At 44.2% G+C, this 141,951-nt stretch overlaps 5 protein-coding genes across 15 annotated transcripts in view; 1 reads left to right on the top strand and 4 right to left on the bottom strand.

The window, feature by feature from the left end:
* The first annotated feature begins 509 nt into the window (after window positions 1-509).
* PKNOX1 (PBX/knotted 1 homeobox 1) lies at window positions 510-36,884 on the top strand. 2 transcript variants are annotated; one of them, XM_064705938.1, is made up of 12 exons: window positions 510-612; window positions 11,126-11,205; window positions 15,370-15,471; window positions 17,538-17,665; window positions 18,811-18,982; window positions 26,734-26,904; window positions 28,287-28,386; window positions 29,222-29,319; window positions 31,389-31,517; window positions 32,519-32,595; window positions 34,112-34,284; window positions 35,870-36,884. In XM_064705938.1, exons 3-12 carry the CDS (start codon window positions 15,421-15,423, stop codon window positions 36,079-36,081), a joined length of 1,311 nt encoding a protein of 436 aa, XP_064562008.1. In that variant the 5' UTR covers window positions 510-612; window positions 11,126-11,205; window positions 15,370-15,420; the 3' UTR covers window positions 36,082-36,884. The 2 variants fall into 2 exon arrangements, with proteins under 2 accessions (XP_064562008.1, XP_064562016.1); XM_064705946.1 differs by lacking the exons at window positions 510-612; window positions 11,126-11,205 and adding an exon at window positions 12,498-12,631 and having other exon boundaries at window positions 35,870-36,205.
* An 11,243-nt stretch (window positions 36,885-48,127) lies between these two features.
* LOC135442790 (fibulin-2-like) lies at window positions 48,128-51,990 on the bottom strand. The gene is made up of 2 exons (XM_064703055.1): window positions 51,854-51,990; window positions 48,128-49,269 (listed from the first exon to the last, which is right to left on the bottom strand). The coding sequence occupies exon 2, from the start codon at window positions 49,259-49,261 to the stop codon at window positions 48,761-48,763; it is 501 nt and encodes a 166-aa protein (XP_064559125.1). The 5' UTR covers window positions 49,262-49,269; window positions 51,854-51,990; the 3' UTR covers window positions 48,128-48,760.
* A 4,568-nt stretch (window positions 51,991-56,558) lies between these two features.
* On the bottom strand, window positions 56,559-79,086 carry LOC135444395 (cystathionine beta-synthase-like). Its single transcript, XM_064705991.1, has 15 exons — window positions 78,958-79,086; window positions 76,053-76,159; window positions 73,956-74,090; window positions 72,883-72,962; window positions 70,947-71,078; window positions 69,999-70,068; window positions 68,470-68,561; window positions 66,273-66,398; window positions 64,321-64,405; window positions 62,675-62,780; window positions 62,112-62,183; window positions 60,819-60,953; window positions 59,792-59,900; window positions 59,403-59,487; window positions 56,559-57,630 (listed from the first exon to the last, which is right to left on the bottom strand). The coding sequence occupies exons 2-15, from the start codon at window positions 76,102-76,104 to the stop codon at window positions 57,533-57,535; spliced, it is 1,377 nt and encodes a 458-aa protein (XP_064562061.1). The 5' UTR covers window positions 76,105-76,159; window positions 78,958-79,086; the 3' UTR covers window positions 56,559-57,532.
* Window positions 79,087-91,928: 12,842 nt separating this feature from the next.
* LOC135444381 (cystathionine beta-synthase-like protein) lies at window positions 91,929-120,615 on the bottom strand. Of its 4 annotated transcripts, XM_064705961.1 has the most exons (18): window positions 120,446-120,590; window positions 112,884-113,014; window positions 111,784-111,995; window positions 110,854-110,960; window positions 109,649-109,783; window positions 107,186-107,265; window positions 106,580-106,714; window positions 106,009-106,078; window positions 103,832-103,923; window positions 102,899-103,024; window positions 101,684-101,768; window positions 101,411-101,516; window positions 100,577-100,651; window positions 99,742-99,876; window positions 98,501-98,609; window positions 98,172-98,201; window positions 95,964-96,048; window positions 91,929-94,688 (listed from the first exon to the last, which is right to left on the bottom strand). In XM_064705961.1, the coding sequence occupies exons 2-18, from the start codon at window positions 112,923-112,925 to the stop codon at window positions 94,579-94,581; spliced, it is 1,734 nt and encodes a 577-aa protein (XP_064562031.1). In that variant the 5' UTR covers window positions 112,926-113,014; window positions 120,446-120,590; the 3' UTR covers window positions 91,929-94,578. The 4 variants fall into 4 exon arrangements, 2 of the variants coding, with proteins under 2 accessions (XP_064562031.1, XP_064562039.1); XM_064705969.1 differs by lacking the exon at window positions 98,172-98,201 and having other exon boundaries at window positions 120,446-120,615; XR_010439211.1 differs by lacking the exon at window positions 91,929-94,688 and having other exon boundaries at window positions 99,765-99,876; window positions 120,446-120,589.
* Window positions 120,616-132,030: 11,415 nt separating this feature from the next.
* Window positions 132,031-141,951, bottom strand: part of U2AF1 (U2 small nuclear RNA auxiliary factor 1) — a 14,569-nt gene continuing 4,648 nt past the window's right edge. For 3 of the 7 annotated variants that reach the window (XM_064706033.1, XM_064706015.1, XM_064706053.1), the window contains 6 exons: window positions 141,184-141,250; window positions 136,985-137,034; window positions 136,295-136,393; window positions 135,040-135,173; window positions 133,933-134,025; window positions 132,031-132,284 (listed from right to left, as the gene is read on the bottom strand). In XM_064706033.1, coding sequence (XP_064562103.1) covers window positions 132,149-132,284; window positions 133,933-134,025; window positions 135,040-135,173; window positions 136,295-136,393; window positions 136,985-137,034; window positions 141,184-141,250 — 579 coding nt within the window. In that variant the 3' untranslated portion in view covers window positions 132,031-132,148. Of the gene's footprint in view, window positions 132,285-133,932; window positions 134,026-135,039; window positions 135,174-136,294; window positions 136,394-136,984; window positions 137,035-140,314; window positions 140,382-141,183; window positions 141,251-141,951 lie in introns of those variants that run through there. The other 4 variants (XM_064706023.1, XM_064706004.1, XM_064706042.1 and 1 more) reach the window with 3 other exon arrangements.

Here is a 141,951-nt window from a genome sequence, read left to right on the forward strand (position 1 = left end):
TCGCAGGGCTCAGCCGGGCAGCTTCACCCCACACAGGCCGCAGGAGAAGTTCCTGGGACAGCCTGTGAGGAGCCTGCAGCGCGGCTCCCGCACTCGGGGCTCCCCGGGGGGCGGCTCCCGGGGGCACCCCACAAGGCAAGGGGGCTCGCAGCTCCAACAGCCGAGGCAAGGGACTCCCCCAAGCCCGGGGAGCAGCGCCCTGAGGCGACCCCAGAGCGAGCACCAAGCACTGCCCGAGGGAACGCGGCACAAACCCGACCGCCGCCGCGCCCCTCATGGCGGAGCCACTTGGTATCTCCCTCCTCCCCCCACCCCTAGCAGTGGTTTCACCCCCCCGCCTCACACACGGCGAGGGGCGTGGCCACACCCCCCACGGTTTTCCCCGCCCTCTCATCCATATTCATGAGGGAGAGACGGGCGGCCCCAATGCGGAGGGGCGGTGCGCCCAAGCCCCGCCCCCGAGCGATGAATATTGATGAGGCGCGCCGTGGCGTCGGGGGCGGCGCGGGCGGTGATTGGCCGGGCGCGGCGGCGCGCGGTGACGCGCGCGGCGGCGGTGCGGGTCCCGATTGCTGCAGCCGCTTGTCAGTGTGACGAAGATTGGCACCCGAGGTAAGCGCTGTCACTCAAACCCCGCTCCAGCCCCGCCGTCCATCACGGCGCGCCCGCCGCCCGGGCACGGCCGCACCGGGGAAGCGGCAGAGCGGCTGGGGAAGGGGCGAGCGGGGCGGCGGCGGCGGCGAGGGGAGAAAGGGGCACCCGCGCTCCGCCGCCGCTCGCACGGACCGGGGGGTTTAAGGGGCGGTGGCGGGCGCGGGGAGGGGAAGGAGGGGAAAAGCAGGGAGGGGTGGGGGGGGGGGAGCGAAGCGAGGAAGGTTCTGGAACGGCCGCCGTGCGCCCGTTGTGTCCCGGCGGGGGCGCGCGCGGGGAGGGGACGCGGGAGCGCGCGCGGGTCCGCGCGGAGGAGGAGGAGGAGGAAGAGGAGGAGGAAGGAGATGGGGGCGATGGGATGGGGGGGGAAGGAGGCAGAGAGGGAGGGAAGGAGGGAGAGGAGGCGACGCGGTGCTTAAAGGGGCAGCGCCGTACCGGCCGCTCCTCGGAGGCGGGGGGGAAACGGGGGGCGCTCCGGGGCCGCAGCTGCTGCTCCCCGCTCTCCTCCTCTCCTCTCCCTGCTGCCATCCCGCTGCCCCGGCACACCTGCCCTGCCCGGGGGGCGCCGGAGATGTGCCCCGCTTTGAGGGATGTCCCCCCGCTCTGGGGGATGCTCCCCTCGCCTCCCGGTCACAGCGAGCGGGGCCCGGCCGGGTTTGTCCCTCGTTCCCGGCTCCGTTTCGCCGTGACCCCGCGCTCTCCCGGCCGGGCTGCGAGCTGACACCTTCCCCGCAGCCAGGCCCGGGGCTGCCGGGTGTTTACGCGGCCGCAATTAGGAGCTGAGACTTGACACTGGCCAGAGGCCCTGCTGGGGATGTGTGTAAACAATAATAAATCAAGCGCTGGTTTTATCCCCGAGTGCTGCCTCGCTGAGCCGCGTGTCCCCTCGCTGGCTTTCCTTCGCTCCCACCACGCCGGAGTTGGTCAATTAACAATATAACAATATGAGTAGTTAGCACATTCCTGTGATAATTATCTGTATAGCTTATTGCTATTTTAAAATATATAATTTATTAAATATTTTCTTAAATGGTGATATGTAGTGGAATTTTATAGACAGGTCACAGTATTGGCTTATTTTTTTAATCTGCTGCTGCTGAAGTTTTTAGTCCCTTTTTGCAGTTTTGTCTGAGTAAATGGTGTGGTTTAGGGAGGGAGAATCCCAGAATTATTTGAATTGGAAGAGACCTAAAAGCTCATCTTATTCCAGCCCCCTGCCACGGGCAGGAACACCTTCCAAAATCCCAGGTTGCTCCAAGCCCTAATGTCCAAGCTGGCGTTGGACACTATCAGGGATGGGCCAAATAATTTATTAGGGCAGTAAATAATTGGGCAGTAAATAATTTATTCCTAATACAAGACACTATATCTGGTATGAAACCCTTAAAAGTGAATAAATTGCTGGTTTGTTGACTTTTTTTTTCCCCACTTGCACTTGCATGCTGCCCAGGCAAGATTCATTTTTTTGTCCTTGCCCCTCTTTGGAATAGGTTGTGAGCATTCCATTAAACAGATCCCAGGAACAGGGAACATGGCATTGTGTTCTGGATGTTGGAAAACACTTGGGCCAAAATCCTGTGGAGGAAAGCAAGAGGCTGTAGGTCACTCTCAAAGTGTGCTAAATATCTCATTTATGTTTGGTTTTTTTTAATTAAAAAAATCCTTTCTTAGTTTTTACAAAAAATTGCACATTTTGTTAGCTCCTAATTTTATTCTTTTATTGTGCATAATTTTATTATGCACAAAATTTCATGAGTGTAGATTGTTTGATGAGGAGAATTGTAAGAAGTGTGGCTTAGGAAATGCACCCATCCTGCTGTTCTGCATATTGTGCCCACACTCACAGGCTGTTCCCTGTCCTCTGTGGGGTATAATTGTTCATGGGCTGTGGGGTTACATCCTTTGGCTGGGTCTGTGTGGTGTGAGATGGCTTCTGCAGCTGGATGGAGCCCTGGTCAGCCCCTGTTAGCTCCATGTGTGAATTTTATGGATTACACTCAACCAGGAAACAAGATGTGATTGTATCAGAAATCCATCCTTACATGGATTTCCAGGCTCTGTCATTGCTACAGTATCAAATCCATTTTGAGTGCATTTTCTGTCAAGTAAAATTGCAGATTTATCCTTTTCTGAGTGTGTGTAATCACATACAGAATAATTACATTCGAATTTTCGAAAATTTCTGATATAAAAAAATCCCCCAAACACTTCACATAATCTATTCAAAATAATTATTTTCCTCACAAATGTTCTATCTTCAGTTTATTTTATGAACTATAGAGTATATTTTTTTCACTGTCACCACTTGATATATTTTCTTATCATCTCATAATTAAAGTATCCACAGGAAAACTTCAGTGTAGCTTTTACTGTGTTTTCTTTACATGATCTCCAGTTCAGTGGTGATGGGCAGAGCTCAGTGTGCTGCAGGCACAGGGTAAATAGGGAAAATAACAGAGTAAAAAGGGAAAGTCACAGGGTAAAAAGGGAAAGTCTGAGATTTTCCAGGCTCAGATCATTTCTCATTGATCTCCCCAGTGGATTTTGGCCATGCATTTTTTTTAAATGTGTTTTTCAGAAATTTTTTCTTGTTACCATTTCCCATGTGCTCATAGAAAACCCAAGAATTCATCACATTTTAAGTACATTGTTGCTGTTCTTAGGGTTGGTGGGGATTTTGTTTTGTATTTGGAAATTTCATTTTGGCATGTAAAAAGTCAAGCTGGTATTAAGTACTTACAGCTTTGATTTGTACTCTTAATACAATTTATAATATTTGGGTTAAATAAAAATAACATTTTAAAGCTAAATCCTTGCAATTTTCCATGATAGGACTGAAAGGAGTTTAGAATAAATTAAATATAAATTTAATTTATTTTAAGTGCTTTAGTCTTATAAAATGGTAAGTCTTCTGGAAGCTGTAATTTCTTCTTCAGAATTTTTCAACTGTATTTTTTCCAAGCTTTCCCACTGTATTTTTCTATGCTGTAAATGCAGTGCTCTAATAAATCCCTGATAATTCTGATTGCTACCACAGCAAGTTTGGGAGTGTTCAGGAGCAGTTCAATTTCCTGGAAAAGAGGAATTCTTTGGTGGAATGAAACCCTGTGTTAGTGACCGAGGGTGGCTGATCACAGAGCCACCACTGTGCCACTGGAACTGCCTGTTCTAATGGCCATGGCAATGTCCTGAGAGGAGCAGCCCAAATTGTATTTCAGAATATTATGTTGTGGTCTGGCAGCCAAATGTTCCCTCTGCAAAACTGGCACATATGTGAAAGCTTACAGTAAAGCAGATTAATATTTTTATTTTGGTCTAAGTAAGACCAAATGCAATTTTTTGTGTGTGAAATTAAAAATGTTGCAAATGTTACTTGTCTTGCAGCAGCAGCAGCAGCTGGTTACTTCACTTCTCACTTGTTCAAAGAGTCTGTAGGTTTAAAAATTAGAAGTCTCAGTGGGGTTTATTTTGCTACAGCTCAGTGCTGTACAAAATGTAAAACAACTTACTGCTCTAAGCAAGAGGATTCCAAGAGCAAGGAGAAAAAGCTGCTGATGGAGTTCTTTCATTTGCTTACTTGAGGACAGATGTTGCCAGAATCTTTTACCCAGGCCATTTTAGATGTCCCCAAGGGAGTTGAACAGTGAAATATTCACACTTGTGGCAGGTTGTTCACTTTGCTCACTGTGAGGTGGTTTCATGCCAGAACTGTGGGACATGGGATTCACCAGGTAGATCAGGGGTGGGGTGGAAAATATAATAATGGCACAGTGGACCTGGAAATGCCAGTTTTGTTGTTATGGCACATTTTTATCAAACTGCTGAGGGGCAGTAACTTGGTTCCCCTGCCAGCACTGAGGGGATCCCACATCATGTATGGCACTGGAAGGCAAATGTGGGTGCTAAAAATGGAAATAAAATTCAGATCTTGTGCTGGCATGGTTGGTTCTCGTCCTCCACAGGAACACAGTGTTTGGGGTTTGATGTGGCAGCTGCTCCAGGCCGTGCTGTTCTCATTTTTTAGTACCTTGGTGTACCAAAGAGGTATTTGCTGTTAAACCTGAGGGCTGTTTAAGTACACAGAGAGTCAAAAGGTGATTTTTGAAAATGGGAGCGGAGTGTGATGATCACAGACTGTCCCTCACCCTGCTGTGCCCAGGGATCTGCAGCTCTCCTTGCAGCTAATGGGAAATTCAAGCAAAAAGTAGAATATGGCCGTTTACTTCTGGTATACTGTAAGAGGGATCCATTTCTTTTAAACCTCCAAATTCCAATTTTTATTTTATTGGTGAGGTTTTGGAATTGCCTGTGTTTTTTCTTGATGGCAGAAGAAGCTAGGAAGTGTGGCTGTACTTCACATCCTGCTTGGCTTTTTATGAGTTACACAGCAAACAAAGCAAAGGGAAAAGGATATTATCATACTTGCTGAAAAATAAACCCCCAAGCCTTTTATATTCCAAGGAAACAGAGGCAATTAAAGAACAGAAATTGGATCTTTACATGTTTTTGACACGCCTAGAGAACAGGGGCATGAAAATGTGTGTGCTGTGTTGTATGATTTTATAACTAAAGAACTTTTGGGTCAGTCTGTGATCACTTAATTTATGTTTTATGTGGTCTAGACCATGATAGTAGCAATACTAGAAGGAAGTTTACCTGGTTATCTTTATTATTATTATTATTGTTATTTTGAGGTGTTGATTTCAGTAGCTTTATTCTTATTCCTACTGAAATTTGCCACAATGAATATGTTTGAGCAGGGTTATTCTGCCAACTTAAAAATGACTCAGCATCTTGAGAGTGACTCTAAGTAAATATGTTCATTTATAAGAAAGGCAGGATTCTTCTTATTTAAGAGCATATCAGCAGCTGGGTTGTGGATTTTAGTGTTGCAGAAGGGAAAGGATTATATGCATTCACACGGAGCATTTGGCTGCTCATTGAGAACCTCCAACAGACCAAAACTTCTTGGAAAACCTGCTTTAGATGGTACTGGGCAAATATTTATAATCTAAATTACCTGAATATTCTGTGAGTGTCCTCCTGTCTGTTGGTCCTTGCATGTCACCTGCCTGTGCAGGCATCACCTGGGCCAAGCAGTTCAGCATGATGCAGCTCACAGCAGCAGGTGATGGGTAAGTTTAACCCTAAATTGTGTTTTTTTACCCCAGAACACTTGGGCAGCAGTCATAACTCCTGGGAGGATGGAGATTTTTGTTTGGGAGAGGTGGGAAGCAAGAGTGGAGCAGGAAAGGAAGAGTTTTTATTTCATCCTCACTTTAAAAAGAAAATAACAGTTCATTTTAACACCTAAACTCAGTAGCAAGACAAAGCTAATTGTTCAGGTTTGGCCAAATGTTGGAGTCAGAACGGGGAAGATTCTGGAAAAGTTTGTGATGGATTGGAATTGGATTTCACAGAGCATTGCAGGGCCAGGATTTTCTGTCACTTTCAGGTCCAAGTTAATGCTTGATTCATTAATGGGGTTGTTATTCCAGAAATCATTAAAGATATAAAAATTAAATAATGGTAAGGGAACATCTTGATCTTGATGAATTGTTTAAATGCTAAAAATGTGTAGAGGGCATTTTTTTATCCATTCAACATCCAAAGTCCATTTTAAATGCATTTATTATTTAAATAAAAACTCCTTTTCACGCTTCAATAGCATCAGGAATTCACCCTTCATAGAATAATTGGAAACTTTTATGGTTTTATCATAAAAAGGTTGGAAAACATAACATGTGCTTACACAAAGTGCTCACATTGTAAAGTATTCAATAGCAATAAAGGCAGAGAGACTGGTGGTTATTCTGTGTCTTCCTTATGAAACCACAAAATATAAACACAAAACAAGATTCGTTTCACTCATAGTTTATTGGGTGCTGATGCAAGTCATGATTAAAATAGGATTTCCTGTTGCTTTGGATTAATTTGCCTGGAAGGAGATGGTTGCATGAGTGTCTCCAAAATTAGGAAATTTGAGATGTGCTCGTGTGGATTCTCCAAAGGCTTCAGTGGCAGAGGGATGGATTTGTGTCTGGGGCATAAGCAACCCTGTTTATCCATGTGGGGAATGCCAGAGAAATGATGAGACTGGTGGAGTTCTCACCTTTTTTTTCCTGTTTATTGAGTTGTTTTTGTCTTTTTAAAATGAAATTTGGTTTGAAAAAGTAATTAAATATCAGTAAGCTGTACAGGATCGGTTCCAGCTGTGGAAGTGCTGATACACATCCTCTGGGATGTAAGGAGTGTTTGGAATCTTTCCAATGCCACCCTCCTGTCACAAGAGCAGCAAGGCAGATGTGACACCATCTTCCTGATTTTTGGGTCCAACATGTTCTGAAAGCACATTGGGTAAAAACTGAGGGCAAAAACTCCTTCTCTGTCCTGTAACAATAAATATGTGTGAGGATTCATGATGTGAGTGTGAGGATTCTCATGCTGCACCCATAAAGTCCTTCTGTTTGTAGTCTTAAGAATAGAGAAAAAAAAAAAGGGAATCTTCATTTATTATGTGAATATTGATGGTGGATGAGAGTGATGGGAAATATTTTTGCTCCCTCATACCCTAATCCCTCAAGAGTCTTGGAACAATTAAAGAGGGAGGTTTCCTTTCCCCCAAGTTTTGTTTTTCTCTGGCCAAAATTGCTGTTTAGTCCCCCTAAATTCCTTACTATTTCTTTATGGGGCTAATAAAGCAGGGTTAAATTGCAGTGTGAATTGGGTAGGAGAGTGAGATGCTGCAGGAAGTTCCTTGAATTTGAGGATCTTTCCATAGTCAGAACAATGAGGATTCCATTTTGCAGAAGGTAGGAGAGCAACCTGAGGATTTCCTTCCAGAATTTCAAGAGCTGCCTGAGTGCAGGGTCCCGGGCATACATCATTTTATGACTGGATTGAGTAGAATTCCTCATCTTTCTCATCCTTGTTTAAAATGACTGTGGTAAATTGGTGATGACATGGAATCAGGAATGTGAGCCATGTTTTTGCACCTTTCCCTAGAAGTATGCTGGTGTACCCACCAAGGATGTGTGCAGAATCAGAACCTGGAGTTCTTCACTCCAAGATCCCCTAAGTTTTATTTATATTGTTGTGCCTGGAGAAATCCCTATGATCTGTGCATCCTTAATATTCATTTTATCAGTTAACAGCATATGCAATTTTAGCTTATAAAGTGGCACATTTTTTATATATATATATTTTTTAATTTGGTACTTGCAAATAGGAGAATTTATAGAATTAAATTAAACATAGAGTGAGTTGCTAAAGGAGCACAAATCTTGTAATGAGATGGTTTGTTGTTGGTCATGCTGTGTGACAGTGTGTGCTGGTGCTTGGGAGGTGGCCTGTGGTGTGAATATTTTGTATGGATTGTTAAGATCTGAGATGGAGGGATGTGAAAAGAGGATGCTAGGAAAGATTAATGGGATAACAAAGCAGTGGATGCACTGTTGGAGAGGCCTTGCTGAATAAAGTCACTATTATATAGCATCAATGTTCAAAATCCTACATGTAAAGAAAGGTTGATGGTAGCTTGGGGTGTAGCCTGTATTTCTGCAGAAATTCAACTTTAGTTGTGGATTTTAATTTATTTTTAATTTTCCATTTCTTAAAAGTATAATTTGCATTCATTTTTTTTAATGTAATCTCATATTCATCAAGATTAACATATAAATAACTGTATTGCACCACCAAACAATAAAGGGAACAAAGTGACACAGAATAAATCTCATTTTACTGCAGCCCAAAATTGGTTTTGTGGCTTTTTAGGGCTTGACTCCCAGGGCAATTGCCAGCATAGCTGTTGTAGAGTAACTGAGTGGCTGTGTCTGTGGGATGGAATCCCTGAGGCTGGTGTTATGTTCCTGAACAGGAACATTGTCTTTCTTAAAAGTATAATATTCTAAATAATGACTGTACTTTTTAAGTACATGAGACAGAGGAAATGGAAACCACCTTGGGTGCTGAATGAGAACATTCTAATTGAGCACATTTTTAATAAACTTGTCTGCATCAACTTCATATTGATTTGTTTGTCTTAATTTCTGTGAATGACTGTGCGTGGGCAGGTCAGTGGAGATGGAGATGAACTGCAGCAAAGGTGGAATGAATCCTGGATGTTGGCACGTGTGCTCTACTTACTGCTTCATTATTTGAATCAATTATTGCCATCATTATTTGAATCTATAAAAATACATGGATCTTAATGTCTGCTGATATTTGTTCATGTGAATGTGCTCACAGGTGTTTGCTTCCTGTGATCTGAAATGCAGAATGAGAGGGTGACTCAAACGAGGGCTCTTCAGTGCTTGAATGAACAAGTTCCTATTTGACTTTGTAGTTAAAATCTCAGTGCTGATTCACCTTCTGAGACACAAAGCAAGTTGCCTTTTGTTTTGGTTTCATAGTTAGGTATTTTTATTATGATTGGCGTTACTTTAAAGCTTGTGTGCCATAGGAATTAAAGGAAAACAAAAATTGGCAATAGCAAGTCCAGGTGAAGACTCCACAGTGCCTGGGTGTTGTCTCCACCCTGTAACAGGTGTATCTGCTCCCTCTTCCTTTTCCCACTGAAATGTGCAAGACATCATCATCTGCAAGCTCAGATCTCTTGTCTGATATGTTTTTGGGTTTAGCAATATTAAATGTTGCCCAGTGTCTCTTTGAAATGGGCAATATCACTGCAACATCCTCTGGCTCTTCTCAGCCACATCCTTCCCTCTGCAGCAGCTTTCACCCAGACCTGCATTTCTTTAGCACCTCTCTGTTCCTGCACTGGATATCTCATAAACTGCCTGGAAATTTGCTTTTCCCAGAGTTTCAGCTGAAGGCTTTGCAGGCAAGGGCTACTTCTTCATACACTGAATATTGTGTGACCAGATCTGGCAGCAGTTCTTGGCTGCAGTTATTTCTGAATGCAGGAGCAGGATTTTCAGATTTTCAGTAGTTCTCCTCATGTCTGAGCCGAGACAAGGAATGGATAATTCATCCATTTATCAATCCTGATTTATCTGTCAGTGACCTCTGTTCTGATGATACCATGAATAGTGAGAAGTCTTTTATTTGAAAGTAGCCCAGTAAATTGAAGTGAGAATGAGTACCAAAATGCATGGCATGTGAGGAAGGGAGTAAGAGGGTTACACTGTCCTCAGAACAGAGTTAAGCTGCAAAAATGAGAGAAGCCCATTTTCTGAAGACATAGATCTTTGATAGTTTAAGGAAAAGTGGTAAGAACTTTTAGTGTGCCATCTGCTCCTTGAACCTTCAGGACCAGGTCTGTCACTTTGGGCTGCAACTCCTTCTTGCTCAGTGTTCAGTCTCTAACCAATGGCTGAAACTTGAACTGCTTTAAAACTCCTCACATACCTTCCCTGCCCTGTTTAGAACCAGGTTTCATGAACCAGAGGTGGCATCTGGATTGAGTGGCCCTTCACATTTTGTTTTTCTGTAAACTTGTCTGAAAAACATCACTTCTTGGAAAACAACACGTGCATAAATTTTAATTAAATTAAAGATCAATTGAAAGACCAATTTCATTTTACTTTCAAAAATGTTGGAGTTACTTCTCTCTAGTTCTTATTGTGAACTATGTGAGAAACAGAGATAATCAGATTCAAGATCTCAGCTGTGTTTTAGCCATCATTTAATTTCTGGTGGCCTCTGTGCAACCTTAGTGTCTGGAACTTCTCCTGAGATGGTTTTTTAATGCTTTCCAGCAATTGTGTTTTCTAAATATGTTTTCACAATCTTTGCTACTTTGCTTTCACAATCCTTACTACTTTTTAAAAGTAGCTTCACTGTATCAAATGAGTGCTATTAAATGTAATTAAAGTGATTTTAAGTCATAATTTTTGGAAAACTTTTTAAAATGGCCAAATAATCCTGTAGCAGAACCTGTCCTCACAGAAGACAGGATCCTAACAATGGCACATTTCTAGCATCATGCTTTGATTTTATCATGGATGGGATTCAAATGATGATGATGGAGATTTAAATGGGGAGGAAAAAAATCTCTCACCTTTCTTGATTTCATGCTAATTTTCACAACAGTGGTGGGTTACTCCTATTTGCATTTCATGGTGTTATTTTTGGGATGTGTCTTGTCTAGTCTTGGCAGACAGACACCGAGCCAAGGAGTAAAATATGAAAATTTAACAGTGAGGGAGTTATTATCCAAATGGAGCCTTCTGTTAGAGGTGTCAACAGACAAAGGTGAATGTAGAGAATGAATGGAATAAGATGAGAGAAAGATCAAATAATGGGATAAGAAGTTCAAGCGTGGGATAATGGGTGTGATTAGAGATTATTAAAAATGCAAAGATTTGCAAAATGTGCAAAAAATTCCTGTCTGTTCATTAACACTTGATGAGGGAACCACATAATAAAACAATTTTAAAAAAATCATATTGAGTCTTAGAATGCTTGTTCTAAGGTGTTATTTTCTTCTGACTATTTCTCTGTTGGTTTTTAGGTTTCTGTCTTCCACCTTGTACATAAGTGGGATCTCTGTGCTGGAACAAGAAAATGTCTTCAACTCATTGAAGGAAAGGGGTGAGCAGCTTTCTCATGGCCAATACTTTATCTTCTTTAGAAAACAGCTGCCCTGGAAATAAACATCATCCTGTATTGTGTTGAAAAGGAAGCCAGTTCTTGTTGCTTTTCATGTGTCAGAGAGAATTGATTTTTGTTTCTTTTTAACTTGCTGTGTGAATGTAAGCATCTAATGTTACATAACAAGTGCCAGGACTAAAGTTAAATAAGAATGAACAAAGAGCCATGCTGAATCTGCCAGTCATGCATTTCTCTCTGAAGGACTTCAAAGAAACATGTATGAAGGAAAATGAGAAGGAATGATTACTTGTTAACAAGTCTGTTGGGCAGTTCCCTCACAACCCTAAGAGGGCTGGTGGTTAGGTCGTAGCCCGAAGCGTAACTATTTATATCTCTTCCAAACATCTGTTGTAGCCTGTATATGTTAAAAATGATACCACTGATCTCCAGCAGCTCCCTTGTACCTTCTGTTAACGTTACTGGGTGGTCCCTGTGCCCTTAATTATGAGGGAGTAAGTGGAACGAGCCAGGAGTGGAGTGATGAATGTCAAGTGATCACTTTGTGTGTGTGTTTCAGCTCACATTTAATCTCTTCACTTACATACTCGACTTGCACAAGCTCTCCACATTTCTAATTATGATTACCCTCTTCATTTAGCTTCCTTTCTGCTTTGCATTTTCCTTCATACTTTATTTTATAAAAGACCTCTCTTTTTTTTTTTCCTTTTGCTTTGTAGACCATGCTCTTTTATGAATTCCCTTTCACCACAGGTATCAGTGGAGTTTCTGATTGCAGGTCGTGCATCAGCTTCCAGTTACATGACCTTGGGTTTTCTACACATTTTACTTTCAAAATAAATAGAATGAGAGTTAGTTCTGTTCTGTTTGAAGCTGACCAGCAGACTCACCCTCAGGTTATTTTTGTTATTTGTAAATCTTTGAATATAAAATTAAAACACACATTTTCCCCTGTGCTCTCGATTTATCTCATAAAGAATAATTGGTATTTTGAAAGCTAAGAGATTCAGAAGTAATTTATTCTTGGGTTCACCTCAGATACCCAAACATTCTGTGTGCTGAGGCAGAGTTGGTAGGTTGGAGGTGGTCTGGGAGCTGAGGATGGACACAGAGCAGGTCAGCCAAGAGCAGGGCTCCTTGGAGAGCACCACAACAGCTTCAGACCACGTCAGCTGCTTTCCATCACAGCCACCTTCAGCAGGGAGAGGCTGAACCAGCCTGTGACTGGGTGTAAAAAGCATCAGAAACAGCCACACGTGTTGTGTGAGCTCGGTGGAGGAGCTGTGTTAGTAATTAGCTGTGGCACTGATAAACATCTGGGAGCGATAGCAGCCTGAGCATCTGCTGGGGCTGGTCCTGCTGACGAGCCTGGTGCTGCATCCCAAATGAGGCCCGGAAAGCCAAATCTGTAAATACCTTCTCAGTTACTTTCCTTCCAGTTTAACTCACTTTGTTTCTTGTCTCTACTGAGTAATGAGGAAATGTTTCTTTTTAGTGAGCAGAAGTAATTCCTCAGTTAATTGCCTCGATTTAAGGGTGTGATTAGCTCAATTTGTTCTTCTTGATTTGCAGTGGTTGTCTTCACTAAATCTCATCAGTTCCTATCTTGCCTAATAGCTTAATCTTTTTCTACTGTAATTATAAGTCAGAGGGGAAGCTCTTATGGGAAATAAAGGAAATACCCATGTAGAATGCTTTCCAGTCATTCCCCTGGGAGAAAATATGGCAAAAGTCCTTCTAGATGCAATAATTTATGGATCTAGCTCAAAGCTGTGCACCTCCTTTCTTCTTTTGTGTGGCCTGAGGGCCTTCCAGATGTGGAACGTCTCTTCATTATGGAAATCTGGAAGGAGGGGTTAGTCCAGCTTGTCTTGTTCTCCAAAAATTCTTGCCATGTCCTACTGTCTTTACCAATTTACATGTATTATCTTTGTGGCCTCCCTCTCCAGGTTTTTCTTCATGCCACAAATATGATTTTACATCCCTGTGAACTCTTAAGACTTTCTTGCTCTTCTACAACTTGTACTTTTCTCATTTTTGCCTAAGAATTTCATCTTTCACAGTTAAACAATTTCTTTAGCAGTGTTTTCTGTCCTTTTCTTAGCTTTAAAATAATCATTAAATAGTGTTTGCGCTTTCTTTTTTGATCATTTCAACTGTTCTGCTTTTATTTTGAGGGTAGTCTGGTCCATGCTTTGGATGTCACAGTCATAAATTAAATGTCTGTCTTTTGAGAAGCAAGAAAAGCAGCATTTTCTATGTGTCTGTAAACTCTGTCAATAGAGACAGGCACTTGCATTGGCTGTCAGCTGCCATTTATGAAAGAAAACAAATGTTTAAACATCAGACAAATGCCTACAGGGCTGATGCTTCAGAATGTGATCCCTTAAAGGATTTTGAGAGGTGTCTCACTTATTATGGCAAATGCTGATTTAACTTTTAACACTAAATGATTTGTAACTGTAAAAAAGGTTTAAAATATGAAGTACTTCTATCAATGAGTGCACTTTGGTTGTTCACTTTGTATTTTTAATTTTGGTGGAGAAATCAGTAATGTTTTTGGAGTTTCAAAGAAAGAATACTGATGTTCTGTAAAAATAGATATAACCTAGTTTTTAGAGGAAACCAAGCTTCCGTCATCTTAGTAAACTTCTCTGGTCTTTGAAGCAGTTTAAAAAAGATTTTAAAAATTGCACTCATACTTAGGAATTACATTGAGTGAATTTGATGCAAAGTGAGATTGAGGTTTCTCCTGAGGAGTTTGGTTTGTCTCTGTGCCTGGAACTGTTGACAAAAAAGGGAACCTTGAAATTTGTCCTGTGTTTGCAAAATGAAACACTCACTTGAGACTGTTATAATCTGTAGGGGAAAATATCCAGAAATGTAAAAATTGCTCTTAAAAATGGGCATATGCAGTAGTCGTATGCAATAAGGGAAGGACTTAAAATACTTGAAAAATTTGTAGTGATAGAATATTTTTCTTTCAATGTGTTCAATTTCAGATCTTAAGGTGGTGAAAATTTTAAAACTTAGTTCTTCAATACTGACATAAGTGACAAAGAGCAGAAAGCCTGGAATTATTACCTGGATATAATGTTTTTCAAGACATGAGCTCTGACTTCTTTTTTAATGAGGATTTTTTTAATAGTAGCTAAACATTAGAACTCCTGTGTGTCAAGGAAAATTGACTTCTGTGTTAATAGTTACTGGTAATAGCTTAATGAGTTACGTGATTTCAGTTGTAATGGCTGCACATCTGACAAGAAAATGAAATGTGAAGTAATAATTTGTTGGCTACACTCTATCTGGTGGTGGTGCTTTGCTAATTTATTTTTTTTAAATTATGGTATGTCTTAATTTAAAAATGTTTAACTCATCTGGGCAGCAAACTCCAGCTAATGCTGAGAGAGAATAATTTGATGCATTTGCTTATGTTTAAATCCTATTGTAATTAATATTTCCTAAAGTATCAAATGTCTCTGAAATTGAGACTTCTGAATTCCTAGATTCCTTTTGAAACGTTATAATTACATGGGCCCAATTGTTTAAAATTTGTTTGATATTGTTCCATTCTTTGTTGAACCTTAAATGACTTGGATGGCAAATTCCTGGTGTCAGAAGTGATTTGAGGCTTGGTCTCTCAAAGTAGTTTCTGCTCTACTTTAGGATCTGGGATTCACACCCAAAAGTGAACAGGATATTCCTTAACATTTTGCATTTGGTTCATAATTTTTAACTGTTATTTTTTCAGTTACAGTGATGCTCAGTGGGTCGGGAGCCTTTTAAAAACACAGAAACACAAACCTGCCCATTTCTAGATTTCATGTATGACCTTAGAATGTCAGTTCAGTAGTAGAGAAATTAATGCTAAAATTCACTTCAGCTTGTGAGTATAAAAAATCCTCAGCCTCTTACTAAAAAATTTTACTTGACAATATAAAAAGAGACAATGAACTTTTTGCTTATAAAACCTGTTATATTTCCAAACTGAATTAATTTTTTGTTTGAATTTGCATGTGGCTGTTGTTGCCAATAAACTCTCTGAGAGGTGTGCATAAATCTGAATATACCTTTATTTTTTGTTCATCCTTTAGAAGTGGATTCTAAGTGGCCCCTTTTTAACTGACTGTTTGTTTTTCTTTAAAGACTATTTGTTCACACTTATGATGATTTGACACAATTAATGTCTCACTAACCATGATGGCAACACAGACATTAAGTATAGACAACTATCAAGATGGACAACAGGTAGGTGTGTTTTCATTTCTCTAGGAACTAAATACACGTAGGAAGAGGGGAAAAAATTAGTGATTTTCCTTAGTGCCTGCTTTGGCATTGTTTAAGCTGGAATAATGAAACGTAGTCATGTATGTCTGGTCATGTTTCTTTTTTGTACAACAGGCTGTGTAATTTTACACTTTAAATTGCTAAATTAAAATGCTGTTAACTGGAGGCAGTTTGTGGGGTGGCCCCTGTTCTGAAGATCAATTTTTCTGTTACTCTGTGTCAGCCCTGAGCAATAACTGCAAATACTTCTGTCAGCAGATGGCAACAATGGGGAACAGTCAGAAAAAACCCAGCAACTTTCCACATCTTCTATAAAATGTTCATCTGAATGCAGTCAGATTTTTGATTTTTAGTTTTATCATTTGTTTCTTTTATTGCAATTCTAATTTCTCGCTCTCCTCTCACCTACTTTACATATTTGACTTTATTCTCCTAGTAAATACCATCCTCTGGCAGTGAAAGTAAAATATGTTTTTTTCCTAAAGAACGGATTGGGAGAGAGCTTTTTCTTCCTATTTCTTGTGTATTTCAAGTTCTCAGTGTCCAAGATAGTCAGGGAATTTAGGTACCTGCTGTTTTTCTACTTTGGAAATGGCCCACAAAAAAAACCTTTCAGTTTAAAGTGAGCTGTTCCCTCCTCCTAGGGCAATAGAACCCTCACTGAACACTCTCCCTCCCTTCAAACTCTGCAGATTTATGGCCAACATTTGTAATCACTTGTCTGAGTCATCTCCTTCTAATTTGCTCCTCCTTCCTGTCATTAGCCAAGAAATTAGTCCATTAGTTACTTTTTCTTTTTTTTTTTTTTTAAGTATTCTGGCTTGAAAATCATCTCTGCTTGCTGAGGGAGCTCTCTGCAAGGCAGGCTTCTCTCTTGGGTGGGAGATGCTGAATTTTCTCAGTTTCTGATTTTTCTAGGAGGTGGCTTGGCCCCAGTAGGTAATAAATTGCAAACCTAGTTCACCTAAACTTTAAAAATACTATAATTTTTTCTGCTGCTGTTATGTGGAAATAAATTAATTTCTGTTAAAGTCAGGTTCTCTCACAGTTTCTGGAGCTGTCAGTTCTGGCTGCCTGGAGGTCCTTAGAACAGTGTCTGTCCTCTACCTGAGATAAAAGAGAATTAAGAGAAAAGATTGCAGTGGTTTTATGTCTTTGTGCAGATGCTCAAATGGGAGAAAACCAGAGAGTTTGGGCTGAGGGGTGGAAACTGTGACTTTCACAGTTCAGGTTCCTGGAAGACCTTTTAGTCCAAAAAATATTTAGCTGGAGGTGATGGAAAAAACACTTGGAACACCTTCAAAGCACCCCAAAGGTGTGCCCAGCCTCCTAATGCAATTTAGGAGGTGCTCAGGTGAAGCTGTGGCTCTGTGGTGCTTTTCCATGGTATAAATGTGGGTTAAATGGATGTGTAGGAGGAGTTACTGCTGTTCTCCTGTAGTTTGACAGCCCTAAAATATTTGGTTCTTGCAATATGTAAAATGGAGTGCTAAAGGTCATGGGAGGTTTTGCTCCTGTAATTGAAGGACTGGAGGGACACAGAATATTTCAAATGTTCGTTTTAATGGACAAAAAAACCTAGAAGATTCTTTTCTTCAGTACCCTTATACAATGCACAGTAAAAAATAAAAAAAATAAATCTTAACAGCATAAACTTTTCTTTGCATTGATTTCATCCTAAAGGATTTTTATGCAGACATTCCCGTGAACTTTTTGGAGCAATGTACTCTAGGCTATTCCAAAAACAGCCACTTCAGAGACAAAATGCTTCAACAATTTACTAATATCTATCATTCCCATTTTAAAGCCAAATGCTAAAACTTGGAAATGACCTTTATCCATCAAAAAGTGTCAGGGATTAAAAGAGGGGTTTTGTTGCTGCTACAACTTCTTGTGTCACTGCCAAGTCACACCAACCTTCTGGCAATCTAGGAGCCCTTTGCACTGCTCTTTCCTTAGAACACAGCACCCTTATTTTACGTCAGGGCTACAAATTTACTTCTTTTTTTTTTTTTTTTTTCCTGCAGATGCAAGTGGTAACAGAGTTAAAAACTGAACAAGATCCCAACTGCTCTGAAACTGATGCCGAAGGGGTGAGTCCTGCCCCTGTAGAATCTCAGACTCCAATGGATGCAGACAAGCAGGCCATTTACAGGTAGTGATGGACTCCTGTTCTGTCTTTTGAAGGGTGAAGGATAGGGTAGAGAATTTGGGGGTTTTTAATAAATAAATAATAAGTAGCTTAAAATCAGGTGATTTCTTGGCTGTCTCCATTGTTTGTAGGGAAAGAGTGAGACCAAATAGGCTCCACTGGCATCATCAGCCAAGGAGAAACCTCCTGAGCCTGTGGGATTTTTAATTTCAGCAGTTTTAAAGGGTATTCTAAGAGTGGTTGCCAAATTTAGAAAGCTGTTTTAGCCTTTAAACTGTGGTCACTATTTGTCATATTGTTTTTATCTTTAATACAGGTTTTTACTTTTATTGTAATTAGGTCAATCTTTACTTCTTTTTCTTTAGGGATAACAATCTATTCCCCAGTAATTAGCTGAAAATGGATTAAATATTGATGTACGAGCACACTAATTTGAGATTTTTCAGTGCAAAGTGCTGTGTTAAGCAATATGCTCAGTTTTCATGGGGTTGAGTGTTCTTTCAGCTTAACTACTTTATAAAGACAGAATTATTACTGGTTTTCAAGGTAAAAAAAAAAACAACCACCAAAACAGGAAAAGCCAGACAAAACACCAAAAAAACCTCAACCTGAGGCAGAAATATGTATCCATTCATTTACAGACTTGTGCTAACAAAATCTTCTCCTCAGAGCATGATTTCACAGGAGGCCTCTGAGCACAGCCTGAATATTCTTCTCAATTTTTTAAAGTTATTTCATTATGTGTAAGTATGGCCCACATTGAAGAATAAATTCATTTTATCAGGCTTCATTTAAATCTGCATTCATCCTCTTTGTAAATCCTAAATCTCATTTCTAGTGCACTGTATTAATCTGTCTCAGTGCCACTCAATTACAGTGAATTAAACAGTCAGAGCTTTTTTTGCTTGTGATTGTTCTCTTTAATTAAATATATACATATTTTTTGCTGTATTTGCCTCTGGAGTGGGGTAAATCAAAATGAAAATAAATTTTTATCTTATTTTGCTCTAGCCAATGCTGTTATATGCAGTCTGTTCCAGAACTTGTCACATTCACATGAGTGACTGTGAGCTTTTCTGAGCTAGATGTCTTAATTTTCACATAAGTGAAAATACTTATTCATGTATTTAAACATTTTTTTTTTCTAGGCACCCACTATTTCCCTTGTTAGCACTATTATTTGAAAAATGTGAACAATCTACACAAGGCTCAGAAGGCACAACTTCTGCCAGTTTTGATGTAGATATTGAAAACTTCGTGAGGAAGCAGGAGAAGGAAGGAAAACCCTTTTTCTGTGAAGATCCAGAAACTGATACTTTGGTAAGTATTGGCTGTTTCTTTCATTTCTGAAACAACCATCACATTTGTAGCTTCTTCCTAATTTCTGATCTCAACTGGTCCTTGTAGTTTCTCCTCACATTTTTCTGCCTGTGAGAGATTCTTCTTTATGTTAATGATTAAAAACATTTTTTAAAATTTCTTCTGACCCCTTTTCCCTTTTATCTGTAAATTTACTTTGGGCTCTTCACAGTTGTTTCCTGTTCTCAGCTGACATGAATATATTGGAGAAAAACAGAAATAAATCTTTTCCATAGCCAGACTGACTCTGCAAATTAATTTTAGAGTGTTGGGTGTTTAACATATTTATCAAAAACGTGTAATTGATGTAATTTTTCTCCAATTTTATTTAAATCATGCTTCACCTAGTTAATGTGAGGGAAGAGCTGTTATAAGATGATCTTAGAAAGTCTTTACCATCTATAATTTTTTCTTTCATGTCATTAATTCCTTTAAGCTTTCTGAAAGTCATTCCTGTGATGAAGCTGTGATTTCTCTGTTTTGAATATATACCTTCCTTCAATATTTTACTCAAAAATGAGAGTTAGTTCTGTTCTGCATGAAGCAGGTCTTCTTGTTAAGCCTCAGGTTATTTTCTTCATTTGTAACTCTCAGAATCCAACACAAAATCACTGTTTTCCCATATTTCTCTAATCCATATTTCTCTAATTTCAGAAGCACATCTGAGGTCTAATAGCTGGAATGTGGTAGCTGTGGCTCAGTGGATGAGGAAAGAACAGTTCTGGTGGTTTATCTTGATTTTTGAGGTCTCTTGCAATGTTCTCATAGACAAACTGACAAGACAGGGATGAGATAAATGAGCAGTGAGGTGGACTGAAAAATGAGTGAACCCCTGGGCTCAAGGGGTTCTGGTCAGCAGCAGGAAATCCATTTGAGGGCTCCCATAAGTGCTGTTCTCCAGGGACTGATTGTGGAACCAGAACTGTGTAACATCCCCATTGCTGGCTGGGCTGATGGGGCAGGCTGAGCCCTCAGCTGGGCTGCAGGTGCTGCAAAACTGGGAGAGGGGGCTGATGCACACATGGCTCTGGCACCATTCAGGGATACTTCTTTGCTTTTGGACAAGCAGAAAAATGGGAACCTCATGGAATTCAGCAAAAAGTCCTAATAGGGGAAAAAGACAGACTGACTCATCAGGGCAAGAGGAAATGGGAATGAACTTACCCAGGAATGGGTATGAAGCACAGGAGGCTCCATTAAACATTTTTTACTGTGAGGGTGATTGAATCCTGCCCTATAGATCCCCTGAGCCCTATAGATCCTGAAATCCTGCCTCATAGATTCTTTCTGCCCCAAAACTCCTGCCCTATAGATTCCCTGTGCCCCATAGATCCTGAAATCCTGCCTCATAGATTCCTACTGCCCCATAGATCCTGCCCTACAGATCCTGCCCTATAGATTCCCTATGCCCCATAGATCCTGAAATCCTGCCTCATAGAGTCCTCTCCATCTCTGGGGCAGAAGGAATCCCAGAGGGTTGTGGAGTCTCCATCCTTGGAGACATTCAAACTCAGCTGGACATGACCTGAGGAACATGCCCTTCCTGACCTTGCTTTGAGCAGGGGGGTTGGATTAAACCATCTCCAGAGGTCCCTTCCAACCTCAGCCAATTCCAATTCTGTGGCTTCTGTGAGCCTTCAAAGATTGGTCTTCCAAAGATCCTGCTTGCCTTGGCCTGTTCCCTGTGCTTTTGGTCCTATATAAACACTCTCAGATCCAGCTTGCTTTGGTTGTAGCTGGGTCTGGTGTGTTCAAAAAGTCCTTCCTGTCATTGACCTGTTTATGGTTTCAGTTGTGGCTCTAGTGACAAAGTCTTTTGGATTATGTGGTGTTCTCCTTTGCTGATGGGCTGCACAAACCTGGCTGGTTTTGCTTGAAGTGGGTGAGGAATTGTTTATGTCCAGGATTCCATGGCTGCTGAGGTCAGTAGTGGCTTTAACTGGAACCACATTGCAAAATCCAAAATCCTTGGCATTGAGCTCCTGTCCTGTGGTCGAATTGTGAGCTGTGACTTTCTGTTACTGGATACCAATGAAACCTGAGTGCAGCTTGTCCTCTGCCTGTCCTGGAGGCTGGGAGCTCTGAACAGCTGACATTCTGACAGGCTCTCATTTGGTGTGGGGCTGTGAGCACAAACTTCTCTGAAGTTGTGAACTAGCATGGCTTTCAGTCTCTTTTCAGCTTGAATTATTGGTGCTTGCCACAGGGAAGGTTGTAGACAGGCAGTTTTTCTGCCTCCTCACATATATATATTTTTGTAGAGATTAAAAAGTCTGTTTAGTAGCAAGAAACACTGTTGTGCACATTTGTTCAATCTTCTGCTCATGCTGTCCTTCCCTTTTTAACTCCAATGTTAATTCAACCATTCATGTGAAAGGAGAAGCTGTTAATACTGATAATTAGACTGTGCTAGAAGGGTGGAGCAGAGTCAAACAAATAAGGTGTAAATGTTTGCTCAGGACGATCAACTCGGGGCCAGAGCTAAACTGACATGAACTGAGCATCACAACACTAAAGAGCCAAATTCAAGTCCTATCTGAGAGTCACAGGCCTGTTACACTAAGGAAGTTGGGCAGCTGTTTCATTTCTTTTTCCTTTTACCCCTTTGAGATGTGGCATGTAGAACTCAGCCAGACTGCAGTTTCTGTGACAGAGCTTCAACTGACAGCTCCAAAGCAGCAGAATATAATTCTTCATGAATTCTCCAGAATATAATAATGTTCCATGCTGCCTGTGGGCTAATTAAGTAGATAACAGAAATTAGGAAGGGTCACAGATAGTGATTGTAGGGTCACTTACAGTCCTGGCAATGTTCCACATTGTGCACTCACTTGAAGTGCCTTGAATACTCCACAAGAGGAGTTTGGAGTTCATCCAGAGGAGCACAGAATGTTAATCTGGGTGGCACAGGCATTAGATCAGTTTGACCAGAAAGGAAGTTCATTAAGAGCAGTGGATGCTTGTTCCAATTTGAGCAGCTCTTACTAAGCTATGGTCTAGATTATCTTGTTACTTCGGTATTATGATTCCCATTCTAAATTAATTGGTGGCTTCCTGCTTTAGTATTAAAAAGGATTTCAGCATCCACCTGAAACTTAGTTTTGAGGATACTCATAAATTGCTAAATTGCCTGTAAACCAGCTTTCAAACCTTTGTTACTATCCAGCTGGAGGGATTCTGTTCTGGGGATTCTGTTCTTCCCAGTTAAGCTCTCCAACAACATCAGTTGGTGTTTCTGAATCAGCAGGCAAAGGGTCATAGTCAGACCAGGAGAATTGTTACCAGGCCTTTTTACGAGAATTGTTACCAGGTCTTTTTTACTTCTGTAGGGTCTCCCCCAGGTCTGGCTGCAATCCTGGGCCATGTGCTCTGGGATGACCCTGTGGTTCATCCTGCAGATCTCCTGTTTTCAAATCCTGTGGGAAGGAATTGGAAGCTGAAGGCTGTGCTTGTGTTCTTACTAGTCTGGAAATGTGCTTTCCTAGAGCTTCAACTTCCTCCATATCTTCTTGGAATGTCATTTGCATCCCCTTAGTCCTTTTTCCAAGCATCAGTGTCAGAAGATGTGTGTTTGCTGTTGGTAAGCAGATTTTGGTGCTCTCTGTTGCTGCTTTGTGGAAGTGAGCTCAGCTTACCCACATAACTTGGAGTATCACCTTTTCCCCTTACCCTTTGCTATCCCTGCCTCATTTTTACAGAGAAAACAGATCCTGGAATGAACCAACTGCTCTTTGTTCTCTGTCAGTCTCATTTTGTGCATAGGACATCCACAAATTTAAGAATTTGTTCAGCATGGGTGCTTGCAGAGAGTTTTTTTAGACCTTTCACAGATTATTTTATGTTTGAACTTAACTTTATGTTAAGTTCATTGCTTAACACTTTTGTGTTTCTCACTGCTAACCCAGACACTGCAGAAATGCCACATTGCCTCAGGATGGTTCCTGCCTCTCTGTTCAGAGTGAACTCTACCCACACATGGATGGATTTTTTCATTTCTCCACATTCATAGGACCACAGGATGGTTTGGGCTGCCCTAAAAGCTCAGGAGGTTTCTAGTCCAACCTCCTGCACAGAGTAGGGTCAGCTGTGAAGCCAGAGCAGGTTACTTATGGCTTTGTCAAGTCTAGACACAATCCAAAACAAGGGCTGTTAAATCTACTCTCCCTTTTGTATTTGAACAGGACACTGCCCTTTTTGAAGACCCCCGAGTTTTTTGTTTCGTTTGGGGTAAGGATTTTTGGTTCAGTACCCTCTTCTCAATTCTCTTAATTCTTAGTTGTGCCTGGAACCTGACTTGTAGAGGTGAAGCCAGCTGGTGTCATTTGGATATTGACTGACCAAGCCTTTCTGAAAAGTTTTTTTTGCTGTTTTAATGTGCAGAACTGTCCCCTAAACCTCTAGTTACACCTTTTCTAGCTATGCCTCATAGCTGAGGACTCAAAATAGAGGAGTGAGGTTTTTAAATCACAACAAGTGAAATCAGAATAGCTTTTCTCCCAGAGTTTGTGTTCTTCCACTGAAAATCTGAATTGCTGCAGGAGGATTTGGGTCAGGGAGGTAGGTAAACTGTGAATGTATATATTTTAATTGGTTTTTTTGCAAAGGAAGAGTCATTTGAGTGAGATGATGTGTCAGTAAATGGAGATTCTTTCATGTATGTTGCCTCCATGTGCAGTTGATGTGCTCTGAAATCCACACAGAGCTGTGTCTGTGTTTTACATCAGCACAGGTGGGCTGGGGATCACAGCTGAGGCAGTTTGTTCTGTGTCTGTGCCTTTGCACCACGGGCTTGAGGCACTGCAGGCAGGACACAGGCACAACCTAGAGCATATTTAGGCTAAAGATAGCCTAAATTTCTTAAATTTGGAGACATATTTTTATATGAATAGGCTTCTGATAGCAAGAACTGGAAGTTTTTCAATAACTTTTTTTTCTCTAATAGTTTACCATTATCTTTATTTACAGCAATTTCAACAATAGTGGAATGTGTCCCTGCTCATGGCAGGGGTTGGAACAGGATGATCTTTAAGGTCTCTCCCAACCCAAACCATTCTAGGATTGTGTGAATATACACAAACCTCATGGTTACTTCATCTTCATCCATTTCTCTGAAGTGATACTCCAGTTTTATTGCTACAGCTGAAAAGACTGAATCAGTTATAAAATGTCATTTTTCTGTGGCATATTCTATGCAGTAGCACTGAATGAAATATTACTGCTGCTGTGACCTGTCTGAAAATACTTCTTTGTATTACCTTTGTCCAACTTGAGTCATTTTATCAGGAGTTCTTGATTTTTGTAGTTTTAAGGGAAAAGTGAACTTCTGCTGACATTAAGTTTTGTCCACCTGTGCTGCAAGACAGCAGGAGCCATATGGCTACAATTAATGTAGCTGTAAATGAATTAATAAGTCCTGGTGACAGGCATGGCATATTTACAAAGTTTTGTTTTCCTCCTAACCACAGCAGCACAGCTTCCTGCAGGAGCAGTGTGATGGAGAGGGGCCCTTCAGAAACCTGAGTAGTGTTACTGACTCTGGGTTTGTGGGTAATTCTGACTTTAATTCAATTTTCACCTCAAGTATCAACCATCAATTTTCAACTAAGTCTAAGCTGAAGAAAGGACTTTCATTTTTCCTCCAAGCACATGCTGATAAATAAACAGTACAAATTGGGCTAATGTTTAAAAAAACACAACTCTCTTGACTGAGCAAAAATAAACTAAACTCTATTATGGTCACTTATTATGTGTCCAAAAACATATTTTGTTACCTCAGTTTTAGCTGAATCTTTAAAGCACTAACTAATATGATGAGCAATTTGTTGATCAGTTACACATGAAGAATTTTCTATTTTAAGCTTTTTGTTTCTGAAACAGAGACAGAATTTCTTGAAACACAGATGACCTTTGTTTTGTGTTAAAATTTAGTCACATTTGCATGATTTAACTTTGTTGTGTTTAAAGGTGCTTAAGCACAGTTTAAAAAGCAACCTGGGCTGGGTTAGAAAGTCACTGGTTTGTGTCTCAGTGCTGGGTCACTGCACTCAGTGTTTCAAAGGCTTTCAGTGTCATAGGTCACAAGAGTTACCAGATATTAATTTGGGTCAAATCTACAGCTCAGGTGTTTCTGCAGCTGTTTTTTGAAAGATTTATTTTTTTTTTCTTTTTATCCCTGAGAATAATTTTTTTAAAAATAATTTAATTTCTTAATTTTTTCATCTTGTTTATTTAAACACACTGTTGTCTACACTGAGTGAGTGTCCTAGAACCTTTTGCTGAAATAAACAGGGAAAATATCTGTCTCAATGAAAGCTAAAATGTCATGATGGAGATGGGAGCACACTCAAAAGTTTTCTTGATCTCCTTTGGATGACTTGAGCAAAGGCATCTTCAGCTCCCAGTTGGCTTCTTGAGTTGGAAGTAAAGATAGATTTATAATAGGTTTAATAGTTTGGAGGGTATAATTTCTGTTCACTGGATCAGAGCTCTGCCCAGGTAAATAAGCCCTGTTATTTATTGGTGGACCCCTGTTATTTATTATATGGTGGACAGATTTTTCCAAATAATTGTAAATTCAAGCTCTGCACAATGCTTTAAAATTGCAACTGTTCATTTTCATGAATCTGAAGGATATTTGTCTCAGAGATCCAGCACAGCACAGAAATGTTGGGGGTGGCATGTTGTATAAAAAAGAATTACTTTGCTGGTGTGTTGTGTACATATTTGAATGTCCTGGATTTCCTGCTGCTGTTGGACCATCTGGATTTGGTTTTAGCTTCTGATCTTCTGCCATGACCCTTACAATCACCTAAGCTATTTTTGTGCAGTATGTAATACCATTGGTTATCCAGGCTTACAGTGCTTTTCTCACAGTGAGCATGACAAGTATTCTCCTCACATCCATATCTCCTGTACTTGCATTTTAGCTTAAACATGGATTGTTTTTTTTAATTTGGTTTAGTGCTTTATATTTAATGTTTTGTATTTCAGAATCAGTTTCCTCACCTGAAAGTTCTTACAAGATTTTAACTGAGAGTTGTTCATCTTTGTCATACAATCACAGAGGAACTTAAAAGCTGTAGCACTGAAGAACTGTTTGATTACTTTAAGCTTTGTTGGCTAAATTTGGGACCTCTATTCTAATTTTATTGAAAAATAAAAGCTTTCTTCCTCCAGCAATCTGTGGGACAAATTTATGCTTAATCACAGGAGTGCCTTCTTTCTCACTGTATGTCCAGCCCTTCTGGTTTCCTTGTGTCAGGGTGGAGCTGAACCTGGTGTTTCTGATTTATGGAGCTCCAGAGAGAACTGCTGCTGGCCAAGCCTGTCTAGCCCTGCCTTCCAAACCATTCCTGGGGATGGGATTGCTTTCCATCACTTGCACTCCTGTGTGGTCTGTGCCCCAGAGGTGTAGGAGGGGGTTAAAGACCACATGGACATCCAGGCTTCTCCTGTGCCCTGTGACACCTCAGCTGCTCTGTCTTCCTGATGTGTCACACATGACAAAAATCAATTTGCTGACCTGTTCTGTTTCCCCTGTGTTCTCTTTCCTTGTGTTCTTTCACATTACAGGATTTAGCAATTAGAACTTCTGCTTTAATTGGGTGATCTTCGTTACTGGCAAGCACTGTTTGCTTAAATCTCACATTAAATATTTTTTTAAGGAACAATTGTTTTGTTTCTGATTTTTTTTTTCCAATTCTCTCCCTCAGATGGTAAAAGCAATCCAAGTTCTTCGAATCCATCTGCTGGAGCTGGAAAAGGTCAATGAACTCTGCAAGGATTTCTGCAGTCGTTACATTGCCTGCCTGAAGACAAAAATGAATAGTGAAACTCTATTAAGTGGAGAGCCTGGAAGTCCTTACTCACCTGTGCAATCTCAGGTGTGTTTCCAATGCTGTTCAGTGGATTTTTGCTTAGATTTCCTTAGGAAGTTACACCTATGCTTCTTTTGCTATCAGTTTGCAAACAGAGTTTCTGCAGTTTCCTGTATTCTCTCAAATCAGGTATTAAGAGTAGAAAGAGATTTTTGTTTGATTTTGTGTTTTGGTTTGGTTTTTTGTTGGTTTTTTGTTTGTTATGGTTTGGTTTTGAGGTGGTTTTTTTCATTTGGAGGGAGGATGTGATTTATTTTGTGCTACTGCCCAACGGACAAATTTGTTGAAATGTGCCAGAGCACAGAGTCAATTTTTTCTTGTCTGTCTTCCTTTTATGATTTTCTCTCAGTTCAGCAAGTGGAGCCTGGATTTGTTATTTGGTTGGAAGGAGGTTAGGAAACAGAATAAACAAAGAAGAAAAATTTTGCTTGTTAAGGCCTCCTTAGTCTGCCTCCTTCATTAAAACATTGAGATGACTGATGCACTTTATACACAACCTGTATTCTGGAATAAATAGACAATATCTGATGGATTAAAGTTGCAATGTTGCATTTTCTGTATTAAATAGAGCACAATTAATAGGTCATGGTTGATGTTTTTGCTGTCAGATGCTGCAGAGTGAGCCCTGCCACCACAGTACCCTTCTGTGAATTACTCATGTATGTGATGCTCTGCATTAAAAAAAAGCCTCAATGACTTTTAAACGTCACTTTCTGGACTCCTTTTAAAGGTTTTGATGTCTGGAAGTGTGGAAAGGAGATTCTAAAATCAGGCAAAAAAAAGCTTTTAAAATGTTTTTTTCTGTATATCTCTTACAGTTTTCTGTAGAGATATGAGGGACCCATTTTGCATTTGCTATTGAAAGAGATTATTCATACATACTAAGGAAATGTGTAAGAGTTTGCATGTGCAAGGTTGAGTAAGGGCTATCTTGAGCAGAATAAAACATACTGAATATTTAATACATTATGTTCAAATTGAAGGAATTGAGGTAATAACTAAAATTCTAAAGTTTTGATGCTTGTAATAAGAGCATCAAGGGTCATTTCATTTGTCCTTTTTCCCTCTTGCCTTTGGAAACTGTTTCTTATTCTTTACATACCTAGAACTAAAATTTCTCAAAATTGTTTTGCATATTTTCTAGCAGTTGCTTTCATGAGGGTTTTCAAAGGTAATGGTTGGTGATAATGAGGAAGTTAATGTAGGTAATGATGAACCCCTAATGGAGTATTTTTCTCTTTGAAGGTAATCCTGTGATTAAACTCCAAACATATTTTGGAGCCAAAAATACCTAAAACAAATTACACAAATACACAAGCATGCTTGATCTCTTTACATGAAAATAAAAATTTAAAAAATGTAAGCAACTAATTATTTTCTTTTTCTAGCAAATTCCAAGTGCCATTGCAGGCACACTCAGTCCCCAAGGGATCGTGGTGCCAGCATCAGCATTGCAGCAGGGAAATGTAACTATGGCAACAGTAGCAGGTATGACACACTAAAAACAACTGGCACCTTGCTCTTCATCTTGATTTACCTTGTGATTGTTGCAAAAACTACACAAATACTTGAAAAAGTGTGATTTAATACCTGAAAAGTTGTAGTAGTACAGTCAAGTGCTTTACTGGTTTATGAATGTTTGTTTAATTTATATGTTTTCCAAGTGTGTCTATGGGAGTGGCAGTTACATATATAATATTAAGAGATCTTAATGTGCAACACTACATTTGTTAAATTTTCACAGACTGTGATGTTTGACTTCTTTTTACCTTTAAAAAGAAGAATTCTATTTCACAAAAACATGCATTACCTAAACCATTGCACTTGTTGGTTGCCTCCTGCTCCTTGGAGTTTGGAACCACACACCTACTGTAAAATCCTTCATGTCCTTTTATATGGAAATTACATTTGAGATTAAGTGTTTAGTCTTGCTTCTCAGCAAGGTTTCAAATCAAACCCAGCTGCCCTAAGAACTGGCCACACTGAGGTGTGATTTTGGTGTTGAGACCCTTGTTGGTTGATGACTTAGCTCACTTAAAACAACATGAAGAACTCTTTTATAGCCTGATAATCATGGCATTTTCCTTTGAAAATAGATTTAGAATGCCCAAAATACAGAGAAATAGAATCAGATTTTGCACAGTGTTTTGTGAATGGCTGTAAATTTTAGTGTGCAAAGAGCACATCTTGCCTGATGACTAGAAAAAGATAATTAATATATTATTAAAAGTCTTGTATGGTGTGCAGTGGTGCTGTGTTTAAAGAAAATAATACTTGAAGGGGTTTTTCCTGCCCATAATCTGTGTTTCTGTTTTGCTTCCAGGGGGGACAGTGTATCAGCCAGTCACTGTGGTCACTCCACAAGGACAGGTGGTGACACAGGCACTGTCACCTGGCACTATTCGCATCCAGAACTCTCAGGTTTGTTCCACAAGCTCCACACAATGGTGATCTGCTTGGAAATACATCTCAGGGGGTTTGGGAGTTTTGATTTAAATTTGACACACTGGCAGAAGGAGCTCTGTGTACACACAGACTAATTAATTGTAAATTGGTGCAGCCACTGCTGTGGGAGGTACAGGTTGTAGGAAATGTCATAAGGTCCTCCTTGCCACAACAGCTCATCAGAGTTCCTACCTTTTAATTGTGTTCTTTTACTGATGCCAGAAGAGTTATAGGTACATGAAATAAAAGAAAAAAACCAAAACAACAAACTAAAATTTAAAAAGAAACCCATCTCTAAACCCAATCAACAACAACAAAGAAAACCCAAATAAAAACAAACAAGCAAGCATACCAAAACAAACAGCCAAAATCAATCAAACAAAATCAAAAACAAACAAACAAACCAAACAAAACAAAGACAGACAAACCCCACACCAATGCAAACCCAAAACCCCTCTGAATTAAATGAATACTTTTTCAATGATTATAACTTTTCTAATCATTGAACTTTGTTTATGGCTGGATAGATTTCATGTATTACATTAAGGTGCCTCACTACTATTTTGAGAAATTTGACTTTTTATTACAATGGCAACCAATAGAACTGTGAAGCTGTATTGCAGAGCTTAACCCTCAAAATATTTAATTGAGACTCTGGGAGATCCTAATTTTGTCCCTTTATAACCTAAAATATAAGTGCCAGCACTCTTTTGTTGGAGGCTCTTAAGAGTTGATCTGAAGAGTTCAAAGAAACAGCTAAAGAAAAAGAAACATGAAAACTTGACCATCTTCTGGTATAGAAAACCTTGCTGGCTTTCTCTGGAAGTGGTAAACCAAATCTTCCTGGAATCTGGATTTAATTAGAAATGTGAATGAGGAGCTCCCATCTCCCCAGCATAAAATCTGTTGGTAATCACTGACTCACTGGTTTCTTTTCCCCCTTTTTCTGGCCTTCCAACCAAAAAAGTGTGCACAGAGTGTTCTTTGAATTGGCAGGAGAATATCTGTACTCAGCCATGTCCCCCCCTAGAACACAGACAGCTCTGTCCTCACACACCTCTCAGAAAGAAATGTGTAAAATTACACTCCTGGACTGAAGGGATTTGGAAAAATTGAGGGTTTTTTACCTTTAATGAAAAGAAAAATAAAATACTGAGAGGAAAATAATGCCTCTAGCCTATAAATAAAAAAGGAGTTGACCTCCTGTATGCATCTGTGACTACTCTCGATGTTAGTTGGAGTCTCCAAACCCACCTATGCAAAGGTCACTAATTGAAAATCCTTCTTAAGTGTTTCAGAATGCTGTGGAGGTAGGGAAAAGCACTGTAGAAAAGCTATTGAAAGTTCATTATAAAGCTTCCATATGCAAGCAGGTTATTTAGAATGTAAGACATTACTTTGGAAATTAAAATGTGCTCCAGATATATATTTGTAGTAATTTGATAACCTAAACCTTGTTTAAAACTAATTTCCTGCATATTGATTGGCTTAAGAAATTGCTCCAATTTGTCTGGAAAACCTGATTTAGAATTATTTTGGTCACAATTGTCTGAAATAGAGTCTTATAGGACAGCACATAAATTGTGCTGTTTCTTTCTATTTCTGCATAAGCATTTAAGAATATATTCCCAAACATTCAGATAACCAATGTGCAAATGATTTGATGAATCCATAGGAAGTGAAAAACAAAGATAAAGAAATATGAATATTTAGGAAGTAGTATGAGTGTTGTAAAGTGAATTATAGGTTCTGCTGTATGGATCTTAATGCTCTTTGTGAATTTAATGCATTTATTTAGCAGGACCTTTAGCATCTTTTTTTGCAACTGCAGCATAATAATTAATTTTAATTTATTCTTCATTTAAGTCTTAAATCAGTAATATTTTACAGCTTCCATAGTTGTTTATGTTTGCACACAGTGAGTATATTCAAGATATTCAGGCCTAATTTCTTTTCATTCCTTCTATAAATGAGTTTTCATTTATTTATACAGAACTGCCATGACTATGTTAACTGCTTTATTTCTCCTAAAATTAAATGTGCAGCTCCAGTTGCAATTAAACCAAGATCTAGGCATCTTGCATCAAGATGATGGCTCATCAAAAAACAAGAGAGGAGTTCTTCCCAAGCACGCTACAAATGTGATGAGATCTTGGCTTTTTCAGCACATAGGGGTAAGGACTGAGCATGGGCAGTTTTTTATGTAGCTCTTTCTTGTGGTCTCTTACAATTTTTCTTCATAAACAAGGTGAATTTATTCTGTTGTCAGTTATGGAATCTCAGTTCAGCTTTCCCTGGAGTCATTTGGAGTAGTTCCACAGTCTAATGCTGGTTGGCTTTTAGTATTGTTTTAATAAATATGTTACATTCCTACTGCATGGTCTCAATAAGTGCTTTTACAAGGAGCCTTTCTTCATTTCATTTGTTGAGAACTTAATGCTCTCTACACCCTGTTTTGTGGCACAAGGAAAAGTAATTCCACCTGTATTTTGCAGTGTTTTAGGGGTATTTCACATTTTCTGTCTTTATCTCCTTTCCAGTCCTTCTGATGTGTACCAAGCATGTCTATCTGCTTGTGCTTTCAATTGGCCTCCCTTTGCATGAATACTCTGAAAGGATAAATGGCTCCCAGGCTATTTCAATGCTGACTTGATTGATATTTTGCCTTTTACAACTGGTTTGCAGCAGAGAATGGATCCAGGGAAGCTGCGTGTGCACTTCTTGTGTTACGTGCCCTGTCCTCATCTGCTTAGAGCAGCTTTATTTAACTCCAGTGCTCCTTTATTTAACTGAGTGCTCCTCACTTCTCTCATATGACACTGCCCTGGCCAGCAGAACTAATCAGAGCTGCTCACATGCTGTGCTGCCCAGGGATCACGCTCTTTAATAAAGACTGTCAGCCATGAGAAGCTTTTTCTTCTGAATTACACAGCAGCAGCTTCATGGTGCCACAGACACTCTCAAGGATAAAATCAGTTTTTGTGTAGTGAAGCACTCTTTGTTGAATTATTTTTGTCTATAAAAGTTTGGGAGGTTTTCTAAGGTTTGTGTTTTAATGAGTCAGGTGGCCTTAATCCATCCTTTTTAATCAGATGTAATAAAGGAGTTCTTATTTTTGATGAGGAGATGAAAAACAAGCTTATGCCTTTTTTGTTTGCTTTTCTGGCCTCTGTAGCATCCATATCCAACAGAGGATGAGAAGAAGCAGATTGCAGCACAAACAAATCTGACACTACTCCAGGTTAACAATTGGTAAGAACAAAACCCTTAATATCTGTCCTTGTCTCCATGTGCTTACTGCTCAGAAATAGTGAGGAGGATAACTTGGACATCTGGAGTTGAACTTAAATATTCTACATATGTTACAAAACATGTATAGAAGAGAGATCTGTGCGCTGGCACACAAGCACATTATTTTTATAAGGTATAATAATACTCATGCCATTTAAATTATATAAGGACTCCAGAAAACATTGCAGCATTATTGGGTTCTGTTCCAGTGCTGAGCGAGATGGAAGTACTCTCATGTCTCTTCTGCAAGTAAAGAAGTTGAAGTCTAAAGGCATTTTTAGTGGCCTGGTGGCTGCAGGTGTTTCAGTTACTGTTAGCAGATTCTGTTCTGTATCAAGGGATGCTCTCTCTGAATGGAGAGGCAGTTCCTCAGCTCCACCAGTTCATGGTTCAGCAGGTTTTGTCATGTCTTATCTTTCCTGGAGGTGTAAGATAAGACACCTGCCCTGCAGAAGAGAGGAGGGAAGGTGCTGACACATGTCCTGTTCTCCTTGTGGCATCAGTTCCTAAAATTGCTGCAGCAAAGTCCCACTGGGATCTGCCTCAGATTTCAAAGAGGACACTGGCTGTGAGGCTCTGGAGGGGTCCAGGGGGGAAATAGCCAAGATAGTGACAGAACACTGGTTCCAAAAGTGGAACAGGGTGGCTGTGCCTGTGTGACATGTGGCCATGGAGCTCTGTGCTGGGATCTGACTGCTGTCTTTGCAGAGCATTCTGTTACACCTTAGGAACCTGCCAGCTGCACCTGATTTCCTCCCATTGCAGGTAAACTTGGGACCTGGATGTATCTTTTTATATTTTTTTGAAGATGATATCTTCAGTCACAACTCCCTGCCATAGCTCACTGTGTTGAAGTTGATTCAGTTTCAGTATTTTCTTGTTCACTAGCAGAAAGGGGAAGGAGAGCAATTAGCATGCTAAAGTAAGCAAGTGAAAATCAGAGAACTGAAATGAACCAGGACAGACCTGACAAATGTCTTTGCTGTCATCTCCTGGATCAGGAGCCCTTGGAAAGGCAGGGAGCCTGTGAAATAAGTAATGCAGAAGCTTAAGGGAGTAAATGAAACCAGACCAAACAGAGCAGGTTAGGCAGGGGCTAGACTTTAGGTGAACCCTAATGAGAGGAGTATCAGCTTTCTGAGCTGGGCTGTCAGCAGGTTTTCTGGTGCTTAGTTTTTAATAAGATCCTGAAGGGTACATACATCTGTTGTGCTGTCTGGAGATTTTTTCCTTCTGAGGTGGGGGAAAAATGCTGTTAGTGCAAAAGGATAGAAGTGCTTTCTTAGCTGGTTTGCCAAAATTGAAGGATGCTGATGTTCTAGGAGTGGTTCTACACTTTAAAAAGAATGTGAAGCCCAGCTGATAGAAGATTTCATATTCCTAATTTTATTTTTCCTGCTGCATACTTTGTGAATGTGAGAGACACGGAATTTACAGCCAACTGATCCTAATTCACCTTGCCCTCGATTGTATTTAGGTTTATCAATGCTAGAAGGCGAATTCTTCAGCCAATGCTGGATTCCAGTTGTTCTGAAACTCCAAAAACAAAGAAGAAAACAGCCCAGAACCGACCAGTGCAGAGGTTCTGGCCTGACTCCATTGCCTCAGGAGTTGCTCAGCAGCAATCGAACGAGCTCACGATGTCAGATGGTGAGGAGAGCTGCCTGAACATGGATCACAAAGTTATTCCTCTCTGACAGGGAAAGGGAGGGTTTGATGCCTGTGCTGGGAGGGAAACTTCTGGATATTTCAGTATAAACGTGGTTTTAATCTGGGAAAGCATAACAGAAATGTATGACTTTTTTCCTCTTTTTAACACTTTTCTGTGGTTGAAGCAAGGGTATTGTATTGGATGGAATTCATGTTGAGAAACTTGCTTTTGTTTCAAAAGTTATGAAATGACAGAATAAAAGATGTAAAACTGAGATGTACAGCTGAGTTCTCTCTGTGTGCACATCAGGAGTGTCCTGTTGGATGAGCAGCACTGGGCTGCAGCTTCATGGCTGAGCAGCTGCAATTCCACATCTGCCTCACAATGAGAGGCAGAAAAATATCACAGAACCTCCACAGGCTTTGACTGAAGTAACTTCCTCAGTGTCAGATCAAACAAAAAGATTTCATTTAAGCAAGATAAATAACTGCTTTAATGCCAGGATCATCCTTTCTGTCCTGCTGCTTGGTGCTTTATTCTTTCCAGTTTGTAACAAATTTTCCCTCAGCCTCTGTGGTGGTGTTTACAGGGGTTTCAGGATGAGGGAAGAGATGAGGATCTGACTCCATGTTTCAGAAGGCTGATTTATTATTTTATTATATATATTATATTAAAACTATACTAAAAGAATAGAAGAAAAGATTACATCAGAAAGCTAGCTAAGAATAGAAAAAGAATTATAACAAAATCACTCAGCTTTTATGACTGACTGAGTCTGGACAGTTAGACTGTGATTGGCCATTAATTAGAAACAACCACATGAGACCAATCACAGATCCACCTGTTGCATCCCACAGCAGCAGATAATCATTGTTTACATTTTGTTTCTGAAGCTTCTCAGCTTCTCAAAAGAAAAAATCTTAAAGATTTTTCATTAAACATGTCTGTGACAAACCTCTGCTGGATCTGACAACCGCTTTATCTATTGAAGTTACCTTAAATCTGAACCTTTTGAATTTTGAACATTTTGAACCTTGAATCTGCCCTTTTTCTGCAAGGAATTAAGCTGGAATACTTTGCAGAAATGGCCTTGTGGTGACTTGACTGGAGACTTGCTGTAGTGGGTGTCCATAAGACAGATTTAAGATTCACAACACAAAAGTTTAAGATTCCTGACCAACCTAATTTTGACATTTCCTGACATTTAACTATTTGACAACCAGACCAAACAAAGCAGGTTAGGCAGGGGCTAGACTTTAGGTGAACCCTAATGAGAGAAGTATCAGCTTTCTGAGCTGGGCTGTCAGCAGGTTTTCTGGTGCTTAGTTTTTAATAAGATCCTGAAGGGTACATACATCTGTTGTGCTGTCTGGAGATTTTTTCCTTCTGAGGTGGGGGAAAAATGCTGTTAGTGCAAAAGGATAGAAACAATTTATCTTCTATTTTAGTATAGTTCCTTGAGTTTCTGTGTTGGGTAACTGTTGATTAAAGATAATTAGTTCTGTGGTAGCCATTGATTAGCAAAAAGCCCCATAAACAGAAGGCCAGAGTGGTGCTGAAGTGCTGTGGTTGTGCCTCCTGCAGGTGCTGTCGTGACCATCACAGCCCCAGTGAACATGAACGTGGACAGTCTGCAGTCCCTGTCCTCGGACGGCGCCACGCTGGCGGTGCAGCAGGTGATGATGGGCGGGCAGAGCGAGGACGAGTCCGTGGACAGCGGCGACGACGACGGCGGCGACCTCTCGACAGCCAACATCGGCGGGCTGGTCCTGGACAACAGCGACTCTCTGCAGTAGGAACCAGAGAGCCTGGAGGAAAAAAACACTTAGGAAAAAGAATGGACTGACTGACTGACTTTTTATAGTTTGCACAGCAAACATTTTACACAAGTTTTATTTCTAATATGTTTTATATGTAGATATAGAAGGGTGCACTTTTTTGTATTTCATAGTAAGCTTAAAGAGTGTTTTTGCAGGTGCAGCAACTTCTTTCAAATGTGTTTTGGTTTGGTTTTTTTTTTGGTTTTTTTGTTTATTTTCCTTTCCTTATTTCAGAAAATTATATCTAGTAATATAAAGAACCACGTAAGCACCCCTTCGTTCTCTGAATTGGAAGTGCTGCAGTTTCTGATGAATTATGCAGTTTCAATTAGTGCTGTTATTTAACACAGCTTTTGATGGGCAGGTGATGTAAATTTAAAGCATGTGACACTAGTGTGTGAAACTTGATTATTGAGTTAGATGCATATATTTGAAAGATGCTTCTGCACCTTAAAAACTGCTAGTCTGAGGTGGACAGCAACACACATAAAAAGGAACTGTTGATGTGTGATTCAGTAGAGAATGTATGGCAATTTAAATAAGTTTAGTTTCTCTCATAGTCCGTGAGCCTGTTTATCATTTGCTATAAAAACTCCTATTTTTACCTTGCTGGGGTTATTGGATAAAAAAAAAATATTTTTATAAATTCACTAGAAATTGGGATGACAACTGTATTAAGCAGGAGAAAAAAAAAATAATTTCCAGAGGGGAAAAATAAATGTTTAGTATTCCTATTTGGAAGGTCTGAAAATTGACCCAATTTAATAAACAAGCCTACAGTAGCATTCTATGATTCTCAGCTATCCCACAGTGATATACTATATTTGATAATAGCATAAGAAGGGCCCACTGTTTGATGGGATTTTGATATTGTCAAACATTGATTTATATTATGTGTAAACTAATATTCAAATTGCATAACTCTGTATCTAGACTTGTATCTGAAAATATTTGCTAAATGAATATTCAGGTAAGTAAGTTGAAATACCCACAACTTTTCCAATTATTAGAGAAATTTAACAGTTTATAGTTTGTACAATTGAATCTAAAAAAAATGAAAAGTTGCCTACTATACAGTCATGAACTCTGCTATTTTATTGCATTTGAAATATTTTCCCCTAATACAAAAAGAAAAATATAACCTGGATTTATATAAAATTTCTCCAGATCTGAAGTTTACTACCAGAATATACAGCAGGCTTTGTTAGAGTAGGAAATCCTTGTGTGTCATTTAAAAAATGAAGAGCTGGTGATAAAAAACAGCTGGGTTTTGGTTTGGTTTTGTTTTGTTTTGGGATTTTTATTTTTTTTTTTGTTGTGGTAACAGTTCATTTTTTTCATTTTCCCAAAGTTTGAAGTCTGTGATTGTCTATCCATGAACACTTGCTTTTGGAACTTTGTATTTCCCGTTGTTGAGTACAAATAAGAGACTCAAGAGCCTCATGCTATGATCAACACCCTCTTTTGTCCCTGTCCATTTGTCACAGTGTTGGCTTAGATCAAAGCCAGAATTTCCTTCTGATTTTGACCAAATCTGGGTGTGTTTCTAACATGACAGGGAGAAAGGTGGTCACCTTTAGAATTTTAAGACACTGTATTTGAACAAAGCCCTTTGGCAGATGCAGATATTTATTGAATACCTAATTTCTGCTTCTCAGAACCCTCAGGCACTTGCTGAGGTGCCCTTGGTTCCAGGAGGATGAAGGATTGTGCTGCTGGACATGCTGAGGTGGCTGGAGGCTGCTCATGGCAGATTGTCTTCCAAGGCAAGGCTGAGTTGGTAGGAAGAAAAGCTTCAGGAGGAAATTTCAGTGGCATTGCCACACACACATGGAGGATAACAGGAGTTCCCAGTGACTGGGAGTTTTTGGTTTCTTTTTTATAGTTTTCACTCAACACAAGAGGTGTTTCTGCTCTGGCTCTCACTGACTCCTGGCTGAGGATCTTCCTTAGTTCAAGGGCTGTCATGATCTCTCCACTGAATTGGTGATGTCTAAGAGTTTGTTTTCTTCTCATTTCTCTGCTTTGCCACTCATGTGCCATGTTTGATAAACAGCACAGGAAATGAATAATGGAAGATGAATTAGGAAGGCTTTGACATAGCATGGCTGTCTCAAAGGCTGCTGTCAAATCCAGTTTGACACCAAAACACTTTAAAAGACAAACCATGTACAGATCCTGCTCCTTTGGAAGCATTCAGCCCCTACAAAAGATAGCTCAGATTACTGGAACTCAGATTCTGTATTTTTGTTTTTAGTTGTTTTTAACTCCAAGAGTGCTCCATTACCCCCACCATCTCCATTCAATAGCAGATTATATTTGTTGGTTTGTTTGGGGTTTTTATTGGAAACAACCAGGCCTCAGGGTTTGCAAACTTATGAAAGTTTATTTTTCAGAAAGAAGCCATTTTCTAGTTAGTTTTTTTAAATTTTATTTTAAATCATTACTCCCCTCACCTTATATGCAGCAGAAGTTCTTTTCTTCCAAAATATGACCTTGCCTTCAGCAACTTTATCAACTCCTGGAGACTGAAGTTGACAGAGTTTACTGTGAAAGGGGAATATGGAATAGTTTCACTGTCAGATTAGAAACATTAAAAAAATATAGGGGCTTGAATTCCTAAAACTGAAAAGGCTTCACCAGTGTAAAACTATTGCTTAACATGTGAAACTCAAATATTTTCTTTCAGTTCAGTGAGAATTCTGTAGTGGGTGTGAACTGCAGGGAAGTGCTTGTTCTTTTCATAATTTAAAAGAAGAAAAAACAAGTAGAGTACTTTGGGTTTTTTATCTTTTTTTTTTTTTTTTTCCTGTGTAGGAAGGATTGCTGGTTTCAGCAAAGCATCACCATTCAGGAAAGGTACATGTTTACATTAGTTAAAAAGTCTTTACAGGGGACCTGACTTTGAGTCTTTGTATATTTCCCCCTGCCCACAGTTAAAGTCATTTTCATATGCAATGGAACTAATTTGGTTTTTGAATCAATGTGATTCTTCTGCAAACACAATTATTGAAACTTTTAATTTTTATATTTTTTCACTCTAACCCAAAACAGAGTTCTCAGTCCAATTTTTTTCAATATTCCTGGAACAGGCAAGGCAATTTTCTGTTGTTTTTTATTAACTTTGGATGCATTGCAGTTCAGCAAATCGATTCCAAAACGATCAGAAGTTTCTGAACGACTGTTACAAAGAAATAATCACGTCAGAAAATGCTCAGAATCAGCTCTGGCTCTGCAGAAAGTTTTCTCCATCTGGATTTTGTGTCTCAGTGGAGTCCTGCTGACCTCAGGGAAGCTCCACATGGATCCATGTCAGGCTCATTTGCCTTCTCCTGGTACCTGCTCTGTGTCAGGAGTATTTGGAGAGCTCTCCTTGCCTGCACACCTGGGTCTTTTCCATGGAAACTTGGGTACGGATGAAGGGCTTGGCAGGGCAGGATTTCATGGTGACCTGGGGTGCAACAAATAAATCTTTTTTTTGATGTTCAAGATGCAGCCAGGAGGCAGACTGAGTGAGGAATCACAGTTCCCAGTTCCTGTGCTTCCAAAGTAGCTTTAGGTCCGTGGATATTGGAGTGGAATAGGAGCACACGTGGCTCAAACCCCAACTCCTGGCCTGAGCTTGGCTCAGTTGGTCAGATTGGTGCCAGTGACACCAGGGCACAGCTCTGATCCCCACGTGGGCCATTCCCTGGGGAGCTGGACTCCTTGTGGGTCCCTTCCACCTCAGATGTTCTGTGAAATAATCCATGGATTTGTTTCTGGAAGAATCACAAGTCCACCTTCCTGACTTCAGGAACTTGGCAGCCCATGGGACAAAACAAAGCCTTTCCAAGGGATGATAGTTGCACTTAAACAAAAATCCACAACACCCTGGTGTTTTGCAAAATTGGAACACATGATTTAATTGTAATTAAAGTTGATTTAACATTTTGTTTTCTGAAGCTGAGTTGTCTTGGGAGAAAAAAAATGAATAAGTATTTGTCTATGCAAGACACAAATGTCAAAAATGTGTGAATTACCCATCTTTAGGTACTGTATTGATATTGTCTTTCTGCCTTCTGTTCCTTTGATTAGTCTCTTCAACCTTTCAGCCTTACATTTGGCTTAGAGCTGAACAGGCAAAATGTAGTTTTGAAATCCTGTTGGAAATGTAACTAACCTTCATTCCCTCATGAAAATCTCGCATGTTAAACAATTGAGTGAAATGTTTTGGTTTCCTAATAATAAATTCAAGCTCTCACCACCTCCTGAAGACAGCAGATCCATGAACATGCACGTGTGACTGTGGTGTGCAAACCACCCAACCAGCAGCTGGATGCACTTTGCTCTTCCCTCTGCTGAGGACAAAAGCAGCTTCATTTTGCCAAATTCAGCATGGATTCCTTCCCCCCTTCCCTGCCCTTGGCATGCTCAACTCCTTCAGAGACCTTCTGGGCTGTTTAATTTTCAAGTCCTGCAGGAACCTGATGGTCCAGTGCAAAGTGCAGTGAAATTGGCACTGCTGTGTTTTTTGGTGATTGCCCAAATCAGGTAATTTGTTCATTCCTGTCGCCTGGAAATAGAAAATCCGTTCCTTTTCTGTGACTTAGTTCTTTAGGACCTGCTGAGTGATCACTGTTGGTTTTGCCAGAGAAAAGCAAGGTGTGAGAAGGCAGGGAAATGCCTTTCCAGCCTTGTAGACACATAAAGACTCATAGTTGGTGTTAATAAAATCCAGTGTTTTCAGGTGGTGACAGAAGCTGCCCATGCCCTGCCCAAGGATTGCAGCACTGGGTCTGTACAATTGACAATCTTTAAAATGTGAACCCTCTAACTTTTCTCTCTTTGGTTGTTAAGGGATTTTGAAGCAACTGATCTATCAAGGGATGAAATTAAAAATGAGAATATGCTTCATGGATGATTTATTTTTACACTGCTGCTCTCTGTGAACAGAAAAAGCACATTTTGGAAGCAAAGCATTTACATTGCTTTAACAGTATTGTTTGGCTGAAAGACAAATACGTTTTCAGGAAATCTTGAGCATAGTTTCAAACTATTTAACCAGTTCTTGGCCAGGGAAAGTCCTTGGCCCTTGTATTTGTTTGGGGTTTCTTGTTTATGCAAATGAAGAAAAATGTTTACTAGTTCTTACCAGTGTGGGGATTTTTATTACACTTTTGTAATGCAGGAGCAGCTTGGATGAAAGAAGGAATTAGCAGGTAAATAGTCCATCATGTTTGTGACTTTGGGTGGGGTTTTCTTTTTGTTGTTGTTTCAAAATTATCCATTAAAATGGCATGGACATCAAACTCCAAATAATGGTTCCAAGCATATATGGTAGTGATTTATTTGAAAACACTTTCTCTCTGCAAATCCCATGTGTTAACTTGTTTAGCCAGATTGTGACACATTTCTAAAATTACCATGTTCTACCAAATCAGAAATCTTCAGGAAATGAGCAGCTCCTTTATTACAAGATTCTTCTCAACTAAGAATCTCAAACTCATTTCATATCCAGCAAGTCCTGCTCAGCAGAGATTAAATCAGATTTAGGTAGTCTTGGATTTTACTTCTGCTGAGTACTGGAGCATTATTTATTCCCGCTGGAGCATTATTTATTGCTGCTGTCTCTTCCCCAGCATCTGGCATGGTGACACCCATGAGTGCCTCCAGAAGGGAAGAGAGCAGATTTTGGATCATGTTTTGTGGTTAAAGGGTTAATCTGCGGATAGACAAGTAGTTTGTGCTCTAGACAAAGGCGTATTTATCATTTCCTTGTCTGGCATTAGAGGGGTGTCTGAGAGTAGGGCCAATAACTCCTGGTGATATAACTGGAAATAATTTTAACTCCACTGCTGCCAGGGAGCAATCTTTTCCTTAATCTGAAATGAATAAACAACCTAACAAACAAAAAAAAATCCTACTCCTGTAAAGTACAAAGGGGAATGGCTTCAGACTGAGAGGGAGTAGGGTTAGATTGGATCCTAGAGAAGGTTCTTCCTTGGGAGGATGGGCAGGCCCTGGCACAGGGTGCCCAGAGCAGCTGTGGGTGCCCCTGGATCCCTGGAAGTGTCCAAGGCCAGGTTGGACACTGGGGCTTGGAGCAACCTGAGATGGTGTCCCTGCCATGGCAGGGGAGTTGGAACTGGATTATCTTTAAGGTCCATTCCAACCCAAACCATTCTGTGATTATATCAACTAAATTAGGTTCCATATTGAGTATTTTTAGTTGGATGGTTTCAAATCCTCCTAAGAGATAAATACCCTCTTCAAGAAGCCATTACAGGAATCAGAAGTAAATAGTTGAAAATAACTGGTGAGCTGGTTTGCTTTTGTGGAGCATCAGTTTACAAAGTCCTTTAGTCTGCAGCTTAGGGCTGTTCCTAAATAACTCTTCATAAAAACCAGACTAATATCCTCAAAGCTAAAACAAAGGAAAATAAATGACATACACAGTGTGAAATGAGGATTCTGCTAAAACAACCTAACAACATGGCTGGGACACATTAGATATTTATTTATCCATATATAAAGTCATGCAAGTTCAGAGTGTGTGAGGTATAAGGGATTACATCTGTTGTGTATTTAAAACACAGAATTAAAAATCACCATTTTGGTACCCTCCTAAAATCTGAAAGCAATGTGACCTCTGCAGGTGAAGTTTGGTTTCTCTTCCTGATGCAAATGAGGTATGATCTTGGGCTTGTGAAGTAATGAGGGAACATCTGTGGGTATTTCCCTTCTCTGTTGGACTTTGGGGTCACCACTGGCACAAAGCAGGAGCTGAGGCCCTTGGGCCCACTCCTGAAAATTATTCCTTGCACATTTTCCATTATTTTGATCCTGAATCCTAAATATGAACTGAAGCAAACACTAAATGTGTCTGTGGTAATAAAAATTAATTTTGATGATTTTTTGCTAAGATCCAAGAATTTTTCAAGTTACATTTTTGGAAGTCTTGAAGAAACATGCAGATCATGCTGAGCAGGGATTGTCCCTCTGTGCTGAGGCCACACCTCCAGGGCCGAGTCCAGTTTTGGGTCCCTCAGAGCAGGAGAGCCCTGGAGGGGCTGGAGCGTGTCCAGGGCAGGGAACGGAGCTGGGCAGGGGCTGGAGCCCCAGGAGGGGCTGAGGGAGCTGGAAGGGGCTGAGGCTGGAGCAAAGGAGGCTCAGGGGCCCTTGTGGCTCTGCACAAGGCCCTGCCAGGAGGGCACAGCCGGGGGGGTCGGGCTCTGCTCCCGGGGAACAGGGACAGGAGCAGAGGGAGCGGCCTCAGGCTGGGCCAGGGCAGGCTCAGCTGGGACAGCAGCAGCAATTTATTCAATTAAAGGGTTGTTAAACATTGCCAGGGGCTGCCCAGGGAGGTTTGGAGCCCCCATCCCTGCAGGTGCCTAAGGAAGGCCTGGAGGTGGCACTCAGACCTCTGGGCTGGGGACAAATTGGGGACCAGGAACAGCTTGGATTCAATCTCAGAGGATTTTTCCAACCTTCTGTGATTGAGTAACCAGTGATTGACTTTTCATCTTGAGGGTTGTGTGTGTCCCTTCTCCTGCAACATCTCACTATGAGCTACAAACTATGGGCACTTCCCTTAATTTCTTACCATTCATCAAATTCTGTTTCCTCACGTTTCTGCACAGCTCAGTTCATGGCCCTGTTTGGTGTTTCAGGTTTAGACTCCTTGCTCTCAGCAGAGACTGGCACACAGAAAAGACAAGGGGATTTACTGATATATGCAATTACAATAATTAGAAATTCAATTACTGTGCAGATATTGATTTTTCTAAGATACCTAGAATATATATGGTTCCATGGGCAGGATCCCAATTAAGGCCAGGAAGGAGAGAGAATATTTCTGTTACTTCTTTTTTTTTTTTTTTTTAATACACAAAAGGACTATTTTGCACAGCTGATTCTGATTAAGTTTCTTAACTCAGTACTGTAGCTGGATCCAGACCTGAAATCTCTTGAAAATTTTAAGCATCATCATCAAATGAAATTCAAAATGGCAAAACTCCAAAGGTTTTGAGGAACTGGGTTGGCATGTGTTAGGTAATGCCTGTGCTGCTCTCCCAACTTTCCAGATGCTGGAAACAATGTTCCTGACTCACTTGTACACACAGGGACACTTTGAGCAGCTCCAGAAACAATAATTTTCCTCTAAGATCCTCCATTCTGCTTTCAAACAACTGGTTTTGGACTTTTATAGTTTTGTTGGATTTTTTTGTTTTGTTTTGTTTGGTTTTTGGTTTTCTTTTTCTTTTTTTTTTTTTTTCTTTCCTCTTCCTTTCTTTGGAAACTGGCAACAATTAATCTTTGATCACACACCCTGGACTTTTTTTTGTGTCTCTTGAACTTCTGAACTGTGAATAGCCATGAGTAATGACTCTGCAAATCACTCCAGGATTCAAAGCCAGCTGCTGGAAAAAGCCCAACAGCCTTGGAGAGCTGAGCTGTGGGTGCTGCTATGGATGCAGTATCAGAATGATTTTTAAAACGGGTTTTAGTGGAGATGCACAATGCTGAAGCTAAATCATAGAAGAGAATCAATTAAGTTGAAAAGACCTCCAAGATACAGAGCCCAACCTTTCACCAATCCCCACTTTGTTCCCAGCCCTGAGCACTCCTATTAAATCATAAAAACCCAAATACACCTCTGTGTGTGTGTGTGTGTGTGTGTGTGTAGCTCCCATCCTTGTGCAATTTGCTGTTAATAAATGCACTGCACCTTTGGCGTGTCAGGGCAGCTTAAAATTTCCTAGAATGAAATTCAAAATGACACAAAATGACAATAATGACACATTCAAAGTGTCAAATGTTACCTCTCTCCTTTTCCCCAAATTTCAAAGAAAAATTATTTCTAGAGGGATGTGCTCAGTCCATTACCAATAGTGAGTGACCATGTTCTAATTTAATTAGGGGGTCCTCTAGGAAACTTTTGTTCTCATCCTGATCAGAAATCACCTGCCATGGATGATTTCTCATGGGGAAAAACCAAATGGCAAGCAGCCAGGCCCCCACACTGGGCTCTGCAAATGCAGTCTGGGTGCTAAAGCTGTTTTTGGTGAACCCCACCTGAGGAATTCACTTCTGGCAGCTGCTGGAAAAGGCAGAAGGACTTGGGCAAACACTTCAACTTCTTCACAGAGCTGTGCCCAAAGAAAGCCTCCTGATGGGCTTTCATTCATGAATATTTTAATGTTTTACAGCCTCAGGAGGCAGGCCCTGAGAGGGCTCGTAACAGGACTGAGGGCTAAAGCATGGATCTATTTAAATCAACCATTTTATGATTAACAGGATGAGGAAAGTCCCTGTCGCTTCCACAACTAACTAAACATCAGTAATGATCCTTTACAAAAAAGAGAAAAAAAACAAACCCTGATTGCTCCATGAGCAAAATGAGTTCTTTTTAAGAGCTGCAAATTTCAGCTTTGGTTTCATTCTCAGGGCTCAGTTAGGGATGCACAGGAGTTTCTGTGTTCCTTTGCTCTTGAGAAACATTTACAGTCCTTCCCTGCAAACATGTGCCTGGCTGTGGTGCAAAGTGACAGTGACCACGGGAAGGAGCAGCCACAAAACTGCCCAGACTGGGGAAAATCTGATCTGGAAAAATACAAATAACACCAGCAATACTGTGTCCAAATTGGGGGATTTATACTGGAGAATCCAGGACAACACCCACTCAAACAAAGCATGCCAAACCCCAGGACATTCAATTTAAGTGACTAAATTCTGACAACTGGTCACTGTGAGTTTTTAATTTTTTCCCTGTGCTGTTCATGGTAAAAGTAAAATAATGCAGCTCCTGCTTTCAGTGTGATGAAATGCTGACAGAGATCCTGGAGACAGAAGGTATTTCACATCAGAGCAAAGAAACTCTGCACCACCTCCAAGGAGCAGCTTGCAAAGGAGCCAACAGGGGCCTTTTTGCAGGGATATTTGGCCAATAACTCTCTCATTGTCCCCGTGCTGACACTGGGCACAGCAGACAATCCCAATATTATGCAGGGGCTGCCCATCTGTCCGTCATACCCCCTGCCCCAAGGTTATCAGTCACACAAAGCAGGGAGCCCTGAGACAGATAAGATGTGTGACAAAGGATAATCGAGCCCAGCAGCCCACCAGCCTTCCCAGGCAGTGAGGAGCCTTTCCAAATCCCTCCTGACTCCCTCTGGATAATCCCTGTGCTGCAAAACCCATCACTGCCCTTGTAAACTCGTCCTGATCTCCTTAAATTCTTGGCAGACACAAAAGGGAGCCAACCCCATGGGTTCAGACACCCTCACCTCACAAAGGGCATAGAGGATGTGTAATTTGTAAATACCTAGAGAATTTGTAAATTTGTAAATACCTGCACAGCAGATAATTAGAAACCTGCCATGGGAAGAATTTCTTGTGCTGCTGGTGGATACCCATGGGATGTCTGGTGTCTGTCTGGAAGGTGAACAATGAGTTTAACCTCACTAAAAACTGAGATTTTTACACTGAACGGGGAAGAGAAGAGGGTGAAGCGTTGCCAGGTCAAACCCCCTTCCCTGCAACAGGAACATGGAGCAGCTGTCCTGCGAGGAAAGGCTGGGAGAACTGGGATTGCTCAGCCCGGAGGAGAGAAGGCTTTGGGGGTGACCTCCTTGTGGCCTTCCAGTGCCTGAAGGGACCTAAAAAAACATAAGAGAGAGAATTCCCAAGGGGCTGGCGTGACAGGGGACACAAGGGGGAATGGCTTCAAGCTGAAAGAAGGGAAATTTAGGTTAGATATATGGAAAAAAATTCTTCACTATGAGGGTGGTGAACTGGCACAGGGTGCCCAGAGCAGCTGTGGCTGCTGGCTGCTCCATCCCTGGAAGTGCCCAAGGCCAGGCTGGATGGAGCTCTGAGGAACCTGGGACAGCGAAAGGTGTCCCTGCCATGGCAGGGGAGTTGGAACTGGATGATGCTTAAGGTCCCTTCCGCAAAGGATGGAGACCCCTGCTGCATCCCAAAACCCAAATTCACCTGCTTCCTCCAACCTTTTCTTCACTCTCTACCTGGAACGCACCTGCTCACTGTTTTGTTTTGTTTTTTTTTTTTTGTTTTTTTTTTTTGGTTTTTTTTTTTTTTTTGTTGGCTTTTTTTGATGCTTGTTTGTTTGGTTGGAGACAGCCTTGTGTGGCCCAAGTAGCATTAGGTAATACAAGAGGAAAATATGTGTGTCTTTATTAGTAAAGTCTTCAAAAGTTCACTGGTAACAATTCTTTTATTCAATTCTTAAGCAATTAACAATTATTTTATTTTATTCAATCCTTAAACAACAAAACAATTATTTTATTCAACCCTTGAACAATTAGCATGTGTTAATAACACAGCCTGATGAAGCTGTGGGGTTTATATGTAGATATATTTATTTCTGTGTTTTTATTTATATATATCAAAGCAAAGCCTGGCACCTGGGAGGAAGTTCATCCTGAGAGTTTAATATAAACAGCCTATATAATCACAAACACATACAAAAGCAGAATCACCTTCCAAATAAATAAACAGCTGTGTTTCCTCCTGCTACACACCAGCAGCAGCCAGTTTGCACCTGTGGAACAAACCTCACAAGCAAGCTCAGCCCCTGCAGACACCTTGTCGTGGCCTATGAATGACAGAGAATGTGGCATCTCCCCCTTTAAAGCTGCTCAAAGGGTCCAAAAAGGAGACAGAGGAGTCCTTTTGCTTTATTGGAATAAAGGCAGAGGCCATGGGGCATTCCCCATGAGTCTCTCAAATTTTTGGAGGATGCAGCCTCCTTTTTATCCCAATTTCCCTTCTGTCTTTCCCCATTGGGTGAGGTACTTGAGAGGCACGGACTGCCCAGAATGCCTGATACCAGAGATTGCCCTCTAACATATAACCCTTCCTTTTCATTTTTAATTCTTATGGAACTTAGCCTTTCCCCCCATTATTTCTTTTACCTTTCAACACCCAATTTCATTTATCTGCCAAACCTAAAGTTTATCCGTAAAAGCAAAATCTCTTTTTCCGTTGATCAATCAGTGGAATCCCATTGATCAATCAGTGGAATCCCATTGATCAATCAGTGGAATCCCATTCACCAACCAGCAGAACCCTCCCCATTGTTTATTTTACCTTATTATTTTATCCCATTCACCAATCAGTGGAACCCTCCTCATTGTTTCTTTCGTCTCTCAGTGCCAGTTTTATCTACCAGCAGACCCACAGCTTGTAAAGACAAAATCTGCCATTCCTCTCAAAGCCTTTCAGCAAGGGTACCCCAAAGCCCAGGAAGATTTTGTGTAGCCATGATATTTTCTGAAAAATCTTGTCTTTAGGATTTTTCCTCCTGAGAAGCTGGGAGGCCTCAGGAACAAAATGTGAACAATGATTATCTGCTGCTGTGGAATGCAACAGGTGCATCTGTGATTGGGCCGTGTTGGTTGTTTCTAATTAATGGCCAATCACAGTCAGCTGGCTTGGACTCTGAGACACAAGCTTTTGTTATCATTCTTTTGATGAGCCTTCCGATGAAATCCTTTCTTCTATTCTTTTAGTATAGTTTTAATACAATATATATCATAAAATAATAAATCAGCCTTCTGAAACATGGAGTCAGCTCCTCGTCCCTCCCTCGGCCCCCTGTGAGCACGGTCGCAGAGGTTTCGCTGCCGGAGGGACCCGGGCGAGGCGAATTTCACTCCTGGGGCTCCGCGCACTCCAAGTCCCCGCCCAGGGCAGGGCAGCGGCACTGCCGGGACCCGCTGCGCACGGAGGCCCCGGCGGGCACCGCCATCCCCTCGGGGCCGTAGCACACACACCGGGGACAGCCATCGGCCACCGGGCTGCCCAGGGCGCGGCAGGCGGGCTCGGGCCGCGGGCACAGCGTGCTGCAAGCGATGTCCCCGCTGTCCCCGCAGCGGCACAGCCGCCGCGCGAAGTCGATGTAGAAGGAGCGGCCGGCGGGGACGCGGCCCCCGGGGAAGCCGTGGAGCTCGCAGTCGGGCTGCAGGTGGGGCGGGCAGGGGCAGGACCGCGGGCACGGGGCACAGCAGGGGCTGGTGGCACCGGGTGTCGCCTCCGGGCCGCCCTCGGGGCACGGCGGGCAGGCGGCGCTGGGGTCGCAGGTGGGCTTGGGGGACGCGATGCGGAGCAGGAGCGAGGCGAGGCACAGGAGGAGCGCGGCGGGGAGAGGCATGGCTGGTTCTGAGGGGAAAAAGGGGGAGCAGGTGTCACAGAGGGAGTGGCACATGCAGGGAGTGTCACATGCAGGGAGTGCACACGCAGGGGGTGTCACACACGGTGTGGCACAGGCAGGGAGTGTCACACTGAAGGGTGTGTCACACACAAACACAGAGTAACACACGCTGGGACTGTCACACAGGGAGTGTCACACGGAGGGAGTGGCACACGCAGACAGTGTCACACACACACAGGGTGTGCCACATACAGGGACTGTCACACAGACAGAGTGTCACACTGAACATGTATCACGCAGGGAGTGTCACACTGAAGTTCCCGGGCCCCTCCACAGGTTAAAGCCAAGGGGATCAGCCTCATCCCCTTGAGGAACCCATGGCTGCAGGTTGGGTCACCCACAGCTGCCAGTGCAGATTCTCAGTTCAAAGAAAGAACAGAGAATTTTCCCTAACCTGGAAATCTTAGATGGAAGAATTAAAACAATTATTATCTCTCTTTCTGTAACTATTCTTTATAGTTTTGGTTCTTCACAGTGTGCTCTCCACAGTCACCAATGGTGTGGAGATGTTCCTACTCTGAGACCAACCAAGGATCACTTTAGCAAGTCACACTATAAAAAACCCTTTACATTCATTAAAGTGTGCCCTCTGATCCACCTGAACGCTGCAGTCTTTCCTTCTGTCCCTGATTCAACAGCATCAGGTACGAGGGGCTTTGCTCTAAACCAGGTACCAGGGGGGTTTGCTCTAAACCAGATTCTCTTACCCCCAAAGCCCATCCTGGCCCTGCCCCAGTGCCCTCCATCCCCAGGGGTCACTCAGGTGGGCACTACTGGGCACAGCCCACCCTGCAGCCCTCACTGAGCCCTGGCATGGCTGCCCCATGGCAAACGGGACTTGTTCACCCTCGTGTTGGTGCTAATAATTTACATTTAAATGAGTAATTAATTGTTCTGGAAGGCATGCAGGCCTGGGCAGAAGCAGGGCTCACAGAAGCTCTGTCTGCTTTGGTGCTTTGTCCTGTGGCTGCTGCAGGTCTGGGTGTCAGCTCCCAGCCTGTCCTGCTGTGCCACTCACTGCCTGCCTTTTCCAGCCACCTCACTCCTTCAAAGGAAGCCAAGGGGGTCACTCCATCTCTATTTCAAATATAAAAAAACCTTTTTTCCTTAAGGAAGATGTCTCCAGTGTTGGGCATTCCTGTGGGACTCACCCCTTTGTCTTCTCCATTTCTTTGGCCAGCCTGTTATCATAGAGTCATTCCTGGCATGAAATTCCCTCCCTGTCCCTGCTCCCTCCTCCACTCACACCTTGGACGCACAGCCCCTGGCAGCCCATGCTGAATCCTCTTCCTGTTTAAAGGCTCAGGACTCTTTTTTTTTTTTTTTTTTTTTTTTTTTAAGATCCAGTGTTTCCTTTAAGTGCATTTTTTTGGATCTCTTCCCTCTGTCTGAGTCCCCTTATGTCCTGCTGTATTAAATCCACCTTCTTCCTTCCTGCACTGGGTCCTTCCAGCTCTGGTCTCTTCTCCCATTGCCACCTTTGATTACATTTCTGTCATCACCCTTTGATAACCCCGATTTCCTACTCTTGCAGGCATGCAACTACTCACAGTTATTTCTCAATATCTCCTTAAACAAAAAACATTTGCAAGTTGCATAACCATTAATAAAAAAAAAAACCTTGAAAGCACAGACCCTGTCCATTATCAACTTGAAAAAAAAAAATAATAAAGACTTTGGAACTTTTCTGGTTTTAAAGCAAGGTTTTGCTAGTTTAAGTTACTTAGGCCTGCTTTGTCTTTGCTGGAGTTGTTCTGCCCCTTCCTTTCATTCACACATTTTAATCTAGTGGTTATTTGACTGCCATTACTTGATAACCCAGCTGTCACAGACATCTTTTATGAAAAACCCTTTCCTTAGGATTTTTCCTCCTGAGAAGCTGAGAGGCCTCAGGAACAAAATGCAAACAATTATTATCTGCTGCTGGGGAATGCAACAGGTGCATCTGTGATTGGTCTTGTGTTGGATCTTTGTAATTAATGGCCAATCACTGTCAGCTGGCTCGAACAGAGAGTCTGAGCCACAAACCTTTGTAATCATTCCTTATTATTCTATTCTTAGCCAGCCTTCTGAGGTAATCCTTTCTTCTATTCTTTTAGTATAGCTTTAATGTAATATATATCACAAAATAATAAATCAAGCTTTCTGAAACATGGAGTCAGATCCTCATCTCTTCCCTCAACCTGAAACCCCTGTGAACACCATCACACCCAGCCATGCTCCCCATGGAAAGGGTTCTTCTGGACAGGAATTTCCTTCCTTCCCCACACAGACAGAGCAGGACACCCCCTCCAACCATCACCGTGTGAGATTTCTCACACCCCAAGCTCACCACTCCCATCCATTGCCAAAACACCCCACTCCACCCAGCAGCGGAATTGGGCACCTCCGACGGAGCCAATTCCCGGCAGAACCACTCCATGGGAGCAGCATCACGGGGCTCCTGCTGTTCCCTGGGGAAATGTCCATCCTCCCGTCCCTTCTGGGGGATGCAGGCTGGCCCTGACCCGATCCCCGTGGCTCCCGGGTTACCTGCAGGGTGGAACGGATGCTGGGATGCTCTGGGATTCCTTGGGATGCTCTGGGATCCCTCGGGATGCAGCCCCGCTCCTGCCCGCACCTCTATTTATGTGTCTGCACGGTGGGGCCCTGGCGGGGCGAAAAGGGAGGCGGGGAAGGCTCCGAGGTGTTGGGCAGGGCCAGAGAGATGCTTATCTCGCTCCTGGTGTTGGCTCTGTCCGAGCTCAGGCCAATCCCAGCCCTGTCCTGGCTCCCCACGCCCCTCTGGGTGAACCTCACTGGGGTTTGTGAAGCACCATCAGCACCCTGTGCTTCACAGAGTGCTGGGGACAGGGACACCGGGGGCCACAGGGAGAGAAAAATCAGTTCAAAGCTCTGGGAAGGCAGAAATTCCCTCCCTGTGCCTGAAGTGCAGCCAGCCCTGGGGTGATGCATCCCAAAATGCAGGAGCCAGGGGTGGGCATGGACCTTCTCATGGCACACACCTGCCCAGGGCAGCCCTCCTGAGCCTCGTGCTTGACATGCAGCTTTTAAAGCCCTTGGGGTTTGCTCTCCTCTGGATTGAGCTGCAGGGAGCCAAGGCTGTGGGTCTCAGCAGGGAAGGGGTGCACAAATTTCTGTGCCCTGACTAGCATGGGCAGCCTGGGCTTCTTCCCCCTGAGCTTCTTCCCCCTGCTATGGAAATGTCCTGATGTGCTCATGATCTCCCTGGAAATGTGTCCCCAGCCCTACAGAACAGAGGGGGCAGAGCAGAGGCGTCCTGGGGCAGATGGGGATGGAAGCAGTGAGGGATTTGGGGGCACACACGGCTCACCCTTTGGAGCAGTGTTACTGTAGGACACCAAACAACACAAGAGGCACACACTGCTGTTCTCAGGATTGTTGGGTGTCACAGACATCTTTTATGAAAAATCCTTTCCTTAGGATTTTTCCTCCTAAGAAGCTGAGAGGCCTTAGGAACAAAATGTAAACATTGATTATCTGCTGCTGTGGAATGCAACAGGTGCATCTGTGATTGGTCTCATGTGGTTGTTTCCAATTAATGGCCAATCACAGTCAGCTGGCACAGATTCTCTGTCCGAGCCACAAACCTTTGTTATCATTTCTTTTTCTATTCTTAGCTATCCTTCTGATGAAATCCTTTCTTCTATTCTTTTAGTATAGTTTTAATGTAATCTATATCATAGAATAATAAATCAGCCTTCTGAAACATGGAGTCAGATCCTCATCTCTTCCCTCATCCTAAGACCCCTGTGAACACTGTCACAGTCGGGAAGGATGAAAGTTTGGCAATAAAGTCTCACAGATATGTGTGCTTGGCAGAAAGATTTTTAAATGTAGAGTCTGATGAAGGAATAGAGATGGAAGCAAGTTTTGATATAGAGGAAAAGAATTGCTGGGCCAGTCTTACTGGATAACCAAGGAGGCAAAGGGTGTGTTAGTTAGAAGGGGTTTTTATGGCTTAGAGCAAAGGATAAACCCACCACAAACAAGAAGATGTTTTTACCAAGCAGAAAGATAGCACAGGCAAACAAGTCAGCAAAGTTGCAAGTAGAAAAAAGGTCTCAGAATTTTCCACTGCAAGAAAACTGAAAAACAACTTCTGGCTTAAACTGTTATGTACTAATTTTAAGTGATTGGAGAATAGTAACATGAATATGGTAATTACAGTAGTTATGATATGCTACAGGTAAAAGTTAAGGTATAGATTGGTTCTACTGTATGAAGATGCTCAGCAAAGAAAAGTCTAGAATGCATTGTAACCAAACCAAAGGGTCTCCAGGCCTGCCTGCAGCTGGAGCTGACAGCTGTGGGCACAGCTCTGTCACCCACCACCCTGGGCTGCTGTAACCTCTTGGATGGAATAAACTGCATTTTGGAGAGCTGCCTGGAGTCCCACATCCCTCATTATAGCTCTTACACAAAATGAAAAAGGGGGAGTTTATTTTCTGACTCCAACATTTATAGATTTCCAAAAGTGACAGTGGATTGAAGGGTGACAGTGCCACCTCTCCAATGACACTGGACAAACCAACAGCCCATCACATTTCTCTTCTTCCATAAAAGAATGCAAAACAATAAGTTACTTACAAAAAGTGTGTGGGAAAGTTCGTTACAAGCATGTAAACATCAGAAGGCTTAGAAAATCTTTAAAAATCAAGGCAGTGCTGGGAGAAGAGCAGGGTTGGACCTGCAGGTTGAGGGAGCTCTGGAGCTAGACTCTGCACTCAGGACAGTGGGCTGGGATGCTGCCTGGCCTTCATCCACCTCCTGCTCCCCTCTCTTGGCTCCTGAAGCCTGGAACCCCCATCCCTCTGGTCTAGAACCCCCCAGAGCTCCAGGGCACCGAGCTGTGCCAAGCTGGGCAGCTGCCTCTCACTGGAGATATAAAATACTGACAGGGACTCAGTGGAAAGGGAAGGAAAAGGAGCTCCAAGGGCTGTTTATCCAGAGGGAGGTCATCACTGCCAGAGGACAGGCCCAGGGATGTGTGGAGAAGGGACACTTGGACACACTGCTCTTGCCACTGATGCTGTATGGGCATGTGTTTATAGGTCCTGCAGGGATTTCTGCAGACAGCTCAAATGAAAACTCCTCCTTTGCCTCCTGAGGCCTTCCTGCAGGGATTTCTGCAGACAGCTCAAATGAAAACTCCTCCTTTGCCTCCTGAGGCCTTTTCCATGCCAGAGACACGGTGGGCAAGTGTCAGAACTCAGTGCATCCCTCAGGGTGTCCAGAGTTGCCAAGGACCCCACTGGGGGGCTCGCAGACCCTGGCATGCTGCCCAGAACACCTGGGGATTTGATTATGACTCTTGGAGCAAATTGCTTTGTATGAGGACCTGAAAGTCACACGGGTCTGAATAGTGTAATGACAAAATGATCACAGGGTGAAAATGTAGATTTTAGGATTTTTGGTATGGGGGTTATGGGGATAAGATGGAGGAATCTGGGCATGTCTAGCCTTTCTCCTTCTTCTTCTTGTTCTCCATTTTCTGCAGTGATGTTGGCACTTTGGGATTGGTTCAGAGTAGAAGTGCACTGTCTAACATAGGTGATATGTACTGGGAATTAAGTGTAAATATGTTATATGTAGTTTGTAGTATAAAAGGACAACACAGAGTGCCTGTGGCTGCCCTGCTGAGCAGAACTTGGCTGGGCAGAAAGAAAATTTTATAGATAAGAATTAATAAACAACCTTAAGACCGAAAAGTGAAGGGTCCAGACTCGTTCCTCAGCCGTGCAGGCTGAAGCAGAGACATCCTGCACATCTGGGGCAGCAATTATCAATCAGATACCCAAGAGGCAGGAGGACACAGCCAGTCACCCAGCCCTGTGGGACATCCCCAGGGTCACAGCTGCCCAACATCAGGAGACACAGCACTGACATCCCTGGGCAGGGCAGTGCCACTGTCGGATGTGCCTGCAAAGAGCAGCCCCAGGACAGAGAATGGGCCCCAGGAGGGCCCTGGTGAGCCCAGGTGGAGCAATCCTGGGATATCTGCAGCTCACACCCACCTTTATGAGCTCCCACACTCATAGTTAGCATAGAGAAGGAGTTGTAAATATTCGAGGTGGATACTCAGAGGTTATTTCACCTTTGCTGCCTGTCCTGGAGCCTGTCTGCAGCTCACTGCCCTGCAGCCCTGCCTCTCACTGCCCTGGGCTTTGGGTTAATCCATGACAGCCAGGCTGGTCCAGGTTCAGACTCAGTTCTGGGCTTCATGGAGTAATGGGGCACTTTCAGACTTACTCATGTGAGTTTGGGATACGTGCATGGACTTACAGGCTTCACTTTGCCACAGAATTGTTAAAATAAATATGAAACAATGAGGGTTGAGCTAATCAGTTTGTTTTTCTGGACAAATATGGTTATTGCTCAAGCAAAAACTCTCAGAAAATCTGATAATCGCTCGTGTCACTGAGGAAACAGCAGACAGCAGAGGCATTTTTCCTAAATGTAAATACTTCAGCATTCTATAACTTAATAAAAGTCTCCTACAAACTAGATTAGATTGAGAATATGGGGTGGCCACTTAGCTGAAATTGAAACTGGTTGTTGCCATCTTGGAGCAGCTCCAGAAACTCATGGAGAGATTGTGAACCTCTCTGGCTCTTTTGAGAGCAATTCCCCCAAACTGGGTTTCAGTGTCACTTCAGTTTGCTCCCACAGCTCACTTTTGGCATTTGCTTTCATTTAATATTTTTGGTAGCCATGACAAACAGCTCTGCTGACCCTCATTGTCAGTCCCCAGAACACAATGGCCTGACAGCAGAATTAGGACCAAACCTTGCCCTCCCCTCCAGCCCTTGATAAGGAGCTCTGAGGATGCATATTGAGGGATGAAGCCGTGGCCCCTCTCACTGCTCTGTGACTGAGTGTCTGCTTCTTGTTTGGCTTCCTCCACTGTCCCCTCACCATGCAGGAGGCAGCCAGGGCCACCAACTCTCCCAGAGGTGAGGAAGGGCTTCCCAAAGCCCCCACAGGGGTGAGCATCACCACCAGCCCAGCACCTCATCCCCTCTTGGCTTTCCCTTCCCACCCCTCCAGCTGACACCTGTCACCTCCTGTTCTCTGTGTCCCTCCCTCCCTGTTGGAACCCTGGATGCTGAGAATTTTGGGCTTTCTGTGCTGCCAGGCACTGACCCCCAAGAGAACACTGCATTTGACCTGAGGCCATGGAGAAAGCTTCCAAAATTGAATTATAGTACTGGGATTATGGGTGTGGAGTTTGAATAGAAGTGGGTGATATCACAGGGTGAACACTCAGAGTTTAAGGGTTTAGAATATAGTAATAGAGATAAAGCAAGATGGAGGTTTTAGAGCAGAGCTGGTCCTTCTTCCTCACCTTCTTCTCCATGGGGTTGGGTGGTTTTGTGTAATTGGATTAAAAAGTCCACATTATGGGGCACAGGTGGTTGGTTATTGTGTTAAAAGTAAAAATAATTGAGGTGTCATTTCTTAATTGGATATTTTATCCTTAAAAGGCCTTGCAGAGAGAGAGATGGGGCTCCATTTTTGTTTGTAGAACTCATGGTTTGTGAGACTGTAGCAGAGATAAGAACTAATAAACATCTGAGCCAGAACAAGAGATACCATCTCACACATTTAATCCCGAGCCTGGCAAACAGAAGTTGAGACTCCACTCTCTCCTGCTGCCTTCTTGGAGGCAAACACCCCCAGGGCTGAGGGGGACTGGCCCCGGGGGTGCCTGCAGCCTGCCTGGGGGGCAGAGAGGGGCAGGGGTGCAGCAGTGCCCTGCCTTGCCCCCAGCCCTGTGCTCTGTGGCAGAAATGGGCTCTGGCCCCGAGGAGAACCCTCAGAGCTGCACCAGGGGCACTGCACAGGAACCTGCAGCTGCCAAACCCACCAGAGCTCCTCCTGCTACACTCTGGGCAGGAGCAGCCATCCCCTTGCCATGCTGACCTTCCCTCACTCCCTGCCCAGCCCTGGGAAGCTCCATGGCTGTTAAACACAATTTCTTCAGTTATCTCCTCTTTAGTGGTACCCTGGGTGGCGTTTGGCCAAGTGTAACACATCACAAAGACAAGTGTAACACATCACAATTTCCTCCTGGGCATTTTGAGAAACTTTGGGCTGCTCTGGGCCAGAGGCTGCCTTGCCCAGGGGGTTTGGGCTCAGGGGGACACCTGGAGCTGCTGGAGGAGGGGAGGCAGCCCAGCTGCTCTGCTATTTCTTGTCATTGCTGCTGGCAAAGGTGAGGAGATCCATGGCTGTGACCACGCCGAGCACCGTCTGCTTCGTGGAAGAGTTGCCATTCCCACTCACTGGAAGCACAGAAAATTCCACCTTAGTGGCAAAAAAAAAAAAAAAAAGAACACCATCACCACCCCCACCTTCAGCGCCTTCCAGCTGTGCAGAGGCTGCTGTTCTTTTATTAAAAGAAAACTCTAACAGTGACAGTGTCTGCCTGAGCTCTACCTCCACAGAAATGATGGTGGAGCCTCAGTCAGGTCACTGTGATCACTCCAGAGAGGTTTTTGCTGCAAATAACCCACCTTTCCCAGAGCAGGAAACTTAATTTCCCAGTTGTTTTAGCCAATCTCTGTTCCAGCCCTGCTCCTATCACCACAGAACTTTTCAGAGCAAACTAATGAGACTCTCAAAAAGCAGCAGTCAGGCACTTTTCTGCCCTGTTCTCATTACATCCCACACCACCATTAATGAAACAGCACTTCAATAATTGTTTTAACTGTCTGATAAATGTTTGCTTAAATAAAAATAAAACTAGCCACCAGAGCCCAAACACAAGATAAAATGCAAGCTCCAAAGGTGTGGGAATAAAGTAATAAATAAGGGAGTAACTGTGACAGCATTAGAACAGCAGCTCTGGAAAAGCAAATGGGTGTTGCTTGAAAATCAGAGCAAGAGCTGCTGCAGACAGCTGGCTGATACTTTTTGATGGGTGCCATTTAATTTGATGATACCATTTAATTTATATCAAAACGTGATACAGAAGAGATATTCCTTATTTTATGACAACACAGCTGAGAAAGGAAACTCTGACTGGCATTAATTTTGGTGACTGACTTGGAAACGTGCATCAAAGGCAGTTTTGAGTGGCAGATTTTTGTTTGCAACCTGTTGTGGGAACATGGATGGGCTTGCAAAGCTCCAGAGCTGATGGGGCTCTGGGGGAGCAGGCCCTGGAGAGGGAAGGTTTGGGATGTTTGGGTTTTGGAGGCCCCAAGTTGAGCAGGCATCCCTTGATGAGCCACCCACTGCTCACCTGAGGGATGCTTTTCATGCTCAGTGTGCAATCCCATCAAATCAGCATAATTACACCCTTCAGCCCTAATTCACAAGACCTAAACTTGGCTCTTCTGACTGCTTTTTGTGTTGCTCATTTTCCCAGCCAAGGTCAGATCTGTGCTCCTTGTGGTGTAATTGCACTGGAAAGGTGTGCCAGGTCAGGTGTGCTGAGCAGCCCCTGCCACCACACCTCTTTTGGCTCAGAGGAGGCACAAGGGCTGATCCCTGCTGGGATGTGTCAGCAATCCTGATGCTGCTGCAGGTGACTCTGCTGGGTTGGCTTGCACACCAAGGGGAAGGTGGCTGTGCAGTGGATTGAGAATAAAACCAATAAAATCTGCTTTAAAGGTGCTGCCAGACTGGCCCAGCATCCCTCCACCCAGCCATGGTGCAGGGCAGGCTCACACAGCTGCCCCAGGCTACACCAGTGCCCCTGATGACCCACAGGGCTTGCTCATGGCCCACCCCAATTCTTCTCAGCTTTCTCACTTTAGGTGCCTGAATTCCACCCAGGCTTTACCTGATATGGCCAAATGCTCCTTCTGACCTTGTCCCTGGGCTACAGAACTCTACAGAGATCCTCCTTGCTTGCTTTGCCCCTCTCCCCTCATCCCTGTGGTGTCAGGAGGAGCCATGGGTAAGGAGTGGGCAGTTCAGGGCTCTGCAGAGCAGAAACTTCTGGAAGCTGCACAGGTGCAGCAGCTGCACTGAAACCCACCACAATCAGCTTCAGAATTTCCCTCTCCCCTCTCAAACACTTGTGCCAGGAGTTCCTGCAGGTACCTACACTGTGTCTGCTCGTGCACAACGATGGCAAAGTGGTCGTTCTCCAGGAGGCAGGAAAGCTTCCCAAGGCTGTCCTCTGGGCTGACCTAAACAGGGCAAAATTCAACATTTAACCTTTTACTTCAGCTGGCAGTGGCTGAGCTGTGATTTTGGAGGGTGCTGATTCCCCAGCTGGATGAAATCCCCTGTCAGTGCTTGGTGTGAAAAGCTCTGCAGGGCTTTTACAGGTGCTTGTCCTTACTCTCATCTCCAAGATGTCACCATGGCCCTCCCCACTCCTCTCTGCCTTCTCTTCTCCCACTCCTCTGACACCCCAGGGTGCTGCTGGTGTCCCTGTCCTTCTGTCCCTGTCCCCAGCCAGGCTGACACCATCCCCAGCCTCAGTGGTACCTTGGAGAACTGGTCGTAGGTGACCTTGGTGACAGGGTCTGAGAACTCCACATTTCCATCCTGCACAGAGCTCAGGGCGTTGCTGAGGGTCACCATGCCCAAAATAAGCCTGTAAGAGAACAGGGAGTTTTCCAGAAGGTCACACCTGAGGTGGAACACACATTTTATGCAGGGGCTGAACTGCTCTGGTTGAAGTCAGTGACCAAATTGCTGCAGTCAGGGAGAGGCACCAGGTTTCTCCTCACTTGGGCAGAACAAGGAAGGCTTTGTCCTCACCAAGCTGTTGGTTTCACAGCAGTTAAAATCTGCTGCTGCAGCCCAGGATTCAGCAGCTGGGAGAAGGAAAACCCATGGGCTCTCCAGCTGCTTATTTGTGAGGGTTTCCCCCACCTCTCACTGCCCTGGGCTTGCCTTGCCTGTGCACTGACCCAGCATCTTCTGCTTTGATGGGCACTGGACTGGGCTTTAACTGGATCTTTTACAGGAGTTTTGTTGATGAATCTTCCCAAGGAGGCAGATGATATTTTTAAAATTATCAGAGTCTGTCACAGACAACTTTTATGAAAAATCTTTTCCTTAGGATTTTTCCTCCTGAGAAGCTGAGAGGCCTCAGGAACAAAATGTAAACAGTGATTATCTGCTGCTCTGAAATGCAACAGATATATCTGTGATTGGCTCATGTTGGTTTGTTTGTAATTAATGGCCAATCACAGCCCGGCTGGCTCAGACTCTCTGTCCAACACAGAAGCTTTGTTATCATTCTTTCAGATTCTATCCTTAGCTAGCCTTCTGATGAAACCTTGTCTTCTATTCTTTTGGTGGAGTTTTAATTTAATATATATAATAAAACAATAAATCAGCCTTCTGAAACATGGAGTCAGATCCTCATCTCTTCCCCAATCCAAGAACCCCTGTGAACACTGTCATAAGAGTCCAACACATTTACCCATGAGTGAATGGGACCTGAGCTTCATCATGGCTGATTTTTCTGTCCAAATGCCCATCTGCAGTGAGCAGAAATAGTTACCCTGACTCAGCAACAACAGGAGCTTGGTCATATCCCTTCTCCTGGAGGATCTCAATTGCCTTTTGGCAGCTGACTTCTGGGAGGAGGATGAGAGGGGCCGAGAGATTCAGTTTCTGCACCTTGATGTCCCACCACCTGTTGGGAGACAAATGGCAGGGCTGAGCTGTGGCTGCTGCTCAGCTGTGGCCTTCAGCAGGGGGACAAGGCCAGAGGAGATGAGGGACAGTCTGTGTGCCTGAAAAGCCAGCCCCGCTCCTAGAGCCAAAGCAGAAATGCCACCACGGCCAGGTCTTGTTGAAGCCAAGCTTTCCCTGTGCCCAGTGTTCATGCAGCTCCAGAGGCAGGGATGAGACCAGCAAGGTGCTGAGCTGTCCTGAATCCAAGGAAGGGCTTCACTTCAAGCTCAGGAATGGGAGACCTACCAGTTTGACTCCTTTGCTCTGTATCCTTGGTCCTCACAAGGCAGCATTTGCAGCTCCTGCAGGAGAGAGCCTCGCAGAGATGCTCGTGTGACTTATGAGGGACAAGCTGAGCTGGGTTGTGGGGCAGCACAAGCAGCTCCCAAACATCTCAGCCCTGAGTCCTTGCAGAAAAGGCACTGCTGGAGCCTGGAAGGGCCAAGAGCAACTCTAACCAGACACAAGAGGCCTTGGAAATGTGTTAAGTTTTTAGGAAATATTTTACAAGAACTTTTGGTAAAGGAGAAGGTGACATCGGTAAAACTGCTGTCTTTAGGGTGAGATCAAGAGCTTTTCTAAACAACTGGCATTTGCCCAGCCACACATCAACTGGCATCTGCAGTTTTCCTGTGACTCCCTGAGGGGACTCTTTCCCCATGGTATCCAAGGGGCGGCAGAGTTGGCCAACTTTTCTGGCCAGCAGCTCTGGAAGGTGAAAAGTTCCTGTTTTTTGCCTGAAAAGAGCTGCAGAGCTGTTTGAAAGGGGGCTTGCTACAACAGGGACCCACCTCCCTAGCAGCCTGATGGTCCTTTGAACATCAGATGTGGAGCAGAGAGAGGTTTCCAGAGGGGGTTTTAGGTGGCCTGGGCTGCCACGTGGGAGTGGAGCAGCTACTTTGGCACAGAAATGGCTCCTTTATAGACTTTAATTGTAGAGCTGAGAGATAACCACTCAAAAGAGAGGAGCTGACATCACAGCCTCCCCAGAGGGGTCTGGACTTTACTGTGTTTGTCCTAAACACTAAAAAGGAACATTTTCCTTTGAAGATAATGAATTCCAGACTCAGAATGCTGATTCCCTCAGCACAGTTTATCCCAGCAGAAGTTGTCTTACCAAGGCTTGTGCTCCTGGGCGTCATTTAGGAACCCATTTTTTATCATCCACTGATCATTCACAAATTTGGACCTAGAAATCACCAACAAAGAGCAACTCTGTGAGGCTTCCAGAAGAAGTTTTGTGCAGCAGACCACAGCACTGCCCCTGGGGCTCTCATGATTTTTGCAGCTGGCTGCTCTCAGCCCCTTTTAAGGTCAACAGGAGCATGGGGTGCTCAGTAACTCTTTGAAGCACTCCAGCTATTTGCCTTCCTCACTTTAGGCATGCAGGCTCAGAAAGTGCAGCCTGGCTGAGTCCTGCTCTGTGCAGTGAGTCAGAGAGGAGATAATAAAGAGAAAATAACCCCCAAGTGTCCCAGCACCCATCCCCTGGTGGCTGCCACGCTGGTGTGCTGTTCCTCCCTGCGGTTTATTTTGCTTTTTCTCTGTGGTCTTCCCGAGGGAGACTCCCAGCTCTGGGCTCACTCCATGTGCCTTACTATTGGATTTATTGGGGTTCTGCTGAGCCCCAGCTGCTGTCCCAGGAGGCCCTGGGAGCAGGGCAGGGAGCAGGACACTCACATGTAGTTGCGGACGGAGTCGGGCAGGATGACAACGCAGCGCTGGCCCTCCTGCAGCTCCCTGGCAGCTCTCACAGCTGCAGACATGGCACTGCCCGAGCTGCCACCTGCAGGGACACCAAGGACAGGGGGACAAGGGTCAGGGCTGCCCAGGGCCGCTGTCCTGCAGTGGGAAGCACAGATAAAGGTACAGAGGTGGCACCTCGCTTGGGACACTGGGATGGGAGGACAGTCAACCCCAAAGCCTTGTAGGGTTTAGGGCCAGGCAGAGGTGGGGACTGGTGGGATGTGCTCATATTGGCTTTGGAGCCAGTGTGAAAGTCACCTCATGGACTTCAGGAACCATTTCTTGTGGGCAGACCAAGAAATGGAGACCTCTTCTGAGAGGTGCCATGCAGGGACATTGAGAACACGCTGCCCACACCACACCCTCCCTTTGCATGAGCAGAAACCACGCCAGTTCTGGAGCTTCTGGCTGACATACTTGGCAGCCAAAGACTGGCTTTAAATGCACTGTAAAGACTGAAAAAAAACCTCCCATAAACATTTCATTCATGCTTGGAATACCAGGCCAACATGATGGGAAGGCCTGAATGCTGCCCGTGTCTGTGTGCACGCATGTGGTTTGCTGCACGTAGGGAAAGCAGGTCCCTGCTTTACAGGGGCAATTCCTCCAGCACCAGTCTGAGCACTGGAAGTCAGACACATTCCACTATCTGTGTGCCAATTACAGCCTGCATTCAAGGCAGCACGTATTTTACAGCAGGTTAATTATCCCTGGGTCACATTTTTCAAACAAACGAGGAACAGCCCTGAAAAATGCAGCTCAGGGAACACGAAGCTGTTCACAAATTATGGTTGAGTTCAAACAAGTGGTTTCTGTTGAAACACAGTGACTCCCTGCCTGCCAGGTTAAATCAACATTTAAGTGTTTCATTACATATATATAGGCTGATCTTTTCCAAAACTCTCTGGATATGAGTGCTCAGGGCTTTTATCAGCTGTAACTACGAGCCTACGTGGTGTCTGCTCCTGGCTGCAAACCTGTGTCTGTTTTCTTGGCGTCAGGGAAGGCTGAAAACAAGGCTGATGCTCTGTGGAGGCTCTCAGGGTACAGGCAGGGTCTGTCTGAGGGCACCTGTTCATTTTGGGAAGCCAGAGGGATCACTTACAGCTTGTTGGCACGGGGAGAAATACTCAGTAAGAACATCTCACACTTTCTTTGCTTTCAGGCCTTGCTGGTCCAAAGCTGGCACCTCTGGTGTGGCAGTGACACTGAGCACGGCCTCACAGAGCTGCTGGCACAGCCCAGCTGTCCTGCCCTGAGCCCCACTAATCCTCCCTGCAGCCTCTGTAACTCTACACTGCCTGAAGATCCAGTTCCACTGCAAAAGTGCTCCAGTAAGGAGAGAATAATTCCTTCTATAATTACTGTGGCTGGTGAGTCAGAGCCCAGACCAGACTGAGGGAAACACCTCTGGAGCCTGCAGTGACCTCTGCACAGCCCCACGCTCAGCCTTTCAGCCCTGCTGACCCAGCTGACACAAAAATGCAGAGGGCACCTCCTCTGGAGAGTTTTGGTCCCAAAAGGATGAGGTTCAGAGGGTTTGTGAAGGGGACAGACTGCTGTGGCTGCACTGTGCTTACCACACAACAAGCCCTCCTCTCTGATCAGCCTGCGGGACATGAGGAACGAGTCTCTGTCGTTGCTTTTGTACCACTGATCCACCACCTGGAAGGAAAGCAAGGTGCATGAGTCTTGGAAATGTCATTTCAGGCTGCCCTGACCCTCTGATGCACACCATGGTGCTGATGCCCACATCTGGCAGCTCTGAGCTGCCTTCCACACTTGCTGAAAGCATTTGTCAGAACATCCATGTGCTGGAGTTCTTGCTTGCAGACACCCACACCTTTCCAGCACCCCTTCCTTGGAGAGTTAGGGATGCCTGACAGGTCCAGAGTTAGGATGTGGAGGAGTATTTATGATGTCCCAGGTCAGGGGACAAAATTATTCAAAATTTGCCAAAATGAGATCCAGCTACAAGAATCAGTGTGGATTATTAAGGTGACAGCTCTACAGCGAGGTGCTGACAACAGGGATGTAGTCAACACCTGAAAGCAGAAATAATCACAGGTCTGAGGCTGTGAGGGACCTTTCTAGAATGAGGCCAGGGCAACACAGGCAGCCTGTGTTAGGGTTTTAAAGCTCTGTGGCAGCTGATACACTGAGAGGGACTTGACAACAAGAGCTGCAAGGTTCATGATCCGCTGTCTTGCTTGGATCTTGTTGCCCAGCCTGGGCATGGTGCAGGATTTCTGCTCTCTGTGTGTGGTGCCTGAGGCACAGGAGGCTCAGGAAAGAGCAGGCGATGAGGAGCAGCCTCAGCACAGACATCTGTGTGACCACAGCCAGAGGGGCATCTCTGAACAGTGGTGAGGCTGAGCAGAGGACACTCACACTGTGTTCAATGCCTGATTTTCACCTCTATCTGCCTTCTCCTTGGGGGTCACTGTCATTGTTTGGCACGGGAGGAATTTAGGGAAGAGAGGCAAAAGGTTTTTGTCTAACTGACAGTTTGTTGAGCCACTGAGAAGCTGAATACACCTCTGTGAAAAACACATGTTGTTTATTTCTTGGAAAAGTGGAAGAGTCTCCATAACCTTAACAAGAGGGACTTCTGTCCCTAAATGAACTGAGGAAAGACTATTTTAAAGGTAACAAACCGACTAGAAATTTTAGGTTTTGTTTCTTTACATTATCAGTGAAAAAGAAAAGGTTGTGAGGGGACACGAAGTGTTCTGAAGGGTTTCTTTTGATTCTTACTACCTTTTTTTTCCCTTTTAATTACTTTTAATAAAATTTTCTTTATACTCTTTTAAAGTTTTGAGCCTGCTTTGCCTATCTCACAGCAGGAAGTGAATGCATTAGTGATTGACCAGCACCAAAACCTACCACACTCTTTGGTGCATTAGCTGGGAAATTTTTAATTTGAAGAAATCTTAAATTAACAAACCAAAACCACTACAGTCAATTATAATCAGAGTTACTCAGAAAGTAACTGGGTATCCCAATCCCCCCATAACAACTTATTCTGCACTGGGAAGATACATCAGGACCACCACACCTCTGGCCTTGGGAGCAGGCTGGATGGCAAGGTAGAGACCCTTCCTCAGAGAGTCACCACATTTCTCTTCACAGAGAAAAGCAAGGCACAATTATTCCCAAGAATATTTCTGGGTTTCACATTCTCTGAACCTCAGAGAAAGGAAAAACAATTCTTATCCCATTTGCTGTACCTGTGTTTGTGCAAAAGTAGAATGCAATGTGGATATTGTTTACCCAGAGTGATGGTGTTTTGTTTCCTTGGCCTGTCAGGGCCAGGTGTGTGTGTCAGGACTGTTGGGTGACAGTCATGAGATTCTGTGCAGTTGAGTGCTTGGCAGATTCAGTTTAGATGTAATGTAATATAATGTAACATAATATAGAATAATATAGTATAATAAAGTAATTAATTAGCCTTCTGATATCAATGGAGTCCTTCTCATCATTTCTCCCCACCACGAGGGTTGGCCTGCTTCAATATCACAGGGTTACTCACAGATCTGTCGAGGACAGTGGGGATGAAGTCGTGCCCAATGCCCTCCACCTCGATGGTTGTGGTGTTGGTTTTGTTCATCTCACTGGGCAGGGCAACGATGGAGCCATCAGGGTCCACACCAACAATCTGGGAGGGAAAGGCATTTTGTCAAATAAATGGGAATTCACAAACAGCCAAGCACAAAACTCAAAGGAAAAGTTACCCTCACCCCTACAGATGGATAATGAGATTATTGGCTCTCACAATTAAAAGATAACTATTGTGTGAATATTAATAAAAGCTTTAGTGATGCATAGTTATGTTATTTAGTTTAGATGCCCTCTGCTCTCCCCACAGTTCCCTTTCCCCCTGTATTGTTGCCATCACACAGCCTGGGCTGTCCAGGACAGGTACAAAGAAGCTGCACAGGTGTCCCTTGCATGGGGCAGCTGGGAATGGAAGAGCTTGTCACTGGGGCATGGCAACAGCTGCCCTCCAATCCAGTTACAAGAAAGCAGTCTGCACTGATAAATGGCACAGAAGAGCTGACTGACAGACTTTGGGAGGGGCCAGGGCTGGCTGGTGCAGCCCCCAGGGGTATAAAAGACTGAGCATCCATCTTGAGGAAGACCCAAACATGATATCCATGAGAGCAGTTCCCAGCACTGCAGTTTTTTCCTTATGGAGTCCTTTGGTGTATTTTTGTTAAGCTTTAATAAACCATTTTAAATTCTCAAAGTGAGCAGTTGTTTCTCACACTGATCAGCAGTGTTTCCTTCCCCTGATATTCATTAATATTCCTAATCACTGGCAGCATGGAGAGCTTCCAGGATAAAAGGGTGCTGTTTTTCACTGTCTTCTTAAATAGATCCTAGGTAGTCTTCAGCTGTTGCAGAAGTGACTGGTGGCTTAAAATGTTATCACTCTCAAGGTGTTTGTCATCACCCCCTTGGCAGAGCCTGCCACTTCCCTGAGCACAGTGCCAGAGCTCCTTAATCTGCTCTAGGTGAAGCCAGCAGTGAGCTCAAACCTGTGGAAACCTGTGGATGCACACATCCTTTCAGGATCTAGCTGTGCTGGCTGATGGTGATTTCTGGTGATTTTCCCCGGATATTTACAGCTTTGTGTTTGGGCTGAGATGCCTCCCTGTCACTGTGATATTTTCTGAAATATCCTCTTTGTTTGGGATTTTCATCTGGGAAGCTGAGAGGCCTCAAAAAAGAATGAAAGCAACAATTATCTAATTGCTTAGGAATGTAGTCTAGAAATCGTTTACCAACAAATAAAGCATCTTTGATTGGTTCCATGTGAATGGTTTTTAATTAATGACCAATCACCATCAGCTGTGTTGGACTGAGGCGTCAGTCACAAGTTTTTATTATTCATTCTTGTTTAACCTTCTGATGCATCCTTTCTCTTTCTTAAGTATAGTTTTAAAATATAAGATAATAGTATAGTATAGTATATAGTATAATAGTATATAATATAGTATATATTATATACTATATATAATATACAGTATATAATATAGTACATATTATACAATATAATAGTATATTATAACATATAGTATAGTATATTATAATACTATATAGTATTATATATAATATATATATACTATATAATGCTATAATACTATAATACTAATACTATATACTATATAATACTATATAGTATATATTATATTATATTATATTATATTAGTATATAATATAGTATATATTCTATATTATATATAATATACAGTATATAATATAGTATATATGATATAATAGTATATAATATAATGTCAGCCTTCTAAGAACATAGAGTCAAATTCTCATCTCTCACTGCATCCTGAGAACCTCACAACACCACACATCCCTCAACATAGCTTTAGGTGCAGAGAGAAACTACTGCCTCAGGTGAGCTGTGGGGTTAGGCAGGACAGGACAAGGGGGAATGGCTTTGAGCTGAAGGAGGTTAGATTTATATTGGATAATAGGAAGAAATTTCGTTGTGAGGGTGGTGAGGCCCTGGCACAGGTTGCCCAGAGAAGTTGTGGCTGCCCCATCCCTGGAATTGTTCAAGGCCAGCTCTGAGCAACCTGGTCTGGTGGAAGGTGTCCCTGACAATGGCAGGAGGATGGAATGGGACAACCCCCAATGTCCCTTCCAACCCAATGTCCCTTCACTCTGTGATTCCATGAAAACCCCGGCAGTCCTGCCTCCAGCCTTACCTTGCACTCTGGGCACTTCTCCTTCAGCTTCCTGGCCACGCCAGTGATGGTTCCTCCTGTGCCAGACCCAATCACCACCATGTGCACCTTGCCTGCAGACCAGGGGGCAGAGAGGTTTGCAAGGGCTCAGCACAGCCCCCAGCAGGATCTGCCCTTTATTCAGAGCCCTGTGTCCCCCAGAGCCCCTGTGAGCAGAGGCTAGGCAGAGGCTGTGCTGGTGTCACAGCCTGGTCTGTGCAAAGCTCAGATGAGCTTGCAGGAGCTGAGCACAGCTGATCCTGCCTCACTGCAGGGAGCTGAAGGTGACCTCCAGATGTCCATGATTTCTGCATCTTTGGTTCTACTGAGCAGAGGGAACAGCTGAAGCTGTGTCAGGAGAGGTTTAGGTTGGATATTAGGGAAAGGTTCTTCCCTAGAGGGTGGCTGGGCACTGAACAGGCTCCCCAGGGCAGTGGGCACAGCACCAGCCTGGCAGAGCTCAAGGAGCGTATGGACAATGCTCTCAGGCACATGGTGTGACTTTTTAGGTGTGCAGGACCACAAGATGGACTTTGATTATTCTCTCCAACTCAGAATATTCTGTGATTCTATGGTTTAAAGGGGAGGGAATATCTCAGCACATTCACCCCTTTCAAACCACAGCATATCAAAGCAAGTCACACATGAATATCACTGACAGGCACAACCTCCAGCCTGTGCTGCATCCACAGGAGGCAGGGCTGAGCCCTGCCCTGGCACCTGCCTCTGTCAGATGCTGCCCCACTGGCATGGCTGAAATTATACAGATTTAGGGCTGGAAGGAGCAGAATTGGAGTCTGGCCTTCAAAACCTGATGCTGCAGCTGCATTGGGAAAGGGGGACCTGCAACCCTGGCAGCCAGCTGGAGCAAACACTGACACTGTGGAGGAGGCAAGGCTGGGACTCTTGTTGCCATTGATACCTGACTGCTTTACAGCTCTGATAACAGCTCTCCAGTTAAAATCCTTCAAGTCCTGGTCATGCTTTACATTGCTCCAGAACTGGCAATAAATGTCACTTCTATCTGCATAAACATGGACTGGGACAGCCCTTTATCCTCCCCCAGTCCCCACTTCCAATGGCACTGGTTTGGGAGGCTTTGATTTGCAAATGAGAGTGCTGGATCAGACACAGCCTTGCCATGCCCTGGTGGATTTATATTCCCCTCCAAAGCCTCATGGGATCTCTTGTGTTCCCAGCTGGCAGGTTACAGAGTGGTGTGGTCACCAAGAGGCATGTTCTGTCTCCTTTTGGTACAATCTGAGTTTCTTAAGCCTCTGGTGTGCCCCCCCAGGTTTTGCAATGGGAGGGGAGAGCTGGGAAGCCCTGCAGGCTGAGGTGGCTCTGGAGTGGATTAGGAGAGGTTACAACACTCTGTGTGTCAGTGTTATTAAGATAATGCTGCGTCTGCTCCTCCAGAGGGCCTTTGGGCTGTTTCTAGACATTCAGGCCAATAAATTATGTAAATGAAGCCTCTCAGAGAGGGTTGCAGCCCTGTGCACAGACAGTACCTTCACACTGCTCCAGGATCTCCTCGGCCGTGGTGTCGTAGTGAGCCAGGGGGTTGCTGGGGTTTCTGTACTGTTTATTCCAGCAGAGAACAGCAGGGTTACCATGGGAAGAGCTGGTCAAATACCTAACTAGCAGCAGCTCCTGACAGAGCTGTACCCAAAGCATGCAGCTGCCCAGGGGAAACCCACCCCACCAGGACAAGTCACTGGTGTTCCTCCTGTTTGGCGCTTTGGGACAGATTTTCAAGCCCACTTGGGAGGTTAAATGTGCCCACAAACACTCACTGTCCAGCACTTGGTGCCCCTTAGGTGTGGGGATGGTTCAGAGGCTGTTCTGATCATCAATCAGCTCTCATGCACAGAGGGATTTTGCAGCACTGATGTTTTGTGCACCCCATGTTCACACCCATGGACCAAAAAATGAGTTGAAAATTTCATCCAGTTTTTGAGCTATTTTTTTTTTTTTTCTCAGAAGGAAGGAGCTTGCCTGATTTTCCTGCACTTCAGGGGCTCCTTGCTCAGGGGTCAAACCAAGTGCCCTCCTTGGTCCTCCCAAGTGGACCAAATCCCCTGCAGGAACCTCTGGCATGAGTCACCAGGGTTTGCCCTTTACAGCACGAGGTTTATTTTCGAGCCTGCTAGCTAGGCTTAAAAAGTGGGGTTTTTTTCAGGTCAAAGTTAAATCTGAAGCAATTTGAGGAGTCTGAATTGTGCAATAAAACCCAGCCTCACCCACATCCAGGCTTTGGCAGAAGTGTTGCAGGTTTGGAAGTGCCCCTTATTTTGTTTCTGTCCCCCTGAGCTTTGCAGAGGGGCGATTAAATTTCAAATGCCACAAAACACTGACGAAATCTGCTAGTCCAAATGGAGCCCCCAAACACAGGCACACTTGGAGAACACCCTATAAACCATCTTGGGAAAGGCAGGCAGTGGAGGGATGGTCTTTACCTGGTCCAGGATGTGAGAGTTTGGGATTTGACTTTTCAACTTCCAGGCCACGCGGACGTTGGACTCGGGAGCATCAAAGCGAGTGCACGGTGTCCTGACGATTTCAGCACCCAGGGCCTTCAGGATATCGACCTTTGGGATGAGAAGAGGAGCTGCACACAGCTGATCCCACTCAGGGATGGTAACCTGAACCTGCAGGCCCAGGGCAGTGCCAGATGCCGGAGCAGCTTTGCATGTGGGAGGCATTTATCATGTGGAGATACAATGTCCAATTCTGGGCTCTGCTGTCTCTGACAAGCTCCAGCAGCCCAGGGCCTCCTGCCCAAAGCTGGCACGTGGATTTGAGCCTGGCCTCGTGCCCTGTCCTACTTGGAGGGCAGGATGGGGACAGGGTGGGGGGAGGTGACAGTGTGCTGCTCCTTGGAGCCAGAGGAAAAGGGCAGAGGGAGCTGGACAGGGAACAGGGTCTCCTGTGTGCTGGGCCTGGAGCCCCAGCATGCAAAGGGGAGATAAAGAAGCTGGTTTTGCTCTAAGTCCCTTCTCTTCTCTCACCAAAATCAGGGAAGGAGCAATCAGTCCCTGGGAGATGGGGCTGTCAGTGGGACAGAGGAGTGTTGGGACACCTGGAGATGAAGCCCATGGCAGCTGGAGGTGGCATCTGAGTTTGAGTGAGATTTGGGTTGAATTGAGAGTGACACTTTGGAGAAGGGCTCAGTCCTGAGCCAGGTCAGGGTGCCTGTCTGGCTGCACTGGCAGGAGTTCAGCCGAGCTGTCTGTGAGGTCTTGGCTCACCAGTGAGGGATTTCTGCCATCTCCAGGACTCTGTGTTCACCTGACAACCAGCTCTCGTGCAAGTGACTTGAGACACCACCCTGAGAAACAGCTCAGGCAACTCTGAGTGTCTCCAGGTGAAAGAAAACAATAAACACACAGAGGCCAAGAGACCTGTCAGATGTCAGGGGGGCAGTGAGCAGGGCTGGCAGCAGAGCCCTGCCTGCTTCTCCTGCAGTGCTTCACATGCAGCGGAGCCTGCTCTGTCCCTGCACCCACACACTGGGTTTGGCTATCTCACCATCCCAGCTGCACTTCTGACACCAGACAGTCACCAGGCCACCACAGGCTGCTTTTTTTTCCCTCAAGAGGCAAAGTTCTGAATAGCAGCTGTGGCAGTGGGTGGTTGGCTTTTAAAGGGCTCCAAGGAGGGAGAGGCAGGGAGGAAGGGAAGGGAGGGAGGGAGGGAGGAAGGAAGGGAGGGAGGGAGGAAGGAAGGGAGGGAGGGAGGAAGGAAGTGGCGGAAGGAAGTGGCGGAAGGAAGTGGCGGAAGTGGCGGAAGGAAGTGGCGGAAGGAAGGAAGTGGCGGAAGGAAGTGGCGGAAGGAAGTGGCGGAAGGAAGTGGCGGAAGGAAGGAAGTGGCGGAAGGAAGGAAGTGGCGGAAGGAAGTGGCGGAAGGAAGTGGCGGAAGGAAGTGGCGGAAGGAAGTGGCGGAAGGAAGTGGAAGGAAGGAAGGAAGGAAGAGGAAGGAAGGAAGGAAGAAGGAAGGAAGGAAGGAAGGAAGGGAAGGAAGGAAAAGGAAGGAAGGAAGAGGGGAAAAGGAAGGCGGAAGGAAGGAAGGGGAAGGAGGAAGGGAAGGAAGGAAGGGAAAGGATGGCGGAGAGGAAGGGAGGAAGGGAAGGGAAGGGAAGGGAAGGGAAGGGAAGGGAAGGGAAGGGAAGGGAAGGGAAGGGAAGGGAAGGGAAGGGAAGGGAAGGGAAGGGAAGGGAAGGGAAGGGAAGGGAAGGGAAGGGAAGGGAAGGAAGGGAAGGGAAGGGAAGGGAAGGGAAGGGAAGGGAGGGAAGGGAAGGGAAGGGAAGGGAAGGGAAGGGAAGGGAAGGGAAGGGAAGGGAAGGGAAGGAAGTTCCCTGGTTGTGGGGTAAAACCATAGAGAGAGAGCTCTGACCTTCTCCATGCTCATTTTCTCTGGCAGGACGATGATGCAGCGGTAACCCTTGAGTGCAGCCACCAGTGCCAGCCCAATCCCTGTGGGGTGGGGAGCACAGGGAAGTGGTCGGCACCAGAATTTGGCAATTTGGTAAGAGCAACCCTCTCCCCTGGATGGAACCATGGAGGGGTCACTGCCCAGCCACAGGTGAGGGCATCCTCCATGAGCCCCCTGGGATGTGCTGGGAGCACCAGGGAGAGTGGGAGGATGTGCTGACAGCCAAGTGGAGCTGCAGCATCACTCCTGCTCCCAGGAGCTCCTCATTCTCACTGAGAGAATAGGGAGAGCTTTACTCCCCGCACCGAGGCTCAGCCACCTTCCTATGGGTTTGGAAACTCAGGAAAGTGGTGATTTTCCTTTCCCTCCCCTCAGTTGCGGGGGACAGACAGACAGACAGGACTCTGCATATTTATCCATGACACCTCTGCTCCAGTTTCACTGGGGTGATGGATGGAGCCAGTTGCTCCCAGCCAGAGCAGGAAGGTGAGGCAGCAGGAAGGAGCAGCCTGTCCCTGCCAGGGCTGCAGGGAGCCTGGTGCCATTCCAGCTGCCCCAGGCAGGCAGGGAGCCAGTGTGATCCATGTGGGACACAGCTCTGGGAGAGCACAGACCCCCCTGGCTCCATGTCTGGGGTGACACAGTCTGGTGGGGTGACACAGTGGCACCAACAAGGGCAAAAATCACAGGAATTCTCTTCCAACCCATCAGGGAATGGTCTCTGGGAACCTCTGAGAATTCAAAAGCTTCCCAGCCTGAAAACACCCAGGGTTGCCCCAGCTCCTGATGCTGTCTGCCTTGGTACAAGGAGACCTTCCAGGCACACCTGTGCAGGTGTGGGACCCTCACAGGACCCTCAGGAATTTCAGCAAGGAGGCATCTCAGCATCCCAGGAAGCCCATGGCCACCAGGAGGGGAGCTGAGGGGAGGATGGAGCCAGAACCCACCTTGTAACCCCAAATGCAAATCTCTGCTCCTCAGAAATTGCCCCCTGCCCAGTTCCCAGGCAGAGGGAGCATCCTTGCCCTTCCCACCTGTGTTTCCTGAAGTGGGTTCAATCAGGGTGTCTCCTGGTTTGATGATCCCAGCTCTCTCTGCATCCTCCACCATCCTGAGGCTGATCCGGTCCTTCACGCTGCCCCCAGCATTGAAGTACTCACACTTGGCCACTGGAAAGGGAAACAAAGGGGAGACTCCATCAGGCACCAGCTCCCCCAGGCCTCATTGCAGTGTTGGGACACCTCTTCCCCCTCTGCAGGACTGTCCTTTCCTCAGGGGAATGTACCCACTATCTGCTTTTCTGGGATTATCCATCAGCACAGAGTCATTCTTTCTCCCATGTTTCCTCCACCCTGGATGGGTTTGAAGTCAACCTGGACAGCCCAGGATGGGTTTGAAATCAGCTGGGCATGGTCACTGCAAGGTGGAAGGTCCCACAAAGGCACAGCACTCCTTGAGGACTCTTCTGTGGGCAAGGGATAGCAGCAAGGCCTCACTGTCTATCCTGAGGCATTGAGGTTTTTAACAGATATCTAAAAAGCTCCCCTTTTGCAGTGATCTGTAGTCCTGACTGAGGTGTCATAAAAAATCCCAAACAATAGAAAGAACATTTTCAAGTGTCAGGCAAAATTACAATTTTTTTCACTGAGCTAGCAACAAACTAAGAAACTTTCCAAGGCACATTCAGATTGCAATGCAAGGCACATCCCAGTCCTCATTAGGGCCTCCATACCACAGCATTCTTCTTACCAAGCCTTTGATGCACATCTGCAGCTGAACTGGTGCTACTGAGCTCTGTTTTATGGACAGCAGGGAGAAATGGGGATTTCCAGGGGTGTTTTTTCCCTTCACCCTGGCAGACACAGCAACCTGAGGCTGAGAAATCAGCCCTGCACCTGAGCAGCCTGAACAGGAAAGGAAATCTTGTGCTCATCATTACATTTCATAATGCAAAATGCCACAGCTCCAGCTGCACGAGGATGCCTGGGGGCACAGAAAACACCAGGCCATCCCATCCAGCTGTGGCTGCTTCCTTTTATTCCTGTGTTTGCTGGGAAGGGGCTCTGTGCTGACACAGAGCTGCTCTGCTTGTTCTGTTCTGCTTCCCCTCCTGTGCCAGGGGAGGGAGACACCATCCCAGAAAATGGGATCTGCCTGCTTTTCCCAGCACCTAAAGCACCAGCCATACACACTCCAGAGGTGCACCAGGCACTGCACATCTGTCCTCCCACCCCCATGGTGTCCTGGTGTCCCCTCAGCTCTCACTGTGGGCAGGGTGAGGCAGTGCAGTGTGCAATAGCAAGCCATGACTAAGAGCTGGAATCTTAGGGGAAAACCATCCTCGGTTTTTCAGTGTGGAGGTTGCAGGGCTGGTGGCCCAAGGATCCCAGATGCTGAGAAGGGATCAGGTGGGAAAGCCCAGGGTGCTTTCCCTGGGCCTGTGTGCTCAGTGGGGTCTAGCTGCCCTTATAGTTATTCATAGTTATTTAATTTAATCATAGTTATTTCATAAATAACTATGTGGTCTGGCTGCCTTATAGTTATTCACAGTTATTTAATTTAATCATGGTTATTTCATAAATAACTCCGTGGTTCCCAGCTGACACACAGCACTGCAGGGCTCTGCTGTGCCATGAGTGCTCAGCAAGTCTCTCCTTACTCAGCTGTGTGACACTCCTGGCACTCTCTGCCTCACAGAATTTGCCTTTCTGCCCAATTTGGACCAAATTAATTATCAGGGTTAGGAGTTATAGGAAAAGAGACTGAAAAGTCCACATGCACAGATCTGAGTTTATCGTCCTTGTGATTGTAGGGGACCAGCCTAAAGCCAAGCCCTACATGAGACATCACCAGCAAACATCTCCTTAGGGAGAGGACTGAGATCCATCCCCAAATTTGGGCCAGCTCTGCTCTGAGCTTATGCTGCTGTTATTTGGCAGGAGAGATGCCCCACTACCATTTCTTCCCTGCTCATTGATGCTTGAAACCCCCTGTTTGGCCCAAGAAATTACTGCCTAACAGGCAGGAGAGCCCAGCATGAGCCACCTCTGCCCCTCCCCATCTCTATTCCTCCAGCACCCCTCACCCTCACCTCAAGGCATGCAAAAACCTGCTGGCAAGGGGACACTCACAGAGCTCACACTTGAGCCCATAGGACTTCCCAATCTTGTTGATTTGGACCATTGGGGTGCAGCCAATTTTCTTGAGGATATTGGGCAAGATCTTCTTTTCTTCTGTCCTGAAATAATGCAGAAAAAACAAACAAAAAAAAGTCAAATCAAAGCTATTTTTGTGCAACATGAACCAAGAGAAAATCTAAGTGAGGTTTCAGCAACTTTATCAAGGCCACCAAAATACAGCCCAGTTCCAAGAGAAAAAGTCCCCATCAACAATTAGTGGCACCAGGAGTTTGTTACAATTCTCCATCATGAGTTATTAGGGGTTTTTTTAACATAAAAAAGTAAGCTAATTAATTTTCATGGTTGTTCTGAAATGCCTTGCTCTGCAAAACCCTAGGCCAGATCTGTAATGAGTGAGAAGATGCTGGCAAGCCTTAGGATTTTATGCTGTGGGTGAGAAAACCAGGAGACACAGCATGAGGCTCCTCCTCTTCTCCCCATCCTGCCCAGCCCCATCTCTGCTCCCCACATTTCCAGCTGCCTCTGGGCCAAGTGCTCTTGCCCAGGACTGCCAAACCTGCAAGGATGGCAGCAAGACATCAGAGAAGCTCAAACCTCAGAGGGTTCTGGGGGGTGTTTTGCAAACAGTTGAACCCAGCTCTGTGATCAGTGAGATCCAGCTGCCCAGGTTTGCTCCAGCAGGAATCAAAAACCACAGCAAGAGCAACCTGAAAAAAACCTGTCTGGCCAAGACACCTTGCCAGGGAACTCACAGCCCTGAGCTCTGTCACAGATTGACAAGAGCTGTGTTTGTTTGGACCACATCATAAGCTGTCATGGTTTGATGCTGGTGCAATGCCAGTGCCCCCATGAAAATATATTCTCCCCAGTGGCTGCTGTGAGATGTGACCAGGAATAGAGCAAAGCAGGCTCAAGCTTAGAAATAAAGAAAAACACTTTATTAACCTACAACTAGATGGAAAAAGGAACATACACACAACTCAGAATGAAAACCTTCCAAAACATTCCTCCTCCCCCCACCCAATTTCCAACACAGCACAGTGAGACAAAACCTTGGATTCTGCAGGTGTGATACAAACACCTTCTGCCCTGCAGGAGTGCAGGGGTTTAGTGAAGGACTTTACTACTGAGAGGCTCCAGGCTCCCTGCATCCCTAGCCCAGAAATGATGGGATGTGCTCTTACCCTTCTCTCTGTGGGAAGGGTTTTGCAGAGACATCTCAGGCTCCACTGAGTGCTGCCAAATGTGAGGCAACACCACAATAAATGAGCTCCCCACAGCTGCTCCAAAAGCCACTTTTGAAATGCTCAGGGATTTATTTCAGTGGGGCTGAGCCTTGGCTCCTTCAGGTAAAGTTTAACTGAGCCTGGCTCTCTTGAGGGTGACCTGAATTCCTGCACTGCACATCTGGATTGCATCCTGCAGGTGCTGATGTCAGCTCAGGACAGCAGACAAGGATGGTTTTCCCCTAAGATTCCAGCTTTTAGTTATGGCTTGCTATTCCTTGAGTTGTCCGGGTGAAAACCAGTCCTGGCAAAGCAAAGGATTCCTGCTGAGGTTAGGCTGGGTCAGAACCAGCTCGAGGGGTGGCAGAACTAGTCTACCTCTGTATCTCTCGAAACAATTTAAATATTTAATGTTCTTAATTGAAATAACAACCTGTCTCCTCCCTGTGCTTCTACCCCCAAAACTCAATCAGATTTCACCTGGGAATCTCAGGAAGTCCAGAGATTTTTGCTCCATCTGTGGCTTACCCAGAGCAGGGAAAGTAAACCACGTCTCCCTCCATGCCCTGCTGCAGAGCTGTGACATGTCCCAGTGTGTTTTTTTCCCTGCCACACAGGGGGTTATGTTCCAGCTCCTGCCCCAGCAGGGCTGTGTTGGCCCCCTCAGCCAGACTCCATTCCCAGAGCAGCGTTTGGGAAATGTCTCCCCATCTCCTGTCTAGGGGTAGGATGGGCCCAGCCACTGGCACTACCATGGCACCCTGATGCTAAATTGTTTACAAAAATATAATTTTATCCTGCTCAGAATGATAATTGAGTGGAAAAAAAATTCATTTTGACTGAAACTGATGCTCTCCTCAGGCACCAGCTGCAGGGGTGGCACTGAGCCATGCACAGCTTGCTGGATCAGCTCCAGGGCTCTGCATTCCATCCATTCATTCCTCCCTCCTGCATGGGCCAGACCCAGAGGCTGCTCTGGGCTACCCACATGCTGGTGGCTGTGCCCTGGCCTTGTCCTGCCTGGCCCATGGTCAGGCATGACCATGCAGAGCAGGGCTGCACCTCCCATGGCCTCCAATCCCTGGAGCTGCATTCCAGGAGTTTTACTCCACTGGCTGGAGCTGGATCCCTGCTTCACATCTCTGCACTGCAGGACGTGTCTGCAGTTCCTCTGACATTTATGGGAGAGCCTTATCTTTAGTAGCTTGTCTGTGTCTGGTTTGCAGGGTCATTAAAGCACCTCTTGTCAGGACTAGTCTGGGCCCTCACGTCACCCTGGGAGGGAACCTGCTGCTCTGAGGGCAGGAACAGCTCAGTGCAAGCACTTTTCTCTGCACTGGGGCCATTTGCTGCTGATATAAAAGCCAGGCCCTGGTAATCCATTTTTGTGAAAGCCTCTCAGCCATCTAAAATAAGATGCCCCAAACAAGGAGATGCTGTGGAAAACACAAAGCCTGAGACTCGAGCCAGCCACATCTTTCTGCAAAAATAAAAGGGAGTGAAAAAATCTTCTTGGAGAGGAGCTACTAAGCTGCTTTTGCCATTTGGAATATAAACCATCATTAACACAATAGCTGGCTTCTAGCCATGACCATCCTGGTGTAACAACAACCTCCAGGAAAAGGTGCTGAGCTTCACCCTGAGGAAAGCAACATGGAGGAATTACTTACAAGGGAACACAGGAGTGTGGAGACTTGCTGGCAGGAGTTGTGGCTGTCCATGTGCACTTACTGGGCAAGTTTGGGAGGATCCAGGTGCTGTCCTGACCACTGGCACCCCCGCCATTCACCAGGGGGCACTTCTTACCCAGCTCCTGTGGGGTGGAAACAGAGGCCACATGTCACTGTGATATTTTCTGAAAAATCTCTTTGCCAGGATTTCTTTTCCTGGGAAGCTGGGAAGCCTCTGCTTCTCCATGTTTTGCTATATTGGAATGTGATTTGGAGAATTGTTTACCCAGCATGTGAATTGTTTTTAATTAATGGCCAATCACAGCCAGCTGGGTCAGGCTCTCTGAGTCTGTCAGGAGATTTTATTATTCATTCTTTTCCAGCCTTCTGTCTGTCTCTTTTCTCTTTCTTTCGTATAGTTTTAGTATAATGCAATGTAATGTAATGTAATGTAATGTAATGTAATGTAATATAATACATCAAGCTTCTGAGAACTTGAAGTCAATTCTCATCTCTCACCTCATCCTGGGGACCCTCAAAACACCACAACAATTGGTGACTACAGTCACATAGACAGCTGGGAGAAAAATAGCTGCAGAAGGGGAAAAAATGGCATTTGGCTGTGAAGGGAGGGTGGCCAGACTGCTTGGAGCATCCTGATGGCATCTCAGCCGCATGGCTGTAGGTGGGTAAGGAGGTTGTAGGGGTGGAAGGAAATGAACAGGTGAAAGGATGTTGTAGTGAGGTGAGTGTCAGTCTCTTCTCCCAGGGAGCAAGAGGCGTGACAAGAAGAAATGGACTCAAGTTGTCCCAGGGGAGATTATACATTAGGGAAAAAAATTTCATGAAAGAGTTTGTAGAGGGATAGAATATAAGCAAACAAAGGTAGTATAGAAAGTAATCTTACCCCCTAAAGAGTTGCAGCTGGGTTAATTATTAAGGATTAGGAGCAGGCCTGACTTTAGCACCTGTAGCCAATAAGAAGAGTGTAATAAAAGAGTGGATTGGTTAGTTGAGAGGAACTGGAGTCAGTTGGCTACTGCAAGAAGAAGAAAGAGTCAGTGCTTAGAGGAGCTGCCTATGAGGAACATCAAGGAGGTATGAAGCCCTTACACTAAGAAGACAACAATATGGAACCTTTGCAGTATAATGACAACAAGGGTTGTAAAGCATTTGAATGGAATTTCCAGTGAAGTGGTGCAGTTACCATTCCTGGAAGTGTTCAAAACTCCTGTGGAGGTGGCACTTGAGGACAAAGACTTGTGGTGGACATGGTGGTGTGGCTTCATGGCTGGACCTGATGATCACAACAGTTTTTTCCAACCTTAGCAATTCCATGTTTCCATGACAAAATTGCTCTTTTGGAGTGGTGTGTTAGACCCCATACATCATCTGGGCTTCCTCTCCAATACATCTTCTTTTCCATCTCAAGATCATCCGCTCCACTAGGAAATTTGATGCTCCTAATTTAATTATTTGGTCAAAACCAGCTTTTTTCACCCTAGCAGTGAAGAACCTGCAGGTAAATCCATCCAGCAATAATTGGAAAATGCTTTTATGGTGGTGGTAGGACTTAGAGGTCACCTCTGCTCTGGCATCCAAGTGTATTAAAATTGAGAAAAAAGAATCAACAAAAATTAAACAGCAAAGGTGCTTGGGGTACTGAGTAACTCCCACAGTAAAGCAGCTTAAAGAGAGGAGGATTCATCAGGCTGGAAATGAGACAGGAGGCTGGTGCTGAGAGCAGGCTCTAAATCCTGGGAGAGTTGGAGAAGCTGTAGGAAATAATGAGCAATAAATAATAAGGCAGGATGGAATTATCAGGAACAACTACAGAGGCAGAGCAGATAAAAAATGGAATGAGAAAAGGGTTAAACAAGTTAGAAAGGGTTGAGTTCAGCAGCAGATTTTAAGCACACAAGCCCTGATAGCATCAGTGCTCTGCAGGAAGGCAATTTGCTGGGCTGTTCTCTCTGTATTGCTGGTGCATATACAGACAAAAGGAGGAGTCTGGGCTTAAAGTTTGTTTTCAGCATCTCCTACTAAACAATAGCAGGAACAAATAAACCCAGAAAAGGGTTACATGCAGGTTTGGTGTGACCTCTCTGCTCTGATCCTCTCTGCAATCCAACCACCATGTGTGTGCTAAAAAAAAGAACCACATGGAGAAAAAACCACATGTTTTTTGGTACCTGTAAGTTCCTTTTCTGGCTTGTTCACAGAATGAATTTACCTTGATTCAACCATTAGTGAATAAAGGGACCTTGAAACTCCACAGGGTCATGGATGGAGGCTTGTGTCTCACTTAGACTGATGATGAGAGCTGCTGTTAGACCGCTTAGTCTGCTCTCTCTCCCTGCACCTCTGTCGTGGTGCATTTTGCAGTTAGAGCAAGTCTGACCCTTTCCTTACCTTTGCTGCAGCAGAAATGGTCAAAGACATGATGCTGGACACTGCTTCTGCATTTAACTTCAGACTGAGAACAGAGACATCATTTTGCCATCTGACAGAACTAAGTAAGTGACCCAAAGAAGAAACATCTCATTTCTAAACACAGAGAATTGCCTGCTGCCATGCGGAGGGGCCATGGAAAATCCAGTTTAGTTGGAGAGCTTCATCTCCCCTGCCCAGGCCACAAAGCCACAGCCCTGTTCTCCCTCAGCCCCTGGGCTCCCTGCCAGTAGCTGTGGCTCACAGTTATTGAATGTTTTGTTGATGGAGTGACAAAACTATCTCCTTTAAAAAGGAAATAAGCCCAGAAGCTTCTCTCTTCCATTAGGTGAAAAGGTATTTCATAGGGCTTCACCTCATATTGAAGGATAGCTAATTGGGCAGGAGCCAAAAAGTCCTGCTTGAGCAATTTACTAGAAAAAGAAGAGAACAAATAAATTAATGGTTTTTGTGAGGTGTTTTACCAGGGGTGGGAGGGCCTCTTGCACTTGGATTGGTTTTTCTCTGTAAAGAGTTTGTTATTTTGCCTTTTATTAAAACCTTTTTGTTTCTAACACTGCCACAAAAGGTATTCCGCTAATTGAATGCCTTCTAAGGTAGCTGAGCTATCTTAGGTTTGAAATAAATCTTTAAGAGCTTATGAGACCTGGCTCAAAGACACTCCTATTTTACACAGTGGCCAGCACACTGCTGTGGCTGAGTCCTGATTATCTGAATTCCTTGTGGCTTGACACATGAGCCCATGGGCAGCCTTAATTACCATTTCTGCCATCTTCCTGCTGCTTGCCTACTCCTTTCACCCTCCTGGTGGGCGTTTCTCTGCAGCAGCCTGGCAGGACAGCCCGAGGTCTGTGCTGTGATTCCCTGGTGGCTTCCACGCTGGATGGGGCTGGGTTTGGTCCCTGAGGGCTGGGCTGTCCCTGGAACACAGAAACACACCCCACACTGTTAATCCAGCAACACCAGAGGGGTGGAACAGCCTGTGGTGAGTGGCTGAACCTTCTCCTTATCCAGAGGCACCACAGCATCTCTGAAATTGGAGGTAAACAATTCCTGTTGCAGCAGAACACTCTGGTCCCACACCAGACCCTCAGCCACCTTTTCTTCTCCAGAGACAGCACCCCCAGCCTCAGAGAGCAGCAGGAAACCATGAGGGTGCAGGGCAGCCACCCCAAAATGCCAAATCCTGCAGCCAACAAAAGCTCTCCCAGCAAACTTTGCCTCCCAGTGCTCGTCCCCACCACTGCTGCTCATGGAGAGGGATTAAAGGGGAAAAAATGGTTCATTTCCTTGCAAGCCAGGTTTTATGCTGGCCTTGAGTATATCTCCCAGAGCAAATCTGTTTTCCTATCTAATTAGCTGGGAAGGAGCAAAAGTCACCTGTGGGTAAAGAAGAGATAATCCACAGTGTATCAGAGGTGGTCAGCAGGCTTTCACAACTGAGCTCACCAGCTACCACCTGGTATGTTAGAATGCTGGTTGTTAGAATTCTAGATATTGTGAAATTTTGGGGTTTTTTGTGTTGAAAGATACAGGCTGTCAAGAGAACACTACATTTAACCTGAAGCTGTGGAGAAAACTTCCAAAATTGAATAATAGCATTAAGATTATGAGTGTGTTGCTTGAATAAAAGTGTGTAATATCACACAGTAGAAAACTTGGAGTTTAAAGTTTTAGAATGTACAGTTTATAGAATATAGTTGTACAATGTAAAGTTTCATAATATATATAAACTATGGTTTTTTAGAGAGATAGAAGTTTCAGAGCAGTAGCTAATCCTTCTTCTTCACCTTCTTCTTCGTAAGTTTAAGTAGTATTTTGTAATTAGACTAAAAAGTTCGCATTGCAAGACATAAGTAGTTATTAGATTAAAAGTAAAAATAATTTGTGTCCTTTCTTAATTAGATAGTTTTTTCCTTAAAAGACCTTGTAGAGATAGAGAACCATTTTTATCTATATATATAAATAGTATATATATAACTCTCCCTATATATATAAATACCATAGAACTCACAGATTATAAGACTATAATATAAATAAAAATAATAAACATCTAAGTCCAAACATAAAATTCCATCTCAAGCCCTTCCAATTCCAACCCTAACCCAAAAAAAAAAGATACAAAATTTATTTTGCCAGCTGTTGATTTTTTGAGTGCATTTTTTTCCTTCCTTTTCCTGGTGATGCCCATCTCTAGCATAATTGTGGTGGGGTGGAAAGGGATAAGGCAGGAGGGTGAAATTATTGGGGCTGCAGGGCCTCCCCACACCAGCCCCCTCTCCCCTCCAGCCCTGGATCAGGAGGGCTTCAGGGAAGGAAGAGCATTGCTGGCTCCCACCTTCTAAGAAGTTGCATTGTCCTCACTGTGTTCAGTTTCACTGACATCTGAAACATAAGTCAAGAATGGGGTTTTGATTTGTTCTCTCACCCAAAGTGAATGCTACAAGTTTTTTAGACACCCAGGGAACAAAGAAGCCAGGGCTGGCCTTTGACTTGTCAACATCTACACCCCTCTCTGCTGGAGAATGCCTCAAGTGTCTCCTCAAGGGCTGGGCAATTCCTGGTGCTGCAGGGATGGCATGGATGCCCTCCTTCCATTACAAAACACTCTCAAATCACTGCAGTTCTGTGCTCAGAGCCTGGATCCATATTTAAATTAATATATGTCAAAACCCCCACAGTGGCTCTGAAGGTAACTTTGAAAACTGCCTGAAGTGCAGAACTCCCAAAATGAGACAGCAAATGGCCTGAAATGGCACCAAAGGATGGAAGAATCCAGGACTTTTGGAGGGCTTAACACAGCAGTGGTTGAGTTGGTCCCTTGCTGCCAGCCTCAGTGACATCCATCAGCACAGGCTGGGTGGGGTGTGAGGAGAAAGCACAGCCATGGACTGCAGCCAGGGGTGGCTGAGAGGAGCAACATCCAGTGCAAACATCTCCCCACGCTACCTCCAGTGCAGTTTTAGATCACAAAGCGAAGACAGATACATCCTCTCTAGATTACCAAAACTCTTACCTGTGTCCCAAAACTCCTCCCAGTCCCTGACTGAGGGCTCAGGTGTGATCTGGTCAGCCACCAAATGCACCTGAGCCACTGCTGTGTCCTGCCACAACCCCGTTACTCGCTGCTGAATGGAGAGTCTTGAGAGTGCACAAGGCTGGGCAAAGGATAAATGGAAATCTCCACTGGAGCTGGGAAGCAGGCCAAGAGACCAGGAATGATAACACCCAGCTGCTGCCACTTAATGAAAATATATGACAAGGAGCACAGGCTAACATTTGCAGAGCACACTGCAGATAGGAGATTGCAGTTATCAGGTTATCAGACCCTGATAACTTCAAGGGGGAGAAAATTAAGATGCTCATTAAGTAAAGTGAGGGAAAGCTTAGATGAACTCAGCAAGGCAGAAAGCAATGCAAGCTCACTCCATTAGAACCAAAATGCCTTTTTCTTGCCTTACTCTGAAGAAACAGCACTGCTGCCATTGAGCAAGACAAATACAGCATCAGTTTAGCAGAATGATGGAGTGAGCCAGGCTGGCAGGGACCTCAGAGATCCCAGTCCAGCCTCCTGCTCAAAGCTGGGGCACTCTAAATTCAGCCCAGGCTGCTCAGGGCTTTGCCCACCATGGACCTTGAGAACCTCCAAGGATGGAGTTGTACAAGCTTTCCAGAAGACCCTCTCCACCACCCCACTGACCTCATAGTGTGAATCCAAACCCTCCCTGCTTGCCTGATTCATTCAGGACTTACTGAGGACACAGCCGCCCCCCAGGTGAGAGTCAGCACAGTCAGCAGGGGAGGGAAATTATCTGGAGCCAGATTCCAGGTCTCCCCACAGCGCTGAGGGTCCCCATTTCCCAGGGAGGGGACAGATGAGGCACTACTCACCCCTGCAGCCCGTCAGGCAAGTGTCAGGGCCGAGCCTGAGCCCCAGTTAATATGTGCTGGTGCTGGGGACACCTGCGAGCGCGGGAGGGACGCGATTGGGTCCTGCCCCACACCTCGCTGTGCCCAGCACCTGATTGCTCTGCAAGGGGAGGTGACTGGGGCATAAAAGGGGAGATAAGCCATTTATTGTTTGTTTTAATATGTACTTATCTCCAGGAGTGCTCTGAACCCTTCCCCCAGCAGTTTGGTTGTAGAAATTTCGTTGCTGTTTTGGTTTCGGGCCTTGCGCTGGAATTTAAGCCCAGCTCATCTGTGTCAGCGTGGGCCTTGCTGAATCAGGCAGAATGGTGACAGAAATGATATATTGTGCTAGGTGCTGTCTGGTGGGGCCTCTCTGTGTCCCCTGGGGTACCAGGGTCAGCCTCTGCACCACCTCCAGCCCTAAACCTCTGTCTCCTGCTTCTCATGCAACTGCTTTTCTATTAAATCAGCTGAGAGCACTGAGCAGCTTCTGCTCCATGGTGATTCCCAAACATCAGCTCCTGGGGATCAGGAAATTGCATGGATGCAGATTTTGCTGGAAGAGGAAGAGCCCCTGAGGATTTCAGTCCCTCTTTTCCCCACTCCTCCCCAGAGGCAGGGTAGCACACAGAGCTGCCTGGTCCGTGCTGGGGCTGTGCTCCTCCAGAACACAGTGGTGAAGGAAACTTCTCACTGCTGACATGATCAGGCAAAAATAAGGCTTGTCAGTGTGCTTATTTTTGGAATTAAGCTTTTGAAGACAAGACTGGTGTAGGTATTAGCACAGGGATGACTTTACCTTTGGTCTTCTTGCAATAAATGGACTCTCTGGAAAACATTGCCAGAGATAATCCATCACAGAAAACTCTTGTGGGCTATCTGATGTGACAGAGAACATGCAGCTCTCCTGTGAAGAGTCTGCAAATAACCCCAACCCCAGCAAGAATTATGTTTTCTGGGCATTGTAGTTACAGAATAACCCAGCCACCCCTTCCTGGTTGTCTCCTGCAGCAGTGTGTGCTCAAAAATAAGATTATTCCCTTCAGTGACCAAACTGCAAGAAATGGGGATCTTTGTCAGCCTGAAAGGAAACAAGATTTAGATGGGTATTGGAGGGACAGAAGAAATTTTTGAAATAAAATGCTTCCTTTAGAGAAATAACATTTTTAAATAAAATATTTGCTTAAAAAAAAAAAAAAAGTCTGACTGGCAAGTTTGGGGACTTTTAAAAAAAAAAAGTCCCCTTTTTGGGGGGCAACATTAAAACTGTTCACTGCATCTCACCAGAATGCTCAGGCTTAGTTGTTGGCTGGATTTAAACCACAATATTTTCCTATCACCATCCCCAGAGCTGCTTTGCACTTGGGCTACTCAGCATCACCAGCCCTGTGGTCACACACACAAAAATTGGGGTTTTTTTGAGGTCAGCAGGTATTTTGGTGTGGGTTTTCCTGCATTGCCTGTGCCTGGGTTAAGAGCAGAGGAGGAGCTGGGGTCTGCACTGGGATATTTGCCATGCTCTCACCCACACAGGAACACCAGGTATTTCACAGCCTGTACACATCAGAAAATCCAATTTTACCTTGTGATTTGCAGTGCTGGTGTCACTAAGTTCAAAAATCACACAAGGCAGCACAGGGGCTCATTCCCCAGCAGGCTTGCACTGCCCCATCCTCCACCTGAAGAGCTTCTTTGCAGCATTTAACCTGCAGGATTGTACTGGTTAAATGCAGTGGCTAACATCTGCATCCCCAGGCTGGGAGCAACAACTGCAGAGAGCAATCAGCCAGCCAAAAAAGTGGGAAGAACACTGGGATGGCTCCGGGCTTTCCTGAGAGGCTGTGACACAAAATTCCGTGTCCAGGGAAAGGGACTCTGCTGCAAAAACCATCCAAAAGGCTCCTTGCAGAGGGAGTTTTAAAGTTCTCACCTCATCTTCACTGTGAGGGTGGGCAGGCCTGGCAGAGCACAGAGCAGCTCTGGCTGCCCCTGGATCCCTGGCAGTGCCCAAGGCCAGGCTGGACAGGGTTTGGAGCCACCTGGGACAGTGGAAGGTGTCCCTGCCATGGCAGGGATGGAACGGGATGAGCTTTAAGGTCCCTTCCAACCCAAACCCTCCCCCTGTGGGGATGCAGCACCCAGGTTTTACTTTTGGACACTTGGGAGGAAAGACCTGTAGTGACCACAGTCAACCCCCACCAGTGATTTTTTTTTTTTCCTAGAAGAGGAAAAAACCTGGTTTTAAAATGTTCCTGATTCTGCTGGACCAAGTGGGAAGAAATCCACATTTTCCCTCCCATGCAATTTAATATTCAAATTTAATATCCAAAATGGCTTTATCAAAGCAGTTGAAACTTCACACCAGGGCTTGAGAAGATGACAGGAGAAGGATTAGCAATGTTTTAGGAGGGCCTAGCAAGTAATTCAGGGCAGAACAGGCTTTCCTTGGATATTTTTCGCCAGCAGAGAAAAAACATCTTGCTGTGAGGGCATGAGGTTGAAACTGCTTCTGGGTGAGCTGAATTGGCCTGTGGGTTGGAGAACTGGTGATGGTACCTGATATCTGAATAATGTGGGTAAAGTGGGGAAAAGGGAGGCTGTCACTTGCTGTTAAAAATATTTTTTTACCTGTTCAACACACTTGGTGTAGAGTCTTACTGCAGTGCAGTACAGTAAAATGATGGCAGCTGAAACAGGATCCCAGCTGTCCCAGGCCAAGGCAGGAATAGGTTAGAAAAGTTACATTTTTGTCACTGCCTTGGAGCAGCCAATCACACCCTCCTGTTTCAGGAGAGGACACCACTTGCTTGTACTGATGCCTTAAGATTTTAGCTTTTATATTTTTCATATATTTGTAATTCTGCAATTATTCAGTGTATAGCTCTAAACTCCATACACAGTGTTAGCTATTGTCTTCACATTTTGGTCAGACAACACAATTCCTCTCCACGCCTGGGAATCATGGACACCTCACTGTCTCAGGCCCCAAAAAGTGTAAACAAAAGTGAGTTTGGGGGGTGTAAACTTGGAGTAAATGACTTCATTACCTGAAGCTGTAATTGGAAGATTAACCTCCAATATGCAAATGGACCAAACTTATGAAAGTGTGAAAACTTCTTGGATAGACCCCACATCATTTTGGGTGTAGCCCCTGGGGAGATTTGTCTGCCCTAAATGTACCTGAAGGCCCTTCAATAAATCTGCTTTTTAATCCCTGAATTTTGTCTGGCCTCTGTTTTTAGGTATTCCTAAAAAAACATCACTACAACCCCTGGAGTGCTCCATAAATCTGAGGAGCCTCTTGCAATGCTGCATCTGCTGCTGGAGGCTCCAGAGACACCCAAGGGGGAGATGTCACAGACATCTTTTATGAAAAATCCTTTCCTTAGGATTTTTTCTTCTTGAGAAGCTGAGAGGCCTCAAGAACAGAATGTAAACATTGAGTGTCTGCTCCTATGGAATGCAACAGGTGCATCTGTGATTGGTTTCATGCAATTGTTTCTAATTAATGGCCAATCACGGTGAATGGGCTCGGACAGAGAGTCCAAGACACAAGCCTTTGTTATCATTCTTTTCTTTTCTATTCTTAGCTGGCCTTCTGATGAAATCCTTTCTTCTATTCTTTTAGTATAGTTTTAATGTAATATATATCATAAAATAATAAATCAGCCTTCTGAAACATGGAGTCAGATCCTCATCTCTGTAAACACGGTCACAGGGAACAGAGCTGCTGGCAATTCCTGGAAGGAGCACAAGGCACCAGCAGATCCCAGCACACCCTGTGTCCCCCCCTGCACTGCCAGACCTGCTCTGGGGCTGATCAGCTCATTCCTGTGTCCTACTACATCCAAAAAGGTCTCACTGTGAATCCCCTGAAGCTCTGCAGCTTCCCCAGGGACATGCAGGGTCTGGATGAAAGTTCATTATAAACTTCAAAATCCCCATCAGCCTAAAAATAGACTTCTACTCCCTTGCCTTCTTCCCCATTGCACTATTTGTATCACGATCTATCCTACAATTTGCAACATGATATAAAGCCTCAGACCCCCACATTACAGGGAGTGCAGGCCCAGCTGGTGCCCTCAGAGCCCTGTTTTTTGGGCACACAAACCCAGCTGGCTGCCCCTGCACCAGGCAGGGACCTCCCCAAGCAGCTGTGAAAGAAGCCATGGCACATTTTTAGCTCCTGAGAGGGCAGTGAAAGCTGCAGTGTGAGCAGCACCTGGCTGTTCCTCCAAGCAGAGGTGGATTTTTCCACAGGCCAGGGTGGTGCAGGTGAGCTGGCTGCTCTCAGTGCCCTGGAGCCCGGTCCTGTGGGCTCTGCCCTCACCCTCCATCCCCCAGCACGTGACAAAAGCCAGCAGCACTTCCATCAGCAACACCAGTCTGGCTTGGTGCTTGTGCTTTTTTTTTTTTTTTTATTTTTTCCTCCAAGCAGAGGTGGATTTTTCCACAGGCCAGGGTGGTGCAGGTGAGCTGGCTGCTCTCAGTGCCCTGGAGCCCGGTCCTGTGGGCTCTGCCCTCACCCTCCATCCCCCAGCACGTGACAAAAGCCAGCAGCACTTCCATCAGCAACACCAGCCTGGCTTGGTGCTTGTGCTTTTTTTTTAAATTTATTTTTTTCTCCTCCCCCAAAGGGAATTTATTGCTTCCATAAGGCGCCTTCCTGGACTGAAGTCCTCCCTTTATCTGCAGAGCCAGCACAGCTGATTGTACCCAGTAATTTTCCTGCTGGTGACCCAGGAGGAGGGGCTGGGGGACAGCTGGGTCCCAGGGCTGTCACCAGGCTGTGACTCAGCTGTCAGCAGCTCTTGTTGCAAAAACGGGGTTTGGGCAGTGCCCTGCTCCCTGCTCCAGCCTGGGGGCTGCTGAGGGGCCCTGAGCCCTTAGGGGCTGGAAGCAAAGCCTGCTGTGGCTCCCCAGGGATTTCTGAACCTGCTGCGAGGTGGAACTTGATCCCTCACACTTCCTGCAGCTCTCTGTGTGCCTGGGCAGCCTTTGGCCTTTTGCTGAAATGGGCTCCCCACACACGGGAGGGATGCTGGCCTGCTGCCCCAGGCTGGGACTGCAGGATCCCCTTTCCCCCTCTGAGAGAGTCTGTCTGAAATATCCCTCATCTGCCTCACTGTCACAGACATCTTTTATGAAAAATCTTTTCTTTAAGATTTTTCCTCCTGAGAAGCTGAGAAGCTTCAAGAACAAAATAGTTATCTGCTGCTGTGGAATGCAACAGGTAGATCTTTGATAGCTTATGTTGGTTGTTTCTAATTAATGGCTGATCACAGTGAGCTGGCTCGGACAGAATGTCCAAGCCTTTGTTATTCATTCTTTCTTTTTCTATTCTTAGCTAGCCTTCTGATGAAATCCTTTCTTCTATTCTTTTAGTATAGTTTTAATATAATATATATCATAAAATAATAAATCAGCCTTCTGAAACATGGAGTCAGATCCTTGTCTGTTCCCTCATCCTAAGACCCCTGTGAACACGGTCACAGACATCGAAGGACTTTGCCACTCTATGTTTGGTAGCTCTATCCCCTCTTTCTCTCTCTTTCTCTATCTTTTTCTCTCCCTTAATCCCTTGATCACATTTTGCTGTGGTCATTCAATAAAGGTGCATTTGTTTTGATTATCACTGCAAACCCCCTGTGCCGTGTTGGTTTTTGCACCCTGAGATCAAATCCACGAACCATCACAAAACCCGTTCATGACACCCTCTGAGGGGGCTGCCAAAAGGAAAAGGAGGGATCTGCCAGCAATAGCAGCATTTCAGGTACCACACGAGAAGGATGTGCAGGAGGGAGTCAGCCCATGCTGCTGGACTGGGGTAAGGAGAGGAAGATGAGGACAGAGCACTGTGTGTGTGGGGAGGCACCTGAACACCCAGCATGAGAGCAGGGAGCTCATCCTGGCAGCCTGGAGACATGGAAAGAACTGCAGAGCCTCACACTGACAGCCAGGGGTCTTCTGCGCAAATGTCTTACAGCCTAAACACACCTACAAGATTGAACTGGCATTAAAAAAAAAAACAATCTTACAGTCTTCACACATAAGCTTGAACTGGCATTAAAAGAACAATCTTACAGTCTAACACCTACAAGCTTGAATTGCTATTAAAAAAACAATCTTACAACAACCTTACAGTATAAACACAAGTTTGAACTGGCATTAAAAACACAATCTTACAGTCTTAACACACTTACAAGCTTGAACTGGCATTAAAAAAAAAGCAATTTTACAGTCTTAATACACTTAAAAGCTTGAACTGGCATTAAAAAACGCAATTTTACAGTCTTAACACACAAGCTTGAATTGGCATTAAAAAAAGCAATTTTACAGTCTTAACACACTTAGAAGCTTGAACTGGCATATAAAAACAATTCTACAGTCTTAACACACTTACAAGCTTGAACTGGCATTAAAAAAAGCAACCTTACAGTCTCAACACACAAGCTTGAACTGGCATTAAAAAACAATCTCACAACAACCTTACAGTCTTAACACACTTACAAGCTTGAATTGGCATTAAAAAAAATCTTACAGTCTCAGCACACTTACAAGCTTGAACTGGCATTAAAAAAAAACCAACCCAGAGCCATTCTGCAATCAAACAGCTTTTATTCTTTTATTGAACTCTTTGTATGGTACATTTGTGAACATCTGTGCAATAAATACAGCTCATAGTGGTGATTTTTCCCAGCTCCTTGAAGCATAAGGAGTCTTCCCTTTCCCTCAGTTGACACTGCACAGTAAGGAAAGCTGTTGGATGACAGGGGCAATGTCAGGAAACTTCTGACAGTCAGCCTTGTGTGGGCTTTATAGCAAAAAGTTCTCAGAAATGGGCTTGGTGGGCAGATGAGATTGGTCTGGCTGCTCAGAGGAACCCCTGCTAGCCAGAGTTCTGGAGTCAGCCCCAGCTTGTACAAGTAATGGGAAATAACATTGGACATGACAACGTGAAAATGAACCTTAAGTCATTGCCTGGTAACTGCTTGCAAAATACTGTACAGATTTTACTGAACAGCTGTCTTCAGGTGAGAAAATAAGAAATATTTTTGCAGAGCCAACATTAGCACTGATAATCTCTCACAGTGACAAACAAATACAGCATAAATTGCTGATAAAAATATTCATGTGCAAAATAGTTTTCAGGTTTAGTCAGTGCTTGCAAAAGCAGCAAAGGTAAACAGAAGATGCAGGCACTCACTTCAGGAAAAAAATACAGTTTTGTTCAGGCTCTGGCCTTCAATTTCAGGTAAAAGACTGAACTAACTGCAGTGTCTTTCTTGGTCTTCAGAACACTTGAAACAAAGATAAGCCCAGTTTTAATCAGCCCTACCACAACTAACCAGGACCAGGCCAGCAATGAGGTTCTCAGACATGCAAAAAAGCATCACATTCACAAACTTTAGCAGAACAATTTCAGCCCTGCTGGATTCCCTGTCCCCTTCCCTTTGCTGCCTTCACCCCTGCCATGGGAAAGAGCTCTGGAAAGTTTTTCAGTTGTGCAGTAACTCAATTTATTTACCCAGTTTTTCTGGTCTCACCATGGGGAATAAGAAAAGCTTTCCCCTCCCTGAGCCAGTGCAGAGCAGGAGACAGCTCCTGTTCTTAGCAAACCCCAGGGAAGAAGGTGAATTTCTCTGGATTCTTTGGCTTATTTGAGATGGTTTACACTCCCATCCCCTGTTCCCCACCATTTCTAACCATCCCCTGTGCCTCACTCCACAATACTGCCAGTTTCCATGGCACTACAGGGATTCATGTATGAACAGTGAATCAGAAAATCAGATTCAAATCTTTATAATTCTTTATAATTGACTAATTTGCTGCCCCACCTTAAACTCCCCTCTTGTGCTGCTCTGAAAAGCAGCTTTGGGAACCGCCTGCTACCATTTTCATATTTCTTGCTGAATTCAGTCAGGTCAGGTTTTACAAGGAAAAAGGACAAACCTCAGCTACTCAAGCACCTCCCTCCCTGCTGCTGTCAGCAAAGGTCAGATGGAAAATGGGGGAAAAAATCAGATAAAAGCCAGTAAAGTAAATATTCAAAGTAATGCCAAAATCTAGCAGCAGTAATAACTGCAATGGCAGAAAGAAATTCATCACTCTTTAGAAACTTTCAATTACTATTGAATTTGTACGTTTTTAGATTTACAGTATTTTTCTTTCCCAGAGCCTTGGGGAAAACTGTCTTAAATCTTAAAAAAGTGCAGGAATTTAGTGGCAAACCACATTTTAAGTTTAGGATGGGTCACTTGCCATCAGCAATAGCCCTAATCTGAGGGGGTAGCCAATGCAGGGCTTTTCTCGTGGAATGAGGCACTACAGGGTAGGAGCACCTGAACAAGACTTGGAAGAGCTCACAGCTCCTCAGAGATTATCTTTGGCTCTCCTGAAACAGGCACAGAAAAGGCACTCTGAGATAAATGGGGAGGGAGACGAAGGTAACAGATGAAACAGCATGATTTTAAAAAATCTTCAAGCAAGATGCTTGATCTCACCTTTTAAATCTTTCCTTACTTGTGCTTACTTATCAGGAAAAAACAACAGGAAAAAAAAACAGGTCTGTGGCAGGGAAAGCTGGTATACTGTGTAAAACGGAGTCACTGGCTGATTTTTGTCACTTCACTGACATGCTTCTACTCAAACCAGCTTTTCCTCAGAGCAGATGCTTGGAGGAAGTCTCAGCTTCAGCCCTGAGGATTTTCTTGTTTTACAATGATGCCACCAAAAGGGAAACCCTCCTTCCTTCTGCCCATGCCCCAGTCCCAGTTTTGTCTCAACACAGGTAATATCTAACTTAACACCCTTAAATATGGTGTGGGGGGGAATCCAGAACTTTCCAGAGCTCTCTTGGACCTCTGCTTCAATAACTCTTTATTTCAACACATTTTATGATTCTGAAACAACATTTTGGAAAGCCAGCCTTTAGACACAACGAGTAAGGAACAAACCACTTAATTTAGGCATTATTTTTTACACATACATATATATATATATAGGTAAAAAAATAAATTGTCTTGATAAGAAATATTGCTTAGCCTGATTAAGAAACAAGATCCCAGAAGCTGGGCAATACAGCAGGACACACTGGCTGGAGAGCTGACAGCAGGATGGCAAACTACTTATTTTCAGAATTTAAAAAAAAAAAATGGAGAAAAAATAAAAGGAAAAAAAATATTCTAGTTAAGACATGACCCTGATTCTTTGTTTGAGGCTGCAGGATGCTGAGCAGGCTCCAGGCTGCTGCTGGCTTCAGTTGGATTTCCTCTCCCTCTCGCGTGCGGTAACGAAGTTCAGGAGGTCAATGGCTGTCACGATGCCAAACACCATCTGCCGCTTGCTGGAGGAGCCATCCGTGTGATCTGCAGGGAGAAAAAGGGAATTCTGGCTCCAGGAGGCACAAACACACCCCCTCCTGCTTGGTTTTAGTGTCTGTGAAATGGGGGGCTGAGCCATCCCAGCTCCATCATCCTGGAGGTGTTGGGTGATCCTGGCACAGAGGGGGAACACAAAAGGCACCTTTGGCCAAGAGTCACAGAGCAGTGACAAGGATTTTCAGCTCAGAAAGGCTCCTCAGCAAAAGGGACACTGGAACTTTATGGAAGGAAGGATAAGGATCCAGCGGATTTACTGTTCTTGACAGGAGTGTATTTTCCTCAAATATTAATTACTTGAAACAGCTGCAAGTGGCATTACCCCACTGGAACCACGGGCCACTTGAATGGCCCAATGGAACCACATTTTGAGGAGGAAATGTGACACAACCATCTTCCTGCATCCCTGACAACCACAGAATCAGTATAAAACCCACCATACCCCATTTATATCCAAAAAATGTACTAACCATTTAATCTTTGCTGCATTGACAGCACAGGTTCAAGTGACTCTCTCATTATCTTGGGACTTGACTTGGGAACCAAGTGGCCACACGACCTCTGGCCCTTTATCAATTGTCTAAATTCCAGTTCCTAAAGTCTGCCAGTACTAAGATGTTGAATCTACTTCTATTCTCAGTTTTTTCAGTCAGCTGGACTGTCCTGGGCTTTTTTGCACTCAATCTCTGTTTCACTGCAAGCTTCCAGTGAGACTCCAGGATTATAAATAGTCAGCTCAGAGCCAAGAGCACAACCTTATGGAGATTACCAGGAACAACCCCAAATTTGATGGCTTTTCTTTTTCCAGTTACAATTGAAAACCTAAAGTTAAATTTATCTGACACAACTTAGTATTGGCTTGAGTCTCATTTCTCAGTGTTTGTAACTTTGCAAAGTTGTCTGCTATTAGGAAGATTAAACAGGACAAAATATTATTCACATATAAGAGTGATATTCCTGAGATTTGAAGATTTATTTAGTCTTACTAATCCTAGCATGGTTTGGGTTGAAAGGGACCTTAAAATCTTCTTGTTCCACTCCTGCCACAGGCAGGGGCACCTTCCACTCTCCCAGGTTGCTCCAAGCTCCATCCAGCCTGGCCTTGAACACCTCCAGGGATGGAAATTAGGCTCAGTAGCACAAATTTACAAACAAAATGAGGATTTTGCTTCATCAGAACTCACTTTATACATTCACACTCTCACTTGCTCCTTGTTGCCACTCAAAGATTTGCTCTCTCAAGGTGCAGCACTTTGTACTCACATTGAATTTGTTCATGAACCACCAGAGCAAAGTGGTCTATTTCCAGGATGTGAGAGAGTTTCCCCAAGTTGTCTTTCAGGTTAATCTGAGGAGAGAGTTACAGAGCTTGAATAAAACAGTGCTTTCTATGTTTAGCAGTCAATAATCCCCATACACTTTGTACAGAACTAAAATCAACACATCAGCATTTGTGCTCTGCTCCCACCTGAAGCACTAGAAAACTCCAACAAATCAAGGCCAACTTAAAAGATCAGTTTTCCTTGTTTCTAATTTCCAAAAAGCACTAAGCACTACATGAAGTTATTTCTTCTGGTTCTGTAAACATAATGAATAGAATGAAGATCTGAAAAATACTAATAATCAAAGAAGGTTAAGTGTTCCATGTGTCTCAACAAAAGAAGTGACCACAAAAGTCTTTATATTTGGTGATTTTATTCTAAAAAGATTGAAAAAGTGATTGAATCAGGCTGCCAATCATTGTGGAAGTGAATATGATCTGCAAAGGCAGAAAAGCCCAAACAAGCCAAAACCAAAACCAAGGGTGAAAGATTGCTCAGCTAACACAGGACTCGGGCACAAATCAAGGAACTGAGATTTAATAATTCATTTTCTTTGTGAAGGTCAACTTTTCTAAGACTGAACAAGAAACCACCCTGTGTCAACTCTGAAAAAATGCAGATATTTCTGAAACACTCCAGCAATCACCTGCTGCAATATTTTTTGTAATGCCTAAAACTGTTCAAACATGAGTTAAGAGATGAAGCAGCAGCTCCAGGTGACTCTCCCCAGCACCCACCATCTGACATCCTTTTATTAAAGGAACTCACAGCAAAGAAGAGTCTTGCACTGCAGATTCAAAAAGCCTCTCTGTTAAATAAATGGCACAGCATGAACAGCTGGGCTGCACTGGAGCACAGAGAGGGAGTCAGGGGATTCCCAGCAGCCTGTGTTTAAGGGACCTGCTATAGGAACCGAAATTTAAACCTGGGGGCCAGGAAAGGAAGGAGGTGGGAAATCTGCCACAGGGAGTCACCCATCAGTCCCAAATCTGTCTTCAGGGACTGGGCAGGCTACAGAGAACCAGGACAAGCAGCCCCTTGGCAGCACTGGGACAGCCATGAAGGCATAAACGTGCCTGGAGATGCTCAGTGGAAATTTAACAGAACCCCCAAAAGAGCTTTCACCTGCTTGTTCAAGCTTCTTAAACATTTTGCCCACGGGTTTTCCCACATTTAGGCTTTGTTTTTAAGCTTACTAGGTCTCTAGGCAGTGAGCACTATACTACACATGACTGAGAAGCCAAACCATGGAACTGACATCTGACTCCACAACGATGGCTCCTCCCTCCACCAGCACTTGTTTGGGTTGGCAAATTATCCTGTGACTGGTGTTTCAAATCCCTAGATTTGAAACTGTACCAGGGACTTTCAAAAAAGCTCTAACCATTCTGCTTCCACTCTAAGAATTATCATAAATTAATTGAGGTGATCCTACCAAAGTAGGCTGCCCATGTTGTAAAATCAGAGAATGGGTTGGGGTGGAAGGGACCTTTGGGATCATGCAGCTCCTCTGCCATGGACATGTACACCTCCCACTATCTCAGGTGCTCAGAGCCACATCCAGCCTGGCCTTGAACAGGGATGGGAAATCCTCAACCTCTCTGAGCAACCTAAAAAAGCCAAAACACCCATCTTTCCCAAAATGTACTTTTGCCCTGGTTTGCAGACTTAGCCTCTTATTTGATGCAGCCATGTAGGATACCAGAAGTGATTTTGGTGACACAGCTGATTCATTTTCCCAATTTCACTCATAAACAAGTCAAATCAGCTTGACTAAGGTGGCAAGAAAAGCAAAATCCACAGTACTTCTGAGGTTATGTGCATTCCACCACGTTTCTCCATTAACCCATCAATTCAAGTGGAAAATAACCATTTTTAGTCAACATGTCAGCATTACCACAGCTCGTGTCACTCTCCTTCCAGCCTCCACCAATATCAGAAATAAAGGAAGAAGAAATGGTTAAGCTGTTCTTTGCTAAAGAAGCCTTCAAGCTGCCCATGGCCAGAGCCACAACCTCAGAAGTGCAGAGAATTGGCTGATGCAGCCAGCACCAGAGCAGCCCCAGACACCACCCCACACCACCAGCCCCAGAAACTCCTGAGGTGTCCAAGGGAGGCAGAACATGAACAAGGCAGTTGTGTTACCCACCACAGGTCCCCATGATGCTGGATTATCTGTCTGGGGAGGAAAAAATAAATTCACATTTGTCCATAAAGAACCAGCACCCTCGAGTGGCTCACAGGTTGAACAGGAGCATTAAACACACTTCCAGAACACAGCCCTCAGTCCACTTTGGGACAGTGCTGGAACTTAAATCCTGGTGGAAACTAAGTCAAGCATTCCATGGTTTTAAAAGGAAAATTCTGTGCTCAGTAACAGCTGCTGGCTTGGCCCCAGGTGAACCTCACCCAGCCTGTGCAGTGTCAGCACACCTACTCTAATATTGCAACCAGGAGCTGCAGAGTACACCTGCCTACCTGTTGAAATTGCTTGTAGATGACTTTTCTGACTTCATCAGAAGGCTTAACTTTTCCAGCCAGCAGTGAGGAAAGCATGTTACCCAGGGTAACCATGCCCAGGATCACCCTGGGGAAGGAGACACAAGACAGGGATAAACAACACAAAAGACTCAGGTGCTCCTGTAGAAAAAAGCATCCACTCCCAGCCAGCCTGGAGGAGTCAGTTCAGCTATTTCATGGTAATAATGCAGCATTATTGATGGCACATTTGGATTGTGTGTGTCTGCAGGAGACAGAGCACAGCTCTCAGAGGTGCTGGAGACTCACACACAAGGCAGCAGGTGCTGCAGGTGCTTCTGAGCACCAGGACCTTTTCATCTCTGCTCCTTGCAGCTGGAGAGAGCTGCCTGCAACCTCAGAGAGCTTTTGGAAAGCACAAACCACTTCATTTTTTCACACTCCCATCTGTGCTTTTGAAAGGTGTGACAGCCAGAGACAAGCTCACCCCAGTTGGGATCTCCCTGTGAGGATCTACAAGAATTCGTCCTTCAGGTCAGCACAATTGAGCAACTCCTCAATACTCAGCCTGTCTGCAGGAGGACTGAAGGGTGATAAGGAACATTCCAGCTTGCTGGAAAACCCTGGTTTATGGGGGTCACTGCAGCCCTGCACTGTAACACAGTGTGCTGAAGAAAGCTCTGATAGACGTGGACACGTTTGGGGTTGGTTGTTTTAAACAGGAATTTTTGCTTTCTTTAAGTTAAACTGGTATTATTAAAAGAAATTAAATTATCCTGCAGAGACACAATGAGTAAAAACAATTCCTGTGAATTGTTTTTACTTAATGACCAATCACCATCAGCTGTGTCAAACTGAGTCAGTCACGAGTTTTTATTATTTATTCTTGTTAAGCCTTCTGTCTGTTTCTTTCTTTAGTATAGCATAATGTTTAATATAATATTATATGAATATAATATTATACAAATATAATTATAATATTTATAGAATAGACTAGAATAATAAAGAATAATAAATAATTAATAATAATCATTGGAATCATGTGAAGGGCAGGACAATCTGGCATGAAAACACAAAGCCCAGCACTGGCGTGTTCAAGGCAACATTTCTGAACTGTGTTAATAAATGAAAAAGGATGGGTGAGAAGACATTGTATTTCCAGCAAGCATTTAAAAGACATCCCTGAGGACCTGCTGAGGGGAGTGGTAGAAATGGATGAAGAGTGATAGATGTGCACATACCCAGATTCATCAACAACTGGTACCTGGTCGAATCCCTTCTCCCGGAGGATTTCCACAGTCTTGGCACAGGTAACAGTTGGAAGCACAGTCAGGGGGGCAGAGAGGCTCAGCTCCTGAATGCTGATGTTCCACCACCTGGGGATGGAGGGAAAAACAATCCCATGCAAGTTTTATGGAGAACACAGAACCAGCCCTTGGTGCACAGCGGCCTCCAGCAGCACAGGAATGACAAAGGCTGCAAGGAGAGTCAGGATTCAGCCAGAGTCAATAAAGCTTCAGGGCTCTCAGGTGTTATTACCAGCATCAGAAAGTCTCTGAAGTGTGAGATGACTTGAAAATCAAACCTGTTCTCCTCATTTCATCTGCTTTCCACAATTACAGATAGTGGAGAGCACTGATCTCCCCAGTTTCATTACTTATCTCTCACACAGAAAATTTTGCACTCCTACTCAAAGACTTATCTGTATTTACAGTTGTTAAAGACAATTTAGGGAAGATTCCCTTCTAGCTATGTAGACCTGCAGTGCTTTGCACTCAAGAACTCTGATTATGGAAGGATTCTTTGCATATTTCCTACTTTTTTAACTCCAAATATAATGATTTTCATTAAAAAAACCCCAATCATTAAGTACCAAATTTTCTGCTGCTGCCAAACAACTCAAGGAAGGATGTCAACTAATTAAAGCAAATTTGATTAATAGCTGCACAAGACAATAGCATGGAATACCAGCTAAATCAAAGGAGAAGTGTAAATTGAAATGAGCTTTAAATTAGCAGCTGCCATGAACTCTATTGAATAGACTGATGGAAATCCAGATGGATGTGACTGGCTTACCAGGGTTTGTTGCCAAGGTCTTCTTCTTTCATGAACCCTTTCTGAATCATCCATTTGTCACTCAGGAACTTGGACCTGCAGAGCACCAGGAGGTGAAAAGCTCATTAGCAGGGCTTGAACATCTGACAGCAAACAGAGACAGCTGTTCACAGCTCACTGCCACCAACAGATAAAGTGGAATTGGAAATTGGACATCATTGGCCATCCAAATTTGGGTGGCAGGGACATGGAGAAGAAATACTCATGGGGACAAAAAGGAATCCCACAGGAAACAAAGCTCCAACTGCATCAGCCCCTTGGAATATCACAGAGACACAGCCTGGAATGGAGATGTGTTTTGTCTGCAGCTTCTGTTTGTCTAATATTGAGCTGGATGTAACATGGGTGAGGAAACAGCTAAAAATGCCATGTTTTGGGGGTATGTTTCAATGTGATTGGAGAAAAACTTCTCAGCACAGCTTAAAGCCCTGACATTTCCACCTGCAAACTCACCCTGAGTGTGGCTGCTGCTGCTGCAAGACTGCTGGATCCTGCTCAGGGCAGGAACCCAGCTGAAGGGCACAGGAACCCTTCCAGGATTGGGATAACCAGTGATCCCCACAAATAACACAGTGAAAGCAAGGCCTTTGCTGTGAGAAATGCTAACTACTGATGATTATCTACTGAAATCAGATTTAAAGGGGAAAAGACCCTCCCTGCTCCATGTGCCAGACCCCTTTTAGACAGCTCAGAACTTGTGCCCCAGAGACATTCCTTGTTGGGATAACTGGGTGTTCCAAGGTCTGAGGGACTCCCTCACCCCTCCCCCAGAGAAGAAGAGCAGCAGGTCCTTACATGTAGTTCCTGATGGAGTCAGGGCAGATGACAACACAGCGCTGGCCCTCCTTCAGCTCCTTGGCTGCCTTCACAGCCACAGACATGGCACTGCCCGAGCTGCCCCCTGCAGAACACACAGCAGGGGCAAAACCATCAAACCACGCATGGGAGCCATCAGAGGGGAGGAGCACACAGAACAGAGGAGCCCAGAGCGAGGAGGACAAGATGTGGAGTGGAAGGAGGTCTCTGATGTGCATCAGAGGAGGGCAGGGGGCTCCTGCCTGCTCTTACCACACAGCAGCCCCTCCTCGCGGATCATCATCCGGGCCAGGGCAAAGGACTCCTCATCATTGCTCTTGTACCACTGGTCCACTGTCTGGGCAGGGGCAGGAGACAGAAACAAGGCTCTGTTTAGCTGGGGAGGGCCAGGGGAACTGCACAAGCAGTGTGAATTCAGCCCTGGCTCTTTGAGGGAACAGCTGAGCACCGGGTTTCCATCCTCCTCCAAATGCCAGGTGGGGAATTTTGCCAAGGTGAGAGGATCACATCAGCACAAAAGGCTCCTTACTGGAACCCTTCTGTGAGAGCAGCCTCAGACAGCATCAGCTTCCTCCCCTCCTGGAAGGCATCCCAGGGACACAGGCTCTGCTCAGGGCAGTCCTAACCCCTTTGTCCAGGAAGGATGCTCTGTTGGAAGGTTTGGTTTTGTTGCTTTGTGGGTTTTTTGTGATTGATAAGTTGGCATTCTTTGCTGTGTGTCTGTTTTATGTCACTGTCATATTTTCTGAAAAATCCCTTCCCCAAGATTTTTCTCCTGGGAAGCTGAAAAGCCTTAGAGAAAAATGTAAATAATAAAAATTATCTGATTGCTTCTCCTGTGTTTGCTGCTGTGGAATGTAGTTTGAACATTATTTACCAACAGGTGACTGTTTGGTTGGTTTCATGTGAATTGTTTTCATTAATGACCAATCACCATCAGTTGTGTCAAACTCTGAAGAGTCAGTCATGAGTTTTTATTATCCATTCTTGTTAAACCTTCTGTCTGTATCCTTCTCTTTCTGTAGTATAGTTTTAGTATAGCATTCTTTAATATAATATCATAAAATAGTAAATCAGCCTTCTGAGAACATGGAGTCAGATTTTCAATTCCTCATCTCTCACCTTGTCCTGGGGACCCTCACAAACTCAACGGTTTTATTTTTATTGTCTGTGTTTCATGACTGGCTTTTTCCAGGTGTGTTTTGGGGTTTTTTTAAGCATGAAAAAAGTGTGTGTTGTAGGAAAATGTTATCCACTCACAGCATTTTGACCTAGAATTGTAAAACTAATGTGGCCAGAAGCCTTTCAAGGGGCTGTTTATGCTGATGGAAAGAACAGGAATAGTTCTGCCTGCTAACCCTTCTATTTCAGCTTGAAAAACACTTCCCCAAGTTTTCCCCTGCCTTTAACCTCAATCCTGCATCCCAGCAGAGGGCAAAGGGCAGTCAACCCAGCAATGTGACTTACAGATCTATCCAACACTGTGGGGACAAAATCATATCCAATTCCTTCCACTTCATACATTGTCTTGTCAGTCTTGTTCAGTTCTTCTGGTTCAGCAAGGATGGAGCCTTCAGGATCCACACCTATAATCTGGAGAAGCATTTTCCACTCAGGCCACCAAGCCACAGAGCTTTGGAGAGCACTGGCCTTGTCACAGCTGCTGGTGGCACACAGCCAGCCTGCTCTCCTGTTCATTTCCTCCTGGCAATATTCAAAGGTTTTGCTGCTCCTGGCCCCCTTGGAAACCCATCCCACCTCCTCAGGCTGCTGGCACCACTTGTTCCACAATGGGTTTTGCTTGGTTTAAACAGAAAACAGAAGCCAGGCTTTCCCTGAGACAAGGTTGTCCTCATTCACATGCCAGGCATCATCACAGACAACTCATTTTGTGCCAAGTGAAAGCAGATCCGTTTTATTTTCTTTACCACTCCCTGCCTGTGTAGGAGAACTCTCAAGATTGAAGCAGGATCCTGAGTTCTGTGAGGAAATCTCACACATCACACAGGAAAACACACAGGCTGGTGTGTGCAGAGACAATTCCACTGGGCAAAACCTCAGCAGCTCCAGAGCTGCCAGGGATGGCACAGCCAGGGAGGAAACACAAGGCTGCAGAGCACAGAAGAAGAAGAAACTTCCAGAGAAGGAAGTTTCCCAGGCACCCCATGGAGTGATCTGAGTGTCAGTGTTCATCTGCTGAGCCAAACCTGAGCTCTGGTCACCAATGGAACCAGAGCATGATGATTTCAGACACTCTGAAATCCTCTCTGCAGCCAGAACAACCTTTTAGCTGAGAACACCCAAGAACCTCCCTTCAGAGAGCCTTACAAGGAGTGGGATGTGCCAAGGGGAGCAGCTTGAGGAGACACTAAAGGTAAAAGCAGTGGAGGTCTCACTTACTTTGCAGCCTGGACACTTCTCCTTCAGCTTCCTGGAGATGCCAGTGATGGTCCCTCCTGTGCCAGCCGTGGCCACCACCATGTCCACCTTTCCTGTTTAAGGGTGTGGGAGAGAAGTGTGAAATCTCCAGCAGAAGGATGGATTGAAAGCTCACACCCACCTAAGGATGGACTTTCCTCAACAAAAAATGCACAAATTGGATGAAAAAGGCAGGGTAGGACTCTTTGCCTTGAAACTGCATTGCTCAATCATAATTTTCTCCAGCAAGGGTTTTAAAATGCCAACCCAGAGCTGGCAAGGCACCAATCTGTGGCACTTTGGACACAGCTGGATGTGGCCCACAGAGCTGACAGCTGCAGTTTTCCTGTTCCTGTATCTGCTGATACACATAACTCATTCTCTGAGTCAAACTGAGCAGCCCATTATGTTTGTTAATTAACTGAGTGAGTGCCAAGAGCGTGGGATAGGCAGCTCTGGAGAGAAATGTTAACAAAACTACTCCCTCATTTTCATGTCAGAAAGGCTGGTTTGGACACTAGCATCAGAGGGAGTATGGATATGATAGTTCATCCCTGTGTCACCACCTACAGCTTCTCTGGTGCATCCACATGACAGCTTTGTTAGTTTAAAAGGAAAAAAGGATTTTTAAAAGGTCACCACACACAAAATCAATTGCTTAGCAGCCAAAAGAATAACACCCCACCAAGCAGGGGTAACTGTGTCTGGGCTGTAAGGGGAAGTAAACAGAAACAAGAAGCCTAAATCTGGAACTCATCTGGACTCTCAGTTTGTGGGATGGCAGCTTGTAAAAGTGCCATCAGTTTAACTCCAATTTTGTCCCAGAAAGACAAGGCAAATCCTCTGAACAGCCAGAGGAGAACCTTTCATGTGGTCCTCACCTTTATGTGAATGAATTTAATTGCTGATTTTCTTATCAGAAGGTCCAACCAGAAACTGCACTGTCTAATAAGGCAGGTCTGGATCCTTCCTAGGACTCCCTTCTGTGCCCTATGGAAATGCCCACGTGCTGCAGCATCACAGGGAATGTCTCCAACAGCTCCCAAAGCAGCTCCTGAGCTGAGAACGAGCCCAGCTGAAGCTCTGCTGCCTCAGCTCAGCCCCCTCTGGGGCTGGAGAGAGCCCTGAGAGCCAGAGGGTGCTGCTGGGGACAGCTGTGGCACAGAGCAGCTTGTGCTCATGAGGAGCACACTGAGGAGCACACATCAACACTCCTAAGTGAAGATGCTTCCAGTGTATTGGAGTATTTGCTCTGGGAATGTTAAAACCTATTTCTGTATTTGTGATCAAAGAATGACCCTATTCTATACCAGTCTACCTATAGAAGGGTTTTTAAGTAACTTAAACAGCACTGCTTTCTCCACCTGCTCACAGGCAGAAAAGTCTAAAATATAAAGAATTCTTCTTTAATGGGAAAAAAAAGTCATTACTATGACCACTTGTCACTGTCATATTTTCTGAAAAATCCCTTTGCCCAGGATTTTTTCTCCTGGGAAGCTGAGAAGCCTCTCAGAAAAATGAAAACAATAATTATCTGATTGCTTCTCCTGTGTTTTGCTGCTTTGGAATGTGTCTAGACATTGTTTCATTCGATTCTGCTGTGAATTGTTTTGACTTAAGGGCCAGTTGGGGCCAAGCTGTGTCAGGGCTCTGGAAAGAGAGTCACAAGTTTTCATTATTATCTTTTCAGCCTTCTGTCTGTATCCTTTCTGTATTCTTTAGTATAGTTTAGTATTCTTTAATATAATATACGTGTATATATATATTATATACATATATATACATACATATATTAATATATAATATATTAAAGAATATATTATATATAATACATTCTATAATATTCTATAATATAATATTCTATAATTAATATGAGATTATTTAATATAATATAATTAACATAATATAGATCATAAAATAATAAATTAGCCTTCTAAGAACATGGAGTCAGATTCATCATTCCTTCCTTCCTCGGGAGGGAGTCCCAGAAAACACCACAACCACTGAAACAAGGTAACTCTCTAAGGACACACAGCACATGTATGGGGTTTGCTTTATCAAAATCCGTGTTCTTCTCATCTGAGGGCTCATTCTCCAAGCACATAAGAGCAGGGCCCTGCCAGGGGCTCTTGCAAGGGTTAGCAGTAGAGCAGACCTACCATCACACTGCTGCAGGATCTCCTCAGCTGTGGTGTCGTAGTGGGTCAGGGGGTTGCTGGCATTGCGGTACTGAATTCAAAGGCAGATCAGAAGTACAAAAATCACTTTTTGAGTGAGTTCAAAAACATTTCAAACAATCCCCAAACCCCACAACACGTAAACATGCTCTCTGCAGAAGGTTTCATTGCGTATTATCCGGAACTAGGCCTCCTAAGTGACCTAATTTAAACGCAGTCCTAAGGTGCCAGCACCTCCCATGCCAAAATCAGTCCTGTCTGTGGGATAGCACTCCCAGCAATGTGACCCCTGTGTCCATTCTTCCTCACAGGATTGCCAGCTCACTGGAAATAGACACCCTGAGTGCTGTGGTTGTGGCAAACACCAGCTCATTGCTGCTCTCTAGTGACTGTAAAAACTTCCTTTCCTACAACGTGCTGACTGCTCAGCTCCAGCTGCAGATTTGGGGCATCTTCTCCTTCAGAGACACATGGAGAGTGTTGAAGAGACAACCCAGAGCACCCCAGAGCCTCCTCCACGCTACACCTGCACCTCTGACACCCTGGCTCTCACCTGATCCAGGATGTGTGCGTTGGGGATTTCATTCTTCAGCCTCCAGGCCACTCCCACGTGAGATTCAGGGGAATCAAATCTGGCTGTAGTTGGGGTCCTCACAATCTCAGCACCCAGAGCTCTCAGGACATCCACCTGCAGCAAATAAAGGTGGTCACAAAACCCCAAAACACCCTCAACAGGCCCCCTTCACCTCCCAAAGGCCAGAATATCTGCAGGATATTCAAAGCTCCAGCAATGTCTTCCTTCACCCTCTGCTCAGCGAGGAACAGCTCACCTGGGGCACAGGTAACCCCTTCAATGTGCCAGGCAAACCTCAGATTGTCTGTATTTAAAACAATTGTGGGAGTTTTCAAAGTGGCAGCACTGTGGGGATGGGTCTTAAAGACATTTTCTATCCATGGCCAGCCAGCCTGGATTTCATTTTCTATCCATGGCCAGCCAGCCTGGATTTCTCCGGGCACTGGCAACAGCAGCTCAGCAGAGTTTTCCCTGGCCAAGATCCTGCACCTCCATTGCTGAAGCCCCAGCACTGATCTAGAGCAGGAGCTCAGTGAGTGCAGACATGTTTATGTTTAAATTCTTGTGAGCAGAGGCAGCTCTGACCTTCTCCATGCTCATTTTCTCTGGCATGACGATGATGCAGCGGTACCCCTTCACTGCCGCCGCCAGGGCCAGCCCGATCCCTGCAACAGCAAAGGCACACAGAGCACTCAGTGAGCAGCAGCAGCTGGGCACAGAACACACAGGGACAGCTCTGGCACGCCCTGCCTTCCAGCATTTCCACCAGAGGGGTGGCAAAGGGGATGTTTCTGCCTGTGGGGTTTACAAGTGCCGATCCTTGTTTGAGGTTCACAGCCCAGAGAAAGTTTAGCCAAGGGTGGGGGAACTTGGCTGGTGCAAACTGCTGGATTCACCACATGCACATCACCTTCCTCCTGTCTCACCCACTTCACTTTCCAGATGTAATTTGGGAAAGGAATGTGCTTTGAGCCAGAGGAGACAAGAGGAATCACTTTGATTCTGCCAAAAGGTCTGCAGCGCCTCTATTGACTCACTGCTGCATAAATCCCAATTTGCAATGTGCTGAAACTAAGCCCTGTCTAAAACCACATTATTTAGATGGTGATTGAGGTTCTAATACACTGTGTCAGCTTGCCACGGCAGTGAAGCACCCTGGCTGTTGGAGACAGACATCTCATTTCCACTCTGAACATCTCTACCTCCAGCCTGATCTCTGCTTGCTCGCCTGAGGGCTGAGCCCAGAAGTGCTGTCCCTGTGGGAGAGAGGCTCACATCTGCTATCAGATCACCTCCCTGCTCACACCTGCTATCATATCACCTCCCTGCTGGGCAGGCTGAGCTGATCAGGTTGGCTCAGAGGTGTGAGAGGTCAGGCTGCAGCTCTCCTGCTCCTCTGGGCACCAGCACATGCAGCTCACCCTACACAGAGACCTGCTGGTTCAAAGCTGCCTCTGGTTTTGTGTGGGAGCAAAAATCCCCACCCTAATAATCTTTAATTGTTCCTGTAAGAGAAGCCTTACTCACACCTCAAACAACTCAAGCGGTGTTTAATATATTGGGAAGGGAAAGTTTTCTCGGTATATTATAGATAAATATGGATGCCCAAATACACAAAAAAGACCAGCAGCAGCTTCATTAAAGTCAAAGGCTGAAGAGAAGTCATCCAGATCTTCCTTATGGTCTGTGATGAAAAGAAGATTTTGAGACCTGAACTCTAATACTTTGTACTTTCTGCTACTGACCTGGAAATGCAGCAAAACATCAAAACAGGACTTTGGCTGAGGGAGAACTGGGATGCAGAGAAGATAAAAATATAACACATTAGCTCTCACATTCAACACCCCAGTAACTCTGAGCAGTACAGAGCAAAAACCAATTCTCTCAGGTTACTGTGTGCCCTGCTCTTTGCTCTTATGTGATTTAAAAAAAAAAAAAATCAGCTTTCTGAAGTAATTGCCCTTCAGTTCTGCCTTTCTGGATTCTGTGGCAAGTAGAATCATTTATCAGGTACTGACCCAGAGAGAAGGATGTCATGGTAGGACCTTGCATACTGGAGGAATGCAACACACAAGGATATTTTCCACTCCAGGCCATGGTTCAGGCAGGAGCTACAGCCACACTCACCAAGCTGCCCTGAATGCCCCCAGAATCCCCTGAATGGCCCCCCAGAATCCCCTGAATGGCCCCTAGAGCAGCTCCTGAGCCAACAGATGTGACTTCCCAGTTTCCTGCTGCTGGAAGAACTGAAAGAAGGGGAAGATCCAGATTCACTCAGGTGTGAGCTTTTCTATGTTTCAGATTCTGTGCTGCTTTAGTGTGTGGGTCTGGGCTTCATATTCAGGGATGGTGAGCTCTGTGAACAGAGCAGGGAGACAAAACAATTCCTGCTCCAGCTGGGCACCAAGGACAAATGATCCAAATCTCAGCCCCAAGAGCACAAACACCGTGGGCTGGAGAGAGAAAAACAAGCAGGGTGGGACTGGATGGGCTAAAGCTGGAATGGGAAAATGAACTGCAAGGTGCAAATGGAGCAGAACTGATCCAAGGGAGAGACCCCGTGCCCGGCCGTGCATTTTGGGGCCATTTTGGTTCATCTTGGGTGCAGCCCTGGCTGAGCTCTTGTGCTGCCCAAGGTGGATCCATGGAGGCCTTTTCATAAATCCCTGCTTTATTCTTTAGCTCTGTCCAGCCTCTACTCTGGGTCAGCCTGCACAAGGCATCAACACCAGTCCTATGGGTGCTTTATTCCACAATAATTTCAGTCAGACTTGAATTCCTGAGGACTCTTGTGAGTCTGGCCTAGCACTTCCTTTCTTTAAATCAAAGAGGCCCTGCAGTTCAGCAGAACTCCTTCCCACCTGCTCTGATCAGCAGAGGACAGTTCAGAATTGTTCCTGGTGTGAGGTGAAGAGGCACAGCTCCCTGCACCAGGCACGCAGGAACAGATTCCCTTCCCTCCCTGCAAAGGCTGCGATCTTAAACCTGCCTTTTCCAGGAAAACCACAGCATTTTCCCCATGCTTTCCTCAGCCTCTCCATGCCTTACCTGTGTTCCCGGAGGTTGGCTCAATGATGGTGTCCCCAGGTTTCAGGATCCCAGCTCTCTCAGCATCCTCCACCATCCTGAGGCTGATGCGGTCCTTCACGCTGCCGCCGGCGTTGAAGTACTCACACTTGGCCACTGCAAACACACAGCCAGCAGGGCTGCAGGGCATTCCAGAGCTCAGCCAGCTCCACACCCTGCCCTGGGCACACACACCTTCCACCAGAACAGGCTGCTCCAAGCCCCATCCAGCCTGGCCTCAAACCTTGCTCTTGCCCCTTTCCCCTTTCCTGGTAAGTTCTCCAGCCAAAAATGTTCTGATCAAACTGAAGTTTCTCTCCCATCACTCCAGAACTCCCAGCATTAATCCCTTCATCACCTTTCAGCACTCTGATCAGAGCCTCCTAATATCTACACTATTAATATACAGTATTGGTTGGGTTAAAAAAACCCCAAACAAAAAAAAAATCCACTGACCATTTCACCCCTTTAATCATTTCCAGTGATCTTTAGTGACACCTGCAAAGCTGCATTTTGCACACACTGATGAATAGGTGAAGCAGTCAAAAACTTCACACAACTGCTTTAAATTTTAAAAATTATTTTCTACAAAGAACATTTTGTGTTTTCTACAGAAATGAAAAAGCTGCAGGAATTGTTATCATGAGGTACAAACTGAAAGATGTTTTAGATGACAAAACCCTAAAAAACTGAAAGCTTGCCAAGGAAAACTAGGAATTTTTCCTCACAGTATTAATATACAGTATTGGCTGGGTTAAAAAACCCAACCAAACAAAAAAAAATCCACTGACCATTTCACTCCTTTAATCATTTTCAGTGATCTTCAGTGATAACTGCAGAGCTGCATTTTGCACACACTGATGAATACTCTGAATAGGAGAAGCAGTCAAAAACTTCACACAACTGCTTTAAATTTAAAAAATTATTTTCTACAAAGAACATTTTGTGTTTTCTACAAAAATGGAAAAGCTGCAGGAATTGTTCTCATGAGGTACACACTGAAAGATGTTTTGGATTACAAAATCCTAAAAAACAGAAAATCTGCCAGGGAAAACCAGGAATTTTTCCTCACCATTTCCTGACAATCACCTGCACTCCTGTGGCCGGGTTATATGACACTACTAACCCAAGCTACCCAAGTTTCTGAACCAGTGTTTGTAATTTGTTCTCTGCCTGCAGCAACTCACAGAGTTCACACTTGAGCCCAAAGTGCTTCCCAATCTTGTTGATCCGCACCAAAGGTGTGTTGCCAACTTTATTCAGGATGCTGGGCAGGATCTTCGGAGGCTCTGGCCTGGCACAAACACAAACAAAGTCAGTGCATTCACAGAGGGGTCACACAACAACCACACAACATTTATTGCTTTTATTTCTCCTTTTGTGGAAACCCAGGGCACAGGGAATATTTCTCTGTCTGCTCTGGGGTGCCCTGACCCCCAGGGCAGCACTGACTCTGACCCTCATTCATGGAGAAAGTTTCCTAGACTAGAATTCTAGTTTTCCTAGAATCCACAAAAGTGTGAAATAGATTATAGAGAGCAGTGTAGGTGCATCACTTGGTGAGAAATTGAGGTTTTGGGGTTTTTAATATGTTGTGGATTGAAGCAAGATGGAGGGCACAGGGTGTTGTCCTGGGTTTCTTCTTCATGTTTCTTCTTCCTCCTTCTCCATGGGTTTGGGTGGCATTTTGTAATTGGGCAGAAAAGTCCCCATTGCAGCTCTGTGGGATCAGTTATTGGGTTAAAAGGGAAAATAATCCAGGTGTCAGTTCTTCATTGGATAGTTTAGTCTTAAAAGACCTTGTACCAAGAGATTGTTGGCCATTTTGTGCCTTCTAATGAAAAGCTGCAGAACTCACAGTAGTGAGACTGTTTTACTGATAAGAAATAATAAACACCTGAGTCCAAACATGAATTAGTGGCTCAAGTGCCTTCAATCCAGACCCAGAGACCCACAACTGGTACCCCCACACCCTTTATCAGGCTGGTTATTTTTGCTATTTTAGTTCAAAGGAATATCCACTGGACACAAACTCAAAACACCAAGTCCTTGATCCAAAACATGCATTAATCAGAGCTGGGTTTGTGCTGAAAATCAGCAAATGAGGCAACACTTACAGGGTGGCATGATGATGTGGGGAGGCAGAGAGGGGCTTCCCGAGCTTCCAGGTGCACTTGCTGGGTGTGTCAGGGCGGATCCACTGCCTCTCCTTCTCACTGCCCTTGCAGTTCTCAGTGTCCACCCCACCAGAGACAAAATACTTGGCAGGTGCATGAGGGCATGAGTTGGTATCTGGCTTCTTCTGGGAAGGAAGAGTAGGGATTCCATTCTTGGGGGAGGGAGAAGGAAAAGAAAAGGAAAAAAAAAAGAAGGAAAAAAAAAAAAGGAGTTGATGTTTCCATGGTGCTGTGAGGATGGGAAGTGTTCCAGCATCACCTTGATTTGCCAAATCCTTATCACCAACACCAGAACCTGCACTGCAAGTTTGGGAGCAAAGGCTCACCACAGTGCTCTGCACAAAGGTAATTTAAACACACATGGCTCACTGTAACCAGCCTGCACAGACACAAAAAACCCAGGGCTGTTCTCATGGGAGACTCCCCTCCCACACCAAAAGCTCTCTGGAATAAAAAATAAAACCTCCCCACTCCAAGCAGACTGGAACACAGGGAGGCTGCTTGGTGACTCATTAGAAATCTGTGCCAGAGGGCTCTGCATGGCTGAGTGGTCACAGAGAACTCTCACAGAAAGGTTTCAGCAATTCCTTCCTCCAGCTCAGAGCCCCGTCCAACCTGGCCTTGAAACCTCCTGGGCTTGGCCCTGCCCTGGAAAGTTCTCCAGCCAAAGAGAAAAATGGAAAAAATGGAAATTTCTCCCCTTATTCAGCCTGCACTTTCACTCCAGTACTCTCAGCATTAATCCCTTCAGTTTATTTTATGGCTTTTTTATTTATTAATCCCTTGAATGGGGTGGGGAAATCCAGAACTTTCCAGAGCTCTCCTGGGCTCTGCTTCAGTTATTTCAACACATTTTATGATTCTGAAACAACATTTTGGAAAGCCAGCCTTTAGATATAACAAGTAAGGAACAAACCAGATAATTGAGGCAATATTTTTTACACACACACATATATATAGGTAAATAAATTAATTGTCTTGATAAGAAACATTGCTTAGCCTGATTAAGAAACAAGTATTCCCCAAAGAGCTGTGAGTACCTTAGAGACAGGAACAGGCTTTTCTGATACAAACTTCTCCATGGTTTTTGGTGGGGGTGGTGGCACAGAAAACTGGATTTTCTTCAGGAGAAGAACCGCTGTGGGTCACAAGACTGGAGCTCTCTTCAAAGCTGCAGATCATACAAGTTAGAAGAAAAAAAAAACTATCAGGAAACTCTCTCACAGGGGCAAAACACACACATCTTTTTCATAGGCGGGAAAAAAAGGAAGCTGCAAAAGAAAGTGAAGATGACTTCTATAAATAGGATTAAAAATAAATCAAGCAGCAGAAGAATTGTGCAGGATTGATGGAGGGTGCCCTGACCCTGTCCCTCCTGCATTATTAATCTTCCCTCTGCCCTGTCCTCCACAGTAAGTACAAAACATCTTTATCAGACCTTCTGCAACTCCAGGAGCTTGAAAGCCACAAAAAGTAATAGGAAATACTTCAGTTCACAGGAAATACAGTTTGTTCAGTACAGTTCTTCATGGTGCTGTCCCCAAAAGACCCTGCACACAGCTTTGGAAAAGGATTTATCCAGGAACAGAGGCCTCTCCACCCTCAAGGAGAGTAAAATCTCACAAGTTCCTACCCAAAATTAATTAGTGTTCATGCACAGCTTCAGTGGTGCTGCATAAAGCACACACAGCAAACAATTCATGCTTTTAGCTCCAGAAATTAGTAAAAACACAAAATACTAAATTCATTTCTCCTACCAGTTGTTCACAGAGCCTGGCAGCTCCCTATCAATTAAAAACAAAAATCTGGCTGAAATCTTGGAAAGCATGAGGTGTTTTCCCCTAATATTTGTTTTCTTCATCACTGTTTTGCAGCAAGGTTCAGCTCTTTCCATTACTGAATTTTGCTGGAAAGGGTCCCTGGCCTCATCCTCCTGGCAGAGGTACACAAAACATGTATTTAAGATCTCACACAATTGAGAAAACTGGAAAAAAATCTGGATCACAGCATCAGTGAAATTCAGTATTTGATCCTGCAAGTTAACTCAGGCCACTAACCACTGCTGCCTTGAGCACTGCAATGCTTAAAGCATTTAAACTGCTCTCCTCTAGGGGAAACAAACCCAAAAACCTCTGAAAATATCAACTTTCCAGACTAAGACTTGAAGTAATTTTCCCTCAACAAAAATATTTCCATGCTACCAAAATGATACAATTCTATTTGATCAGTTAATACGTGAGCCAAGATGGATTATAACCTGTTATAGATGGATTATAACCTGCCATAGACTGCTGACCAGGATTAGAATGACAGACATGAGTCTAAAAAAGCACAGATCCCATAAATACATAAAATCCAGCACCAACCTGTCTTTGCCACCAGAAATCAGCTCACTCCAGTGAAAAATGCATGTATTTTATGATTGGCTTTTTGCAAATATTAAAATGAATATTATATGTGTTGTGTTAGAAAGTAATGCTTTATTAATTCTCTTAAGTAGTGTGTTAAATATAGTTTTCAGTTATAAAAAATGTTAAAATAGAAACTATGCTATGTAGGATACTTTTTTAAAGAAAGGACTCGCACTGAGGTATCAGTCACAGGACACCTGAATCTTTCAGAAAAAGAGAATTTATTGCTCCATTATCAGAAGAAACGAACTTCTTCCCGCCTCAAAGACACCATCAGGATTCAGAGGAAGAAGCTGACACTGACCAGACAGAATCCTGTGTTTGAAATGGAATTTATGCATCATGTATGAGGTGTATGAATATGCAACAGGCTGTTGTTTTTAAGGGTTAATCCTCTGTTAACGTGGGTCCTTTTTCGGGCTTGTGCTGCCCAGAAAAAGGTACCCGGATGTCCGTAACTCTTTGTCTTTATTGTCTCATATTGTCCTAATCCAAATTGTCCAAATTATCATTACTCTAACTGTATTACTATTTTTATAACCATTTTATTACTATTAAACTTTTAAAATTTTAAAAACAAGTGTTTGGCGTTTTTCACACTCCCAGTTCCAGATTGAAACCCTGCCCTCATTTCTCTTTCTAGGATGCTCAGGTTCACAGTCCAGAGTATCACTGGGGTTTTTTTGGGAAAGGAAAAGTACTGGAGGATTTTCAAGGTTGGCATGAAACACATGGACACAGAGAGTGAGTGCCTGCGCCACAGGTAACACTGACAATATTGACAAAGTCCAGCTAAAAAGGGGCCTTGCTGCCAAAGGGTCAAATAATTTCAAAACACAGGAGAAAAGCAGCAAGGGTTTAGAAACAGGAGACTGAAAATTTTGTTCTGCTTCCAAGTTATCATAAAATAAGAGCACAAAACCTTTAAAAGCTTTAAAACACCAGCTCTCAGTGGATTTCAAGAGTGTCCAAAAACTGAGATGAAAGAGGGAGGAATTCATTGCAGTAAAAAACAAAAATTAAGAGGGTTACAGTATTTGTTCTTTGATGGCAGGAAAGAAATCAACGTGGCTCTCAAAAAGCTGCCTTTTGGACTGGGCAAAGCAATAGCATCTCATTTCCTTTATTGTAAGGCAAAAAAAAAAAATTAATAACAGCAACTCCCATTACTTCTTGAACAGCAGAAATTGAGAAAAAGCTGTGTTTATTTCCCTCAAATAAGCTGTGAGATTCTCTCATATTTTCATAATGGCAATACTTGATGTTTGATCAAAGCTTCAATAACGAGGCTTCAACTCTGAACAAAAATAAGGAGACAAAAAGCTAAAAATCCTGTCACCAAATACAAACCTTAAGCAACATAATTCATTTCTTACAGCCCTAGGGGACACAAATTCAGAAAAACGGGGTCAGAGGTGGTCTAGGACATCCAAATCCCCATCCTGATCCTCCCTACAGGCCCAAAATAGCATTTTTGGGGGGAATCAGGACAGGAGGATGGCAACTCTGCTTCTGCAGCTGAACGCTGCCCAGCAGAGGCCAAGGGAAATGATAAGCTGCAGGAAGAGCTGCTCATCTTTAGGAAAAATAAATCTGCCAGCCTGAATTTAATTTTCCTCTAAAGGGGAGCACTCCCATAACCACTAGGGGATGTGGGTAGAGTCTAACTAGAACAGCCTGACTAGCTCCTGCCATTACATCTGCAGATCACAGAATCACAGAATAATGAGGTTGGAAGAGACCTCTGAGATCATCGAGTCCAAGCTATGCCCCAACACCTCAACCAGACCATAGCACCAAGTGCCATGTCCAGGCTTTTTCTAAACACATCCAGAGATGGTGACTCTACCCCTCCCTGGGAGGAGCATTCCAGTACTTTATTATTCTTTCGGTGAAAGATTTCTTCCTAATATCCAACCTATCCCTTCCCTGACATAGCTTGAGACTGTGGCCTCTGGTTCTGTCAGAGACCAACCCCACCTGGCTGCAGCCTCCCTTCAGGAAGGTGTAGACAGCAATAAGGTCACCCCTGAGCCTCCTCTTCTCCAGGCTAAACAGCCCCAGCTCCTTCAAACGTTCCTCACAGGGCTTGTGTTCCAAGATCACACAAGGCAAAAAAAAAAAAAAGAATAATTACTCAGAAAGAGAATTTACAAAGCCACTTAAAGCTAAGTCACAAAGGGGAGTGGGACAGAGGGATGAGATCCAGAGAGCCTCATGGGCAAGGCTCACATCCCTGGGTCCAATTTCACAGGGGAGCCAAGACCTAAATTATTTCTGAGCTCCTTGAGAGCAGGACCGAGGGCCAGTGAGTGAAATGAATCCTGAGCTGAACCCAGTGCCCAGGTGAGTCGGGAGCTGCAGTTCCCATGGCTGTGCACAGTGTGTGCTCTCAGCACTGCTCAAACATCCCCTGAGCAGCAGCAAACGAGCTGAGCCTGGCCTGGAGCAGGGATGGAGCTGTGTGAGAGCTGAACCACAGTGAAATGCTGCTCAGGCTGGGATGAGACAGAATTCCTGCATCCCATCCCTCTCTCTGCTGCACCTGAGAAAGGGAAACTTGGTGGTGTCAAGCAGGTACAAATAAAGCACTGCAGAACAGTTGTTCTGCTCAGCCCGAGCACCACAGGGTGTGTTTGTATGTAACCATCCAGCCTTTGGGAACAGCACAGCTGGAATATGTTTTGCAGAGATAACTAAAAATTCTACAACTTTGTGAAAGTTGTAAAGCTGGTATGTTTATTACAGCGCTGGACACATGTGGAGATTGCTCTCTTTAAAAGACATGCCTACTTCTGGGAATTAACATTAGGCTTTTTTCATCTTCTTCTCAAATCCATGTGCATACAATTTCACAATAGGTTCACACATATTCATTTTTACAAATTTTGCATGACATTTTTTTCTAGTTCTTCTTTACCAGAAAGAATTCTTAGGCCAGGTTGACCTGCTCTCACAGCAGTCTTTCTGTTTCTTTTCATCACTTCTTGTTTCTTTTTTTATTTCTGTCTTTCCCTGAAGCAGTTTCTCTGATTTAGGCTTTTGCAGTCAGGCTAAACAGCTATGTTTGCAAACTACAGACTTACAGATGTACATTTCACTTAAATCAAAATGGATTTCTACTCTGGAGAATTTTTACTTTGTTTCAAACAGATTAAGGAGAAAGGCAAACATTTGGGTTGTTTTGCTGCGGTGGTTTCTCTGTGAGTGTGTGTGTGTCCTGCTACTTCCCCAGGAGCAGCCATCCCTCCCTGTGCCAGGAGATATCAAGTGACCTGAAGCAACCTGAATTAACATCTGGCTCTAGGAAGAGATCCTTCAAGAATCCCAAGACTTATTACCATTTTCTCCTGCAGAGCAGGTAAGAACATGCACATCCTCTCCATGATCACTCTTCAAAAGCCAGACTGGCACACTCAGAACTTTCTGGAAGGAAAGGGGCAGCTCTTTAATGCCCTCACCTCTGTAACACTGCAAAGATCAAACTCTGGCAGCAAAGCAATTCCCACTGCTGTGGCAACTGTTATTTTAGAAACCAGCCAGAGAGAAGAGGGGAGTGTTCAGTTTGCTGTGCCCCAGGGAAGGGAAGCTGAGCCTGCAGCCCTCACACAGGTGTCTGACAGCTCCGTCTCCTGAGCTCATCCTGCCTGGACTCACTGATAACTCTCCTGATGTCTCAGGAGCACAGCAGCACCAGAGAAAAGCCTGGAGAATGCTTTATCTGTGTTCTTACCAGCTGCAATCAGAAGCTTTCAGTATTTCCTCCCTTCTAGTTACCCTTCCTGAACACAGAGATGGACCAGCACTGCAGCAGGGCTCTTGATCTGCCCAGCCCAAGCTCAGGGACAGGAGGATTCCATGCTCAGAAATTAAATATCTTGCTGAGCATCACAAAAAGAGGGAGCTGCTCTCAGTTTTTGATGAGCTCTATAAGACAGGCAGAAGCACAGCACCCCTTTCCCAGCACTGTGCTGCCTCCTGCAAGGCTCCACAGGTTTTGCTGGCCCTGAGATCTCTGATAAAGGCTGGCACAGAGCTGGGCAGGAAAGCAGCTTTTGGCTGATGAATATTTGGTGGGAAAGACCAGCTGCCATCACTCTGTGGAGCTTTTAACAGGATCCCCAAAGCACAGCACTGCTGTGTGCCCAATTCCTGTCTTTTTAGCAGGATTATCAAAATTAATCAGAAAGAGAATTTACAAAACCACTTCAACCTAAGTCTCAAAGGGGAGTGGGACAGAGGGATGAGATCCAGAGAGCCTCATGGGCAAGGCCCACACTGCTGTGTGCCCAATTCCTGTGTTTTTAGCAGGATCCCCAGAGCACAGCACGGCTGTGTGCCCAATTCCTGTGTTTTTAGCAGGATTCTCAGAGCACAGCACTGCTGTGTGCCCAATTCCTGTGTTTTTAGCAGGATCCCCAGAGCACAGCACTGCTGTGTGCCCAATTCCTGTGTTTTTAGCAGGATCCCCAGAGCACAGCACTGCTGTGTGCCCAATTCCTGTGTTTTTAGCAGGATCCCCAGAGCACAGCACTGCTGTGTGCCCAATTCCTGTGTTTTTAGCAGGATCCCCAGAGCACAGCACTGCTGTGTGCCCAATTCCTGTGTTTTTAGCAGGATCTCCAGGCCAACAGCCACAGGCTGCCGTGCTGCCAGTGCCACCTCAGTCCCTGAGCCTGCACATGGGTCTGTCCTGCCCCTGGCTGCCACCACCTCGTTAGAAACAGGCTCTGGCTTCAGGGCAGCTGGGGACTGACACAGAGAGGGCATGGCAGGGCATCAAGGGGACTCACACACAGGGCATGGCAGGGCACCAAGGGGACACACACACAGGGCATGGCAGGGCACCAAGGGGACGCACACACAGGGCATGGCAGGGCACCAAGGGGACGCACACACAGGGCATGGCAGGGCACCTGGGGACTCACACAAGGGCACGGCAGGGCAGCTGGGGACTCACACAAGGGCATGGCAGGGCACCAAGGGCCACCAGCTGCTCTGGACAAGGATGCTCAGTGCAAATACCCCCAGACCCCACCTCACCAGTGGTGATCTGAGCAGAAGGGAGGCAGCAGGCTCTGAGCTCTCCAGGAATGCCCTTCCCTGTCCCACACAGGATCCCCACGCTCCCCTGCCTCCACACTCGGTGTTTTTCCGCCTCCGCACAGCGCAAGCGTTGCGGAACCATCTCGGATCAGCAAACAAACCCCTGGCAAGGGCGAGCAGAGTGAGCAACGCTGCTGGAACGGGGCCCAGAGCTCCAAAACCTCAGTGGCCAGAGGCTTTGGGAGCACAGAGATACACGGCAGACTGGATACTCAACCAGGAGCAGAATAATCACTCGCCTTTCAAGTTACAGCTGCTCCGAGACACCGGGAGGGTTATTAATATATCGGGAAAGTTTTCTCAGTATATTATAGATAAATATATTTTCTCAGTATATTATAAATAAATATTCTCGGTATATTATAGATAAATATGGATGACCAAATGACTGCTACTGAACAGCTCCCTCAGGTCCTAGCCACGTTCAGATCCCTCCCAGTTGGGGAGGGGGAATAGATGAAATCAAATGTAAAAAATAAGCTCCATGGTCCAGCGCATCAGCCAAGCAAACCTTGCAGGAGAACCTCATGGCACCCACGAGAACAATGGGCAGCGAGCCAAGACCAGGTGCCAAACCCCGAGAGAAACCCAAAAGGCACAAAGTCATCCCGTGAGGCTGCAAAAAAGCCGAGAGCCCATCTCTGCTCCAGGCACCGTCCCGGGCCCGCAGCGGAGCCAGCACCGCCCGGGGCTCCCCGGCTGCAGCTGCCGCTTCCTCCACTGCAAAACCGAAAGAGAAACGCAGCACAGAACCACAGACGGGTCAGGCTGGGAGGCACCACAGTGCTGCAGCTGGTCCGAGCTCCCTGCTCCAGCACGGCCATCCCGGAGCACATGGCACGGGACGGCATCCAGACGGTTCTGGAATATCCTCACCCAGGGAGCCTCCGCAGCCTCTGCGAGCACTCCGCTGAAGCCCTCCATGCCCCATCCATCCCCTCCGGGATGTGGGGCACGGCCACCCCCGGCTCTCAGCCCCCACATCCCGCTCCCGCGGATGATGCAACCTGTGGCCACCGGGATGCGCCGGACCCGCCCTGCCCTGCCCTCCGCCCCGGCCGCCACCTCACCCGCGCGATCCGCACCTTGCCCAGGACACCGCCGCTGTGGGGACGGCGGGGATGGAGCCTGCGAGGAGGATGAGGATGATGGATGATTACGATAATGATGAGGAGGAAGAGGAAGATGAAGGCGTGGAGGGATGCGCGGGGTTTAAGAGGAGCCCGCGAGCCGCGGCCCCGCCCCCGCGCGCCCTGGCCCCGCCCCCGCCGCTCCCCAGAGGGGCGGGAGAGGCGCGGCGAGCGCTGATTGGTCAATGCGGGGGCGTTGGCGACTCCGAGCCAGCCAATGGGAGCGCAGTGCGCTGGGCCGGAGCGCCCGGGGATGTCCGGCAGGGTCCGAGGATGTCCGAGAGTGTCCGGGGATGTCCCGACAGTATCTGCAAATGTCCGGCGATGTCCGGGGATGTCTGGCAATGTCCGGCCGGATCACCGAGGGAAACCCAGGGGAAACACCCAGGGTTTACCCACAGGGCCTCCAGAGAGTGTGTCCAGTTCTGGTCACCTCGGTTCAGGGAGGACAGTCGGGTGATGGAGTGTGTCCAGAGAAGGGTGAGGAATGTGGTGAAGGGTCGGGAGCAGGAGGAGCGGCTGAGGGAGCTGGGGGTGTTTAGCCTGGAGAGCAGAAGGCTCAGGGATGATCTTGTCACTCTCTACAGCTCCCTGGCAGGCTGTACCCAGAGGGGAGTCAGCCTCTTCTGCCAGGCAAACAGCAACAGGACAGGAGAAAATGGCCTGGAGCTGCAGGAGGGGAGGTTCAGGGTGGACATTAGGAAGAAGCTCTTCACAGAACAGGGCATGAGACATTGGAATAGCTGCCAAGGGCATGGTGGTCACTGTCCCTGGACAGACTGGATGTGTCACTCAGTGCCATGGTCTAGTTGACTTGGTGGAGATCACTCAAAGGTTGGACTTGATGACCTCAGAGGTGTTTTCCAACCTAACTGATCCTGTGACCCTGGAGAAAGGGCTCTGCCAGGGCACCTTGGAAGATGTTTTATTCATGTCCCCAAGGCCATAGTGGGGACAGAGGTGTGGCTGCCAGTGGCTCCTGAGCACAGTCTGTGTCACAGACATGTTTTATGGAAAATCCTTTCTTTAGGATTTTTTCTCCTGAGAAGCTGAGAGGCCTCAGGAACAAAATGTAAACAATGATTATCTGCTGCTGTGGAATGCAACAGGTGCATCTGTGATTGGCCCATGTTGGTTGTTTCTAATTAATGGCCAATCACAGCCCAGCTGTCCAGACTTTCTCCATCAGTCACAAGCCTTTGTTATTCATTCCTTCTTTTTCTATTCTTAGCTAGCCTTCTGATGAAATCCTTTCTTCTATTTTTTAGTATAGTTTTAATATGATATATATATCATAAAATAATAAATTATTAAATCAGCCTTCTAAAACATGGAGTCAGAGCCTCATCTCTTCCCTCATCCTGGGACCCCTGCAAACACCATCACACAGCCTGTGGCAGTGGCTGCTTGTCTGGTTTGGGGGCAATTCCCACTGCACCTGAGGGGTCTGTGAGGGGCCTCATGCTGGGACAGCAGTGAGCTGCTCTCCTAAAAAGGCCTTGGGGTTGTGCAGGCATTGCCCAGGTCAGCAAGGTGCGAGAGAGGAGCAGGCAGCCCTAGAAATGCCCATCTCAGGGCAGGAAGCCTGGTGAATCATGGAATGGTTTGGGTTGCAAGGGAGTGAATGACCATCCTGTTCCACCCCCTTGTCATGGGCAGGGACACCTTCAGATTGATCAGAGCCACATCCAGCCTGGTCTTACACACTTCCAGGGATCCAGGGGCAGCCACACCTTCAGGAATCCTGTGCCAGTTCCTCACAACCCTCACAGTAAAGAATTTCTTCTTAATTTGCATTGAAACCCTGCCTTCCTTCAGCCTAAGGCCATTGTGAGAATGTGACCATGAGTTATTCCATGTCACAACAGCTCCATCCTCACTTTTGTGAACAGGGCTTGATGGTGTGGAACACAGGGTGCAGGTGAATTTAATACACTCCATGCCAATTATCTCACAGTAATTCTTAAAACGTTGCTCTAGATTATTCAGAAAGTTTAAAAAACCAAAACAAGACAAAAAAAACCCAAACCAAACAAACAAAACCACAGAAATCCTTGCATGAAAGCAGAAGATACTGAAAGGCCTTACCAAAGAGAAGCTCCTCAAGAATGCAGCCTGTGGCTCTGCAAAGTCCAAGCAGCAATTTCTTCTGTATCTATAAAAAGTACCAATACAGAGAAAAGCAGTTCAAGGTAGTTTATTTTAGGACATGAGATTCACCCTGAAGTGTTCCTTGTGTTTCAGGCCATGGTAGGAGTTGAGACAGCTGCATGTCTCCATCTGCACATGGTATACATTATATGGAGCTATTTGGAGAATATTGCATGCTGTAGGAACAGGAAAAATAAGAATTAGGATGTTTTAATCAAGTGGTAAAAGTGACAGAAAAGACTTTCCAAATGGATGTGACTGGTCTAAAACTGAGGGACCAGTTTCAGCATTAAAAAGTCAAGGGTTTGTCTCTCTGGTAAGAAAATGGAGCATGATTAGAATGTAGGGTGAAATTTATGAAAAAAGTGCAGCAAAAACATTGAGCAATTAAAAACAAATCAAGAGAAGAGCCAGATATTTTATATTTGCTATAAATAGAGACACTGAAGCAGCTGTCTCATTACATTGTTAAAAATTCACAACTTGCAGAGAAACATCCACATCAATGACAAATTACAGAATGACAGTCACAGAAAATTCTGAGTTTAAGGGACCCACAACGATCATCAAAATACAATTTCTGATTGAAATGACACTGCTTTTTCCCTACCCTCCATATTCTAATTTTACTACAGAAGAGTTTACTAGAAAATAGTGTTCTTAAACAGAACAATTATTTACTCCAAATCATAGTTTGCTTAATTAACTGCATCTGAAATATGCTATAAATTGACATTGGCACAAGTAACCCTTGGCCTCACTGGTAAAACATCAGTTGGAAAAACATGTGGAATAAGATTGTGGCTTGCAGACACAATTTATCTGGTGCAGATAAATTATGGGATGGCACAGAGTGGCTGCAAGGGAAAAAAAGAGTTTTGGGGTTTCTTTTGCCTTTAAAATGTGTTTTTCACAGAGGTATGTACAGCTTTTTAGTGGTTTAAACAGATTGTTAATTACACAGAAGTTTTGTACCACTTCTGTGAATGCTTCTTATGCAAAACTACAGGAGTAGCCAAGGAGGGATATCCACACCTGTCGCAGACATCTTTTATGAAAAATCCTTTCCTTAGGATTTTTCCTCCTGAGAAGCTGAAAGGCCTCAGGAACAAAATGTAAACATTGATTGTCTACTGCTGTGGAATGCAACAGGTGCATCTGTGATTGGTCTCATGTGGTTGTTTCTAATTAATGGCCAATCAGAGTGAGCTGGCTCGGACAGAGAGTCTGAGCCACAAACCCTTATTATTCATTCTTTCTTTTTCTATTCTTAGCTGGCCTTCTGATGAAATCCTTTCTTCTATTCTTTTAGTATAGTTTTAATATAATATATATCATAAAATAATAAATCAGCCTTCTGAAACATGGAGTCAGATCCTCGTCTCTTCCCTCATCCTCGGACCCCTGTGAACACCGTCACAGACACCTTTCATGCCTTTGAGGAGGGACTGGAGTCTCAGGATCTTTAGCTGGTCAGAGTGACCTCGTGATGCATTAGAAAGTATCTTTTCCCAGCCCAGGGCTCGAAAAAGGAGTCAGAGCTCTTCAGTTCTTGTTCTCAAGGTTGTTTATTGTTCCTTATCTATAAAAAATTTTCTCCTGTCCAGCTGAGGTCCACTCAGCAGGACAGTTCCAGGCACTCTGCCTGCCCCTGGGGCAGTGTTATGTCTTTATACTAAAAACTACGTGTACAATGTTTACAATTACTTTCCAATACCGATCACCTATGTTAGACAGTGAGCTTCTACTCTAAACCAATCTGTGAGTGCCAACATCACAGCAGAAGATGGAGGCCAAGAAGAAGAAGGAGAAGGAGAAAGGCTGGACATGCCCAGTTCCCTCCATCTTGCCCCCTGAACCCCCATTCTAAAAAACCCCAAAAATCTACTTTTTCACCCTATGATAAATTTATTATTATTGTACTTAACAGTCATGGCTTGCAGATCTTTATCTAAGGTTGGTAATTTGCTCCATGGGTCATAATCAAACCCACAGGTACCTTGGGCTCTGTGCCAGGGTCTCTGAGCCCCTGGCAGGGGTCTGGGCTGCTCAGGACAGCCAGAGGGATGTCCTGGGTTCTGGCACTGGAGTCAGCTGCTGTGCCTGGAGAAGTGCCAGCCTTGCAGCAACCACTGCAGCTTCAGCAGATGGGTGTCGAGGTGTGGAACTGCCAGCACAGATGGATGTGCCAGATCCTGAGAGATGTAAGACAAACACCTCAGAGAAACTTGTAAGACCAAGTGACAGCTCCAAGTACGTTGGAAACTATCTGAACACGATGTGTGAGGCAAATTAGAGGGATTTGTAATTGCAACACAGCTCTGCACTCAAGATTCAATTTCCTTCACCAAGGCAGCATCCAGGTGAAGAATGATTTGGGTTGGAAGGGAACTTAAAGAAAGTCTTAGTTCCAACCTCCCTCCCACATGCAGGGACATCTTCCACTCTCCCAGGTTGCTCAGAGCCCCAGACAGCCTGACCTGGAACACTTCCAGGGATGGAGCAGCCACAGATTCTGTGGGCAACCTGTGCCAGGGCCTGCCCACTCTCACAGGGAACAATTTCTTCCTGATATCCAATCTAATCCTGCCCTCTTCCAGCTTAAGGCCATTCCCCATTGTCCTGTCACTACATGCTCTTCTGGAAAGTCTCTCTCCACTACAAGGGAGTTTTGGTGTAGATAATAAACTGATTTAAAAGATCTCCACAGCAACACCAACCCACACTGTGCCATTGGCATTAAAGCCATTAAAATCAATCATGGTGACTGGGAATTAATGCACAGCACTAATTTGCTCCATTAGGGCTTAGCTCAATCAGTGGGATGCAGATCACTCCTCATCCCAGCCTTGAGAATAATTCCCATAAATCAGCACCAATTTCATAAGGAGAGCCACTTAACCATTTCCTGAGATCTGGCAGTGATTGAGTTTTTTCTCTTGCAAGGGACAAGAGGAGGTGCAGTGAGGGTTGGTATAAAAGCAGAATTATCATCTGATCAGTTTAGCAGTGAAGTGACAGCAGCTGGAATATTAACATGGATATAAACAGCTTTTTTAGGTAAGCAGTGAATGATGTTTTTTTGTATCAGTGATGAATAGACATGAGAAGACTGAAAGGTCAAGAAGAGGAACCCCTTGGAGAAGCACAGTCAGTGATCAAAGAGAGGGGGAGAAAAGGTAAATCCTGTTGTGGCAAGATCACTGAAGGAGGAGATCAAGTGGAGGAGGCTTTTTATGAGCAGCAGATGAAGTCACCAAAAGAACCAATGGAGCTTTGGTGGTACCCAGAGCCCTTTTGGGAAGGGAGAGCAGAAGCCTATTGCACAAGTTCATGGAAATGTTTTTATGTAAATGGAGGAAAACACAGTGCAAAAAGAATCATTCCTTATTTTAACTGCATGGGATAAGCCACAGTTTGGACAGAATCATATTTCAAAATGATATTTGGCAGACAGGAGAAATCAGAAGAGAAAGCAAAAGAGGAAGGTGGCTGATAAGGGCAAGTGCTAAATTTTGCAGCCAGGCAGGAGGAATAATCTGCTTGAGTGGCCATTACCTGGCCAGGAATTGTGTGGAGTGGAAGGGATGACTACAGTGGCAGGCAGGCTCAATGTGAGTCAACAAGGCCCTGGTGTTGTGTAAAAAGCAAACACCATACAGGGTTAAGCAAACAGGGATCCAGGCTGCAGGACACATGGCACTCCCAGCACCCACGTGCTCTGGGGAGGTACCTGTCCCACCTGGAGTGACGTGGGCCATGTGTGACGTGGCCTGGGGAACACGAGAAGTTGTAGAGAGAAATATGAGCCAGGAGTAAAGAGTGAAAGAAGTGAAGCTGTCAGAGAAGGGAAACCAGACTATCAGAAACCTTGCTCAAATCAGCCGCAAGTACTACAAGGGGATATAATATATTTTGCTGCTTGCTCTGCACTGCAGGTCTACTCCCTTTGCTGAAGATGTTTTTTCAGTGAGTTGTAACAGCTGCCACCACACGTGTGCTTGAGAATCCCAGAGCTGGCCTCCTTGGAGACTGAGCAAGGAAGGCAGTTAAATGTCTCTGTTGTGGTCATGAAAGGGTAAAATATAACAAGTTAAACCCTTGCAGAATGAAAAAATGGCCCAGACATTAACGAGACTGTTACTTGGTGAGATTCTGGTGAGACTTTGGACCTTCCCTCGCCCATCTCCAGTCCAGCACTGCAATAATTAATGTTGCATGCAATCCCAAGGCAGTGAGGGCTGGCTGCTCACTCTCCACTGGTGCTTTGTCCAGAAATCAGTTCTTCACGTCCTGGAGTCCCTTTATCAACTCCTCTTTCCAGGACCTTTTTTCCTACAAGAGCAAACATTTTGCATGTTCACTGAAGAGGAAGGCAAAGGATGATGGAAGATGCAGGACTGTTTTGATCCATGAGGTTCTCTCTCATTTCTCTCTAGGACAGGAGCAGCATTTGCTCTCAAGGAAATGGGTGGCAGAGAAGGGAGGAGCAGTGGTTCCCCTTGGCTCTTCCCCCAGCCCCCGGGCCCAGGAGCAGGCTGGTGCAGAGCCTGCAGTGGGAGCAGCTCCTCCCTCCCTCCCTGTGCCTGGCCAGAATCCCAGACAGCTCCAGGAAGACAGTGAGAAGGATCTGAAACACATCCAATATTCAGCTGAATAGGTAGCAAGACTTGAAATGAAGCCAGGTGCTGGCAAAAGCACAGCAGGGCACAGCCTGGCAGACTAAAGGCTTTTCCCTGAAAAACAAGGAGCCAGGGAGACTCCATTGCTCCCTTTCTCCCCGCTTTGTCTCACTGTTCAATCAGAGCAGAAATTATTTTTTTCCTCCAGACTTAACTACACGTGCAGTCATGGAAGTGCAGAGCTGAAGAGCCCCACAATGCTTGGGAAAACAATGTTCTGCAGACCTTTGTCATTAACACACGGGTTTGTCCCATAGGAACACCTGGATCACAGTAATGATCTCTCTTCCTAGGGAAAACAGCTCCAAGAATGCTGTTAAGGCACTTAGATCAAAGGGGCAGCCACACACAGGCTGCTGCCCACCCCTCACTCACATCCCACCCCTTCAGCAGCTGTCCTGTAAAAACAATCTTGGAAAGCAAACACCCAACAACACAAATTATGCAGAAGTACCGGGTTCGATGCTTAGCAGAGCACCAAGTCGGCGCTTGCATCTGAACAGAGATAATCAGAGATAAGCACACCCTGCCCCCTCCAGCCTTTGATACCTCAAAGGAGCCGCTGGTTACCAGAGCTGGCAGCTGCCCTGGGCTCTCGGCTGCCACCGTTCCACCTGATCCCACACATCCCATTCACAGCTGAAACTTGAGATCAATTGAATTAACTCCGCTCCTGGCAGGAACCATCAGCAGGGAAACAGGGACCTGCTAAAGCAGATCTGCTGCTGAAGAACCACAGGGCTGCAGAGTGGGACTGTGCTGGCCTCTTGCTCGTGGCTCCTTAAGCTAAGGTTATGATTTTGTTAAAAATGAAACATGAAATGTTAATGAGATCAGAAGATTTTGGCTGATGAGCACATTGCTGACAAGGAGGGACTGTCTACATAGCTGAGGAGACTTGCTGAATTTTTATACGAGTGCATTTAACACGATGAAAATCACAAAATATAGGAACAATTTGGAGACACTCTCACCACTGACAGTGCCACAGGGGCTGCCCAGAAAAGTTGTGCACTCCCTGCCCCTGGAAGTGTTCAGGACAAGGCTGGAAGGGGGGGACATGATGGTCATTAAGGACCCTTCCAATTCAAATTATTCTATCCTTCATAAAAAAACAACTAATTGGATGAATTCTGAAATATTTGTGGATGGCTTTAGAAAGCACTAGGTATGAATTCAACGTGAAGACACATTAATTTTTTCCTACAGACATCCAGATGTAATTTTGGTATTTTTTAAAACTGAAATCCATTTGCTCCAGGGTAAGACTGCACAGTAACACAGCTCAGTCCAGCCTTGCAGTAAGTGATAAATGCAGCAACAAATATTCTCTCCTGTGACAGCCTTGCCACTTAGCCATTACTTCCTTACCAGCTAAAAAGAAAACACCAACCCAGCTCTGCTTTTCAGCTGGAACTTTTTCCTGACCAGGACTGTTTTTAGGGAATCTTCAGTACAGCAGTGTCTGGAAAATGAAATTATTTACCCACAGCTGCCATAAAAGTAGTTTCACTTCTAATGTATTAAAGACAACAGATGCAGTTTGAAGTGCTGATGTTAACAATCATTAACACCCAAAATTTTGCAGCCTGGATGGTGCAACACCAGGAAGAATAATTTTTAAAATGTCATGACCCCCTTTGATTACCTAATTTTTCAATTGAACACATTCCTTCTGTAAAAATGACCTTTTTTGTCCTCTGCAGAACACAACAGCAATTTGCAGGTTCTTCCTAACCTTAACAGCCTTACCAAAAGCTTTATCAATTGAAAGAACCCAAACCAACCCTCCCCAACTCCTAACCCCAAGCTGCACTCTTAAAATCCAACTTGATCTTGTCAATATGGAGAGCCTGTGGTTATTTTAGCTGAAGACATGGTTCACCAGCTCTGAAAAACAGAAGGCAAAGAATTGCTCAAAAAAATAGCTTAAGATATAAGAATTTAATACTTTAGTCTGTCCTCACTAGATATTTAGAGAGCGGCATCCAATTTAAAGGAAAGGGATAATTTTTGTCAGATTCTTATAAAAAAAAGGCTTTATTTTGAACAAGTTTTCTCCATTTGGTTTTACAGTCTCAACATACATCATATTCATGGACAAGCAGCATTTTCACAGAATAAGAGCCAAATACAAAGCCACTTGGGATTAACAGTTTCAACCTAATTGACTCAGACTTCAGAAAATCCTGTATGCTGTCACTTATTTGAGGTAAAGGAATTCCATAAATTAAGATCCACTGTTCAACAGAAGAGTCAACAATGAAATATTTGAGAACTAAGAACCTTGGGGAGGAGGGGGAAAAAACCAAATCTTAAAGACATTGTGGGCAACAAGAGGGGGAGGTAGGATTTCCACTCGGTTTGTATTGGTGAACGAACACTTGGTGTAAATGTTTAACCAAATTGGTGCAGTTTAAATTTCAAATCTGATGAATTTTACTGGTAGCACAGTCTCAAAAGGAAAACCTAACAAGATATGCCATGAGCTTAGTTCATATGCTGAATGCTGCCACTAGACACCCATTAGAGTATCCAGTAAAATCCACTGCTTTCAGTGCCCATTCCAACATATTCCAGTTACTTGGGGAATTTTTGGGCAACTGTGCAATCAGATCACAAAATTATACATTTGGTAGAATTCTAGAATGCTTTCTTCAGTAAAACTGTATTAGGGGAGACAGAAAAATCCACCTTCCACTATCAATTCATGCAAAAATATACCTGCAGTGAAACAGGATTTAGATAAACTGATTAAAGCCATTACAGGGACACATCTGTACTTGTTTTAAACTAACTTCATAGAACAACTAACTTTTAAACTAGCTTTATAGAGCAAATCTTAAACCTTTTAAATACTATCCACATTGTATTAGATACTGTTTAAAAACCAAAAACTATCCTCACCTTTTGTAGCTTGAGATTTAAATTAGCTCACCAATAATCCTGAATCTCATTTATGAGAAATATGAAACTGGATTAATATCCTGTAAACTCTAAGAACTAAATTATCAATGTGAAATTCCTAATGCCCAGCAGAAATACATTTCATCTCAGTCATTTAATGCCAGGCACTGCTCAATTTCTTCCAGTAAAGCATCATTTGATTTATGTACTTACAACAAAACATCATGTGGAGATGGGCTTCACTGCTTGAGTGACATTTCTTCTAAAAGGGTCCTGGCACACCAAGTTCCAAAGTCTGGTTAGCCAAACCATCCAGTGGGAACACAAAAAATTCAAACTGAACTGATACAAGAATTTAGTTTAAGAAGCAAAGCAGATTAATTTAGAAAAGCTTAATTTTTGATAGTTTTGTTTTCCAATTTCCAGTGAGAAAAATGGTCTATACTTAAGAGGCAGAAAGAAGCTGGTTTGTTAATCATCTGACAATGTGATGCACTCATATCCTATTTCCATTTTTTAAATAAGAATCACCAAGGAGATTTATCATTTAGCAAGTTATCTAGCTCAGAACTAAGGAAGCTCTAGCAAATTCTCTCCCCCACTGGAAAGCTGTGGTTTATTGCGTAGCTTTGTGTACACACAGTTCTATTTTGAAGAAATATGGTCAATGACCAAAACTTCTTGCTACATTACACTTTGAATAAAAGCAGACATGAATGAGGTGAAACTGCAAGTCAACCATTGTACAAATTGTCTCTCAGAATGCCAACATTTTCACTGGAGCTTTAATGCTTTGGGACAAAACCTACAATGTTCAGTGATTGAGCAATTTGAGCTCAAAAAAAAGTATTTGTGAAGGAACTGCCATCTGTCCATTAGCTTTCATCACACTCCAGACCATCAGAAAGGTGGAAATAAGATTTATTTTCCACTAGCATCCAATTAGTTTTCTATGACCTTGAATGCTAACAAAATGCTTTTTATTAAATGACAGGTGAGAGAGCATAGATTAGAAAAAAATGTCTGTTAAGGACTTTGATCCTTGCATTTCCTTCAATAGCACTTCTCTATTATGTTGCATGGAGCATAATTTTGGTGGGTTTTTTTTCACAAAACCCTCACCTGCCTATTATGAATCACTGCAATAAAAATAATACTTTTTCCACACTGCACTAGGCAACTTTTTTTCCAGCTAAAGAAAGGAGTTTAGTCAAGAATTATAAAAACCTGAACTATGAACTCTGGCACAGCCAGGAGCAGCCACTCAACTATGCCAGAGTGCTTAGAAAATAGGCAGCTAGGAGTAGCAACTCAACTACTCCAGAGTGCTTAGAAAATAGGCTTTAGATTTTACACCAAGAAATTGGATTTATTGTAAATGCCACAGTCACATTGATAGACAGAGCACAGACTTCTGGTAACAAACAAACATACATTTTTGTAACTAAGCGTTTCTACTCAGTAAATAAATGCATTTCGCACAGCCTTCCTCTTAAATGTGCCTAAACTAACCTAAATAAGCAGACAGCATAGCAGAAAAGGGAAACTTATGTGAGTAACTGTTTCTTAAGCAGTATATTATTTTTACTATGTATATAATATTTTATATTATATACACACACATTTTCATCAACAGTTCAAATGATACCCAAATAAAATTTAAAAAAACCCAAACCAGAACTGGCGCTCCTCCAATACATTTACCATCTTTCCCTCAGGCAGACTTATCCAGGTATTTGTCAAGATAGAGGAATGACAGTTAAAAAGACTCCCCCCACAAGAAACAAGTTACACAAAGAATACTGTATCACTACAAATTTTTTATTCAGAAGCCCATCTTTTAAAAAAAATGTCATTATGAACTTGTTTGGTCAAACTACAACACTTTCTAGCAGACATACAGTAAAAATGGCATGGCTCAGAATCGACCGGACCGTTCGCGATCCCTTGACCGCCTCCTGTCGCGCTCGCGGCCGCCGCCTCCTCCGCCGCCGCCACGGCCGCGATCTCTGGATCGGGACCGGCGCTCACGGGACCTCGACCTGGATCGATGCCTTCAAAGAGAGTTTGGACATTTTATTGTTTCACCCCAGGCAGTGATTTACTTGCAGTACCACACAGTGGAACGTGTAATTAAGAATGGGAGTGATGAGGGAGAAGAAAGCAGTGTGTCATTAGAAGGATTGGTTAATTGGCACTCGGGCTGCAAAGCACAATGGATTTACAAAGTGCCCAAATTTCATGCTGGGGAGTCAGCACAAACAGGTACAAGAAGTGGCTGCTCCCTGCAGTCTCCTCTTACAATGGATGTGCAAGCCCTGAGGAGAGGCACGGTTTCACTGCTGTTATTTAAAGCAGGAGAAGGGGACACCTGCTTTGGCAGACAGGAATAGTTCTTAGCAACACACACCAGAAGCCTACAGCTGCTCCTAAGTCCACTTGTATTAAATCAATTGCATTAAGTAGCAATTAAAATCCAGTTCTCTGTTGCTGCTCCCTCTATGTGATTTCCACCCCTCCAGGACACAAGCACGGGCAAATGATCTTCCCTGCCTCTTAGGCTGATAAATTCAGGAAGGGAGCTACAACCACCCAGAACACACTGCTATCACAGCCACTACCAATCAGCATTACTGAACCTGAGAGTTCCAGATTTGTAACAGTGATCAAAAGGTTAATATAAAACACACTTGGTCTTTTTCATAAAGCATTCAAATACATGAAAAATTATTTAGCCACAAATATATGTGGCTAAGCAACACAATCTATGTTTTTTAAAGTTTAATTCATCCTCACAGATTCTGAAACACTGCCAATTAGAGATGTTTACAGGAAAAACACATTCACAATCCCAGGCTCCTTGTGTGATTGAGAGAAAGCTACAACAATCATACTCTATATAAAAGCAAGATCAAAGATTTTATATGCCTATTCCAAATAGCAAGGTCTTAAATGCAACCAGATTGAATCCAGTTCCAAGTGAACCATCACAGTAACAGCAGTGGTAAAAGCCTTTCTGCAAGGTACCTCACTAAATGAATAATTCAATACATAATGAAATGTCTTTATCAATTTTTTTTTACCATTAAGTGAAATTATTTCTCCTTTTTCCTACTGGGAATTCCTGTGAAGCTAAGAGTGAGCTCCATACAGTGACTGGCTGGTATTAACAGTAAGAAATTAATACAGGCTACCACATTTCACCATTAACAGTTAAAGGCAAATAAGGTTCAGTCCTTAGTATAATCTATAAATGCTTGATTGCACAGAATGCTGAAAGCTGCCAAAATGCCCATTGGCCAAGCAGCCTGCATCTAACAAAGGCCACGAGCAAACACATTTAGAAGAGAATAAAACAGAAGAAGCATAAAGCAACTTCTAAGTGATGTCCATCTGTACCAGAACAGGAAGGGCCTATATATCCTCAGTAACTGAGTGAGTCTTCTTCTCCTTGAACCCTGCCTGCCACACCAACCTTCAAAATCCACAGCATTGCAGAGCAAGAAGCACCATGTTTTTAAAGCCCTACTCCTTTGTTGGAAACTGGCCACCTGCCAGCTTGACTTGATGCCCTTTGGCATGCGCCAGAAATGTGTCAGAAAAAACAAGAGGACTTGGCACAAGCTTAAAGATTTGCCTTCAGATTTTTCAGCAACTGATCCTTGAATTACTTGTTTTAGCAGTGTTTAAAAACAAACTTACTTTTTACGACGCCGCCCATACAACTCGCGCCTTAACTCTCGAGAAATGGGCTTCAAATGCATAAAGTTGCAGAAACCTCCTCGTGTACACTCTCTGGAACAGAAATCAAGAGGCACAGTTACAATTCCCAGCTCTGCACTATCTGCTAAGACCTCAACACCTCTGATATTAAACACAGTAAATTACTAGTGACCTAGACCCTGTCATACTTCTAGGAGAAAATCCTCAAAAGATGGTAGAAGTCAAGAGGTTCATTGCAGGTACTCTGTCACTGTGATATTTTCTGAAAAATCCCTTTGCCAGAATTTCTTCCCCTGGGAAGATGAGAAGCCTCAGCTTCTCCATGTTTTGCTGCTCTGGAATGTGGTCTGGAGATTGTTTATCCAAACATGTGAATTGTTTTTAATTAATGGCCAATCACAGCCAGCTACGTTGTGTGACCGTGTTCACAGGGGCCTTAGGATGAGGGAAGAGACTGAAGAGGATCTGACTCCATGTTTCAGAAGGCTCATTTATTATTTTATGATATATATTACATTAAAACTATACTAAAAGAATAGAAGAAAGGATTTCATCAGAAGGCTGGCTAAGAATAGAAAAAGAATGATAACAAAGGTTTGTGTCTTGGACACTCTGTCCAAGCCAGCTGACTGTGATTGGCCATTAATTAGAAACAACCAACATGGGCCAGTCACAGATGCACCTGTTGCATTCCACAGCAGCAGATAATCATTGTTTACATTTTGTTCCCGAGGCCTTTCAGCTTCTCAGGAGAAAAAATCCTAAGGAAAGGATTTTTCATAAAATGTGTCTGTGACAATGTCAGACTCTGAGTTTGACATGAGTTTTTATTATTCATTCTTGTTAAGCCTTCTGATGTATCCTTTCTCTTTCAGTATAGTTTTAGTATAGCATTCTTTTAATATATATCATAAAATAATAAATCAGATTCTCATCTCTCACCTCATCCTGGGTCCCTGACAAACACCACAGCCACTGCAGGTACTAGTAGTGTGGGGGGCTTATTTCCTGCACTCAGCTCCATGAAATCCACAGCCCAGCACCCTCCCTGGTGCCCAAGGCAGGAGGAAGGCCCTGTTTATTTACCCCATCTCATACTGACGGCAGCAGGCCTCTCTGAAGTCAGTCACAGGGGAGAGCTCGGCATGGATGGGCTGCCCGTTGAACCAGCGATTGTTCAGGTCGATCACGGCCTTCTCGGCATCTTCCTCACGGCGGAACTGAAAGCAAAATCAGCTTTTCAGAGAAGCAACAAGAGGAGACAAAAGATTCCTATCACATCAGTTGGGTGATAGCTGAGGCTCAGGGCTCTAGTAATGAAATTAGAAGCTACTTCAGATTTCTTGGACAGTCAATCAAAGCTTTTCATTAGCTGGGACTCAAGGGCTAATCAAAACATTGATTTTCCTCTTCATTATGCTCTGTTTGGTCTCTCAAGTGGGAAAGTTAGTCAATACAAGATACTGTGTTTTCTCAGTACAGCTTTAAACCAAGAGAATGCTTGTAAATAGTTTCTTGAGCACCACAGTCCTGATGTAATGCATTTTTTCAAACATTTAAGAGAAATTTATATAAAAATTTCACATTCATTCAAATAAGAATTTACAAAAATCAGATACTATTTCCTGCAAAATTTAAATTTGAAATGTTTTTTCACAGCTAATTTTTTTAAAACTTTTTTTTTTCTGATTATGACCTACACAGTGAAGAATTTCAGGTGTGAAAATACTTTCCAGCTGAGGGAATGTACAGCCAAAATATTCAAAGGAACTCTCTCACACCTCCCCCTCACTGTGAACACACAGTAAAATTTCTGCAGGTGACAATTTTGTACTCGTTATTCAAGAGATGCAATGACTTTTTCAAGTTAAGCCTAAGTGCTCCAGTTTGCACCTTGAGCCACACAGCTACTGCCAGATCTAACTTGGTTACAGATACTGTGTTTAACTGGGAAGTTAGAAAATTAATGCACCTGTGGCATATAAAAACCTCTCTCACACTGATGTGCTTCAAGGACAGCATGATGCTAAACTTACCCAAACTAACCCTGCCAAACTAAAACAGTCTAGTAGTGGTGACTGTTTATAACTATGTAAAAGAAAAGTAAAGTTTCTATTTCTGAAAATTACACGGATTCTGACTATCAAGAAAGCTTCTCAAAATTCATTAGAATTTCTTTTGGATTCCTTTAACATTTTTACTCTAAATTGTGAGGTTGGAGAGTAGCTTATATACTGAAGAGCTTTCCTAGTAAAATGAAATCTAAAATCACACAGCACTTTTAAAATTCTAAATCAATAAACACCACCCCCCTGCCTGCATGAACATCTCTTCACCCTACCTTTACGTATACATTTCCAACTAGGTGATCTCCAAGGTTATCACACACGTTCATCTCCTCCACTTCGCCGTATTTCTCCTCCATTTCTGTGAAGACCTCCTAAGCACAAAGCAACCCAGCACAAGTTTGCAGCACATTATTTGTAAGTACAGAAATAAATATTGCATCTACCTCTAAGCAAGTATAAAAAAGACCTTCCTTGGAAAAAAGATCACTTGATTTTGGTTTTTTTTTACATTTTTGGGTTTAAAATCAATACTTTCTTGGCCATCTGTAAGCACAGCACTACCAACACACAAGAAAAACCTATGGAAAACACGCACAGCATTTACAGAATACACAGGGATGCACTGAAAACACAACACAGAAACTCTGATGCTAGCTTCAGGTACTTTGTTTTTATACAAATAATTAATAATACTTAAAATTTATACAAAAGGAGATTATACAATCAAAATATTATGTCACTTAAGCACCTGATGTTAGACAAAGACTATTTCAAGCAGTCAAATGAAGGTCAAACTAACCAATGGTTACCCAGGAAATATTTAATACAAAGTTGCATGTTTTATACACCCAAGGAAATAAGTGGTTTTTTTCCCCTGAATCTGTCTAATTGTACTATCCACTACATCATTTAACTTATCTGTGGTGACAAATCCAGGGACACTGCAATGCACCTTTACATACCTCAAAGAACTCATCATAATGTTCCTGCATCTCAACATCGCTCACAGCACCTGCAAAAGTCAAAGAGTCAGACTGATTAGAGCCTGCCAATAAGGAAGGGGAGTTTTGATCAAACTACAAAACAATCTAGAGAGGCCATCTGGAGCATGAGAGACACCATATAGCATGGAGCTAACTAACAGGAATATTGCAAAATAAGGATGTGTGAAGAGCTTTGAGTCCTTAAAGTATCTGTCAAAATATTACATTGGTATGATCAAATCAAAGCAAGTTTTAATCAGAGCCAAAGTTGTATGCCACAAATTTAAAGGGGAAAAGAATTACTCTGAAATATCACTTAAAATTTAATGTATAGTCCCACTCTCTAACTACCAACAATTTTACCTAAACAGAAGGCAAGTGCTTTGTTACAATTCCATACCTTAAAATATTACTAAAATTTAGTATTCCTCTTCCTAAAGGCAGAAATTTATGCCTACTTCTCCAGCATATCCACTTGAATTTGAGAGCTCAAAATGTAAAACAGCCCAGAATTTTTTTTAATTTGCTGAAAATAGTCATTGAAATGACACCCTTTTCTCAGTGCCCTCAATGCTTTGCAACAGAGAGCCATTTTCTAGTTTAAGTTTGAGTGTCACTTCATTTTTCTGTAGTCCTGCAGAACATCTTTCAGTGCAAGACAAGCCAGCCTCATATTCAAGTTAAGATTATTTTCATGCTACAAGCTGACTTGAAAAACGAGTGCTGCTTGCCTGCTGCTACCAAACCCAACGTTAAGTGTGGCTTATTTTTCAAAGCATTAAATGTATAAAAATCAGTTTCATTTATTTCTTCCAGTCTACAGCACTTTAAACAAGCTGTATACATTAAAGCCATTAGATTAGCTCTTCAGCAGTTAAGTGTTTATTAAGATCAAGCGGAGCAGTTTTTACAACAAACCCTGCATTTTATGCTAGGAAAATATGCTAGTGTTTAAAACTACAAACCAGACTGGTTTAGTTAACAGAATGTGAAAGACAAGAAACTGAGCCAATAAGGCTGAGTTTATTCATTTTCAGGCTGGTATGAAAAAAATTTTTGGCTAGTATTACCACTTGGACAAACTTGATGTTTTTCTTCAAAGGCTCTAATATTAACCAGCCACACTCTCTGGAACTGCAGTTCCTGCTCTTCCACCCAGCTCACCTCCACGAGAGGCTAAGGGGCATTTGGGCTATAGTTTAGGCTGACAGTGTTTCTGCATTTGAGACGTTTGCTTTTAAGAAATTTCTTCTCCCCCATGGTTGTAGCAAATTAAGGAATATCAAACATTAAACCAGTAATTCTAGGCAGTTTAATACTTAACTATATTCTCAAGGTTCTGCCAACATCACTGATAACAGCTTACTAACAGCTAAGGATTTTTTGGTTTTGTTTCTAAAGGTATCACAGGGGCTCTGGAAGCCTCAGTGGGAATAACTACTTTTTACCAGATGGACAAAAGCTAAAAATGTTTTTTTTTGTCAAATTAGGATATCACAGGCAACAGTTAGTTAATGACTACTTCAATGACCTTCTAAAGTGGGAAGTATACATATGACAGGCTTTACAAACATCCATATTCCAGGGCTAATGGTATCTGAACCATGAGAAGCCCAATTACTAATTAAAATACTCAGGAAAACTATTGCTGTTCCAAACTAAGGTTAATCCTCTACGACGGCAATAGAAAGGAAGACAGTTAAGCAACAATGACAAGGCATTAAATAGCTACCCAAGTTATCCATTTAAAACACATGCAATACTTATGTAGGGACAAATATCAAAAACCAAGGAGCCAGGAGTTTCAGCAAACCTACTGCTTGCAGAGCTCCAGCTCTACCCCAGGAGGTACAGGCAGGCTCTGGCACACAGCTGCTGGCTTGTCACAACAAACTAGAGTTGGATACCAGCATTTACAACACTGGAGGATCTGTGCAGGACTCTTGCAGCTGTAAATCTAAACAGCTCCACAGACCAAACTGCTGTAACTCTGTGCAAATTAGTTACCAGCTCATTGAGAGTTCAGGGAGAGTGGAAACACCCAGCTGGAAATGTTTTGGTCTACTGAAACAGCATTAACTACTAAGCATCTGCAAGGAGAGAGCCTACAAACCAATGGGACTGGTCAAACATCTAGACAAAATGACACAGCTCATTTACATGTCCAGCTTGATTGTGTGACAAAAACACAAATTACATAATAGAGCCATTATTGCTTTTAGAAGCAAGAGAGACAGTGCTGACTTTTAAGTTAGTGGCCAATTCACAAAGCACTTCTAATCAAATGCTGGTAACTAATCTGAACTGGTCTATAAACCAACAGTCAAAAATAAAAAAAAAAAAAAAAAGAATAGCCAAACAAAGCTTTATTACCACACAGTAAATACTCACTTCAACAAGAAAGATTAGTTAGAAAAGAACACCGACCCTTTTTTGGTTCTAAAATTTTTTTTTTTAAATCTTATTTTAATATCGATGATTCAATTACAATGACAAATCAGTTAATCGCCGATCAGCAATCCTGGGCATTAACTGCTGCCAGTCTCACAGGAGGTGTGTTTGCTTATGCCCATTTGTATCTCAGGAGGAATCATTAAATTACTTCATGACCATACCCAAATGCCTTCCCCTCCTCAAAAGTACTTTAAAAAAATATTTGTCTTAGGTAAATATGCCAAATGGCATCAGAATTTGAATTTTTAAAGTATGAAAAGAATTATAAGCATGCACCCATCCAAAAAGGACAGCTGCCAGGAGGGGTTAGTCAGTCATGGTGTGTTCTTCCAAAGTGCACTCCCTAAATGGAAGCTGCATTAACCTAGGATAAATTTATGCATGCAGTCTGAAAAGTATCAGTTCAAGTTCTCTTAACATTTACAGAGCAGGACATTTGTTCTGAATGAAGTCAATGTGTCACTGTCCTGCTCTTTCCGACAGTGGAACCTAATGGATAGCACAAAACATACAGAAAACCATTCCTAGGATGCAGGCAACTGGCAGGGAGAGAGGTGACAGGAAGAAAGCAGTGCAACCAACACTGCTTCACAGGGGAAGTATAATTTTAACCCTTTTTGATTTAATAGTTGGTATTCAGATTGCCCCATAGTTCTGGGAGCAGGGAGGAAGGTAGTGGGACAAAAAATTGGGGTTTTTTTTTGCTTTTTGGGTTTTTTTGTGTTTGTTTTGAACACATGTAACGAAACGTGGTCAGTTTGATCTGTTAAACTAAAATGGCAGACCAGTTTAAGTCGACACTGAGCTCTGACAATCAAGCCCAGGGAACCAGTGAAGGAACTTGTATGAACTTACAGCGCAAACCGTCAGCAGACTGGGAAGAGTTTTGAGGGTTACGGTAAATGTTCAAGAGGGCAATGGTCTGAAATACAAAACGCAACAACTTTATATTATGGAAAATAAATTTAACAAGAAACTGGTTTCCTTTAGGGTCGCTTTAGTCGAGTCTGTGCTGAAAGAGAGGTGGTTATTCTCTCCCAAGCAGGAGAACTTGCACTTAGCTGGTGACCTTTCTATATCAACCTAACACTGTAAAGTAATAGAGATCTCATGATACTCCATTATTGTATTCTTAATTTCACTCCATTCACCAATATTACTATTGAGGGGTTTTGCATGATTTCAGACAGCTCTGAAAACAGGTAGTATCCAAATGCTGCAGTCATGTTACAAGCATAGTAATTTGAATTTGGTATTACTGAATGGTTTCTTAGTAGCAAAATCCCAGGAAAGGAAGTAATACAATAATTAGAGCATAACATGAAATCTCCATTTTCCTAAAAAAGTTAAGATGAAAGAAAACCCAGGTTTGGGACTTACCGTACATTATACCTATTTTTTTTTTTTTTGGGTGTTAAATCAAGAATTTGAGAAATATCTGCAGTTTAACCCTTTCAAAAGAATGCAGTGTTACTAAGAAACCAAGTTTCACTTTGCAACACAAAAGGGAATCTGCACCAAGTCCAATTTGTGCAGCCCTTTCTGCACTCAGAACTGCAGACATTCCACAAATTCTTGATCTGTGCGCAAGAAGAGTTCCGTCACTTGTCCTGTTTGCAACAGCTTTATGTCAGCAGCTCAGAAGCCAACATTATTTTATCATAATTAGGAGTGGGCTCTTTAACACCATTCTTTAAAAAAATTTCTCCAACTGTGGGACTTACAGTGTGAGCCGTCAGCCGTCTGTGCACTGTTTTGGGGGTTACGATAGATGTTTTGAATCAAGATGGTCTGCGGGGAAAAAAAATAAAAAGGGGAATTCTACTGGCTGCTGTGCATATAATAGACAATTGCAAAGAGACAACTTGTTTGCAAACAGCTAAAAGTCATATTTTATCCTTAAGACTTCCTTTTGTATTTGTAGAGTATCTTCCAAAATTGCATCCAGACCATCATATTATGAAAACAGTTTTAATTAACCACCAAGAAAGAGCTGCGTTTGTCTCAACAGCTAGCCTCAAAATGGGAGGTGTGAGTAACCTAAAATGTCACACGAGGTACTCTGGAGATGCCTAAACTTTTGAGACCAGATTCACTACTGCAAGTCTAGGGGGGAAAAAAAATAAGTGTTACGTGCACAGCATGTAATACATAATGCCACAGTGTCCAAAGTGCTACACCAGACCATAAGGCCTTTAGGCAATGCTACATCTCGTTTTGTGCGTCAGGGTTTTCTTGGTGGAATTTCTGTTTAAATAATATAATAGCATCATAGGTTCACATGTTTCCGATCCTTCAAATAAGGACAATATCCTTTTAGCCCTTCTGCTTTTTACTTGAAGAATTAGCCCAGGCAGACTTGAAACCTTACATTTGTACCGTTCTTCTTAAAATCAAGTTGTCTGAAAAAACAAACCATGTTTAAGTTAGTAAACTAATATTACAAAAAAATTCCAAACGTCCATATCACTGTAAGCAGCTCAAAAATTGAG

This window comes from Zonotrichia leucophrys, chromosome 1 (genome assembly GCF_028769735.1).
Source record: "Zonotrichia leucophrys gambelii isolate GWCS_2022_RI chromosome 1, RI_Zleu_2.0, whole genome shotgun sequence".
Lineage (NCBI taxonomy): Eukaryota > Metazoa > Chordata > Aves > Passeriformes > Passerellidae > Zonotrichia > Zonotrichia leucophrys.

What these genes read in the sequence shown, in the direction of transcription:
- PKNOX1 (XM_064705938.1), top strand. Translation starts at nt 15,421, where the DNA reads ATGATGGCAACACAGACATTAAGTATAGACAACTATCAAGATGGACAA. An exon ending in AACTATGGCAACAGTAGCAG is followed by an intron (nt 28,387 to 29,221) that starts GTATGACACACT and finishes TTTTGCTTCCAG; the next exon opens with GGGGGACAGTGTATCAGCCA. An exon ending in GGCTTTTTCAGCACATAGGG is followed by an intron (nt 31,518 to 32,518) that starts GTAAGGACTGAG and finishes TGGCCTCTGTAG; the next exon opens with CATCCATATCCAACAGAGGA.
- LOC135444395 (XM_064705991.1), bottom strand. Translation starts at nt 76,104, where the DNA reads ATGGTCCAAATCAACAAGATTGGGAAGTCCTATGGGCTCAAGTGTGAG. An exon ending in GATCCTGGAGCAGTGTGAAG is followed by an intron (nt 68,562 to 69,998) that starts GTACTGTCTGTG and finishes CCTGGTCTGCAG; the next exon opens with GCAAGGTGCACATGGTGGTG. An exon ending in AGAGGAGGGCTTGTTGTGTG is followed by an intron (nt 62,781 to 64,320) that starts GTAAGCACAGTG and finishes GTGTCCCTGCAG; the next exon opens with GTGGCAGCTCGGGCAGTGCC.
- LOC135442790 (XM_064703055.1), bottom strand. Translation starts at nt 49,261, where the DNA reads ATGCCTCTCCCCGCCGCGCTCCTCCTGTGCCTCGCCTCGCTCCTGCTC.
- LOC135444381 (XM_064705961.1), bottom strand. Translation starts at nt 112,925, where the DNA reads ATGGAGAAGTTTGTATCAGAAAAGCCTGTTCCTGTCTCTAAG. An exon ending in AGAAGTGTCCAGGCTGCAAA is followed by an intron (nt 103,025 to 103,831) that starts GTAAGTGAGACC and finishes ATGCTTCTCCAG; the next exon opens with ATTATAGGTGTGGATCCTGA. An exon ending in GACTCCATCAGGAACTACAT is followed by an intron (nt 100,652 to 101,410) that starts GTAAGGACCTGC and finishes GGTGCTCTGCAG; the next exon opens with GTCCAAGTTCCTGAGTGACA.